Here is a 120,000-nt window from a genome sequence, read left to right on the forward strand (position 1 = left end):
AAAAACAATTTATCATTCTATGTAATCTATAAAAATGTTATAGATTAATAGCATTAATAAATAAACAAATCTATAATATAGTAAAGGAAAGAATTGGCTTATACACCTACGGGATAGGTGATTCACGAATGACGCATCATCACGTCTCAACTACTCAACTGATTAACTTGAAATTTTTCATGTAAATTCCTTATTTACCGAGGATGGTTATAGGCCTAATTCAAACTCTTCAGGATCTCATTACGTCAAGTATTCAGTTTGTCAAGTTTCAAAGTCGACCCTTGCAGAACATGGGTTACCTGCAAGTCTATAATATAATAAAGAAAGAATTGGCTTATACACGTAGAGGATAGGAAATTTAGGAATGACGCATCATCACGTCTCAACTACTCAACTGATTAACTTGAAAATTTGAATATTAATCCTTAATTTACAAATGCGATGGTTACAGGCCTATTTTAAATTCTTCAAGATTTCAGTAGGTCAAGTTTTCAATTAGACCATCGCAGAGTACGGGTTACCTAATATAGTGAGGTCCACGTTATAATGGCAGTGGAGAAGGATAGGAGAAAAAAGTTGCCGATCAGTTACCGTCTATAGACGGTTATTTAAATTGAATGAAAAAGACTAAGAAATTGTCAAAAAACCACTGATTTATTGATAATTAGAAAGACCGGTTTCGGTTATTACACCATTGTCAATCTCTGATAAACATATCAGAGATTACAGTTTATCAGAGATTAAAACGGTTATTTAATATCAACGGTTCATTCTCGTTTAAAATTATCAATTATATTTTATAAAGCAAGAAATTAATTTTTCAATAATTTCATAATTAAGATGAAATATTTTGTTGATTAATGATTAATTCTAAATTGTTAAAATACGATCTGGCAACAGAGCAAAGCGAGAAAGAGATAGCGCTATCGACTTTGTTGAATGATAGACAAAGATAGCAATACCATTGCTAATCAAACACTGCCATTATAACGTGGACCTCACTATAGTTCACAATAAAATTAATTAAGGGCTTCATTTCGATAGCTTTTTCTAAGGACAAAATAACTGACACCTCTTTACAAACGGTCACCCTTCCAATGGAATCCCGAGCGCTTGTCACTACTTGGAACCATAGACAAGTTTCATTAGTATAAACCCACAGAGAAAAGATAGCATAAGATGAGATCCCAAAGGTCGTTTGTTTCAAATGTTTGTAGAATTCATTCAAAGTATGGAAGTTTTGTATCAAATTTTGGTGTTGTGTATCAAGTTGAGATGATACTGTATCACATTGTGTTGATACTGTATCATTTATGGTGATACCATAGAGAAAAGATAGCATGAGAAGATATCTCATGATATAGGTCGTTCATGTTCCAAACTTCAAGCCGATTTTTGTTAACTCAAGCCAATTACTGACGACTACTGTCTATTATTACTGTTTTGGCCGAACAAAATGTTAATAACTCAATCCTTATAGATTCTATTAGATGGTACATAACCTAACATACACATGATGAACATATATGTTTACTTCTGTTCAAACTAATAGAATCTATAAGGATTAAGTTATTAACATTTTGTTGATAACTTTGGTGTAAACCTAGCTTTAAGGTGCGTACAAATATACGCGCCAACAAATATACGTTGCAAAAATGTGAGTGTTAACTGAAGCCGATAGTCCTAGTAGTTGTTTTTGGTGAAGCTATGTGACGCTGGTAGTCTCTCATACTGTGCCATTCATACGCGCGTACAGATATACGCGCCGCGAACATGAGCAATTCACTTTCAATCAGCCGATGCCAAGCTTTTTATATCTGTATCTTACCGTATCTGTAAAAATACAGATATAATCAGCTGATTAAAAGTGAATTGCTCATGTTCGCGGCGCCTATATTTGTACGCACCTTATGAACGGCACAGTATGAGAGACTACCAGCGTCACATAGCTTCACCAAAAACAACTACTAGGACTATCGGCTTCAGTTAACACTCAAATTTGCAACATAAACGCCCTAACACCATGGGATATCTTCTTATGCTATCTTTCCTCTATGATAGAACTAAATAAACTACTTGAACGCAAAGTACTGCTGCCTGATTTAGTACTCTAGCACTTGAAGACGCGGTTCCTAGAACACCTATTACATCTAATGGACCATTAAACCTATGATTTTGATATAGATGCAATTGTACATCAGATTTAATAAGAGTGTCTTAGAAACCAAGGCCAGGTTTCTAGAACACTTATTAAATCTAATGTACCATTAAACCTATGATTTTGATATAGATGCAATTGTACATCAGATTAAATAAGAGTGTTTTAGAAACCAAGGCCCGGTTTCTAGAACACTTATTAAATCTAATGTACCATTAAACCTATAGTTTTGATATAGATTCAAGCAGAACTTCCTATATACCGGACCTGCGCCTACAAAAAAATGGCCGGGAACTAGACGAACTTAGACGCTCTCTAACAGCTTATTATAGTGAGGTCCACTTTATAATGGCAGTGGAGAATGATAGGAGAACAACGCTGCCGATCCTCTGTCTTGTCAATGCCTTCCATAGACGTTAGCTGATACACGTTTATTGATGTAATATTAACTGTTCATTCTCGTTTAAAATAATCAATTATACTTTATTAAGCAAGAACTTATATTTTTAATAATTCCATAATGAATTTTCATAATTAAAATGAAATATTTTGTTGATTTATTATCAATTCTATATTTTTAAAAGACGATATGGCAACAGAGCAAAGCGAGAAAGAGATAGCGCTTTCCACGTTGTTGAATGATAGACAAGGATAGCAATAGCATTGCTAATCAAACACTGCCATTATAACGTGGACCACACTATAGTGATTCTTTCTCAGTAGGAATTCCTATAAGACCACCAACTACGGCGGCCATTTTTTTTCCTAGTCTCAGGTCCGGTAGTATATAGGAGGTCCTGATTTAAGGGTCCATTAGATTTGTGTGACTTGGAAAACTGGCCTCAATCTAGAATTAGTATAAAATGAGTAGTTTGAAAATACTCGAATGCAGTAAAAGGATGGAGTCACTATTCATTATTTTCAATTTCTACTTTATTAACTTAATTGTTAATGAATATAGTTATTTGTGCAACTAGTGCGCAAAGTGACAGTTTGCTGCACCGAAAGAAACGTTTACGCCCGAGCCGTAGGCGAGGGCGGAATGGTTTCTTGAGTGCAGCAAACGAGCTTTGCGCACGTATTTCACATTAATTTTTTCCTACAGTTACCATTGAATATGAAAAGAGGGTAATTATGGGTAAAATTCCCTGAAATCCATCAAATGTTTTTCTGTGTAATTTTATTATTGATAAAAACCTCAATTTATTCAAAATTGAATAATAATAATTGAATTATAATGATTAGTAATTCAATTGAAAATTTTTGTGACTGCTTGAAGGGGGTTTATGTTATGTAAGCATTGAAATGACTATAATCAAGGCAAGGCAACGCTGTTCTCCACTGTCATTCATTATAACGTGGGCCTCACTATGAGTATTACCAACTTAATTTTGATTTTGCTTCACTGGTGCTCCATATAACCTACTATTTTGCGTTGTCATGCTGCAAATCTGTAGTACGCAAAGTACTCACTTTGCGCACTAGTGCGGAAAAGTGATTCTTTGCGGCCTGCAATCAGTGCACAAATGGTCACTTTTCAAGGTATCTGTAGGAAAAATAATATAAACATCATATAAATTGATTCGATATTACGATCTCACAGTCTATGATTGAATTTAAAAAGTCTTCAAGGATGAAGACTTTAGTTGGTAAGAAATAATATCTTAGTAATGAGTAATTGAAAAATCTTCCTATCAGTTCAATCAAGGATCGTGACTTTTAAAATAATCAATTATATTTTATTAAGCAAGAAATTCAATAATTTCATGAATTCGCATAATTAAGATGAAATATTCTGTTAACACGTTGGCGGTTTTGAGGGACATCCGTGACCCTCAGGTTCCTCAAATCAGCTGGTTAAAATTAAGTTGATCTAATTAATGACAAGAGAAAAATTATAACTATACTTACATCATTTCCATGTGTACATTTCATTTAGATATTCTATTTCTCAATTAATCAAATCTGAGGTCAATTTGACCCTCAAAACCTGAGAGGCATGTTTTCAAACTGAGGGTCATAAAATCCCCTCAAATTTTGGACTTTCTATTCACAAAGTAGGAGGTTATACCAAATAAAAACGATATCTTGAGTATAAAATATTTATTGAATTATTTTAAAAAATATGATAATACGTAATAATGATAGTAAGATAAGATAATTAGCTAATGAATATTTTTTCAATTTCTTTTGTATAACATCTTTAGGGTTGTCAGATCTTTTTGAATTTAATGTTCCAACTAAATGAGTTGTTTTTTGTAAATCACCAGAATTTCTTGTGATGCCTGTCTCATCAGTCTCAGACTCACTGGAGGAACTGGGCTCATAAGCTGGGTCAGCATCAGAATCGTATCCTGGAAGACTTTCACAGTCTGAATCTCCATTCAGTATTCTGAAGAGTTCATTGTCACTTAGTTTTTCACTCATATTCACTTTAAGACACACAAATAAAACACCATCAACTAATAAACTTCTGAAAACCAATCAGATACATAGAGTAGGCCAATGATACATCCATGCAGACAAACTAGAACACACATAACCTAAAACAGCTCAGTTTTAATATGCTGACTTCATCATATTTTTCTACTTTGAACAGCTGGAATACCATATCTCATGTCTACAGAAAGAAAAAATAAAGTTATCAATATTCCAGACTTTGAAAATAACCAGAACTAGGTCAAAATATCATACTACTCATTTCACAAGAACTATTTCAAATTCAGCAGAGAAAACTGAAAGGGAAATATCCTGGGTTAAGTGCTGATCCTAGACCCCTGGGTTATGTTTATTAAGCTCCCATATGAAAAGCATAGAGACTGATGGATCCAGGTGGCCTCACAACCAATAAATAAAACATCTGTGTGAGGGGTATGAATGAGCTCAAAACCTATCAACTTGTGGATTGCATACCGGAAAAACGGGAATGATTTAGATCTCCAAATTTTTCACATAGATTCTAAAAATATCAATCTCGTGCACCTGGAAGCCCAAATTTTAATTTTCCTTCTAGATTTTTCAGAATTAATGTTTAAATTTAATTAATGCTACATTCGATTTCATTAAAAAATCACAAAATCATATGGTCGAAATTAAAAAAGGAACATCTGTTTGTATATTGCTTCCTACCCGAAAAACATAGTTTTGAAACTTAGTTTTCCTGATGCAATTTTTAGGCGTACACGTGGCATGGATTATTAATTTTTCAGCTAGAACAATTTTTGAGACAAATGCTAAATAAACGTCTACAGTTTCATCAATGCTGTATCGGCAATATGAAAACGCATGCAGTTAATATGTCTTTCAATGAAGGTGTTGTTATTTACATAAAGAAATTATATTCTTCCATTTTTATTCAATTAAAATTTCAAAATTATTCGAGCCCTGATAGAATGACTGACTCACTGTACATAGGCCTATTTTGAATTCTTCTAGATTTCATTACGTCAAGTTTTGAAAAAGACCCTTGCGAAGCACGGGTTACCTGCTAGTTTATGATAAAAAAACAATAGTTAGGAGCCAATAGCAAATAATAGCGCAAAGATAATTTAATTAATATGGTAATATTGTAAAACCTCAATACCAATGAAAAATTGTATTTTTAGGCTAATATTACATTAGCCACTAGGCTGGGTCACCAGTCGATTACCACAGAGACCAGAGACTATGATCCAGTTTCGTAATAAGATGGGAAGCCTAGGTCTCTATAGTGGGTCCACGTTATGAAATCAGCCATGTTGCTATCCTTGTTTATCATTCGACAAAGCAGATAGCGCTATCCTTTTATAGCTCCGCAATGTTGCCAAATTTATATTTTAGTGGAAATATAATTAATTACCAGAATATTTAATCTCAATTATGTAAATTTATTACAAGAAAAATATATTTCCTTGACAAATAAAATATAACCGATATTTTAAACAAGAATGAACAGTTGATATTACATCAGATACGCCGGAATTGAGAGAAAAAGGCGGATTTCTCACCAAAGCCGAGCCGGGCCGGGCCGGTATGCGTTCGCACTGAAGCCGATTGCCGATTCGCTTTTCAAGACATTTTTCAGTTAAAAATACAAAATACTGCGCAACTCACTACGTGGGAAGATCCAACTAAACTGAAAGAAGGCAGAATCCGCTTGGCCGAAAACGCTCGAGTTGGGCGTCAAGCCAACTCCAAAAATCCGCTCGGCTCGGCCCGGCGTTGATTTGAATGCTCCCGACTAAATCCTGCATAGTTAGCGCGCAAGTGGATTCCGCTCGGCTCGGACAGGCCCTGCAAAGCTTTGATGTGAAACCCCACTAAGACGTTGATGTTGTCGATACCACTATATTACAGAATAAGCTTCTATCTGCACATACTAGATCAACAAATTTCAGCCAAATAATTACACATCATAAGCATATGATTGGGAAAAACAATAAGAAGAGAAATACGAATATTATAGTTATACCACAACATCTCTTACCATACAATAAAAATCTGGTGTGGCGGACTCACACAACTTTCCTTGCCGTTATGAAAATTGATCACCTGACGCTAGTGTTCCCGCGCATCTCAAGTTTACTATTCAAAGATTTGAGCCAGCTGGTGACAGGGCAATAACGCTGGAGACACACATGAGGTAAATAATATCAATAATTTGCAATTGAATAATCACATTTTCTCTAATTTAAAGCTTATTTCCAATTTTAGGTGAAAATGTTACTGAACATTAATTGTAGAGATTTTCATGCTCAATCTACTCCACTTGATTTTTTTTGTTTCAATTGTATCTGAAGCCTGATAATTGGGAATCTATCTGCATTGATGGGGCGGAGCTTCTGAAATTTTTACAGATATGGGACTTGTGGCAGTTGATAGAGCTTATCGATGACTATTTTAGGTATGAATTTGATCAAAATCGTTGGAGCCGTTTCCGAGAAAATCACGAAAAACCCTGTTTTTGACAACATTTTCGCCATTTTAGCCGCCATCTTGAATTGCATTTGATCGAAATTGTTCGTGTCGGATCCTTATAGTGGAAGGACCTTAAGTTCCAAATTTCAAGTCATTCCGTTAATTGGGAGATGAGATATCGTGTACACAGACGCACATACACTCATACACACACACACACACACACACACACCACACACACACACACACACACCACATACAGACCAATACCCAAAAACCAGTTTTTTGGACTCAGGGGACCTTGAAACGTATAGAAATTTAGAAATTGGGGTACCTTAATTTTTTCGGAAAGCAATACTTTCCTTAACTATGGTAATAGGGCAAGGAAAATAAAATTAGGCCATCTACCTTTAGAAGACAGTGACAACGCTTTTGTCCAATCTTATCCACTGAATTTATAACAAGGACCTCTCCCACTACCTCCGTAAACAAAGCCATAGTACATTCTGGTGACGTCAGCACAGGTAGGGCAACTCACTACCTCCTTCACCAATAAAAACACTGAAATCAACAAATGTGAGTTAGTGTAGGAGGTGGTGAGTAGCCCTACCTGTGCTGACGTCACCAGAATGTACGTCACAAATGTGAGTTAGTGTTTTTATTGGTGTAGGAGGTGGCGACGTCACCACCCTGTGCTGACGTCACCACCCTGTGCTGACGTCACCAGAATGCACTATGGCTTTGTTTACGGAGGTAGTGCCTCACCTAACTATAGAAGAGATTTCAAAAAGAAAGGTATGTGACATGACTCACCTGAAATGTCCTACTCGAAGGCTTGGGGTGATGACAGAAGGGTGGTGTTATCAGGATGCCCGCGCAGCTCATATCATCTTGGTCTCACATCATCCATGCATGTACCTCCCTCCACATCCACCTGAAGCAAATAATAAAAGGCATTGAAATCATTGAAACTCTACAATCACATTTGAATTTTAACTGGCCATGCATCAGTTCAAAACTTGACTCCTTGGTTTCCTAGCTTCTAAGTTCTAGACTTTAAACAGCTGGAGTCAGAAAATTGGCTTTCCAAAACGGAACGTAGTCACAGTCCACGTTTAAATTGAATATCGAAAAACTAGACAATTGAACACAAAATAAAATAATGAGAAAATAGTGTAAAGTTTCAGCTATTTTGAATTATTTAGGAATGTTTCATTTCGTCAAGGAAAAACGTTTCCAATAATTATAGAAATGAGAAGATAAAAATTATCATAAAAACTGCGACTACGCCCCAATTTGGAAAGCCAATTTTCTGACTCCAGCTGTTCAAAGTCAAGAACTTACCTATATCCCGACCGAGCTCGGAATCCGGCCCTTAGTAGCGATATGCATATATCGATAACATAGATGAATAAATAGATTATCAATATAGATCATAAATAGATTATTAGATCGATATCAATCATAAATCGATAGATTATTAGATCGATATCAATCATAAATCGATAGATTATTAGATCGATATCAATCATAAATCGATAGATTATTAGATCGATATCATTCGTAAATCGATAGATTATTAGAGCTGTTTGAAGTAATGATAGGCTATTTGTTAAATCGATTGATTTAGATTAGTTTTGCTGCTGATGTTAAATAATGGAAGGTATGATTATGATCATAGACCCGGAATCACACAGGCAGACAAACACAAATGGTCACCCATCCAACGGCAGTACGTTGCTAAGCTATTGAAAATGCATTACAGTTGCATACAAAACAAGTGTGATAGTAGCCTACATTAAACCTAAACAATTATCAAAAGTGAGGTCCGCATTATAATGGCAGTGGAGACTGATAGGAGATAAGCATTGCCGATTCTCTGCCTTGTCACTGCCTTCTATAGAGGATGGCTGATACCGGTATATCTCATGTAATATTTACTGTCCATTCTTGTTTATATTAAGTCCATATTTTTGTTAACTGAAGCCAACTACTGTCTATTATTCCTGTTTTGTTGAGAGTTAAAGAGTGTAAGAGCAGCACAGTACGAGAGATTACCAGCGTCGCATAACTTCACCATAAACAACTACTATAGTAAGGTCCACGTTGTAATGGCATTGTTTAATAAGCAATTGTATTGCTATCCTTGTCTATCATTCAACAAACCAAATAGCGCTATCTCTTTCTCGCTTTGATCTGTTGCCAGATCGTCTTTTAACAATGTAGAATTAAAAATTAATCAACAGAATAGTTCATCTTAATTATGAAAGTTTATTGAGAAATTATTGGGGAATATAATTTCTTGCTTAATAAAATATAATTGATTATTTCAACGAAAATGAACAGTTATTACATCAATAAACCTGTATCAGCTACCGTCTATAGAAGGCATTGACAAGACAGAGGATCGGCAACGTTTTTCTCCTATTTTTCTTCACTGCCATTATAACGTGAACCCCACTATAGTCTCTCAACTTCGACTCCAATTCTAGTCGCTAGCGTCTGAGGCCTATAGTGGAGGTCCACGTTATAATGACAATGAAGAAATATAGGAGAACAACGTTGCCGATCCTCTGTTTTGTCTATGCCTTCTATAGACGGTAGCTGATACAGGTTTATTGATGTGATATTAACTGTTCATTTTCGTTGAAATAATCAATTATATTTTATTAAGCAAGAAATTATATTCCCCAATAATTTCTCAATAAACTTTCATAATTAAGATGAACTATTTTGTCAATTAATTTTTGCTATTATAACGTAGATCTCACTATACCAGCGTCGCATAGCTTCACCAAAAAATCTGGTGTGGTGCACTCACACAACTTTCCTTGCCGTTATGAAAATTGATCACCTGACGCTAGTGTTCCCGCGCATCTCAAGCCTACTATTCAAAGATTTGAGCCAGCTGGTGACAGGGCAATAACGCTGGAGACACACATGAGGTCTGCTATCTCTTCATAGTGAATGATTTAATAGAATCAACAATAATTTGCAATTGAATAATCACATTTTCTCGAATTTAAAGCTTATTTTCAATTTTAGGTGGAAATGTTACTGAACATTAATTGTAGAGATTTTCATGCTCAATCTACTCCACTTGATTTTTTTTTGTTTCAATTATATCTGAAGCCTGATAATTGGGAATCTATCTGCATTGATGGGGCGGAGCTCCTGAAATTTTTACAGATATGGGACTTGTGGCAGTTGATAGAGCTTATCGATGACTATTTTAGGTATGAATTTGATCAAAATCGTTGGAGCCGTTTCCGAGAAAATCACGAAAAACCCTGTTTTTGACAACATTTTCGCCGTTTTAGCCGCCATCTTAAATTGCATTTGATCGAAATTGGTCGTGTCGGATCCTTATAGTGAAAGGACCTCAAGTTCCAAATTTCAAGTCATTCCGTTAATTGGGAGATGAGATATCGTGTACACAGACGCACATACACTCATACACACCCACACACACACAGAGACCAATACCCAAAAACCAGTTTTTTGGACTCAGGGGACCTTGAAACGTATAGAAATTCAGAAATTGAGGTACCTTAATTTTTTTCGGAAAGCAATACTTTCCTTACCTATGGTAATAGGGCAAGGAAAGTAAAACAACTACCAGGTCTATCGGCTTGAGTTAACAGTGAAATTTGCAACATAAACTATGACGCCCTATACCATGGGATATCTTCTTATGCTATCTTTTCTCTAAGACATATTAAGTAGGCTACCTTTCAAGTGGCGTGGTCGATGACATGTCAAGTGGTCCATCAGTGTGCCAAGCTGCACAGACACTGTCCCCTCCACCCATCACACTTGCAACATAACAAAACAAAATGCATTAATTTTTGGAAAATTCCAAATTTACCGCATAATGAGATTGTCCTGTAATTCCATTACATTTATCAATGACAGACAGCGGTTATATAGTTTTGTAACAAACAAATTATAATTTCAAATATCAATCATAGAAAAATATACATAAAATTGGAATAGGATTCATTGGGGGGATTTTTAATGGCTATAAGAGTTATAGACATTGAAATAATAACTATATCATAACCATTACAGATACAGATACATTTGTATCACACACATATTTTGGAATTTGGATTTAGATTACAACCTGACAATACAAAGTTTCTTGGTATAACAGTTCAAAGCAATTTAAAATGGGACCTACACATCAAAATATTATGTGGCAAACTATCGAAGGGAATTTTTATATTGAATAGATTGAAGTTCATTGTTGATAAGAGTGTTTTAATTTCAGTGTATTTTGCTTATCTTCATTCTCATTTGTATTATGGTGTTGTTGCCTGTAAAGAAACTATTTGTGTTACAGAAACGAGCAGTAAGGGTTATTGCTAATGTGAATAGTCGTTTTCATTGTGTGGATTTATTTAGAAAATTCAACATTTTGACAGTACCAGCTATTTACATTCTTGAATGTCTTATGTATGTGAAAATTAATTTAGCAAGTATTTCTGTAAATAGCAACGTTCACAACCATTACACAAGAAATTCTGAATCTCTTAGAGTGAACCAGTGCAATTATGCAAATACGAACTGCTTTAAGGAGTTTGGTATAAGAGCTTATAATAAGCTTCCTGCACATTTGAAGGAGCTAGAAGTGGGTAAATTTAAGAGAACCATGAAAAATATTTTAATAGAAAAATGCCCGTATACAAAAAAGGAGTTTCTAATTTGAGGGTGTTTTTGTTTTGCTGTTTGTATGCTTGTGTTTGAATTTTTATTTCTATGAATGTAAATACTTTTTATTTACCATGTTAAATTTATTATGACGATGCTATGCATTTGTATATAAATGTTTTTCGCAATAAAGAAATCTTGAATCTTGAATCATACAGGACGTTTCAAAATGAATAGCGGGGTTTGTTATAAAATTTATTATATCAGACTTACAATGGATATATTGAATGAAAGAGAAACTTAAACAGTTTTAAATTATACAGTGAGGTCCACGTTATAATGGCAGATGGCAGTATAGAAAGATAGGAGAACAACGTTTCCGATCCTCTGTCTTGACAATGTCTTCTATAGACGGTAGCTGATACACGTTTATTGATGTAATAACTGTTCATTCTCGTTTAAAATAATCAATTATATTTTATTAAGCAAGAAATTATAATGTACAATAATTTCAAAATGAATTTGCATAATTAAGATTAAATATTTTTTTAATTATTCATTCTACATTGTTAAAAGACGATCTGGTAACAGAGCAAAGCAAGAAAGAGATAGCGCTATCCACTTTGTTAAATGATAGACAGACAAGGATAGCAATACCATTGCTAATCAAACACTGCCACTATAACGTGGACCTCACTATAGTGCACAGTCAAGCTGACAACTTAAAATTAGAAAGAGCTAGTGGCGTTCACTGAATAAAGTTTATACAAGTCGGCAAGTTTGCGAAGCCTTTCTCCAATGACACAACTTGTATGAACAGGTATGTTCGTTCACACTTGTTTGACACACTTGTCCTGTCTAGTGGCCGGCCAGTCCCCATACAATCTGAGGCTGGCTACTAACGACAGGTCATGCATTAGGAGCATGTGTATACACTCATGTTCATCTATACCAGTGGTCGCCAAACAGTCGATCGCGAGCTACCGGTAGCTCGTGGGGTAGTTTTTGGTAGCTCACAGAAATGCTTGGGTTGGCAACCCTGCATTGAGGAACATTGCTACAAATTTTGCATTTCTCACAGATATAACTTATAACTGAGAAGTTGAATGATTTAAATTTGTAGCTTCAAGGGAAAGATAAGGACATCGGTGGAATGATTTCAACTGTAACATCGTTCTCCAAGTACCTCGAGATGTGGCAAAAGAATGTCGTTCAGTTTGAATATCAACACTTTCCCAGTCTGAAGAAAATCAATGACGAGAAAAATCCTCCACAGCAACGCAGCAATAACCAAGAATACGTTACAATTCTTTTAGACTTGAGACAACAGTTTGATCAACGATTTTAAGATTTTAAAAGCATATCGAATATGGTACAATTCATCAACTCTCCTTTTGTAGAGATCGATGCAGAAAACTTTGCAGCTTATGTTGTAAAACATTTTGGTGGAAATCAGGCTTCAGTTGAAATGGAATTTGTAGATTTTCCACAAATCATTTAGAATGATCTGTCTCTCAGATCACTTTCTAAAACTGGAAATATTTGGCCTCAAGTCCCTAAAGAAAAATATCCAAATATTATTCAAGTTGCATTGAGGTTGGAAGCGTATTCAAGAAATTGAGATTCAGCTCTACCTACTTGTGTAAAGCATATTTTTCATAAAAAATTAACTTGTGTGAAATTCATAAAAAATCAATATGGGAACAGACTGACTGATGAACATTTGAACAACTGCATAAGAATGGCTGCTACAACGTACACTCCAAACATCAAGAAAATACTTGATGACCAAAAAGAGTTCCACTGCTCTCATTGAAATGTACATTTCAACTTTTGTTATACGTTTTGCTATGAGATAAGTAGATTTCAACACTAGTAATGTATATCTTTATAGGCAATAAGAGTGTGAAAATTCTGCGTACCATACTTTATTCAGTCTAATATTGCTTGGTAGCTCACTAGAAGATTTATAAATGCTATTCTAGCTCACAGGCTCATAAGTTTGGCGACCATTGATCTATACGATGCTGAGATGTGAACTACATGCGCACAATACACGAGCCAGGAATAATATTGACCTTTTTCTCATTTTTTTGTATAGCTGAGAAGTTCATTTGTGGTAATTATTCATATTGAATGAAAAAGACTAAGAAATTGTTAAAAAACACAGATTTATTGATACTTAGAAATAAGTATCATAAAAAATTAAACAATTTCTTAGAAATAAGTATCAATAAATCTGTGGATTTTGACAATTTCATTCAATATTGACCTTCCTCAACACCGCCTCACAAGAACTGCAAAATCACCAGCCTATACTGGAGCTTTTCTTTCCATTTTTTCTTATTTGCTGCGTGCAATATATAAAAACCACAGCTACTCAAGGACATTCCGGAAAAACCTAAAGACATACCTCATGGCAAAACCCTACTACACAATAGCGGAGTATGTTGAAGAACATACAACAGGACACCTGGACTAATCCAGATCATACAATTCATGACAACTCCTCGGACATAGGACCGTAGAAAGGACCGAAAAAACTATCATAAAGGAAAGAACTGGCTTATATACACGTACGGGATAGGAAAATTTGGTTGACGCATCATCAAGTCTCAACTACTAAACTGATCAACTTGAAATTTTGCATAATTATAGATTCTTAATTAACCGAGGATGGTTATAGGTCTATTTTTAATTCTTCAAGATTTCATTACGTCAAGTTTTCAAAAAACCCTTGCGGAGCACGAGTTACCTGCTAGGCTATCTATAATAATGATAAAGGAAAGAACTAGCTTATGGCAAAATTATGTTTGACGCATCATCACGTCTCAACTATTCTGATTAATTTTAAATTTCGCATAAAGATTCTTAGTTTACCGAGGATGGTTATAGACCTATTTCAAATTCTTCAAGATTTCAGTAGGACAAGTTTTAAAAAATACCCTTGCGGAGCACGGGTTAGCTGCTAGTCTATCTATGATATAATAAAGGAAAGAACTGGCTTATACACGTAAGGGATAGAAAAATTATTTTTGACGCATCATCACGTCTCAACTACTCTCCTAATTAATTTGAAATTTTGCATAAAGATTCTGAATTTTACGGAGGTTGTAAAGTTTTAAAAAAGATCTTTACGGAGCACAGGTTACCTGCTAGTCAAAGAATAAAATGGTATACTATTAACTAAATAACAATTTATTTATAACAAACAACCACAGCAAGAATCTGTTGTACAATAAGATTCTTGCAGGTTATAGCTTAAAATTTAATAACTCTATTCAAATTTAAGGATTTAGGGCCTACAACTAAATTTACAAGAATACATGAAATCTGAAAATTGGGGAAATACCTTGATGCATAATCGTAACTAAACTATTTTAATTGTTAGTATCCTAATAGTTGGGTGAGCATCAATGAAATGATATTCCCGTCAAATTCAACTAAATAGAACCCGAGTAACTAACTATAAGTGAATTTTGTCTAGGCTACTAATAAATTATAAAGAACTGGATATTAATAACTTTATAAAACATATAAATAATAAAAATATAAGCCTAGCATAATCATTTGTTCTATGAAATATAAGCCAATCAATTAATAACTCTAATGCCAAGTCAGGCTTATCATCAATACCCGTATTTAACTTGCATTAGACCTATCGCAAATAAACCAAATATCAACTCCTACTAACTGAGAAATAAATAATAGAATGAATTATAATATAATCCCGACTTTGCAATATTCTTTGATATGGGCATTAAACCTTCAATAATTTATTATTGTAACAGAAGCCTTGTACCTAAACGGACAATAACAAAGCAGATAACATAAGTATCCTCAAAATCTAAATAAAATTACAATAGTGATAGAAAGCGAAAAATATAATGCACAAATTGAACAAACGAAGAATCAAATTGGATAATATTAATCGGAATTATAAAAGATAATAAATCTTTTACAAACCTGATTCAAAAACTGTCGAAGCTAACCTCAACAATAATCTTGGCTAACCACACAATCATTATCAAAATCACTTGACAAATTTAATTCACTCTAGTGACTTCAATAAACTAATAATATAGCTATTATAAACCAAAAAACCATTCAATTTACATTAAATAATTATTTCAAATAATTTATTTCTAACCCCAACCTAAAAAGTAAAAACAAACAAACACAAACGAAGCAGTGACTGTGGTAGTGAGCAACACTTGACACTTCCAAGCGGATTTTCATGGAACTACTTTACCGACTTTACTACCAGCTGAGAGCTGACACAAAATCATGAAAGCAGTGGCATCGTTTCACTTCATCAAGATTCCAAAAACAATAATCTAACATAACCCCAAAATTTCTACCTAGTACCTACGCTTGTATCTAAATTTTCGATATAAAAACTGAAAAATAAATACGTAATTAATTGTATTGTTATTCATCCACAATACCTGAAATTAAATTGAAAAGCCTGACTCAAACACTACTGTAAACTAATATGAAGTGAATGTGAGGTAAAGTTGTTTAAATCATCAAATAGAATGAAGTAAGTTTATTATTTTTAACCTCAGCTGATGAAAAAAGTAAAATGATGGCCTATAATAGAATAAATTATTATAATGAATTGATAACTGCCCATACCTTCATTCATAAACGGTGTTTGTTAAATCAGCCTAAAACTTTACTTATATTTTCACTACACAACTATCAAAACACAGCCCCTAAATTGAAAACATTATTCTGTAAGGCATTTAGTAAACTTATTTACGATAACATGATGTAAAAAACACGATAGAAATAATAGAAAGATTAGCAGTCCGAGCCAACCTGATGATACATGACAACTGCATAAACTTCATTTCTACACAAAGGCAGGTAACAGCCTATCAGAGAGCGCCATTTGTCACACAAACATCATTCTATAACCTTCCATCAACCTAATCAAATTTCAATATGGCGTGACTCTAAATTAAGATTTTTCAAATAAAATTCACAATCATTTCACTACAAGAGAATTACTTACCTTCAACGGAGAGCCTGTTACAAATGACAATATGCATCCTCTAATGATTCTAGGATTTCTAAAACGTTTCTCAAGTACTTTTCCAGCATAGGCGAATCACTTTTCACTAACACAAAATAAAACCCTACCATTTTTACAGGGTCCAATAATCTAACATAAAAGGACATAACTTGCACTACCGCAAAATAGAATACATAACAAGAAGTCTTTGATTAGCATATTCGTCACAATTAAAACATTATTCATCTAAAGTAATAAGACATTCCAAGGGAACAACTAGCATTTCCGCCTATCCGGGAAGATGACTGTGCCCGTGTGCCGTCCTGAACTAACAAGTTGCAAGATTGTATGTAAGCCCACCGCTAGGGGGCGCGACAGACATTTCAACAGCCAATCACAGAGCAGCATTTCGGTCACGTGGTCACTGGCGACCCGTAACACTCTGCGACAGTCACACGTAATCAACATCAACTTACCAAATTTCAAGATGGCTTGGATACATTTGATAATTTTACAAATAAACTTCAAAATAATTTCACTACCAGAAAATTACTTTCCCTTAACGGAAAGCTTGTTTCTAATACATATAAGATCCCACTAATTATTTCAGGAATTTTAAAGATATTTTCAAAAGTTATACTAGTATTTTAAAGAGAAATAAAAGTGAAAAACGTAAATTATTGATTATCTAAAATATGCCAGCGAGACCAGCAGACATCTTGAAACCTGATGGAGGTTTCTGGGTAAAGCGATTTCAAAATACTACAAAGGAATTTTGTCCTGAAATAACCACACAAATTTCAAATTAACCTTCGGTGAAACTGAATATCGAAAGATATACTAGCTCCATGGAGATTAATTGAAAATATATGAAGTCACCACGCCTTTTTCCTGTTAGAGTTTGCAGTATTCTGAAATCGCACAGCTTACAGACTAATCGAATTTTAACACTAGATGGATAATGAAATGAATTTGAAAAACAAGCGTTCTACAATAAACAAGTATTGGCTAATATTTTCCAATTTATAACATGAGGGATGAGTTATGATTTATGTTAATACATTTCACAGGCCTACCTGAATGAAGACCAGGTTGCTAAGTCCAATATCACTAACACAAAATTAATCCTATCTGCTTCACAGCCACATCAACACTATCCCGGAATAAAATACATGAAAATAACTCTTTGATTAGCATATTCATCACAACTAAGACATTATTCATCTAAAGTAATAAGACAACTTGAAGGGAACCATTAGCATTTCCGCCTATCTGGGAAGATGTGTCGCCGTGAACTAACAAGTTGCACGACTTGCAAGCTAGCCGCTAGGGCGCTAGAGACCTAAACAGCCAATCACAGAGAGGCATTTCGGTCACGTGGTCACTGACGAGCCGTAACACTCTGCGACAGTCACCTGATCAGCCAATCAGAGAGCTGCGTTTGACACAACAAGGTATTTTTGATGAGACGGCTTCTCTGATTGGTTCCCGTGGAATTGATCACAATTCAAATTTAACCGGCTTCTTGACCTTCCATCAACTAACAAAATTTCAAGATGGCTTGAATCCATTTGATAATTTTACAAAGTAATTTCACTACAAGAAAACTAGTTTCCCTTATCGAAGAGCCTGTTTCTAATTAAGATAAACTCCCTCTAATAATTTTAGGAATTTTAAAACACTTTTCAAGAACTTTACGACTATCTAAACAGAAATAAAAGTGAAAAATATAATGTATTATTTAGAATAATTATACCAGCGAGGCCAGCGGACATCTTGAAACCAGGTGATGAAAGGTTCGCACAAGTTACAGAATAATTAAATATTTCAACACTGGATGAACAATGAAATCGATTTGAAAGACTAGCGTTCTACAATAAACAAGCATTGGCTAATATGTTTCAATTTATGGGGATGAGTTATGATTGATAATAAATACAATATTCATACCTGCATGAAGACCAGGTTGCAAAATCGAATGGCACTAACAAAAAATCCTAGCCACATTAACACTACCCCCGAAATAAAATAGGGAGCACTTAATGAGCATTTTCATGATAATACACATAGTAATTGGTGCATTACTAATTGAAAAGTAATAAGAGGATATCGAGAGACAACCACTACCATTTCAACCAAGGAAGACAAGGATAAACGGTCGACTGGCAAGCTAAGCTCTCTCCTTCTACTGACGTCAACTAACCAACTTCAAAATGTCGCAAATAGGCTATCTGTCCTATTCATTTAAATTCCTCAAAAATTATTTCACTACCTAAAAATTACTTTCGCTTATCGGGGAGAATGATTCTAATGTGAATACGAATCCCCATATTATTCTAGGATTTTTAATAAGCGTTTCAAGCATTTTGAAGGTAGTTCAAACAATTTATTAGTGAAAAATCGCATTAATTATATAACTTATACCATCAACGGACATGTTGATGGTGGCCTATTATATCAACCTACATTTAAATAGATATAGTACAGATGGAAATTATAATATTTCAGTGTTGAAATATAATATATCTTGTGGGAACTAATCAGAAAGTAGTATTTTGAGCTGGAGTCTGAACAAATACAAGATTCCTTGAATATCTTCATAATTTATGCAGATAATTGGATAGTTTTCTCTACTGATTATTAGTGCTGATAATAAAGTATGGCTAATAATCCAAGAATTACAATTTTATACTGTTTTTGCTAATGTTTACTTTCTTATTTAGGGGTAGGCCTACTGGTATGTGTAAATAAAAATAAAAATCTTAATTAAATTTGCTAGACTTATGACAGTCACTGTAACTGTTAAATTGAATAAATTTGGAAGCGGCTTGTGCCTAGTTAGATCCGTTGGTAAGCAGGTTTCAAATGAATTATGAAACATCATGTTAATATGATCAAACATTGAAATAATTTTTTTTAAATTATTGCAATGACTCTCGACATTACGACAGAATAACATCAAATAAAATAAAATATCTATTGAAAACGGCGGTGAATACCAAACAAACAAGAATCTTTAGGAAACATCTGAGTTTTGCTCTACAGAGGGTCACTCAACACAACAGACAACAAATAACTCAAGCTACTTGATAAATGATGCAGATGAAAAATATGACAGAGATAAAAGTATTACAAACCTTGTACAGTACACCCTCAGCTGAAGCAAAGCTTTCTATGGAAAGCACTCGTAGATAAACATAATTCATTTCATCGAACTTTCTCACAATATTTCTAATATCTCACACAATATTGATCCAGCAAAATCGTTCAACATAAAACTGTGAGGCTCATATTACATCAAGCCACGAGTGCGTCGCCAGAGAGCAGCCAATGTAAATCAAGTTCAGACACCAGGATTGGTGACCCGAATGAGACACCAGTCGGCCGCCAAAATCTGGTGTCTCGGCTGGCGACCCTAGCGTGAAGAGCGCAATAACAACTAATGCCCCGCGACTCGCTCGGACACTTGGCGACACACTGGTAGCCGACTCTAATACCAGCCTAAACACGAAATTATTCTGTGGAAATTGTGTCACCTAATTACGGTGCCAGGTGGATAACAAACTATAGCGAGGTCCACGTTTTAATAAAATACATACAAGGGAGCATTTGATGAACATATTCATGGTAATACACACAGTAATTAACTAGCACTTGGCGGGATACTCAAGTGAGGCGGCCATGTTTGTGCGTCTATAACTCGACGACAATAGACGATCTGGCCGCACCGATCACAGGGCGTTTGGGGGGAATGACAAGCTATTCAGCTCTGTTGAATTCGCCCCCTGTGGCTTATGATACAATATATCATATTATGTTATCTATATTTGATCTATATTATATGTAATATAGCATATTATGTGATCGGAGGTTGAAAAGAAATTGACACTCGTAATTATTATGGATAAAGAATTAGGTAATCAACTAAAATAATAGACACAAACAGGCATTGAACATTATTGCAGATTATCAGCAAGTGAGCGTCAATTCACTAATTTATTACTGCAATAGGCTATGTAATAAATAATGGAATATAAACTCAGTTTCTGACTCAAAGCAACCAAATCTACATTGATTAGCATAAAGGAATGGGTAAGAAGTAAAACTCATTTCTCATTTAAAATTATGAAATTCTTCAAAGATTTTAGCTTTTTTATCTTTTTTCACGAGATTTCTTGAGCCACTAAATTGTTTTATGGTAAGATAACAATAAGATAGAATAATATTATTAAAAAAACATTGAATCGAAGTTAGCAAACAAGCCATACTTGGCTTAACGACGTCCATTTTAATTATTGAAAATGATGTACAATGAAAGAAATAAAATATGTGGCAGGCAACACCCAACTTATTTGGGAGACTGGAGTTGCGACGCTCCATAGCACCCCAAAAAAGCCGTCAATTCTGCAGCATTGGATTTGTAATGCCGGCGCCACACTTTCGTCAAGTTCCTTGCCAAGTGGCTGCTGTATACATATATATATTTATACGGGCGGGAGTAGAGTCGAGCGGTGGCATCCACACTCTCGCGCTCGTCGTCACTTGTATGCACTTGACAAGAGTGTGGAAGCGGCATGATATATGTAAGATTTGTAGAACTTCATAGAATAAAGCTACTGATCAACTCACATGCATTTCGGTAGTGATTCATCTGAACATCACTTTGCTCCACATCATATTCAACAATAAACTAGCACAAGCGCATTTCACTTGTAATCTTGTAAGAGTATTTCACTTGTAATCAGCTGATGCTAAGCTTCTTATAATCTATACCTTTTCGTTTCAGTACAAATACAGATATAATCAGCTCATGAATAGTGAAATGCACGTGTTTGTGGCGCAAAGTCTGTACGCAGCTGCATGTGAGATCCAGTTTTGTAACAAACTGCATAACCTATAATAGGCCTACAAGTAATATTAGTTAAAGAAACGAGACGGGGCTGCCGAAAATAATGGATGGGCAGGTAGAAGTCCTAGTGACCCTTCAGTGGTCGCCTATTGTTATTAAATTTTGACATTTTAGTGGTCTATTGTTAAGGTTTCCACTCCGAGGAATATACTGGTGGACCAGTCTGGTTACTTAAAGGCACTTTCAGCTGTAAACCAGTGGTAGCCTACAATGATCGGTTAAACACACACATTACTATCGATGATAAGTACAAATGTAGTTAAACGTACGTGGTGTGTGAAGCCTACACCGATTTTTGGACGTACATTTGTTTTCCGTCCTTATAAATTCTACAAGATTGAATGGAACTTGATAAACACATAATACACATTGTATTTTGGCCAAGTGTGTTCAATCCAATAGAATTTGGCTAAAAAATCATAGGTTCAATAAGAATCGAATTGTATGTAACTCAAGTTAGTCTGTATACAGCTTGTGAGCAAGTTGATGAAACTCATCAAATGAACCAATGGGAATAATACAATTACAATTACTGATTTAGACCCGCCACAAAGTAGACTAACGTTAATCCACGAAACGCAACCCACGCCGAGGGATGTTTTGTAAACCATTGCTATAGAATTATTAATAATCAATCAGCTGACAATTGGATTATTCATTACATGTATTACACAGATGTCTAGAGAAGCCTAGCAATGGTTTACAAAACATCCCACAGCGTGGGTTGCTTTTCGTGGATTAACGTGGGTCTACTACATTGCAGCGGGCTCAAGTATTGTAGAAAATACAAGTAACAGATGTAAGGTGCATAGTAATAGATACGTTGGTGCTACCAGCTGGAAGAGCCTTCAAGAAACTACACTGAGTCGGGCCACTAATGAGGGTAATGAAGCGGATTCAGAGGACAATAGAGTATGTTAGTCCAGAATTAGAGGATAAACCTTTTAGGCACAATAGCCCAGTATACAGGTTGCGCGGCCACGTCTCGTTTCTTTAACCTGAAATATTTAAATCTCAATAGAACAGAATTAGGAGAGAGGTATGTTACAACACTCACCAGCTGTCAGAACCACACTTGAAGGTTCTGGTCCCATTAGGATGTCCAGCTCATATCAGCATCGATGTATTACACTGAGAAAAGTTGTCATGTACCTCCAGCAATCTGGTTCGTCCCTAGAGAAAATAATAATAAGAGGCATTGAAATGATGGAAAATAATCGATCAAAATTATAAGAGACTGATCGTTATCAAAATATTATCATAGTGAAAAGATAGCATAAGAAGATATCCCATGGTATGAGGTGTCTATGTTCTAAATTTCAATATTAACTCAAGCTGATAGTCCTAGTAGTTATTGGTGAAGCCAAGTGACGCTGGTAGTCTCTCATACTGAGCCGTTCTTAAGATGCGTACAGATATACGCGCCGCGAACATGAGCAATTCACTTTTAATCAGCTGAATATATCTGTATTTTTACAGAAACGGTAAGATACAGATACAAAAAGCTTGGCATCAGCTGATTAAAAGTGAATTGCTCATGTTCGCGGCGCGTAGGCTATATCTGTACGCACCTTTATACTCTCACCCCGATTGAGCAATAATAATGGACAGTAGTAGACAGTAATCGGCTTGAGTTAACCAACGCTCTCTTTCTCGCTTTGCTCTGTTGCCAGATCGGCTTTTAACAATGTAGAATCAATAATTCATTAACGAAATATTTCATCTCAATCATGAAAATTCATTATAACATTATTAAAAAATATAATTTCTTGGTAAATAATTGATTATTTTAAACGAGAATGAACCGTTAATATTACATCAATAAACCTGTATCAGCTATTGTATATAGAAGGCATTGCCAAGACAGAGGATCGGCAACGTTATTCTCCTATCTTTCTCCACTGCCATTATAACGTGGACCTCACTATAGTTACACACACATCGAATTTCAGACGTCCTTATAAATTCTATTAGGTGAGACATTTTCGTGTTGCGAATTTTGTGACGAGTTCTGGAACTACACTAGTTTCATCTGCCTTGTAAACAACATAAGTCAACTCGAATATTCCCGCGGGGGCGCGACAGTCGAGACCGACGACATTCGAGACCGACGACATTCGAGACTTACGACCGTAGAGGACTGTTTTACAGTCCTCTACGGTCGTAGGCCTCGACTGTCGGGAGTGTACGAGAATTAGAGTGGCCTCAACTGTCGCCTAACGCAGGCGACATTTGAGACCACTTTTTCAGGAGTCCTCTCCCGTCGTAGGTCTCGACTGTCGGGGCTGTACAAAAATTAGAGTGGCCTCAACTGTCGCCTAACGCAGGCGACATTTGATGCCTCTTTTTCAGGAGTCCTCTACCGTCGCTGGCCTCGAATGTCGCTGGTCTCGACTGTCGGGCCTGTACAAAAATTAGAGACTCGCTTGCAGCAGGCGACAGTTGAGGACACATCCTACTGCGATTCCAGACAAAATACATTTTATAATGATTATAACTTCTGATTTGTTGAAAACTAAATAATGGAAACTTCCTTCATAAAAAAAGCATATGAACTTTGAAGGTAGATAGTGCTTATCCTTGAAGGATTTTCAGAACGATCATCTTTGTGAAGAATTACAGCTTAATCAGTCAAGTATTTCAAGCGTGATGAGCTCACATACAAACAGACAGAAAGACAGACACCATCTCGTCTTATAGATGGATAGAAGATAGATAAATATTTAGATTTGTCAATGAAGGAGGCATAATGCAGTAGTGATGGATTCCCATTACTTAAAAATATGTTTAGGGACCATCATCCAAGTACTGGAATGTATATGACTTGACCACCTTTGTTGACGAAACTCAATTGGAGGAGTCCTCTTTTTCAGGAGTCCTCTGCCGTCGTAGGTCTCGACTGTCGGGGCTGTACAAAAATTAGAGTTGCCTCAACTGTCGCCTAACGCAGGCGACATTTGAGGCCACTTTTTCAGGAGTCCTCTACCGTCGCTGGCCTCGAATGTCGCCGGTCTCTACCGTCGCTGGTCTCGACTGTCGCAGGACTCTTCTGTCGTTTGCCTCGTTTGACATCGACCCATTCCCGCGCTCCACATTGCGATTATTTTGCTTCCCAGTGTACGTGCCCCAATAATTCGCAACGAAAACTTTGTTAGGAAACCGCAGTCTGAAAATTTCGCAACGAATTTGTACGCATCGGTGTGCGCATACCTATCGCTGCGAATTATTCACAAGGGAATATACCGCAACGCATTGGTTTGCGCCAGCACATACACCGCAATGGTATTAAATTTCCGCACGGCAAGTTCTGCGAATTGAATTAGCACCGCAACAAAACTTTCGCATTGGTGTCCGCCTGGTATTAACTTGTTGTAATGAAAAACCTATGCATTTTAGGCTTCAATGATCACAAATAAATTCCTAATAGATTGAATTGGAATATAAATAATAAAACATCTGATAACAAAAGCATAAGAAAACCTAACAATAAACAAACAAAAGACTATACATGTAAAATTCAAACTAACTACTAATACCCCAGCAGATCCTACAAACAATCAAATCACCATAGCCACTCATACACAATTTCTGGGCATCATTGTTAATAGCAAACTTTCCAGGCAACCTCACATCGAAAAATTCTGCAAAAATCTGTCATCTGTGGTATATGTAGTTCGAAGACTGCGGAGCATACTGGGGGGGAAAGCAGCATTCATGGCATACCATGCACTATTTGTTTCCCATTTGAGATATAGCGAGAGATAAAATTGAGAGAAAAAATAAATGGAAATTTAATAATTATATGAAAAATTATGAATGGCCTGAATTGTAGGTAGGTCTACTGTATGCTACTGTAACTGATCTAAAATGATTTGAATCACTGAGAATATAACAAAGAATAGTGTTACCTTACCTTCGAAGTTCTCTAAAAATGAAGATTTCTATAAAAATATAAAATTTGTTATAAACTATAAATAATATTTTATAACCATTGAAATTTAATACCACTTTTATAAAAAGTAGCTTGGAATAGTTTAATGCCTAACTATCATTGGCTTGTAGTAAAGATTTGGCCAAACTAAATGCCCTTTTTACTGTTAAATTAAAAAAAAAAGTAAAACTATGAAAACCTAGGTGAAATTTAGATAAGGATTAATAAAGATAAAAATAATGGTCTAGGCTATGGACGCCTAATAAACTTAAAATTTTACTTCAGTTTTGTATTCAACTATAACATAAGGCATAAAAACTTAGAAATTAATATGTATTTTGGTTGATTATGTGTCAAACAATATTACCGTAGCTTACGTAACTACAGAGTTGAGTAGGCCATGATATTACTATACAAATAACGATAATATTGGTAAGCAAAATACAGTAATTAAATAGGCTATGCCTAGTAACCTACTTTGGTGTAGGCCTAAGTGCACGTCCAGTGCCAACACCTATTATCAAATTTTTTGTAGGGATCGATTTAGTATGTTATTTTGAGCACAAAATTACAAAAATTAAAGTGCGCTCACTATTGTTTTTTAAATAAACTAAGTTCAAAGGGTGTAAGTGCACGTCCAGTGCCAACATACCTATTATCAAATTTTTGGTTGGGATCGATTTAGTATGTTATTTTGAGCAAAAAATTACAAAAATTAAACGGCGCTCACTATTGTTTTTTAAATAAACTAAGTTCAAATAAAGTTTAAATAAACTAAGTTCAAAGTAGCACAATTTTACATGCATTAAACCTATGAGTAGCAGCCATTTTGATTATTTAAATCATACTAAATCGATCCCAACCAAAAATTTGATAATAGGTATGTTGGCACTGGACGTGCACTTTAGCCAAAATAACTACTGTATATCTTAATTAATAGGCTAACTAACCAATGTAAATCAAAACTGTCAAAGCCTAGGTGACATAATTATAGAAAAGGATCCATAAAGATAAAAAATATTGGACTAATGAACGCCTACTAAAGTTTAAATTTCACTTATCATTGTATTTAACTATAATATAGAAAAATTAAACTTAGAAATTATTAAGTTATGTATTTTGGTTTATTCTACGTAAAATGATATTATAAATAACGATAATAGTGGTTAAAAGCAAAATAATTAGATAGTCCTAGTACAAGATCCTAGCGTAAGTGGATCGTCAACATTGGAAGCCTAGAAAGTTTTATTAAAAAACAATTCTAACTTTATAGAAAATCAAAAATTCTTAGAAAGTTTAAAGAAAAAGATGTGAAGTAGTAAATAATAGAATTGAAAACATTCAATTAATTACTTTACCAAAATAACGCCATAGACGATAGGACTAAGAAGCTTAACAATTCAGAAGCTCAACACACTGGAAATAATTCCATGAACCTTTCCGCAATGCTTTCAGTATCACTGGGAAAGTATTGTTATTATTTTTAAAGGGAATAATTGCTAATAAACAACTAAAAATTAAACCAAAACCGAGTTGAAAAAAATTGAGACAAGCAACGCACGAGCCAGCTGCCGACATCTTGCGCTCGCCGCTTAGCTGATCCAACTTTCATTTGCTACAGTACCGCTGCATGGTGGTTGAAAAAGAAAGATCAAAAATAAAAAATATTTTTTTCCAATTCTCATACAAAATTAACTGCAGAAAACATTATTAAATTAAATTTCGTTTTTATTTTAGTAAAAAATTGAATAATGAATATTGATTACAGAAAGCTTATCATGACATAAGTACTTTTTTCACCGTGTCTTGTCTGGACACATCAAAACTGAAAAGATCAATTCTACGTTTTGATATATGGTTGTCTGTGAATGTACCCGTAAGTATTCACAGAGCTACAAGAAGACGGTAATGGTTAAAACATAGTAAGGCGGCGAAATTATATTCCAGCTTAAAAGTGTTCAAGATAATGTATACAAAAAAATAGAATCAAATTACTCTATTTTTATCTTAATTTTATTTTACAACTGTTTCGACTTATAATGTTATGCAATAACTACTATACTTAAATTATGAGAGAAAACATGTTGTGAAAAACAAAAGAAAATTTAAAAAAGGATTTTTTATTTCGATTTTCTAGTAATATGAATAGCCCTTACCAAGACAGTGAATAAAGACAATGCATGTAGGTATTTGAATGTGAAAAATTAAATTTATTTAACAGTGTTTCAACCCATTTAAATACATAGTCTACATACATAGCATTCAACACTCATAAAGACAAATACTTTTTTTATACATGAAACATTTTCTCAGACTAATTTCTTAGAAATGCACTCAAATATATTTTTGTTTCTACGTTTTTTTGTTTTATTATTCATTTCTTTGAGGTTAGTTATATAATTATAATTACAGACGCTCTACATTAACCAGCTTTAAATGGTGACAAGAGTGGTAAAGATTAATTCCATCATATCTCGACTCAACTTTGATTGTTCATCCAATTAATAATGTTCAGCTCAATATTAATCAGCTTTTGTGCAACCGCCACTTAGGCAACAACCGCCACAATTGCACCGACGTAGGCCTACTCTCTGCTACCCCAGTTCAAAATGACGCCTTGACCTCTTAGGACAGTTTGTCCAGTTAAAGCTTAAACTGGATTTCATCAGCTGTTGGCTTAAACTCAAAATGAACCACATTATAACAAACGAGACTTGATACGGATTTAATCCAGTTTGAAATGAAATTTATTTAAACTGTCAATGTGCAAACGGCCAATCAAAACCAATCATTGTGTGTCGTTACCTGAAAATGCGCACTTTACAGAAACAGAAACCAAAGTAAGTTGGTAGGAATAGGAGAGGAACACCAATTAAAAACGTTGATAAGATGATGAAATAGTTTTAATTTCAATGCAGGCACAGTGAAATGATACAAGTTCTATGTACAGTAGTGACAAATGAACACTTTGTGCCGGTTGCACAAAAGCCGGTTAAATTTAACCGTGATGAATTCCACGAGAACCAATCAGAGAAGCCGTCTTTTCAAAAACGCCTTCTCTGATTGGTTCTCGTGGAGTTAAAATTTAACCGTCTTTTGTGCAACCGGGCCTAAGAGTTTGATGAATGAATAGTTGGAAAATCTGTTTCAGAAGAAAATTAATTATCCTAATTACAAGAAATAATTCCAATATCCTAATTAGTGTCCTTAAATAATATTTTTATTGAAGCCTGTTAACTAACATGTTGAAACACGCCCAAAACAACACAACTTACACAATAGTATTTCTCAGCAAACAGAGAAGACATGGTTGTAACTTTACAACACACTTTCATATAATTAGATGGATTTTGAGGATATTTAAAACCTCCATTAATCAATCAGCCTTCAATATCAATCACAACATAATATTACAATCTACAGGAAAATGACTGAGATAAACCTATCAAAATTCAATGAGATTTTACTGTTAATTATTCAGATTACAAACATAAAATGTGTGAAAATACTAAAATTACTAAGATATTGGAAGTGATGACCTTAATCATCTTGATACTGTATCTTCTACTTCAAGGAACATTATTAGTGCTTTAAATTATTGAAATGCTAGTAGTAGACTTGATTTTATTCTAGGAAAGGAACATTTAGTGCTTTAAAAAGTGATTTTGATAGTGTATGATACCGTATTCGACACAATCACAAAAATAAAATGTTAAAACTAATACTGCAACAAGTTAGTTTGGTTTATCACCTCTGTAACTTTGATGTCGTGATTCAAAATGTTTTACAAATTACAGAATAAAAAATTTAAATTTACAAAATGTTCCAAAAACTAAAAACTTTAAACTTGAATTCATTATCAACACAGGATAATATTGGAATATGTCCTCTTCAACCCGGTTATAAATAGAAAATATTTTTTATCTTCAGAAAAAACTTAAAATAACTTTGTTTCCGAAAACCTGATCGACTTGGTATAACGGAGAACAGTTCATGAAACTAAAACAGAACATTTCAACACACGATTTTTCAACCCTGAATATATTATTAAAATTTATGAATCAGGGCTACTTATATTTATTTATAAAATGTAATCATAGTTCGTTTTTTGAAATTAATAAAATAATAGATTGAAAATAGTAATTATAGCAACTAGTTTCAGTGATATACACCTTCAACCAAACGGTTTACATAGAGTAAATCGTTTATTTAAAATGTATTTTTTGAAAAAGTTTATAATAATTAAGAACGAAATATTTTGTGAAGTGAACAATTACAACACTTGACCTGTTTCGGTCTATGTGTAACCTTATCTAAATTTGTGAGAGGAATAGCACAAGGTTACCTTATTTTTTCTCTCCCTATCATTATAATGATGTACTTTTAGTATGAATCAATAAAAAATGAAACCTGAAGATTGTGTTGATCACTGAAACTAGCCGTTATAATTTGTATTTTAAATCTATTATTTTATTAATTTTGAGAAAAGGGTACTATAATTCTATAATTCTGGTACATCATTCAACTCGAAAACAATAATTACTTAATTGCAAAACTCACAAAAGAAAACTCTGCTCTTCACACATACTACATACTCTCTCATTGTACCGAATTACTATAATCAAATTAAAATTATTAAAGCCTTTCTCACACTAATTATTAGAATAATGGTGGAGAGAATCACTCCAAATAAAACCCTTAAATAAAATGACTAGCCCTACTAATAATGCACTTATCTCAAGTGGGGATATCTAGACCAATTTTAGGTGACTTAAAGAATATCAAGTCACTTTTCTTATTTCGCTGCTGAAAATTTCGAAAGAAATTTCAAGTATCAATAAATTTGTAGTTTTTTGCAATTTCTTAGTCTTCTTCATTCAATATTTCGAAAGAAAGTATAATTCATAATCGTATTATTAGTATTATCAATGGGATATCTAGATCAATTAATTAATTTAATTAAACTAAATCTATTATCAATCAATTATTATTTTCATGAATCTGGTTATCAATATAAGTGACTTTCCTTAAGCTGGGTTTACACCAAAGTTAATAACAAAATGTTAATAACTTGATCTTTATATAGATTCTATTAGAATAAACATAACTTATCATACACATGATGAACATGTGTGTTTGTCAAGTTCCGTTCAATCTAATAGAATCTAATAGAAGGAAACCCAGCTTTAGAATGCTGCTCAAAAGTTTCAAAGGAAAATATTATTTAGATAGATAGTGTAACAAACGTTTGGCGTATGGTTTTCTATAATATTACTATAAATAGGCGTTGACTGTTCAAATCTTCAAGTGGAGTATTAAAACTTTCAATGCAATTCAAGAGTAGGCAAGAAAAACGGTGCTATTGAGAAGCAGTTGGAGTCAATTTATTGAAAATATATAATCAAAATTTTTTATCATCATCATCACATCGATTATAATAATTTATGTCATCAATAATCATAATTTTATCTATGATATTTGTTTAATGAGCGAATGAGGATCTCCAATTCAATAACAGTATATTATCATTAATAAATTATAGTTTCATTTCTACTTATTATGTGGTATTACAATCTACCATTTCAGGATTGTGTGGCAGAGAGGACCAGGAGTCCTAACTCCGCCCTAATAAAATCAATCAATCAATCAATTTCAAAGACCAAGATTATACAAAGTTGTTTCAATAGTTCTGATTAGAAAAATAAAACAATAAAACGTTACACTTTGACAATCAAGATTTAGTTATGCTGGTGGAAATATTAATTCTCGTCTAAACTATTTCTCAGTTTCTAAATTATTTCAATTATTCAGATTTTACAAAAATTGACTAACAAATAGGAATAGTGTAATAGTTTATTGTTTCATTTTTTCATTGAACAAATAGGCTACCAATTTTTAACATAATTTCAATTCAGATGTAACAAAAAATTGACTCAAACTGTTTCTAAATTACACCATTGATCACTACCCACGTTCAGATATGTCCACCATTTTTCCGAATTCGAAAAACAGTACTCAAATATAATAAAATTCAATTAAAAACTCCCCAGAAATTATCACACAATTATTGAACAATTCTCGAAATTTGTGCTTTGTTCAAATTAGTTGGGTGACAGCACTTGAAATCTGGCGAAAATATATTTTTTTAAAACAAAACTATAAAAATGCATCATCATCATCATCATCATCATCATCATCATCATCATCATCATCATCATCATCATCTTCCATACATTTTATACAATTTTTACAAGAATTACACAAGTCGCCACAATGTGTTTCAGTTTAATTTTTTTTTCAAGACTAGATAGTGAGGTGGAATCCTACGCCTAGGTGTTATTTACGCCTTGCCATAATTTAGAATCAAAACAATTTGATTCAAATCAACGTTTTCAAAGTTTTTAACTTACAACGTTGCACAGTGTTTGTAGATCATGTAAAAATATAGACACAGTTCCCTCACAAGTTAAAATGTGCCATGATCTGCAGCTGAAATCAATTCTTGTAATATTTTAAGCGTTTTCAAGTCAACGTCTTAAATCGTTCCTCTACAACTCGTATGTACTTCATACAACAGATAGCTGAAAACACTTCTTTTCGACAAACTCTATTCACAAGAATTTGTGAATTCACATTTCAAGAACAACATCAAAACATGTGCTACAAACACTGTAAGCAACTTACAATCTCACTTTTCAGAGCTTATCCCTAAAAGTCCTTCCATTAAAAGTACAATTTTCATGTGACATGCTCTAGAAACATCTCTTGCCACTTCAGTATTCTTTCAACTAGTCCCATTAATTCCCCAGCAACGTTCTTGCATCTTTCATGCCTTTCTTCAACTTTCTTTCAACAACTAGTCCCACTAAAGCCTCACTAGATCTACAAACACTCCTTGCAACTTCCAACATCACGTTCCACTACAGTCTCACTATTCACCACGACACTTCAACTCCCACGAAAGAAACGTACGTTCCTCTTGCAACTTCCGTGCCTTCTTGACGACGTCTAGGAGAGAAGAAACGCAAAAAGATCTTAAATACACCTCGGAGAGAAACGTACAAAACTTCTTGCAACTTCCTTGCCTTCTTGATGACGTCTAGGAGAGAAGCAACGTTCATCCTGCAACTTCCGTGCCTTCTTGACGGCATCAAGAAAAGAAACGTAAGTTCTTTCCTCTTGCAACTTCCGTGCCTTCAAGTCTAGGAGAGAAGGAACTTGCAACTTCCGTGCCTTCTTGACGACATCTAGAAAATGAACGTGAGTTCTTTCCTCTTGCAACGTCCGTGCCTTCTTGACGACGTCTAGGAGAGAAGAAATGTTCATCATGCAACTTCCGTGCCTTCTTGACGACGTCAAAGATAGAAGGAGCGTGCGTAGATCTTGACAACGTCTAGGAGAGAAACGTACGTCTTCTTGCAACTTCCTTGCCTTCTTGACGACGTCAGGAACGTAAGTATATCTTGACAACGTCTAGGAGTGAAGGAGAACGCATGTAGTTCTTGCAGCTTCCATGCGTCTAGGACAGGAACGCCCGTACGGTGGCCGAATACGGCTTACGGCAGACGGCGCAAGTGGTGAGCAGAAGGGCACACTTGGGGCATGCCACAATGTGTCCACAGGGCAGGAACAGAATGCCCATCTCCTCCATGTAGCAGATCTTGCACAGACGGCTGTCGGCGGTTGGCGAGGCTGCGCTTTCAACATTGCTTGCAGCATTGCTTGCAACACTGCTCGACGCACTGCTCGGTTGAACCGATGTAGACGTTGTTGTTGACGGTTCGCTCCTGCAACAACAATTGTTAAAATTTGTAGAGATGTTGAAAAAACACAGTAAAAATGTTAAGAAAAATTAAATGAAAAGACTAAGAAACTGTCAAAGAATCACAGATTTTATTGAAAGTTAGAAAGACCGGTTTCGGTTGTTACACCTGTGTCAATCTCTGATAAACTCTAGGGATTAATAAATAAATAGAGTTAATCAGAATATTGACAATGATATAATTGACCGAGCGAAGTGAGGTCTAAGATTCAAGTCGACGGTTTGGCATTTCTCTTAATGTTTAAATGTTGATATGTTGCACATTAACGGCGAAACGCGGTAATAGATTTTCATGAAATTTGACAGGTATGTTCCTTTTTTAATTGCGCGTCGACGTATATACAAGATTTTTGGAAATTTTGCATTTCAAGGATAATATAAAAAGAAAAAGGAGCCTCCTTCATACGCCAATATTAGAGTAAAAATCATACTATAGAATTATTCATCATAAATCAGCTGACAAGTGATTACACAGATGTGTGGAGAAGCCAGTCTAGTCTATTGCTGTATTTTCATTAGGTCTATAGTTTCAATTAGGTACTTGTGGATGAGAATACTGCGTGAGGTCTACTGTTCACAGAACTACTAGTTATAGTATTGATAATGCTTGCAGAGTATATCAGAGAGATTGACAATGGTGTAGCAACCGAAACCGGTCTTTCTAACTTTCAATAAAATGTGTTTTTTACAATTTCTTAGTCGTTTTATTTAATATGAATAATCAACACAATACCAACTTCTCAACTACACAAAAAGTTGAGAAAAATGTTCAAATTTGTACAATAGATAATCAATTGAAATACTGAATATATTTATCAAACGAATCATTAGTACCCTTCCAATGACTAATACCAGAGAGTTTTGATACTATAGTGAGGTCCACGTTATAATGGCAGTGGAGAAAGATAGGAGAACAACGTTGCCGATCCTCTGTCTTGTCGATGCTTTCTATAGACGGAAGCTGATACAGGTTTATTGATGTAATATTAACTGTTCATTCTAGTTTAAAATGATCAATATTTTATTAAGCAAGTAGTCATGCTTCATATAAAAATATATCAAAAGTTCTTGTGATTTTCTAAGATTAAACATTCAAGTAGTAGTATAGTGAGGTCCACGTTATAATGGCAGTGTTTGATTAGCAATGGTATTGCTTTCCTTGCCGATCATTCAACAAAGCAGATAGCGCTATCTCTTTCTCGCTTTGCTCTGTTGCCAGATCGTCTTTTAACAATGTAGAATTTATAATCAATTAACAAGATATTTCATCTTCATTATGAAATTATTGAGAAATATAATTTCTTGCTTAATAAAATATAATTGATTATTTTAAACGAGATTGAACAGTTAATATTACATCAATAAACCTGTATCAGCTACCGTCTATAGAAGGCATTGACAAGACAGAGGATCGGCAACGTTGTTCTCTTATCTTTCTCCACTGCCATTACAACGTGGACCTCACTATAGTCGTGCTTCATATAAAAATATATCAAGGGTACTTGTGATTTTCTATAATTAAAGATTCAAGTACTTAGTCCTATTAAAATCCTTCATTAAACCTAACAAAATATATTCTATCAATTTCCTTAACCTCAAGTAAAGTAAAAACTAAATCTTAGTTAAAACTAATCATAGTTCAATAAACTTACTCATTTCTTGGCTCCGTCGATAGTGGCGCCGACTCAGATTCAGTCTGTTCGGTTTGTATCGCTGTTTCATCCTATTGAATAAAAACAAATAAATTAGCAAACCTTATAATAAATTAATAGAGCACTTACATCAAATCATGTACAAAATAATTCAACCGAATATGCAAGACATTTCAAGTTGTTTATTCATTTGTATTTATTTTGGACAGAGCTATTTATCAGGAAAATTTACCGTGTCCCACAAAGAGGTTTACACGTTTAATTGGTTTATAGAAACCAAAAACACCTTTTTAATGTTGTATCGTTTTTCAATATGCCGCCATTTTGTTTTCACAAAGGTTAGGAATCCGATTTTTTCCCAAAATATTTTTAGAACCTACTTTGTAAACTGTGTAAATTCAAAAAAATTCGGTGCATGAATGGGCACGTAATATAAAATTAAACGTGTAAACCTCTTCGCGGGACACGGTGTATATCTTCTCATGATTTAGTAATACGTTTTTATAATAATTTATTGAGATGGAATATTCTGCTAGTACATTATACCGATGGAAATCAATGAGAAATTGCATCCATCTGTAGACAGGCTGGCCGCTATGGCTCCATATAGAATGAGCGCTGCTATCTCTCATCATCGACCCTCTCACTCATTACCCACGCACAATCCTAAGAGCTTATGTGGGCTTCACCCTCAGTATTATTATTATTAAACGAAAATCCAAATTAAATGCTGTAATTCACCCCGAAGACTTCTGCTACTGCAAATATTGACAACAGGTTAAACAGCTGGATGGAAATTCGATGAGCGCTACTATTCAAAAATTATTTGTCAGCCCGGGCTGTTTACCCTGTTATCAATATTTGCAGTAGCAGATGTCTTTGGGGTGAATTACAGCATTTAATTTGGATTTTCGTTTAATAATAATTAATAATTCATTATCATTTGAATAATTGCAATATCTTAGTAATTTCCATCTGTAGATTGATATTATTATTATTACTGTCAGTTTGGTGTGAGGGTAAGTATACCTGACTAACAATTAAGTGGTACCTGGTTCGATTCACGGGCTGAAAAATAATTTTTGGTAGCTCTCATCGAATTTCAATCAAGCTGGTAAACATGTTGTATATATTTGCAGTAGCAGAGGTCTTTGGGGTGATTTACAGCATTTAATTTGAGTTTTCGTTTAATAATAAGTAGTTCATTATGTTTTTCATAACCTAAAAACGGGTGTATTTAGTTTAGTCCAGGTGTTCGATTACTCCAGGTGCTCGATTAGTCTAGTGTTCGATTACCCCAGATCGAGCCGGAATGCTTAACCTTACACATTTACAAGTTCATTACAAATTATTTACAGCATTTTATTGGGATTTTCATTTAATAACAACTATTTATTTATCAGCATTAGAATAAATGCGACTCTGACGTAGCATTACTACACAATTTGAAGTGATAGGCAGACGCACCTGTTGGGACTTTTTGTTGCAAACTTTGTCGACAAATTGTTTGCCCTTGATGGAGAGCACATAGTGACAGCGATTGAACCACTTGGCGTGCTCCTCCCAGGGCACGTCCGACTCCTCCCAGTCCTTCAGGCCGCCTCCGCAGTAGTAGCAGATCGTTTGGTCGCCCTTCCCTACAAACACACAGACACAACCACTAAATTAACAAAAACTCATTCATTCAAATCAATCAGCTGACAACAATATGAAAGGTGTGAGGAGAACCGAGCACTCATTCCCAATTTTCCAAATTAAAATCAGAATTTTTGGAGAGAAATAGCACAGGCTCAGCCTAGTTATTCTCCAATGTCATAATTATAGTATATTATACTAGTAGTTCTGTGAACAGTAGGCCTCGCGCAGTTATAAACCACAGTCTCCTCTAAAGGTAGGCGCACACAGATCGTCATCGGACGGATCGAACGATTAAATTTGATGCATTGTTTTCAATTGGAGTGCGCATACCTATACGATGGGGATAGGTATGCGACTCCAATTGAAAACAATGCATCAAATCTAATCGTTCGATCCGTCCGATGACGATCTGTGTGCGCCTACCTTAACACTGTCTATCAGAGTAAATTCTGTCGTGTACTGTCGTGTCGGCGAGATATCGGTGTATAAACGACTAATGACTGTTTTAGTTGTTGTATCGACAATGCTAATAATTTGATATACCAGCTATGCTGCTATCATCAAAAGCTTATCGGGTTGAAAGCAGAGAAAAGTCGGGAGAAAATACTATGCTACTTCAACTTATCAATTGCATGCAATCAATAGTACACACAACAGCTGCTTTATCATCAAGTTACATTGAGATATTGAATTACATGCGTCATTGCATGCAATTTATAATCCACTCGACAGCTGATTCATGATAAATAATTCTATAGTCTGATTTTTACTCTAATATTGGCGTATGAAGGAGGCTCCTTTTCTTTTTATATTATCATTGAAATGCAAAATTTCCAAAAAAACTTGTATATACGTCGACGCGCAATTTAAAAAGGAACATACCAGTCAAATTTCATGAAAATCTTTTGCTTCGTTTCGCCGTAAATGCGGAAAATGAATATAAACTTAGAAATATAAAAAACATAAAGAGAAATGAAAAACCGTCGACTTGAATCTTAGACCTCACTTCTCTCGGTCAATAAATGTTGAATTGTTGACCTTTGCGCTACATTTCTGTTTTAAAGCCTGAGACTGATCCCCACATGAGCTCTAGTATTGTGCGTGGAGAGGCGGATTATAATTTGAGATGAATGGTCATACAGTTTTATGTGAGTCTAAAGCTTAGAAAGGTTGCTCTCAAACCAACCTGACTCAAATGAATTTAGAATCACATCAGTCATAAATAATTCTTATATTAACAGAAAGGAATTCATTATCAACTAACAGTACTTACCGAGATCACATATCACTTTAAATGAAGTTATGAACAAGAATTTATGAGCTTTATCTGCAATTTCCAGTCCCCTATTAATGCTAAGCCACAGGATTGTTTTCAGACGAGTCGGCACGGCAGGAAGCTCTCAGATTATCAGCTGATTGGGTTGGCAGGCTTGTTAACTCATCCGCCCCGCCGCCAGTGCAAAAACGCTTCATTTGGCTTGGTTCTAATTTCATTTGGATTCATAACTTCCCAACTTCATTTGGCTTGGTTGATAGCTGTATAGAATACGTTAATTATTACATTTATTTACGATGGTTCGGAGCCCACCTGTATAGAAGAACCCGGCCTCGCTGAACACGTTGGGCTTGAGTTTGAGCGATATGGGCCACATGGCGAACGAAGCAAGTCTGGCCTCATTGGTGGCGAACATGGGGTAAGCGGGGGGCCGCATCTGTTGGATGCCCAGCTTCTCTATGGCCAGGGGAGCGGCGCAGCTGCTACCGCCCGGGCTGCCCCCAGCCCTCAGAGCTTCTGCCGCCTCCGCACCCTCGCGGAGCACTATGCCGTACTGGCGGGTTGCGTTGTTGCCACATGTGTCGTAACCTGTACACAAACAAATTCATTTCGTTAATAATTAATCATATATTATTAACTTAATAAAATTAAACATGTGTGTCATAGCTTGTACACGAAATTAATGTACTTAATTTAATTAATCATAAGAATTAATATACAAAAAAATATTTCGTTAATCATTATTAATCATATTATCAACATAATAAAATTAAACATGGTGTGTCATAGCCTGTACACGAATTAATAACGTTAAAAATTAAGCATAAGAATTAATTTAATTATTATTAAACGAAAATCCCAATTAAATACTGTAAATCACTCAGAAGACTTCTGCTACTGCAAATATTGACAAAAGGGTAAACAGCTCAAGGCAAGGTCTATAAAAGCCAGGTTACGACACCCGTGTTCCTTAAGGAGCGGCCATTTTGTGCCTATTTCATGGCGGTACATTTGAAAATTCAATCTAATTCAATTTGCTTGTAACAAAATCATGTATAATGCATTTCAAAAACAATATTTTAGTTCAGATAATATGAGAATTCAGGTTTTCAATTTTTTAATAATGAAATTTCAATAATAAATGCTTCAATTATTCATTTATTTATTATTAAACATTTATTCATGTAACCTAAGGATTATGATTCATGAGGCATTGGTACAAGACAGAAATCTGCGAGGCCAACTTCAAAAAGAGTTTGAAGTTCCCGATCAATAAAATCTAAAAAACAAACAATTCAGTTTCTAGTATTTTGCTTAATACTATAATTCTGTAGGAAGAATTATTTTTACAATTCCAATTACTAATAACACATCATGTTCAATCTATACAATGATAACAGGTAAAAATAAATTTGAAGATTGGTGAACTAGAGCCCCACAAAATGGCGATTTTGCAACGCATCACGGGACTATGTCATGACCTGTACTATTTTATAGACCTTGCTAAATGGAATTTCGATGAGCGCTACTATACAAAAATTATTTGTCAGCCCGAGAATCGAACCCAGTACCTCCTAATTGCCGGTCAGGAATGCTTACCCTTACACCAAACTGACAATCTCTGGATAGCAGCGCTCATTTATACGAAACCATAGCGGCCAGCCAGTCTACAGATGGAGATAGATTGGAAGTTCATCAATATTCCATCAACAACATCAATATTCACTCTACAAACTTAATCAAATTGAATATCACTATGGAAGGTTCATCAGAAAACCCCGTATTTTCCATCATGATGTTAATCAAGGGACAATGTTGACACCAAACATTATTATCAATAATTAATTGTCTACATTATTCAGTAAATATAAATTTTATCACAAATAAACAAGGCTAGTGAATCAGTTTGGAGACAATCACAATTTGACCTTTCATATTCTTATGTGGGATGAAGAAAATATTTGTTTTAAAGAGCACAAATGACCGTTAGTTAGATAATTCTGGCATTTTATCATGTAGCCTAATAATTGTTCAAAGTGCATTGACAGCATCACTTGAGCCATGAGTGAACGGTGAAAGTCGACTTTATGGAACAAATAAATTCTAAATTCCAAGGAAATGAACTTTTATGACTAATAACTTGTTTAAATAGGCACCAAGTTCAAATTTGCGTGTTCAAACGTTTACTAATCGGTTGTTAGTATTCTTTTGTGCCCTCTAGACTCATTTACTGAACAACAAATTAAATTTGAATACCATCTTGTCTCAAATCAGTAGTTCTATACTACTTTATATGACCGATAATTATAACTATAGTGAGGTCCACGTTATAATGGCAGTTGAGAAAAATAGGAGACAACGTTACCAATCCTCTGTCTTGTCAATGCCTTCTATAGACGGTAGCTGATACAGGTTTATTGATGTAATATTAACAGTTTATTCTCGTTTAAAATAATAAAATATATTTTATTAGACAAGAAATTATATTTTTCAATAATTTCATAATAAATTTTCATAATTAAAATAAAATATTTTGTTAATTATTAATTTTACATTGTTAAAAGACGATCTGGAAAGAGAACAAATCGAGAAAGAGATAGCGCTATCCGCTTTGTTGAATGATAGACAAGGATAGCAATACCATTGCTAATCAAACACTGCCATTATAACGTGGACCTCTATAATTAAAAACTCTTAAACCGTTTAGAGTAAAGCTTAAAACATAGTGGACCGACAAAGGTAGAGAGATTTAACGGCAGTATTTGATTAACATTGGTGTTGCTATCCTTGTCAACCATTCGACAAAGCAGATACCGCTATCCTCTTCTAGTTCCGCAACGTTGAAAGATCGTTTTTCAACAATGTAGAAATAAGACTAACAAAATGTTTAGTCTCATTTATGAAAATTCATTATCTGATCATTGAAAAATAGTTTTTCTTTGCGAATAAAATGTTATGATTTAAAACAAAAATAGGTAAATATGAAATCAGATTTCAGCTATCCCCACAGATGGCAGAGAATCGGCAATTCAGCGTTGCCGATTCTCTGCCATCTGTAAGGATAGCTGATATCTGATTTCATATTTACCCATTTTTGTTTTAAATCAACATTTTATTCGTCAAGAAAATATATTTTTCAATGATCAGATAATAAATTTTCATAAATGAGACTAAACATTTCCTATCTTTCTCCACTGCCATTATAACGTGGACCTCACTCTAGCAACAAGCTTAATATTTGAGTTGAATAAATCATAACACGCTTCTTGTTTGCACTAACTAAATCGACATACTGGATATTTACATTTAATTCATAAACATGTTTGTCATTTGTGAGTTATTTTTAAGCCAAGGAGAAGCAAGACGTGATTTGTGACATGTTTTTTCCCCAACAAATATTAGTCATAGAAGATCTCCCAATAACTTTACGACGGCTTTGTGATCATTAAAGAGAACTGGAGATGTTTCTAAAGAGAAACCTGAGACAAGCGGATCTTACAAAACAACGTTCTGTACTTTCACTTTCCAAAGGTTACATCAGAGACATTGAGCACCTTTAATTAATATCACAACCATTAACCGCAGTGACAAAGCAAGTACTAGTTGTCAAGTCGAAGAAAATGTACAGGAAATGGATTTTTTTTCAGAAACCTCTCTTTTTTCTATCTTGGAGCTGGCGATTGGATAAGAATAAAGTTGTTAATCAATAAAACAGTCTTCAATTGAGACTGTCATTCATGTATACCTTTTAATTTTCTAGGAGGACACAGAAAGAAGAGATCTCTTCTAAAAGCACAGAAGCGACAGTGAAGGACTCCGACAATTCAGGACTGCGACCGTAGAGGACTCCTGGTAGAGTCCAGAAAATCAGTCCTCAAATGTCGCAGTCCTCGACTGTCGCGTATCCAATTTTATCCTTCAGAAAAGGCCAGAAGACTGACTAGGAGATTAAGGCTCAACTTACACTAACTCGACTTAAATCGTACGACTCCAGTCGAGTATACTCCAGTCTCTCGACTTTACGATTTTTTTGTTCGACACCACTTCAGTTCCATGCTTCTCCATTTCTAACCTCACATTATTAAAAATATGAGATAAAATTCGTCACTAGTGCGCATGTTACAAATTTTATGATAATTTATTATGAATATTATCGTCTTATATATTTCTTATTATTCTCTTATTTGAAATAATAAAACACCACTTTCATAAAACATAACCTCATTTTCATTCAAAATGCATGGTACTATGCATCTCAAGTCGAAGCTCGATCAACATGTCGAGTCGACGCTCGACTCAGTCTCACAGTCGTGAGGTCGCGAGACTAGAATCGACTGGTCTGAGTGTCACCATTTAAAAACACATGCTGAGTCGTGAAGAGACTAGATTCGCAGACTCTTCTCGAATTGAGTCGCGTAAGTTTGAGTTGAGCCTTAGAATAAACTCGTAACAAACCAATTTTATTAAAGTTGTGACGTGAATACCTCACTAAACCTTTATACAATCTAGAAAAGTCACATACGACAGCTCACCTTCACTAGGCGTCCGTCCAGATCCGCCGGGCATCTCTCCGGCAGTCAACGGCACGTTACCGACCGGCAACTTCCTGAGGAACCGGCACGCCGGCGACCACCTTTGATGATCCACCATCGGATTGTCGCCTTCGACCCAACTGCCCACCTCCACGCCACAGAACGCGCACCTCACAATGTCGTCCTTTTTCGTGTAATAAAACCCAGCCTCGGCCATTTGCGCCGCGCTCAGAAACGGCACACGCCAACCCTCGAACGTTTTCAACCGCTCAATTTCCCGGTTAAAGTTTGTCGTGTCGAGAATCTCGTGCAACACACCACCGTTACTTGTCGAAGTACCACTCTGACCACTAGTTTCGAATGTCGTCGTTGTTGACATCATCCCGTTGTTGCGCACATTGGTACCACTGTTGTTGAGTGTTGACAAAATCCCACCACAGTCGCGCGCATTGCTACTACCACTGTTGTTGAGAAGATTCCCCGAGCTGTTGTTGAGAGTTGTTGACAACATCCCGCTACCGCTGTTACGGCTGTTGTTGCGCACATTGGTGGGACTGCTGTTGTTGTTGTTGTTGAGAAGGCTGGTAGGACTGTTGTTGAGTGTTGGCGAGGTTGGTAGCGAGTTGCGCTGTTTCGGTAGACTTTCAATGGTGGCGATTTGGGGCCGTGCTGGACTCTCGACTGTGTTGTTTGGTAGTGGAGGCATCTGCAAAAACAAAGTGAAATATGAATTTATTAGATTATTTTGATTAAATCTACGTTGTAAAAATAATTGTAAAAAATCTGGTGTGGTACATTCACACAACTTTCCTTGCCTCATTCTTAAACGAGAATGATTTCGGGGAATAACATAATGACGATTGGCGACAACATATTTGAAACTACGATCAGAATGTATATAATTGCTTTCAGAGTACTTTTTCCTTCGTGTAAATTGTGAAATTCGATGATTTTTTTAAAAGTCGTCAAAGCAGATGAAATATCTCGACTATGTGTTCTTTTTACATTCCTTGCCCTACTACCATAGGTAAGGAAAGTATTGCTTTCCAAAAAAATTAAGGTACCCCAATTTCAAGTTTTCTATACGTTTCAAGGTCCCCTGAGTCCAAAAACATGATTTTTGGGTGTTGGTCTGTGTGTGTGTATTTGTGTATGAGTGTATGTCTGTGAACACGATAACTCCATTCCTAATTAACCAATTGACTTGAAATTTTAAACTTAAGGTACTTGTACCATGAGGACCCGACAATAAGAAATTCAATTTAAAAAAATCGCTTTGCTCTGATGTCAGATCGTTTTTTAACAATGTAGAATTAATTGAAAAAAATATTTAATCTTAATTATGAAAATTCATTATGAAATTATTGAAAAATATAATTTCTTGCTTAATAAAATATACAGTAATTGATTATTTTAAACAAGAATGAACAGTTAATATTACATCAATATATAAACTTGTATCAGCTACAGTCTATAGAAGGCATTGACAAGACAGAGGATCGGCAACGTTTTTCTCCTATCTTTCTCCACTGCCATTATAACGTAGACCTCGCTATAGAAACAGTTGTCAGATGTTGGAAGCCCTGAATTTTATCGGGTACCACCCCTGAAAACTACAGACCTTAACCAGCCAGGTCCACGTTATAATTCTTTGTATTTTTTCAAAAAATAAACACTGATGTTAAAATGGATTTCACCACTATCTAGAGACTTGGGATACATTACCCAAGATACATGCTTCATTACTATATGAAGCATTATTTACAAGAAAATCATCGTGTTTTGTGTACTTGAGAAGTTGATATTGTGGTAATTATTCATATTGAATGAAAAAGACTAAGAAATTGTCAAAACCGAAACCGGTCTTTCCAATTATCAATAAATCTGTGGTTTTTTGACAATTTCTTAGTCCTTTTCATTCAAAATCATCGTGGTCTTGTGGGGGGGGGGGTGGAGGAATTAAGTTTTACCGTGGCCTGGTGGTGATAACACCCGAGACCTAATTTTTTGGTTTTGTGGCAGTCAAGTTGTTAAATACAACGAGCCTGTAAGCTAATGACGGAAAAAGCTTAGGCCCTTTTGATAGGATAAGCATAAAAACGGCAACACTGTGCTCCTATTGTTTACGAATAAGCAATATTCGTAATAAGCAAATATTGTCAATTCGCTTATTGTCAAAATAACAACTCCTATTGTTATATAGAAAGGCAATAAAGAAGTTTGCTGCAAACTAATGTTTGCACGGACGGACTAAGATATAGTACAATTAATTGAATTAATAATTTTTTAATAAGTTATGTTAAACCGGATTGGAACATAGATTGAAATAAAGTTCATTAGTTTCTCAGGAATCTCTCAATTTACTAGATTGATAATGGCTCAACTACCAAAACTAGTAGTCTACATAAATTTTCTAATGAAGATTTCAATCGTTTTATATGGCGAATATAAATTAAACCCATTATGACCTTTACTACAACACAGAAATTCAATTTTCAGGAAAGTTTTTGAAATAATTCACGGTAGGCTACTATAATTAAAACCATATCATTTTATTATAGACAGGACATTTTTCAAGATTACACTAATAATTTATTGTATCTATCTTCCAATCATTGAATGCTTCGAATAAATTGAAAATAATCTGCAAGGAACCCAGCCCCAAGCAGTTTATCTTATACATTTTTAAAATGAAGAATATAAGTAGGCTTTCACAATTTTCTTTGTTTTTTGGTGACAAAGCTATTTGAAAGAGAACAAAATGCTTATAAAGTTATGATAAAATTGTACTGCTATTTTCTTCTTTGGCCAAGAGATCGCGCCACACATCTCACAAGGAAAGAAATTTTTGTACGTTAAAAAATTCTTTACACTTGAATAACAAGTTTTTATACTCGACTTGATACGCTCTTCTTCATTTGGCTGAAGAGCGTCGCCGATAGAGGACCTCCTTTCAAAATGAAATGAGGTTAGGTAGGAAATACGTTAAAAAATCAACATCTACAGCGACTACTATAAAATTATAGATTGAATATGAATATACTCATAAATTTTCTAGGAATTAACTGGGCTATGATGATAATTATGATTCATTATAGTGATAATTATGATCCAATTACCAGGCAAGTAAATTTATAATGAGTAATCATAAGTGAAATGTTCATTCAACTCTATTATTCTGAATAGTGTTTTCAAATTTAGACTAACTTACTAGACAAATTTGTTTAAAGTAAAAATAATATACCTAAATAAAAATCATACTGTCGTTAGAATTCAATGTTAGAATCAATAAATAACCCAAATTGAACAAGCATTGTAAAATTGAAATAGTTGAAGGATAAAGGATGAATTAATCTACCAATTCAAACACTTCCGGAAAGCTCTCTCCAAACAAATTAATTTCTTCCAAGCATAGAGGTAAATAGCTTCAAATTAATGATGCTTTACAAGTGAATAATTATTACATACCAAAGATTCAGCCATTTTTAGAAGAAATAAACAATTGGAAATAGGTTATACGCGAATATAATGTAAACAATATGCAAGCCCAGAAAATCGATATTTCCAAATAAGCTTTGTCATTCATCTGCATCTTGATAGTTGGCATGTAAATATAATTTCTAGGGTTGAAAATAGTCGAATTAGGTATGAATACGGTGAATATTTTAGGATTCAAGCTATTGAATGAACAATATGCTTTATATTCTACTTCGTTATCGACCCCATTCATAAACGAATGAACAAAAGAGCACAACATACCTTATTTGTTTATGGTTTTGTTGAACGTCTTGTAATCCAAATAGTAATTGAACTTAATTTAAAAAATGCACTTAACAAGATTTGCCCCGTTCCCCAATTTAAACCGTTGTTTTGCCCATGATTTTTATAAGATTTTTACTAACAGTTTTACTGTAGATGCACTAAAGTACTACAAGCTTCGAGGCCACGAAACAGGCTGGGAAGGCTGGGACAGGCCCTAGCGCAGGCTGATGGAGGGGGACGACTACGACCAACGCGTAAATTTCTCCAAGGCTGCCAACTTCTAGCACATGAGGGAAATTCGAATTCGATTCTACATGGCGCTTGATTTGAATTCTTTTCCACATTTTCACGTGTTCCTGTCTTTTATTGATGAATAACTTAAAATAAGTGTTCAAAATGAATGTAATTATGTCCAATGAGTAGGTTTACACGAAAAAAAACCCAAATACAACAGAAAAACTCAAATTTTCAACTTGTAAATCAATTGCTCAATGCTGTCCACATGTAAAGGATCTGATTATCAACGTTTTCAAAGCAAAATACATTTATTCTAAGTATTTTATTAATAGAATAGCTTCAGTTACTTCCCTACTAAAATTTCATAGTATAGTTTCTAGTTAAAACATAGTTTTTCCTTCAATTTTTCAACTAATTAGTGTCAACAAAAGCGCGCATCAGAGCGTAGAAAAAGGTAGGGAATTTTCATTTCTCTCCACGTAGCTGATATCCTCTAGATATTTACGTTTATCTTGAAAAATAATCTATATTTGTAACGTCATTAGCGATCTGTACACAAAATTCTATTGGGAATTACTCATCAGGGGCTAAATTGTAAACAAATTGTTGTAAACAACATTTACAGCCTTCTCATTCTAGAAGAGGTGAACCAGACTAGATGGGAAGCGGTGAGGGGTGACCTCCGTATACTGAATCATGACGTTAGAACGGGGGTAGGGAGGTGGTTAGACTGGCGTTGTGGTATTTTAATTCATTCCTACAGCGTTGCCAGACTGCTCAGTCATTGAAACAAGACGAACCGAGTGTGGGAAAGTTTTTCAAAGACGCGATTTCGAATTTAACAGACTTCGTGTACGTTTTCACATTACACCACAGAGGTACAACGACTTTCAAATCTGTGTCCACCACAGAAATCGCCCAAACTTTGAAGCTGGACTGCCCTATTCCCACAGAAGACAAGAAACCCGTTGGAATGTCTAGGTTGCCAATTCTCACTTGCCCCGGGTACCAGACAAAGAATTCTGGGTGGCGCTAAGTATAGGGACCGTTCACATTGCAACAAATCCCTGGGACATGTTGCAGAACTTATTAGCTGTTTCCATACTCCGGGGAGGGGTTATCAGCTGTATCTAAACATGAGAACAGCTTCCCTGAAGCAAGGAATAAACTGATACTGTGGATTTACTGTAGCCTGTAATGGAGATTTTCCAAGTTGAAACTCTCTAGAGAGTTTGTAGAGCAAATGTAGAGTTTTATCTACATTTTCAGCTTCATTTACATTGAAACAAACTCCTGGTACAAGCGAAAAACTTATCAGCTGTTCCTATTTATATCACAGTGGAAACAGCTGATAGAGTCCTTCTTCTTTACTCCCACCATCTCAATAATTTTCTTCACCATCAAATCTCAGAATTTATAAGAAAACTGATCTCTCAAATATCCATAATTCGTAACTCCAATTTCCAATCAAAAAAGGCTTTTCCCTCCTCCATCTTTACATTCATCGTTTCTCCTTTTTGTTCAACTCCTTTTCTCGGACCCGGTTGCACAAAAGCCGGTTAAATTTTAACCGTGATTTATTCCACGAGAACCAATCAGAGAAGCCGCCTTTTCAAAAAAGTTTTGCAAAGTGAGATTGAGGCCCGGTTGCACAAAAGCCTGTTAAATTTTAACCGTGATTTATTCCACGAGAACCAATCAGAGAAAGCGTTTTTGAAAAGACGGCTTCTCTGATTAGTTCTCGTGGAATAAATCACGGTTAAAATTTAATCGGCTATTGTGCAATCGGCACTCACTCTTTCTACACCGGATGCTTTACCACCACGCCCTTTTTCAATAAAATTCTCCACTCAAGTAAACTTTTCCTCAGTTATCTTTTACTCTCTTCACATCAAGGAATATAATAAAGGAAAGAATTGGCTTATACCATAGCCACCTCTATTAGGGGAAATTTACGAATGACTTATCATCACATCTCAACTACTGAACTGATTAACTTGAAATGTTGTATAATAAATTCTTAATTTCCCGAGGATGTATCACTGATATTATTGTTTAATTTTGTAATTGATTACTCAAATTACGATCATTTCTTACTCATATGAAAGAGGATAAGAACTAGTAGTTCTGTGAACAGCAGACCTCACGCAGTATTCTCATCCACAAGTACCTGATTGAAACTATAGACCTTATGGAAATACAGCAATAGACTGGCTTCTCCACAAATCTGTGTAATCACTTGTCAGCTGATTTATAATGAATAATTCTTCAGTCTGATTCTTACTCTTATATTGACGTATGAAGGAGGCTCCTTTTTCCTTTTATATTATCCTTGAAATGCAAAATTTCCAAAAACCTTGTATATACGTCGACGCGCAATTAAAAAAGGAACATATCTGTCAAATCTATAACCGCGTTTCGCCGTAAATGCGCAACATATAAACATATAAACATATGAACATTTAAACATTAAGAGAAATGCCAAACCGTCGACTTGAATCTTAGACATCACTTCGCTCGGTCAATTATATTTCTATTTTCTTCATTTATATCAGCAACCACACTAGCTCAGACCTCAGTGCTCTCAGAAGTGTTCATAGAAGCTTGGATGGACTCAACAACTCTGCTACATTTTTGTGAACTAGCTTTAGCTTCTATACTAGCCTAGCCTAGCTGACTGGCTAGATCCTAGAAAGGAATGTGGCACGTACAGTAATATTGTGCGTGCGTGAGTCTGTGTGCTATAGTGTGAAGTTACCATTGTACTATAGTAGTCGGCTCCAAAAGGAATTCCTTTGCTAGTTAGTCACTACTATATCTATATACTTCTATACTATATATACTTCTACCAAGTTCTAGCTAGTGGTCTAGGGGTAGGAGGTGGGGAACAAAAAAACACTATAGCGAGGTCCACGTTATAGTGGTAGTATCTGATAAACGTTGGTGTTGCTATCATTGTCTATCACTCGACAAAGCAGATAGCGCTTTCCCTTTCTACCTTTGCAACATCACTAGATCGTTTTCTAACAATGTAGAAATAAAATTAATTAACAAAATATTTAATCCCAGTTACGGAAACGTAGAATTAAATCATTGAAAAATATATTTCCTTGACGAATAAAACATCAGTGATTATGTTAAACAAAAATAAACAGTTAATTATGTCATACATGACATCAAAACTCATTCAATTTTATTGAAATATTATTTTGTGAATTGGAAATCTGGTCGCGGATTTAATTATTAAATGTAATTGATAAACGAGACGATCTCCAATGTGCAAAGATGAAACGTGTTAATTGTACACATTTTTTTCTTTTGAGACCTATAATTTTAAATAATAATTTTTTTTGATCAAAAACCCTGAACGACCAAAACTATTACATTTTTCTCTCTCTCTCCCCACCATTACAATATTTTACATAAGATACACCGGTATCATTTCTATCCTAAATAGAAGCGGCACTGGCAAAGCAGAGAATAGGCAACGCTGTTCCACTATCTTTCTCCACTGACATTATAACGTGGACCTCATTATATAGTCTGATTTTTACTCTAATATTGGCGTATGAAGGAGGCTCCTTTTTCCTTTTATATTATCCTTGAAATGCAAAATTTCCAAAAACCTTGTATATACGTCGACGCGCAATTAAAAAAGGAACATATCTGTCAAATCTATTACCGCGTTTCGCCGTAAATGCGTAACATACAAACATTTAAAAATTCAAACATTTAAACATGAAGAGAAATGCCAAACCGTCGACTTGAATCTTAGACCTCACTTCGATCGGTCAATTATATTTCTATTTTCTTCATTTATATCAGCAACCAATCTAGCTCAGACCTCAGTGCTCTCAGAAGTGTTCATAGAAGCTTGGATGGACTCAGAGACTCTGCTACATTTTTGTGAACTAGCTTTAGCTTCTATACTAGCCTAGCCTAGCTGACTGGCTAGATCCTAGAAAGGAATGTGGCACGTACAGTAATATTGTGCGTGCGTGAGTCTGTGTGCTATAGTGTGAAGTTACCATTGTACTATAGTAGTCGGCTCCAAAAGGAATTCCTTTGCTAGTTAGTCACTACTATATCTATATACTTCTATACTATATATTTCTACCAAGTTCTAGCTAGTGGTCTAGGGGTAGGAGGTGGGGAACAAAAAAACACTATAGCGAGGTCCACGTTATAGTGGTAGTATCTGATAAACGTTGGTGTTGCTATCATTGTCTATCACTCGACAAAGCAGATAGCGCTTTCCCTTTCTACCTTTGCAACATCACTAGATCGTTTTCTAACAATGTAGAAATAAAATTAATTAACAAAATATTTAATCCCAGTTACGGAAACGTAGAATTAAATCATTGAAAAATATATTTCCTTGACGAATAAAACATCAGTGATTATGTTAAACAACACAATATGTTAAATAAACAGTTAATTATGTCATACATGACATCAAAACTCATTCAATTTTATTGAAATATTATTTTGTGAATTGGAAATCTGGTCGCAGATTTAATTATTAAATGTAATTGATAAAACGAGACGATCTCCAATGTGCAAAGATGAAACGTGTTAATTGTACACATTTTTTTCTTTTGAGACCTATAATTTTAAATAATAATTTTTTTTAATCAAAAACCCTGAACGACCAAAACTATTACATTTTTCTCTCTCTCTCCCCACCATTACAATATTTTACATAAGATACACCGGTATCATTTCTATCCTAAATAGAAGCGGCACTGGCAAAGCAGAGAATAGGCAACGCTGTTCCACTATCTTTCTCCACTGACATTATAACGTGGACCTCATTATATAGCAGAGTGGCTTCAAAAGGAATTCCTTTGCCACTATAGAATTCTATCCTAGAAGTAGAGTGGTTTAGAGGCAGGAGATGGGTAGAGGGCGAAAAACACTAAAACTACGAAGAAGAAGAAGAAGAAGAAGAAGAAGAAGAAGAAGAAGAAGAAGAAGAAGAAGAAGAAGAAAAAGGAGAAGTAGAATTCAGTCGGCGGCTATAGTCAAAGGATGAAGATTAAAGAGAGAGAGAGTGTGTGTGTGTGTATGTGTGGGTGGGTGTTGGATGTATAGTAGCCTTCATAGATATACTGTACTATATGTAACATAGTATATGCCAGTATATAAGTGCTAAACATAGATATAATGTTTTCAAATCATCCATAATCCAGAATCTACTAGCGTAGACCAATATAGGTATAGTTCAAACTATGCTGGTGCTAACAGCCTATGAGACTTGGAGAAGGAGTAGAAGAAGATGTGGGAGAAGAAGAAGAAGTAGGAAAAGAACATGAAGAAGAAGAAGAAGGAGAAGAAGAAGAAGAAGAAGAAGAAGAAGAAGAAGAAGAAGAAGGATGGAAAGAAAGCTCTCACGGCTTCTCTTCTAGGACAGTTCATTGTAGCTCATGGTGGCTTCAGATTGGAATGCATCCTCATTATAGTAGTTGAAAGAGGAGGAGGAGAGGAAAAAGAATATGGGAAAGAAGGAGAAGAAGATAGGTCGCAAAGAAGGACCAGAAAGACCAGAAGTGGATGAGGTGGGTATTAGAAGAAGATGAAGAAGAAGAAGACGAGGAGAAGATGAAGTTGAAGAAGAAGGAGAAGAAGAAGAAGAAGAAGAAGAAGGTGAGGGAGAAGTAGGAGAGGAAGGAGAATTGTTAGACCTCCATTACGATTTCAAACTTAGATGAAACTGTAAAGAATGGAAGATGTAGTGTTTATTATTGTTGTATTTATAATATTATCAGCTGTCCTAAAGAGTTGAGTTTGTTATAGTAATTGAAATAAACACTCACTAAGAACACATTCGCTAAAGAGTTATTACTAATATTTTATATTTATATTTTATACTCTTTACAACTTTACATAAAAAAGATGGAGGAGGAGGAGGAGGAGAAAAGGAAGATGTAGAAGAAGAAGAAAGAAATAGACCCGAAGAGTAGAGGAAAAAGGACAAGAAGATAGATCACAAAGAAGGAGATAGACCATGACTGGAGGAGGTGGATGGTAGAAGAATAACAGGTGGAAAAACCAAAAGTGAGAATAAAAAAAAGAAAAGAAAGGAGAAGAAGAGTACGAGGAGGAGGAGAATCAGAAGTAGACGAAGAATCAGGAGATGAAGAAGTAGGTGAAGAAGAAGCAGGAGAAGAAGGTAATGTGGAAGAGGAAGAATTAGTAGACGAAGGAGAATCAGGAGAAGAAGAAGAATTGGGAGATGAAGAAGTAGTAGAAGAAGAATTAGGAGATGAAAGAGAAGTGGAAGAGGAAGAAAAAAATTAGTAGAAGAAGCAGCAGGAGAGTTGAAGTAGGATAATGAAGAAGATGAAGAAAGAAATAGACCCGAGGAGTAGAGGAAAAAGGAGAAGAAGATAAAGCACAAAGAAGGAGATAGACCATGACTAGAGGAGGTGGATGTTAGAGTAAGAATAAGATGTTAGATGTAAGAATAAGAGGTGGAAAAACCAAAAGTGAGAATAAAAGAAGAAAAGAGAGGAAGAGAAGGAGGAGAAGAAAAGTACGAGGAGAAGGAGGAGAATCAGAAGTAGACGAAGAATTAGGAGATGAAGAAGTAGGAGAAGAAGAAGCAGGAGAAGAAGGTAATGTGGAAGAGGAAGAATTAGTAGACGAAGGAGAATCAGGAGAAGAAGAAGAAGGAGAAGAAGAAGAAGAAGAAGAAGAAGAAGGAGAAGAACAAGAAGGAGAAGAAGAAGAAGTAAGATGGGAAGAAAGCTCTCACGGCTTCTCTTCTAGGACAGTTCATTTTAGCTCATGGTGGCTTCAGATTGGAATGCATCCTCATTATAGTAGTTGAAAGAGGAGGAGGAGAGGAAAAAATATGGGAAAGAAGGAGAAGAAGATAGGTCGCAAAGAAGGACCAGAAAGACCAGAAGTGGATGAGGTAGGTATTTGAAGAAGATGAAGAAGAAGAAGAAGAGAAGAAGAAGAAGTAGGAGAAGAAGAAGAAGAAGAAGAAGAAGAAGAAGAAGGTGAGGAGAAGTAGGAGAGGAAGAAGAATTGTTAGACCTCCATTACGATTTCAAACTTAGATGAAACTGTAAAGAATGGAAGATGTAGTGTTTATTTGTTGTATTTATAATATTATCAGCTGTCCTAAAGAGTTGAGTTTGTTATAGTAATTGAAATAAACACTCACTTTAGAACACATTCGCTAAAGAGTTATTACTAATATTTTGTATTTATATTTTATATTCTTCACAACTTTACATAAAAAAGATGGAGGAGGAGGAGGAGGAGGAGGAGGAGGAGGAGGAGGAGGAGGAGAAAAGGGAGATGTAGAAGAAGAAGAAGAAGAAGAAGTGCGAGAAAGAATAGGAAAAAGTAGACGAACTAGATAAAGAATATGTGTGGTCACTGTAGTGTAGTGGAAGATGAAGGAGTAGAAGATGACGAAGAAGAAGAAGAAGAATATGATGAAGAGAAAGAAGAAATAGAAGATGATCATGAAGAAGAAGATGATGAAGAAGAAGAACTAGTGCGGTCGTGAGAGTTTTGTTATTGCCGTTGGAATGTGGCCGTCGGTGAGAGAAGAGGGGGAATGTACCACTTCAAAAAGAGAAGTAGAGAACGAAGTGGAAAGGAGAGGAATATAGGGTTATATGTGGGAGAGGAAGAGAGATAGACAGAGAGAGCGTTGTAAAAAGGAGAGGCAAAGTACACTTACATCTTCACTCCAGCATGTTACTGGAAGGATGGCAAATATAATACTGAGAAGAAGGAGGAATTCTTCTCCAGTGGACGACAAACTGGAACTCAAAACTCTTGCAAAAGATTGAAACTTATGGTGAAATCACCTTTGAACCGTCAGCATTTCTTGGGAATAAGCTCAATGCTTTTCATTCAACCAATCCTTATGAGTGGAATACGAAATGCTGGTAGGTTAAAGGGAATTTACCTCCAGGGTGTTCTGAGAAATTCGCAGTCTGTCCTTTCTGAAAATTCTGGACTAATTGCTTCTAATTTTAGATCTCGGAATTCCAGAACGGGGCTTTCCAGAATCGTTCCAGATCTTTCTGGAAATTTCGGAATGATTGCTTCTAATTTTAGATCTCAGAATTCCAGAATCGTTCCACATTGTCTGGAAGTTATACCACTAGTTAGAATATTTTTCACCTGCTGAAAAACCCACGGGTTTAGCAGGACCCAACATTGTAAAAAATTATTTTCCAATAAAATTGGATTGATTGATTGATATTAGGGAAAAATAGCTATAAAATACTGTAGTTTGAATGGGCGAATTAGTATAATGGAAATCAAACTTTAAATAGTTTGAATGGTCCGAAAATAGTTTTGAATGGGCGAATTTAGCAAGAATTTTCTGAAGTGATGGAGTTTTAGGAGTAGTTTCCAGTTTGGACAAGGATCCTCATGATTATAAAGCTCTGGAAAGACTATCAATCGTCTATTGTGCAAGAAGTATATTAATATATTATTAGATATTCTTTATTTACCGACGATGGTTATAGGCCTACTTTTTTCGCTTATCAATCCTATTATATTAAGCGAGCAATTTCTGTATATATCTGGTTATTTTTATATCTGGTTATTTTTATATCTGGCTATTTTTATATCTGGTTATTTATGTTTTACGGATCTCGAAAATTAGCTTATCAATCCTATTATATTAAGCGAGCAATTTCTGTATGTATCTGGTTATTTTTATAACTGGTTATTTTTATGTTTGGCTATTTTTATATCTGGTTATTTATGTTTTACGGATCTTGAAAACGGCACTAACGATTTTCACGAATTTTGGAACATAGTAGGTTTATGATATAAAGATTCGATTGCACTAGGTCTCATTCTTTGGAAAACTCGCTGAACGACAATAAAAGGATAATTAATGGAAAACAGATGATAATTTCGTCGTCTCTCGATAACAGAAGATGCGTGTGCCTGTGTGGGATAGAGCACTACCTCCGTAAACAAAGCCTTAGTGCATTCGTGTGACGTAAGCACAGGTAGGGATCCTACACCAATAAAAACACTAGCTGGCTGATATAGATCACCTGAAATCAACGAATTTTTATTGGTGTAGGAGCCCTACCTGTTCTGACGTCACACGAATGCACTACGGCTTTGTTTACGGAGGTAGTGGATAGAGACAGAATTATTTACAGCTGTGTAATCATAATCAATCAGAGAGAAATTTTATCTAGCTAGACAATTTAATCAATTTGATCAACATAATCTGATTTGTTGACATGATAAGTTAATCCTCCTAAACTAGAGTATATCATGATTTTCAAAGTTGATCATTATTTGACAATTTTAAGTGATTAGTGAGTGTTATTTTGTTATTTGATTTGGTTTGTATATAATCTAAATTATTTTTTTTGTTTACAAATGTTTGAAAAGAAAATTGAACCTGAATTCAAGTGTATGGAACATAACCTACTTTCTGGACTATTTATAGTGATAAGTTAATCCTCCTAAACTAGAGTATATCATAATTTTCAAAGTTGATCATTATTTGACAATTTTAAGTGATTAGTGAGTGTTTTTTTGTTATTCAATTTGGTTTGTATATAATCTTAATTATAATTTTTTGTTTTCAAATGTTTGAACAGAAAATTGAACCTGAACTCAAGTGTATGGAACATAACCTACTTTCTGGACTATTTATAGTGTATGAATCAAAATTCGGGAAAGAATCAGTTTTGGGCTGTGCCTGTTAGTACTTCCCCAATCATTTTAAAGAATTGTGTTTGGTTTATCAAAAGTCAATAAATAAATAACGAGCGAAGCTCGGTGCCCCGATATTTGATTATAATTTGAATAATCAGAATAAATTTATATAATGTATAACGAAAATCCAAATTAAATGCTGTAATGTACCTCGATCCCCGAAGACTTCTGCTACTGCAAATATTGACAACAGGGTAAACAGCTAGATGAAAATTATTATATTACTAGCCGTCAGGCTCGCTTCGCTCGCCATATCCGTCAAGCCAGACGTTTAGTCTGGACGTTATTTGAACGTTTTTGGTCCGGTAGATTTCTAGTTCTGCGAGTGAGTGAGTGAGTGAGTGAGTCAGTCAGTCAGTGAGTGAATGAGTGCCATTTCGCTTTTATATATATACTAGCCGTCAGGCTCGCTTCGCTCGCCATATCCGTCTAGCCAGGGGGCTCCGCCCCCTGGACCCCCGACTGGATCGTCCAAAAATGAGATCAGCGGGCTTGCTTCGCTCGCCTGCATGTAGACCTCAGAGGAACCTCTGTACCGAATTCTGGACCCCCGACTGGATTGTCCAAAAATGAGATAAGCGGGCTCGCTTCGCTCGGCTACATGAAGACCTTAGCGGAACCTCTGTACCGAATTTGAACGTATTATGTCAATTTGATCTCGAAAAACACCTGTTACTATATCGGCGTATCTTTGGCAAACAAAATTCTTCCACCTCTGCTAAACCTGTGTACTGATTTTTTTTCAATATATTTCCATCAATTATTATTGAAAAAGGTGAGGAAACGCAGAAAAGCTGAGAAAACGCTTATTTTGGCTAACTGGATAAATTAGTATTTAGGAGGTCCTGGATAAATGCATTTATTCTTCAACTTGGTGCCAACCTAACAAAGTCAACTCAACTTAATGCCAACCTGACAAAATTATTAATTTAGTTGCCAGTTAACAACTGTTTCGAAGAGGTACTCTCTCTAGATTATAGTTCTATATTAACATATGGTATGGACATTTCAATTATAATTTTAAGATATTGGAATAAGAAGAATATACATGCTAAAAGAACTTTAAACCCTTAAAAACCACCCTTAGAGTTGAAATATCGCCAAAAGATTTCTTAGTGCGCCTCTAAAGGGCCAACTGAACATACCTACCAAATTTGAACGTTTTTGGTCCCGTAGATTTTTAGTTCTGTGAGTGAGTGAGTGAGTGAGTGAGTCAGTCAGTCAGTCAGTGAGTGAGTGCCATTTCGCTTTTATATATATATATAGATATTACAAGCAGGTAACTTGTGCTCCGCAAGGGTCTAATTAATAACTTGACATAATGAAATATTGAGTATATGATCATCCTCATACAAATAGATTGGATCTATAGTTCCATGCTGATATTGAGAGGTTTGAAAACTGTAACAATTAATTGAACAATTATTTACAATTGAAACACAATTTGATTGGGATTTTATCTTACGTAAATTTTGTATCACAAATTGAATTAATTTTTCTGTTTATTAAAATTATAATCAATTGATAGACAAAAGAGAAAATAGGCCTATAACCATCGTCTGTAAATTAAGAATCTTTATGCAGAACTTTAAGTTAATTAGTTCAGTAGTTCAGACGCGATGATGCGTCAAGCATGTATTTCATATCCCGTACATGTATGAGCCTATTTCTTCTATGCATGATATATATTATGGTATAGATATAGATAGAAGGAGAATAAGAAGATAGAAGATGAAACTGTTGAATACATACTATTTTATCAATGGCGTTTTATTCAATAATTCATGAGCGGTTGAAGTTTGCCCGCTATTGAACTTTGACAAGAAAATAAATTTTTCTTTTTCTTTCTAAAATATTCCAACAAAAACCACTAAATCATGGAACTTTTATCAGGCTTTTTGTACTCAAGTTTTATTATGTTATTTGAATTGAATCCATGCGATTATTCAAACAAAAACAAACTACCATTCTAGCCGAGATAAACTTTAACCCTAGAATCTAATACCATGCACATTTATTTCGCTATAGCCTATCAACTTTTGCAAAATTTCTCATCTCTTTTTTTGACCTATTATTTATTATCGAGAGGTCTGATAAAAATGAACAGAATTGGATTATCACTTCAAAGACAAAAGATATTTCATTTTCCCCAAAAATATTCATGTTTAATGATAGAAAGATAATAGAAATTGAAGACTCTAGGCACTATTTTCTGATGAAATCAGTGTGACAAGGCCTTTCATATCACTAAAAATCTGGTGTGGCGCACTCAAAAACTTTCCTTGCCGTTATGAAAATTGATCAACTGACGCTAGTGTTAACGCGCATCTCAAGTCTACTATTCAAAGATCTAAGCCAGCTAGTGACAGGACAATAACGCTGCAGACACATGAAGTATGCAATCTCTTCATAGTGAATGATTTAATAGAATCAACACTTGCCAACAGTCTGCAAATTGAATAATCTTATTTTCTCGAACTTCGAGCTTATTTTCAATTTTAGGTAGAAATGTTACTGAACATTAATTGTAGTGATTTTTATGCTCAATCTTTTCCACTTGAAATTTTTTGTTTAAATTGTATCTGAAGCTTGATAATTGGGAATCTAAAATCAAACTTTGCATAGATGGGGCGGAGCTCCTGAAATTTTTACAGATATGGGACTTGTGGCAGTTGATAGAGCTTATCAATGACTTTTTAGGCATAAATTTGATCAAAATCGTTGAAGCCGTTTTCGAGAAAATCGCGAAAAACCCTGTTTTTGACAACATTTTCGCCGTTTTAGCCGCCATCTTGAATCGCATTTGATTGAAATTGTTCGTGTCGGATCCTTATAGGGAAAGGACCTTAAGTTCCGAATTACAAGTCATTCCATTAATTGGGAGATGTTATATAGTGTACACAGACGCACATATACACTCATACACACACACACACACACACACACACCACACACACACCACACCACACACACACACACACACACACACACACACCACACACACACACACACACACACACCACACACACACACACACACACACACACCACACACACACACACACACACACCACACACACACACCACACACACACACACACACACACACACACACACACACACCACACACACACACACACACACAACACACACACACACACACACACACACAACCACACACACACACACACACACACACACACACACACACACACACCACACACACACACACACACACACCACACACACACACACACACCACACACCACACACACACACACCACACACACACACACACACACACACACACACACACACACACACACACACACACACACACCACACACACACACACACACACACACACACACACACCACACACACCACACACACACACACACACACACACACACACACACCACACACACACACACACACACACACACACACACACACACACACACACACACACACACACACACACACACACACACACACACACACACACACACACACACACACACACACACACACACACACACACACACACACACACACACACACACACACACACACATACAGACCAATACCCAAAAACCAATTTTTGGACTCAGGGGACCTTGAAACGTATAGAAATTTGGAAATTGGGGTACCTTAATTTTTTCGGAAAGCAATACTTTCCTTACCTATGGTAATAGGGCAAGGAAAGTAAAAATTATTGTTTAGATGTAGAACTACGATTTTGCATGACTTGTTTAACAAAACATAATACAAATTACGTTCTAGCCTAACAAAATAATTACCAGTAAAAGTAAAATAACATGATGAATCATATACAGACTGAAGAGTTTTACAATAATATTGAGCAGAGAAAAATGATGAAATAAGTGAATATTGAGATATTACTGTAATATCCACATCACTAAAAATTATTGTGTAGTTGTAGAATTTGTAGATATAAAAAAGAAAATCTTTAATTTGTAGATTAAGTTTAAGAATTTGTAGATTTTTTAGAGTTTGTAGATTTCAACAAAACAAAATTCAACTTTCTTTCTAGCCTTGAAAATAATTACCAGTAAGAGTAACATAACATGATGAATCATATAGGTATAGACCGAACAGTGTTAAAATAAAATTGAGCAAAAATATGCAAATATTGAGGTATTGCTGTAATGTTTTCACATGAAACGGTGAAGTTTTGACCTTTAGATGTCCATTCTCAGAGAGGGTATCAAAAACGACCCTTATCTATCATTTATAACACTTATCTCTCCTCATACCCTATGAGATTGATTGATTGATTGAGTAGGTACTTTATTTATGTAGATTATAATATATACTGGCTTATACACTTATATACAATAGCTTACAATACAGCAAAATTAAAGATGAATTTACATAATATAGACTAAGAAAATAATTATTGAACTGTATATGATATGAAAAGCAATTTGTAATATAATAACTATAAATAATTATATTGTTATGCATCTACATAAATTGGCGGAGCTTTGGACATATCAATGTCCATTCTTCGGAAAGAATATTAAAAATATCCTCCCCACTAACTCTCTACCAAAGAGAGGGAGAGAGGGAGAGAAAGAGAGCTATAATAATGGAAGAGAGAGAAAACCAAAGGTTAGGAAATAAGTTGTATCAAAGTAAGGTAGATAGCTAGAACAAGGTAGAGTGAGATGGAGAATATTATTGGAAGCGAGAGGAGAGAATAAGAAACTAAGTTGAAGTGAAGAGAAGTGGACCTTGTATGGATGGACCAAAAAACAGGAACAAAACTAGAGAACCAAGCAAGCCTTGACTTTTTAGAGTCTAGTAGAACCTTGTGCAAGATAATATAGCAACATATTTACGAACCTACATAGTTTAAAACACGATATATACTGGTTGCAAAATCATGATAAATCATTTCTCCGAAAAACTCAAAAAACTCTTTGACTCACATAAAAGGTTGAGAATTGTTTTTGGTGTATTTACGTTCAGTTCACCAAAAACCTCAAAAACTTTTTGACTCACAAAAAAGGTCGAAAATCGTTTTTGGAAAATTTACGTAATTTTAGCAGATCAAATCTTATCGATTACTGATAAAACTAAAAAACTCTCTGGCTCAACTCACACTTACGCGACTCAGGTCGAGAATAGACTCGACTCTAGTGTTGAGAGCATGTGTTTTCAAATGGTAACGTCGCGGAGACTAGAATCGACTGGTCTGAGTGTCACCATTTGGAAACACATGCTCTCGACTAGAGTCGAGTCTCTTCTCGACCTGAGTCGCGTAAGTGTGAGTTGAGCCTTTGACTCACGAGAAAAGACGAAAATTGTTTTTGGTAAATCTATGTTCAGTTCAACGTAAAACTCAAAGACTCACGAAAAAGGTCAAATATTGTTTTTGGAAAATTCACGTCATTTCAACAGATCAAAAATCTTATCAAGTACTGATAAAACTCAAAAACTCATTGGCTCACGAAAAAGATTGTATATTGTTTTTGGTAAATCTACGTTATATTAGCAGATCAAATCTTATCAAGTACTGATAAAACTCAAAAAACTCTTTAGCTCACGACAAAATTTGAATATTGTTTTTAGATAATCCACGTTTTTTTTTGCAGATCAAATTTTATCAAGTACTGATACTTTTTGCTGAATGATTAGGCTAGTCAATTCTCCGAAGAACCAGTTATAGTTCTCAGTTACAAGAACCAGTTACAATTCTCCAGTTATAGTGAATTGTTGCCGAAAAATTCACGTTATTTTAACAGATCAAACTTTATCAAGTAGCCTACTGATTGATACACTTCTCTCTCTAAACGCTGATACTTGAATAAAATACTAACCAATAATTGTCTTCTTGTATCAATTACATTTTGTGAGTCTATAAAAGTATATAATATAATAAAGGAAGGAATAGGCTTATGCACATACGGGAAACTCACGAGTAAAGCATCACGTCTAAACTATGTTTCACTGAAATATGTTATCATTGTCAAAGATTCATGTTTCTTTGATAGAGCAAATTTCATCAGGTATTGATTCATTTTGAAGGTCTATGAAATTAGATACTTTTACTCTACTTTTACTTTACTTAATACTTGTTTATCTCGAGCAGAATGCACATAATTTTCCTGAGAACTCAATTAATTCACTGCAATACCAAAATTATGCGATATTTTGTAAATTTTGACAGAGAAAATATCACCAGATATTGACATATTTTGTTGGTCTTGAAACGTATAGAAAAATAATTGATTCGAATATCATGGTGTTGCTACTTGTGTTCTGTTACTGGGGCAGAGAGCTCTAAAGGCCGTTTGAGCTCTAAAGCTTTGGCCCAGAGAGCTCTAAAGCTCTCTAGGGCCGTTTGCACAGTCAAAGCTTAAACTGAATTTAATAAGCTGGTGGTTTAAACTCAAAATGAATCATATTATAACAAACGAGACTTGATACAGATTCAATCCAGTTTAAAATAAAATTTAGTTTAAACTGTCACTGTGCAAATATCCTAAATAATCAAATCTCTCACTGCAATGTTCAAATATTATTGTTGAATTTTGGATATTCTACGTTATTTTAGAAGATTTCGTGGATAATCTGGATGAAGTCGAAGTTCAGTTTCATTTGCCATTTCTATTTGATCCCAAAAAGTGTCAGTTGATTTTTTTTTTAATTTTGATTGTCAGATTCAGTGCCGGTTGCACAAAAGCCGGTTGAATTTTAATCGTGATCAACTTCACGAGAGCCAATCAGAGAAGCCTTTTTGAAACAACCTTCTCCGATTGGTCCTCGTGAAATTAATCACGATTAAAATTTAACCGGCACTTGTGCAACTGGGCCTTAAAGTTTGTATTTTTCACGAGTACAACATTAAAAATTTGAATATTGTAATATTTAATGATTGTTAGCTGAGGTTTGTCACCATTTTTCCTGCTTTATATGAATGTGGTTACTAACAATTACTACTTAACCACAAGTTTCCTGTGTCCCAGATATTGTCCATTCACCTTATGACCTTAATTATTTGATAAATACCCAGGACAAGATTGATCACTACTTGCGGTCTATATTATTACGTTAAGAACTGAACTAAACCGAACTCAACTTAAATAGAATAAATTAGGTATCGCGTATTAACGATTACTTCGAATTTTAACGACAGGCAAATCAAGGATTCATCTTGCTTTCTATATTGAGGTCCACGTTATAATGGCAGTGGAGAAAGATAGGAGAACAACGTTGCCGATCCTCTGTCTTGTCAATGCTTTCTATGGAGGGTAACTGATACCGGTTTATTGATGTAATATTAACTGTTCATTCTCGTTTAAAATCTATATAATTATATAAAAAATGCGAAATGGCACTGACTGACTGACTGACTGACTGACTGACTCACTCACTCACTCACTCGCATAACTAAAAATCTACCGGACCAAAAACGTTCAAATTTGGTAGGTATGTTCAGTTGGCCCTTTAGAGGCGCACTAAGAAATCTTTTGGCAATATTCCAACACTAAGGGTGGTTTTTAAGGGTTGAAAGTTCGTCTTTTAGCATGTATATTTTTCGTATTCTCTTAATTATAATTGAAAAATACCCATACCATATGTTAATATAGAACTATAATCTAGAGAGAGTACCTCTTCGAAACAGTTGTTAACTGGTAACTAAATTAATAATTTTGACAGGTTGGCATTAAGTTGAGTTGACTTTGTTAGGTTGGCACCAAGTTGAAGATTGAAATGCATTTATCGCGGAAAATTTTATTGGGCACTGATACTTCAATCAGAGCTATTCCTGGGAATATTATATTACTAGCCGTCAGGCTCGCTTCGCTCGCCATATCCGTTTAGCCAGACGTTTAGTCTGGACCCTCGACTGGATCGTCCTAACATATGATAAAAATGCTCAAATGAAGAATGCAGGCGAGCGAAGCGAGCCTGCTGATCTCATTCTTGGACGATCCAGTCGGGAGGCAGAGCCCCCTGGCTAGATGGATATGGCGAGCGAAGCGAGCCTGACGGCTAGTCTAATATAATCTATAGTCTAATATAATCCAGTCTATAGTCTATAGATTAGATAATCTATCTAAATATAGAATAGATAATCTATTCTAGTCTATAGTCTAATATAATCTATATTATAATCCTATATAAGGATTAAGTTTTTAATATTTTGTTAATAACTTTGGTCTAAACGCAGCTTAAAAGAAGACCATTCAAGTTTGAATTAATTAGTAGGATTAAAGCAAGCTGTGGTCGTATTTTGCCTACTTTAATGTGTTAAATTCCGAGTTTAAACCAACAGCTATTTCAATTCAATTCTTTTATTTCATTTCACAATCGCAATATCTTATGATTATGAGAGAGAATCAACAAGATAAACCCAAAACTGTTTCTCTCCATAATTTTGATGAAAATAGTCCAAATAATAAACAAATGTTAAATATTGACATTATTTATCTATTGTGTTAAAATTATTATTTATTGATTAAATGTTATGTAAACATTTAATTCAATGTATAGCATTTCGCGTTTGAACCACTAGCTGATCCAATCCAATTTGAACTTGCATGGAGCAATTTATCGTGAACCCCGTCTAAGGAACCGACCCCTAAATCGAGGAACGTGCCCCAACTGTTGTTAAACCACGGTATACCGTTATGGTTCAGGTTTATTTCCAGGTGTTAACCTAGCGCCGCAGTGCAGGATGGTTTCTTACAGCTTGGCGTTGTTGTCATTCGAGATGGGTGTCTGGCTTGGAAGTGTTTCGGCCGCATTGCAGGATGACTGTTAACGGTTGCCGGAAGATCAACAGCTGGATTTTTTTCGTTATTTTTTGTGATAGAGAAATTGTGATTGCAGATTCGTTCTCAGCGACCCCAAGTTTAGCCTAAAGGCTCAGAATGTCAACAATGTTTTTAAATAATTAAAAATCATCATGAAAAGTCATTAATATGGTAGTAAACCATGTTTCTGGAAACTTTTTACTGGTGACTGGAGTTATTATTGACACACAAAAATAAAAATAGTCGTGAGAAAGAAAACTGCTGATGAACGCGAATAAGACCGTCACTCCATTGTTCTATTGTCTCGGCTGCTTGGCTGAGCCTGGCTGGAGGGATCAAATAACCGACTGGTTTGTTCTTTCGTCTGTCTGCTAGGCGTAACTACGCCGACCATTGCTGGGTGGGAGGTGTTACTGCGGCCGCTCGCATTCCCACCAACGCTGCTATTATTTGCTGTCTCAGCGCCTAGTCCGATTCAGCCAAGCAACCAGCCTGCACTGCGGAGCTAGGTTTACAGCTGGTGCATAGAAGATGCATCTCTCAGAGCAGCTGTCTTTATCTACAGGTGATACTAGGGCACGTTCCCACGCAGCTGCCACTCTAAATCCTCTCCTTTTCTGTCTTTATCCTCTCCTCTTCCTTCTCCTTCTCCTCCTCCTCACCTTCTCATCAACCCTTCTACTCTATCCTCCTCCTACAACTACTCCTCCTTCCCTCCTCGCCGTCCTCCTCATCTTCTCCTCGTCTTCCTCGTCCTCCTCATCCTCCTCCTCATCCTACTCAACCAACTCCTCCTCCTCCTCCATTTCTTCTTCTCCACCAACTCTTCTTCTCCTTTATCTTCTTCATCTTCTTCTTCCTATTATCCATCTGCCAGTTTTCCGTTTTATCCTCTCCTTCTCATCACCCTCCTCCTCCAATCCTCTCCTTCTCTGTCTTCATCCTCTCCTACTTCTCCACCTCATCCTCCTTCACCTCCTACTCCTCCATCTCCAGCACCTCCTTTATCTTCTTAACCTTTTTCTTCCTATTATCCATCTGCCAGTTCTCCTTTTTATCTTCTCCTTTATCTTCTCCTCTCCTTTTTATCTTATACCAAAGCTGGAGACTTGTCTGCAATAATATAGATACTGTATATACCAACACCGCCTTTGGAACAAAGAAAATTGTACCTACAGTTTGTGTGTGTAGACCTGCATTTGCGACACAGGGTTTTAAAAAAGTTGTGCTTGTATGTATGGTTCAATTGAAACTGGTGTGTTTTAATTGGCAGCAGTAACTTATTGTGGATTTTAACAATACATCTCTAATTTGATTAGGTATCTAATCAGGGAATTTATGTTTCAAATTCCACTATCAACTCAAGCCGATAGTCCTAGTAGTTGTTTTTGGTGAAGCTATGTGACGCTGGAAGTCTCTCATACTGTGCCGTTCTTACACTTCACCCCAAACAAAACAATAATAAAAGACAGTAGTCGACAGTAATCGGCTTGAAATTTGGAATAAAGAAAAGATAGCATAAGATTGTATAGGGTGTTTAGGTTTCAAATTTCACTGTTAACTGAAACCGATAGTCCTAGTAGTTGTTTTTGATGAAGCTATGTGACGCTGAAAGTCTCTCATACTGTGCCGTTCTTACACTTCACCCCAAACAAAACAATAATAAAAGACAGTAGTCGACAGTAATCGGCTTGAAATTTGGATTAAAGAAAAGATAGAATAAGATGGTATAGGGTGTTTATGTTTCAAATTTCACTGTTAACTGAAACCGATAGTCCTAGTAGTTGTTTCTGGTGAAGCTATGTGACGCTAGCAGTTTCTCATACTGTGCCGTTCTTACACTTCACCCCAAACAAAACAATAATAAAAGACAGTAGTCGACTGTAATCGGCTTGAAATTTGGAATATGAACAACTACACCATGGTATATAGTTATTGGTATTTTTAAAGTATATTGATTTAAAGTATATTTTGTGTCTCTAGTCTCTACTTTCGTTATAAAGCCTTTTCGTTTCAATTGCTAGTTATTATAAGGATTTTTTCAAAGCAACTCTCACCTAGAAATTTTATAATTAGTTTTTCTTCTCTCATGTATATGCATGTATGTGTAATATTGTATTATGAACATTTTATTTTTATTTTTGCTCGTGTATGTATGTGTATGAGTAAATTATTGTTTGTTTTCTTTTGGGCAAAATTTGGCAATATCTTCTTGTGCTATCTGCTATCTTCTCTCTATGGTATCACAAACTGGTTCCAAGTTATCCTATTCTTAGCTTTATTCTGGATTTCTGCTTTCTACATTCCTAGATAACTAATACGATGAAAAAAATTACGGGAAAAATATACGAATACTTTAAATGGAGTGAAAATATGTTGATAATGCATATTATAATAAATTATCAATAAGGAAATAAATTTATTCTTTTATCGTAAGCCATATTCTAGAGTGGGTTTCAATTTTTTTAGGTAGATTAGAGTTATTCTATTTGTGACATTAAGTTGAGATAATTTTGAATTTTGATTAATTTCAATGTTAAATTTCAAACAAGGATAAATACCTCAGTGATACAGTTAGATAATGCAAAGCTCAAACAGGAAAACTCCTTACTCCAAAACTAAAAATACCAACAAGTTTTAGCATTCTTTATCACAATAATGTTGAAAAAATAAAGTTGAAAAAAACATGATCAAGACTAAAATAATAAATACATAATACCCGAACACTTGATCTGGATCTAGCGAGGAAAACTAACTTATAAATTGAAAACAGGAGTTTGTACTAAAGAAACAAATTACTTTTAACATGATTAATAACAGAAGCTTGGACTATAAAAACCAAATTAGTTTTAGGTCTACAGTATTAATCACAAAGATCTTGAAATAGCTCTGCCAAAACTTACAACGCCTATAACAGACGGCTTGACTATGATCTATTGAGGAAAATAAACTGTTAAAAACAGAGCAGAATTGAGCAAAAAATTGATAGCAAACATTTCATCTTGATCTATTAAGGAATATGAACTGTTAAAAAAGAGCAGAATTGAGCGAAAAAATTGTTTGCCAACATTTGAATGAATGATGTAATAGGACGCGGAATACGTCATCAACTATTTTCTGAGAATAGGAGTGCTGGAGTTTTTCCCGGTTTCCTAGAATTTATCTATGACAAGAACGCCGGTGATAAGGCTTGTACTAGACGATAATAAACACTTATCTATTATTGAAGCAGCTTGGGCATTAGATTACAGATAGCAGTTGACGAGTAGTTAGTAGTTAGAGGCAGATTATTTATAAGCGACGTGCTATATCGGTTGAGCTACGTATATGTAAGCACGGTATTTAGATGAAAATATAACCGTGAAAATATAGCTTCTATATACCGTCACAGAATAGCACAGAAGGCTAGCGGAATAGGACTTTCTGTTCATGCGTAATCGAGGTAGTTCCTTTGCCAGATTGCAGGTAGCGCGCAGAACCCTACTCCGGTCTCGCACACCCCCCTTCCGCACTCCGTCCTCACAACAACTCTATCACCCACTCCACTGACAGGTAGTCGCCCCTCACTCCTTCACACTATCACACACACACACACACCACACAGATGCACACACACAGTCAACTCGGCACCAGACACCTGTCAACATGTGAAGCAATTATAGGACTATTGTGATAATAATATTATTCAACCGCCTTCTGTTTTCTTTGCATTTCATCCCAACATTCTCACAGCTGAATCATGACTGTATCATTTATATTACTCTGTGTTCTGTAAGAATGAGAATTCTATGTAAAGAAGAAGTAAAGGAATAAGAAAAAGAGAAGAAAAAGAAGAAGAAGAAGAAGAAGAAGAAGAAAATATGAAGTTTTCAGTTCATCATCTTCTAAATATTTATTATTTTCTATCACTATTGTATAGTATATCTTCATCTTTCTTATCCTCTTCTCCTCCTTCATGATCCACTAATTCTTATTTCTCTCATATGCTACTCCTTCTTCTTCTTTTTCTCTTCCTCCTCGTAGAAGAAGAAGAAGAAGAAGAAGATTTCTCCCTTCTTCTTCCACTGTCTAATCTTCTTCATGTTCTACCACTTCTTATTTCTATCTTGCTACTCCTTCCCATTCTTCTCTTTCTTCAATGAGAAGAAGAAAAAATAAAAAGAAGAAGGAGAAGAAGAGGAAGAATAGAATGATGGAGAAGAGGAGAAGAAAAAGAAGAAGATGAGTAGATGATAAGAATAAAATGACGATTTTGAGTAGAAGAAGAAGAATAAATAATAGAACATGATGACAAAAAGATAATAGTAAGAAGCAGAAGAAGGAGAAAAAGAAGAAGAGCTACAACATGATGATGAAGAAAAATAAGTAGGAGATGAAGAGAATAAGATAACATGAGAAAAGAAGAAGAAGCTGATGTATTACTATTATTACATTCATTTAAACTACATAAGTCACCCAATCCATAATATTTGGTGAAGCTGAATTTTTGCAGGATGTTAGTATACATAATTAATAGCCTGGAATCACAATATACTCATTTTTCTCTCACTTGCTCTATAAGGTCAACTTTTGTAAAGATATCCAATACTCCAGAATCATTACCCGAAAAATGTTGCGTTTTCGGAACTAATTATCAAAACTGCCCTTTTTCACTATCTCGTAACTGGACTATTATTAACTAATGAGCTGTTTAACATGCATTTGAACATGAAGATTCTGAATTTATCACTTTTATACCCTGGCCACCATGGGCGCCGACTTATCAAAATCTTTGGGTGGGCTCATTGGTTAGGGGTCTGGGGAGGGGTTTTTTCCATATAATTGATCAGAATTTTTTGTGGACTCAGCCCCCCAAAATATTTTTTGGGTGGGCTCCACAGCCTACCTACCTACCTACCTACCCAGACCTTATGGAATCGGCATCAGTGCTGGTCACTTTTTTGAAAACTGAGTATCCTACCATTATAATATAATGGAGAACTTCGTTTCTCTGATACCTTTTTGGCTATTTCATTTTGTGTTTCACACAGAAAGGACTTGTCACGGTTGATTATAAGAATCGTTCAATGGTGGGTGTTGAGCTTTGAAAATGCTGCTTTTGTTTATTGAAGCCCCGCTTATGCTGGGGGTGCTACAGGCTGGTTGTTGTCTTGTTGAAGACAGTCTGCTGTTTGTCCTCTTTCTGGATGGTTGATTGTGTTGTGATAGTTTCGTGTTTGCCGTCTTGGTCTCGAGCAATTGACTAAAAGTGAAGAGACTAAGTTACTCGCCAATGTGAATAATCGAGCTTCCGCGATGTCATTTACAGTGTGCTCTTACAAAGGCTGCACAAACAGTGCAGCAAAAATCAAAGGACTGAAGATGTTCCGTTTTTCCAAATCTTTATCAGAAATTTGGATACGTCATACAGGTAAGAAAATTTCATAATTCTCATAATAATATACCGGATGTTTCATGAGTGAGTTTACCAAGTAAGTGTATATTTTAGGAGCAAGTGACCAAGGGAGCAAGAATCTATTCATATCGCTATATTTGATTGAAACTAATACACTGCACATAGGTTGTAAACTTGAAAGAATTTTGAAAATGCTCTCCACTCACTTCAATTAATTTTTTATATCATTTTACAATGTTGAGAGATTTATAAGTAGACCTTTACACTTAGAACAATCTGCATGTATTCTAATTCTCTAGTAATGATTAGCCTTCAATTCTAGCATTTATATTTAGTTGTTAGCCTCTAATTATTCTTAAACTTCAAGGAGCTGCTAGAAAAAACTCAATGTAAAATAATTTGACAAATTTATGACTGAACTTAAGTTTGTGGCCTAAGCCCGACTTAAATAAAACACTGATGTCTCTCTTGCTTGAATGCTTGCTACCATCGGACTCCCCAATGCTTAATGCCCCCAAACAGAAAACTCTAACGGTGTAACATCCGGGTTGTGGGCATATTGTTCCATTCAATTAACCTTGGTAAACTCACACAGAAAACTCACGCAATTCATTAGATGTCAATTAAAGGAAGAAACTTTGTAATCAGAAATCAGACCCATGTTTTCCATTTCGCCAATCAACATTCAATATCATTATTTTATAACAATAATAAACATCATCAACATAATGCAATGCTAATTTTAAGATCTGTTTACCAAGATTAATAATAAATTTGGAGACACATTAGAGCTCGTTTCACTTTCATTGCACTTAATAAAATTATTATTTATTTTATTGTTATAACATATTAATATTTATTATCACGTAATATCATGAAACTTGAGTAGTTTTTTTTTAGTTTATGAATTTCCTACTGGACTGACTGCTAAAAAAAGTATCAGAAAAGAAGAGAAATGAACATCATAACTTGATATTTGACCGAGCGAAGTGAGGTCTAAGATTCATGTCGACGGTTAGGCATTTCTCTTAATGTTTACATGTTAGAATGTTTACATGTTTAAATGTTCAAATGTTTATAAGTTGCGCATTTACGGCGAAACGCGGTAATAGATTTTCATGAAATTTGACAGGTATGTTCCTTTTTAATTGCGCGTCGATGTATATACAAGGTTTTTGGAAATTTTGCATTTCAAGGATAATATGAAAGGTAAAAGGAGCCTCCTTCATAAGTCGATATTACAGTAAAAGTCAGATTAAAGAATTATTCATCATAAATCAGCTGACAAGTGATTACACAGATGTGTGGAGAAGCCAGTCTATTGCTGTATTTCCATAAGGTCTATAGTTTCAATCAGGTGGATGAGAATACTGCGTGAGGTCTACTGTTCACAAAACTGCTAGTAGTTCTGTGAACAGTAGACCTCGCACAGTTATACACCAACTATTCATTTGATCAGATCATGCTTACACAAGATTTAATTATCATATAACGCTCTCCGGAATTTAGCGCGAGAAAACCAGAAGACATCTAGGCGCCCAGACGAGCTGTTATAAGTTCTTTGCATCCTATTTATTAGGATACAATTTATAGTCATGCAATTTATAGTCTTCACAGCTGTTAATTTTTTACCAAGTTACATTGAGATATTGAATTGCATGCTTCATGGCATGCAATTTATAGTCAACTCGACAGCTGATTTATGATGAATAATTCTATAGTCTGATTTTTACTCAAATATTGACGTATGAAGAAGGCTCCTTTTTCCTTTTATATTATCCTTGAAATGCAAAATTTCCAAAAACCTTGTATATATTATGTCGACGCGCAATTTAAAAGGAACATACCTGTCAAATTTCATGAAAATCTTTAACCGCATTTCGCCGTAAATGCGCAACATAAAAACATTTAAACATTGAGAGAAATTCCAAAACCGTCGACTTGAATCTTAGACCTCACTTCGCTCGGTCAACTAGTCCGTTAGTCAATTACAATCATAATATCGGGGACCGAGCTTCGCTCTGGAGTACTGAAGCATAAAAAATGCATTATGAAAGAATAAATTATAATAACATTCATACAGAAATGTTCTATCTAATAAAATTTATCTTTATTTTTCTCGAGCAACTTTGTAAGTCTTCTTCTACAAAAGTACATAGCTTTCAAGTACCACCAACAACTACAATATTTATCTTAATTTTTTTTATAAATTCACTTTTGAACTCTTAGATCTTCCAGAATGCTCGATAATGTGAGGGCATACCGATTTGGAGATAGAGAACTATCATTAATTTGATACTACGAGAAGAGATACTCTATAAGGAATTAATAGATTTAATCACAGAATTAATATAGCAAATTATTATAGAAGATTTCTCTGATTTAATTTGGCAACATTTGAAAAGATGAATGGCTTCAAAGGTTTTCTACTGCAGGTTTTTTATTCAAATTTTTAATTTTTAAGGTTGTCATCCTTTCGTAGTCTTTCAAACAGGCATTCAACCAATCCACTTGTCTTAGAGAATTATCATTTTTTTAGAAGGAATATAAATATTGTAGGGTACTTATAGTATGAATTCATAATCATACGTAGCCTATACTTTTCAATTAATGATTCATTTTTATTAAAAACATTATTATCGGATCATGAAGAGTTTGTTTTCCTTTTCACAAATAAAAAATAAAGAATGAGAGTTTAACAATAAGAGAACAAGTATCATTTGAGAATTCCTCTCACAAATTATAAATGAGAAATATGTGTTTCACAATACGAGAGCAAGTATTCAATACAATTCTCAATTATTGAATTTCTAGAAAAATTGAAGATAAAAATTGTATGAATTGTATGAGATGTTGATGGGACTTGAAAGTTATTTACTTTTTGAGAAAAATACTTACAAAGTTGCTCAATTTAACATTAAAAAGATAGGAAGAATAGATATTTAGAGCACCAATGACGTCACACCGATCATCTGACTCTGATCATTAAAATATTGAGATGCGCGTGGCCAGTACCTTCTATTCTAGGTACCTGGGTACCTAAATAATTTAGATCAAATATGTTAAAGTGACAGAGTTATATTTCATTTCAAATAGGATCCTTAATGAAACCTACTGTCAAATTATTCTTGTAAGAGAAATATTTATGTTTTTATAATTTTCATACACTCTGTAGCCTATAATTAAAAGTTGCCGGTTTCAAAGATTACAATATAATAGTTCTTCAGTGAGTTCTCCAACCCAGGGGGTCACTAGTATTTATCACTACTTTAATGTTATAAGAAATTCCTCACGTCGTGGCAGATTGATGAATGGCGCTGTTCCATTGTGCTACGTTGCACCAGAAGTAATACCTGGCCCTTCACACCCACCACTTGTTCCAGAATCCCCTACACCGACTCTTAATAGATCATCATCCACTCCCCGAAAATATAGAAATATTAGTGCATTGGGTAATCCTCCCGTCTCGCCATCACCAACTTCTCCATCACTCAGCACCCCATCTGGCAAGTTTTGGGTGAATAATGTATCACCATCGCCAAAGCTGAAGTCGGTGAATAGAGCTTTATTTGGTTCATCGAATAAGAGTTTGGAAGAGAAAGTGAAAGTGTTGTCAACGAAGGTTGCAGTCTTGAGAAATAAGTTAGCTAGTAAGAGAGCAACTATTTACAGGTTGAAGAAGCAATTGAAACAAAAAAGGGTTTCTGACTCTCAAAAATTTGCTTTGTTGAATTTCCCCCTCCGAAGTGAAGAAGCTGCTATCGTGTGGAGAATGCAGAAGCATAAAAAAAATCAACCATGGTCGAAAAAGGAGAAGATGATCAGCACAACTCTCTATTTGGTTTCTCCTGCAGCCTATAAGTTTCTCAAACAAATTATGATTTTTCCAGGCATCAGCACTATAAAAGCTTGGATTTCTGAGAAAAACTCCTATAGAACTGGTTTCAACAAAGATCTAATGGAGAGGATCAGAGCGAAGGCTCGGTGCATGTCATCAAAAGAAAAGTCATGTGTTCTTATGTTTGATGATATGGCTATCAAACAGGCCTTGGAGTACTCGACAAACTTGGATATCATAGAAGGATATCAAGATATAGGAAATTATGGCCGTGATTGTCATTTAGGCAAGCAAGCAACAGTTTTTATGATTCGGGGCCTCTATTATCAATGGAAGTTACCAGTTGGTTATTTCATAACTGAGAAAGGACTGTCAGGCGATAAAACTAAAACTCTGTTGCTTGATTGTGTAACGTTTCTCGAAAATGCAGGTCTTGATGTTAGAGCTGTTGTTTGCGACCAGTGTACCACTAATCGTAGTGCATACAAGCAGCTTGGAGTAAGTCCTGCACGGCCATATTTTGAAATGAGTGGAGGACGAGTTGTCCATGCACTTTTCGATGTTCCTCATCTTGTTAAATCAGTTCGAAACAACCTCCTCACACATGATTTTATAATGGATAACAGAGTTATATCATTCAGAGACATCGAGGAGATGTATGCAATTGATTCCAGCAGTGGGTCAACGAGAGCTGCTCACCAGTTGACACCAAGTCATATCTGGCCGAATAGTTTCCAAAAAATGAAGGTTTCGCTTGCAACACAAATTTTCAGTCATACAACAGCAGCTGCTTTGAAAACTGTGGTAGCAACTGGTCAATTGAGAAGTGAGACAGCATTGGATACAGCTGAATTTATTGTGCACATGAATTCCCTCTTTGATGCCCTTAACAGTAAGAAGAAATTATCGAGAAATCCAGACAATTCTGCTCTAAGCAAAGACAATGTTCATGTAAACAGTATTTTGAAGACATCATTAGGGATATTCCAAAAACTCGAAAAAATCAATGCAAAAAAAAAGAGGCCACCGTGCTTTGAAGGATTTTTGTTAACAATAAACTCAGTGTTGTCTCTAATCGATGCTGAGGGAGTGGAATACCTACTCACTTCTCGATTGAATCAGGACCCAATCGAGAACTTATTCTCGTCAATTAGACAAAGGGGTGGATGGAATAGGAATCCAACAGTTCGGGTTTTCAGAGGATCTCTGAGACTATTCAATTTGAAGTATTTGATGGAGCCACCTAGGACATCAAGTTATACTTTGGATGAAGATGAGATACTTATCATTGACCAAAATGAAAAGATGGAAGGAATAGTTCCGGAAACTCTAGAAGATGTTCAGTCAGTGGAAACCATGTCAATTGGATCTTCCAATGAATCTTCTTCATGCTCGGAAACTGATGAGACATCCAGGAGCCTCCCAGGAATAGACAACTTCGAAGCAACCACGTTAGAGAGCTGTTCACAAACGTATTTTGCTGGGTACTTGGCTTACAGATGCTATCGGAAATACGTTTGTGAAAAATGTCTCAACTCACAATGTGATATGAACTCCAATCTATCTAGCGCTGAAGAACTTCTAATTATGAATAGGACGTTTTCTAGTATGAGACTGCAAGAAGGAGGTGGGTTGAAAGCACCATCGAAAGCTTTCAATGAAATAGTCAGCCACTCATTGAAAATGTACAAGGCTTTTTTCAAAAAAATCTCATTCAAGAATAATGTAGTTGCACGACTAATGAAAATCACCATCAAGAAAATCGATTTTTCAGATATTGATGATGAGTGTCGAAAACACTACATGTTCACCTTGAAATTGCTCTTCAGAGTATTGATTTTCAAGCAGTGTCGGTGGGTAACATCATCCTGTAAGAAGTCATCCATTGAAAAAATGAAAGTTTTGCAAAATATTTGAGGCTTTGGCATCTATGATTAGAACATTTTCATTATTTGGTTACAACCTTGGTAACCAAGCCCAGGTTGTAAAGTTTCGACCCTCAGGAGAGGGCGGGGTAATTGGGTGTCATCCAGCTTTAGCCTAACTCTACCCTGTTAGATTGACAGCTCATCCCTGGGTAGGGCCAACACAATTTGAAAATGTTCTCATCTGCAATCATAATGTCTATTGCTGCAACATTAGAAATCTAGGTCTCCAGCATGTAAAAATTGTATAAATAGTGAAATAAATAAATAGACGTTTATTGTAATATATGTATATACATAACTTGAGTTATATCATAAGAAAGTAATATTATATCAAAGAAAGGGAAGTTTGTCATGATAAGTTAGGAATTGGAAAAATTGTAATATAAGTAGAAGTAGAACAAGTAGGACTAAAAATGCACCTGCCAAAATTTGTTAATAATTTGAATTACTCAAGTTCCTGTATAAATTGTAGTATATGTATATACATAAAACAAGTAGCATTAGAAATGAACATATGAGAGTTTTATAAATTTGAACTAATAAGTTATCATGTGTAAATTGTAATATATTATGCATGTATGTAAACAAGTAGCACTAAAGATGTACATATCAAATTTTGAATGAATTGGAATTATCGATTGATTATTATGTAAATTATTGTAATATTGTTATATTTGTATATTCATATAAAGAGTAGCACTAGAAATGAACATATGAGAATAAATTACATAAATTTGAATTAATAAGTTGTCATATAAATTGTAATACAGTATATGCATTATACTTAAAAAATGTATGTAGCACTAAAAATGTACATATCAAATTTATATGGATGGAAAATGATTAATTATTATATGAATTGTAATATATGTATATACGTAACACAGCCGCAAGCCGGTCCCTAGCCCGGGCCCAATCTTTGCGGTTGGGGAATGTGGAGGGGTTGTACTTAAATTTATGGAATTCAACTTTCAATATTTTGATGTGATTCAGTTCATGTACAGATTTAGAATATAATTTGAAATTACTAGACTGCATAAACCTGTGGCACTAAGAGATGATTACCATGATTTTATTTTATAACTTCAAATCTCACATCAAAAAATCTATTAATCTAATATTTTGATGAGAATTTTTTTCACTGGGGATGATGCCCACGTCATGGTTTGTATAAGGGTGATGAGACTGATGATGATGATGATAATGATGAGAGCCGTGACCTGATATGTGTGAACATTCTTATGTTCTCCTGGGTCCCCAAAAACAAATAGAGACTTTTTCAGAGATTCGACCGTATTTCATAACAAAGCTTACCAGACCTTTTTTTGAACAAAGACAATTTTTGGATAGAACATGTTTTTTTCAAAAGAGGACTGGTTGTCTGTCCAGTCTGAAACCTGGAAGAAATTGTTAGTTTAACTTCAACAATAAGAATATAACAATAGTTAACACTCACACTTCCTCCTACTCCATCACCTCCTTCTTCCCCTTCATCTTCTTCTCCTTCTTCTTCTTCTTCTTCTTCTTCTTATTCTTCTTTTTCTTCCTCTTCTTCTCCTTCCTCTTCTTCTTCTTCTACTACTACTACTTCTTCTCCTTCTCCTCCTCTTCCTTCAGCTCCTCCTCCTCCATTTTTATCTTCATTTTATTCATCTCCATCTTATTCTTCTTCTGCTATTTCTTCGTGTCTTCTTATTCTTCTTTTTCTTCTAGGAGGAGGAAGAAGAGGAGGAGAAAAAGAAGAAACAAAGAAATAGCAGAAGAAGAATAAGGAGAAGAAGAAGAAAATGAAGATGAGAATGGAGGAGGAAGAGAACGAGAAGAAGATGAAGAGCTGAGAATAATAGTGGAAGAAGAAGTGAGAAGAAGGATAATAATTATGAGAGGGAAAGAAAATGATCAGAAGTTCTTCTTTTTCTTCTCTTTCTTCTCCTTATCTGTCATATCCCATCAACTCCTCCTTCTCTTATTATTATTATCATTATTATCATCATCTCATCCTACTCTTTTCTACTCATGATCATCAAATAATATTTTCTTCTTATTTTTCTCATTATTCTTATCATCCTCCTTTTCTTCTCCTATCATATTAAAGAACTTATCATATCAACAGATTATAGAAAAATAGAAATTATATATACTCATAATTCAGCTCTAGAGTTGTCAGAGCAGAAAGCTACATATCACAAAGGAATGAAATTGTTTGTCTTTTATAATAGGCCACTAATTGGCCTTTGGTTGTGCTTGCAATATTATTCTTGAGGCTTCCTCAGAAATGAGTTGAAAGCCTGGCAGGCTGCCAGATGCAGCTATAAAAAACCGGATCAAAAGACTAACACTCTCCTTCCATATTCCCATGCCAGCCCACTTTTCTCCTTCCACTCATTACAAGCCGTTACAAGCGACTGTTGACATGCTTATGCAATCTGGTGGGACAATGCAGAACTAACTTATGCTAACTTATGCGTGATATTATAAATGCACTACGTTGTTATTCTCATTATGAGTTTTCTCTGATACCGTGTACTAGCCGTCAGGCTCGCTTCGCTCGCTTGCATAATGTAAAACATTTTCTGTCATTACACAACATTATTACACCCCAGCTGAGCTTCTGTAGTAAATTTGAACATTTTCTGTTCATTTGTTCTCGATAAAGCTGAGAAAGCGCAAAAAAAAAACGCTGTAAATACGCAGATTTTGGGCGTATCTTTGGCGTTATTTCAAATTCCTTCTAACACAACATTATTATACCCTAGCTTAGCTTCTGTACTAAATTTGAACAATTTCTGTTCATTTGTTCTCGATAAATCTGAGAAAAAGCAAAAAAAACGCTAATTTTGGGCGTATCTTTGACGTTATTGCAAATTCCTTCTAACACACCCCTCTATTACACCCTAGCTGAGCTTCTGTACTAAATTTGAACAATATCTGTTCATTTGTTTTCGATAAATCTGAGAAAAAGCAAAAAACGCTAATTTTGGGCGTATCTTTGGCGTTATTGCAAATTCCTTCTAACACAACATTATTACACCCCAGCTGAGCTTCTGTACTAAATTTGAACATTTTCTGTTCATTTGTTCTCGATAAAGCTGAGGAAAACGTTAAAAACGCTGGAAAATGCAAATTTTGGGCGTATCTTTGGAAATTTTTCCAAATCCGTTCTTAGTGCGTCTCTAAAGGGCCAACTGAACATACCTACCAAATTTGAACGTTTTTGGTCCGGTACATTTTTAGTTCTGCGAGTGAGTGAGTGAGTCAGTCAGTCAGTCAGTGCCATTTCGCTTTTATATATAGATGTAAGCATGTATGAAGATAGGAATCATCTCTTCCACAGATTTTCATCGGGAGATAGAGAGCATGCATGTGGGTAGCATCTCTCTGGTAACTGTAAAGATACAGTTATGAGGTTCAAAATCATTTCGTAGTGGTTCGGAACCCACTTTGAAGATGATTTTAAAGTTCTATTATGATTTCAAGGCTATTTTCAATCCACCCAAGTTCTATTTCTATTTATATACAACATAGTATTGAGGGATCTAAGTAATATCTTCACTACTGTGAGGACGTCGTTATAATGGAAGTGAAGAAAGATAGGAGAACATAGTTGCCGGTTCTCTGCCTTGACACTACCTTCCATATAGACGATAGCTGATACCGGTATATCTGATGTAATACTGTATTAATTGTTCATTCTTGGTTGAATTAATCAATATAATAATAATTATTCATCAAGAGAAAGTTGTTAAGTTTTATAGGCCAATATTGTATTTAATATTTTGTATTATATTTATTATTAATAATAATAAAATTTTGGCTCTACTGGCAAAAGTAACACTTGAGCACCAGTAGTGAGTTCAATTAAAGTAATTATATAATATTATGTACATGTACATCATAACATTCAAGACTTATTTCCCGGCCGTATTTATTTCTCAATATGGCTGTGGCAACTACCAAAATTCGCAATCTAAATAGAACGCAGTAAGCTTATAGAAGGACAGGAGTGAAATCAATTTTCACACACCAAAAAAACTCACGGTTTGAAATGAAATTGGAGAAACACGAATTTGCCATGCATTGAACCATTGATAATAAAATTCGACGCGCTATTGAACAGTTTGTTAAAATATGTCAGAAAATTATCACTGATTTTATTTTATTTTTATTCATACTTTTTTGATTCATACAATAAGTACATCAGCGAAAATGAAAGGGAGAGAAAATAAGGTAACCTTGTGCTATTCCTCTCCCAAATTTAGATAAGGTTACACATAGTCCGAAATAGGGTAAGTCTTGTAGTTGTTCACTTCACAAAATTTTCAGTTCTTAATTATTTTAACAAAGTAAGATAATACGCTGATAACATCGTGTACTGTATGACAAGTATGTTACTGATATTCAGTCCTTTGGATATATTTTTCCAAGACAATATTGGAAGTAAAGTATGGAGATGTATATTCACCAGCTCGTACATATTTTTAGAATTTTAATTAGAGAATTTAAGCAGGTGGTTCTAATATTAGGCCGGATATCCGTCCTTCTATTAGTCAATCAATCAAGTGATCCTCTCAAAAAGAAATCTTATTATCTGATTTAAAAAAAAACTCTTAATTATATTTTTTAGTCTCTATATTCTCCATCTTTGTGTTGTTTTTTGGAAGAACTCCATTAGCTTGGATAGTATTGGATTTGTTTGATTACAAAGTAAATTCTTTATTGATTGATTGATTCATACAATAAGTACATCATCAAAATGATAGGGAGAGAAAAAATAAGGTAACCTCGTGCTATTCCTCTCCCAAATTTAGTTAAGGTTACACATAGTTCGAAATAGGTTGTTTTGTTTATTTTCAGATACAGATTGGCAAGAATAAAACATTGACTAAATTTTTTCTATCACAAAAAGATCAGTTAAATTCTACCGATAATTAAAAAAATTCTCCACCTACTCATTAAAAAAAAAGGTCTTTCAATAAAGTTGAAGATTCAGACCCACTGACGAAAAAGAACTGCACCATTTTAATTCATGAAAAAAGAAAAACAAATGGACGACAAGAATGTAAAAAAGTTGAATTAATTGGCTAACCTTGACCAATACTTGATAAATTTGGAACTTTTTTCCTTCCTTGAAGTGAAAGATACCCTGACTAAAATAGAACTGCTCCATTTTAATTCATGAGAAAAGAAAAACAAATGGAAGACAAGAATGTAAAAAACTTAACCTTGACCAATATTTTTGATAACCTTGAAACTTTTTTCCAACCTTGAAGAATTCATAAATTGGACTTGGGTCTTGACCTTGAAGTTTTTATGAATGGGGTTGAACTTTCAACTTAACCGTGACCGAACTTATTGTTTTTATGAATGAACCTAAAAATAAACTAGTTTAAATAGAGATTGTATGAATGGGGTTGAACTTTCAACTTAACAGTGACCGTAACTTATTGTTTTTATGAATGAACCTAAAAATAAACCAGTTTAAATAAAGGTTGACCTAGACATGAATGAGTCTAAAAATAAATTTCTTCGGATAAAGGTTGACCTTGACGTTTTTATGAATGGGCTAAAACTACATTATTTTTCCCAATGAATGGTGCTGGAATTGTTTCTTTTGGGAGGCTAAAAATAAACTGCTTCTGATAACGGGACTTATTTCATCTACAAACAATAGATTGAGCGAAATCAGTTTTCGTATTTTAACTCTTTAATTACTATCATGATAATTATTATTTATCATTTTTATTCAAATACAATGACTATAGTGAGGTCCACGTTATAATGGCAGTAAAGTATTTGATAAACATTGGTGTCGATCCATGTCTATCATTGAACGAAGTCCACTTCCTTCTTCTACCTACGCATCGTTGCCAGATCGTTTTCTAAAAATTAAGGAATATAACAATTCATTTACGAAATTTAATCTCGATTATGAATATTTATTATTAAATTATTAAAAAATATAGTTTCTTGACCACTAAAATAATTATAATAATCGATGATTTTTAGCAAGAATGATCAGTTAAGGTTGTTTGGTACACCTTTTTATTTTCATTCAAATTGGATAATCTTTTCAATATAATTGTTAAGATCATTATAAGAGTGAGAAAAAGTGGAAACTGAAATTTTTAAGTGGTCTAATAAGCGAGTTATGTGTTGTTGAAGTGCTAAACTCGTTTTCTTTCCAGATCATAAACGGTTTCGAATTTTCCATTGGAGTTTTTTTAATACATTCAGTACATTCAGGCTTTGTTCTAATATGCGTTTTTTCGCAATCAATGCCAAAATAATCATGTTATCGAATTTACAAAAAAGGTTACTTTTTATTTATGATAGATATGGGAAATAAAATGTTTTAGTTTGGAAAGATACATTTTTTGAATTTTTAAGAGAAGTTCTAATAATATAGTCGAAACCGTTCATGATCTGGAAAGTAAGCACTTCAAGAACCCATAACTCGCTTATTAGACCACTTAAAAAATTTCTGTTGCCACTTTTTCTCACTCTTATAATGATCTTAACAATTATATTGAAAAAGATTATCCAATTTGAATAATAATAAAAAGTGTACCGAACAGCCATAATATTACATCAGATATACCGGTATCAGCTATCCTCTATAGAAGGCAGAGAATCGGCAACGCTGTTCTGCCATCTTTCTGCACTTCTATTATAACGTGGACCTCACTATACACCCTACAGTAACTGAATTAATATTGTTTTTCATTTTCTGAAATGAAGTTGAAGTAACATCATTTGAATCATTTTCACTTCATAGAAATAATTATGAAACCATCCTTGGATTAAATTTAATCGCTTCGGTCGATATTTCTTCAGTGACTAACAGATAACCCGTGCTCCTCAAGAGTCTAATTGAAAACTTGACAAACTGAAAACTTGACCCACTGAAACCCTGAAGAATTCAAATTAGGCCTTTAACCATCCTCGGTAAATTGAGAATCAATTTGCAAAATTTCAAGCTGATCAGTCCAGTAGTTCAGACTTGATGATGCGTCATTCATGAATTTCCCACCCCGTACGTGTATAAGCCAATTCTTTACTTTATTATATTATAGATTAAGTAATAAGTGATTAAGTGTATTACCGTTTTGGGCGTAAGTTAGCCTGTGGTACTTTTCTGTAAGTTGTATAATTCTGAATGATTGAATAATAGTATATTTCGCACCTAGAGCAGAAAATGAGATTTTTCCGGCTCGAAATCGGTTTTCAAGTCCGAGGCCGTAGGCCAAGGACTAGAAAAGATTGAGAGCCGGAAAAACATATTTGCCCGTGGTGCGAACGCTATTTTTCGCCACACACAAAAATGAACAATATATAATATGAGAAATATAGTTGTTTACTAAGCACTTCCGAAAGCAGAAGTGGAAGGTGATAGCTCTAGCAAATCTGAGGTAATCTGAATATCAGGAAATTGCCCAAGTATTTTTATTTTTTATTCGATTTGTCTGAATAACCTAAAAGATGATGTTCAATTATGTGGGAGGTTGAGTTTATACTTTTTTATTCTTTCAAATGACAATAAGATGATATTATTAGTCTATAAATGTTTTAATTATTGAATAATGAACACAAATAATGAAAAGTTTTTTGATCAGCTATTTTTTGATCACCCTCCTTAGTTCCATGTTAGCGGCTGGAAAGGGTACTCTTTCCGGCCTAGGCCAGAAAGAAACCTGTTCTGACGTCAGAAGAGAGTCATCTGCAAACAATGTCTTTCAGATCTACGTAGGGACTGGAAAACAGCTGCTTTCTGTGCAGTGTGGCGAAAATAAATAAATATATAAAACTGTACATTCATACTTGAGTCATGTCACAGACTGAATGAATAGAATAATTTATAATCAATATATTATATTGATATATTTTCTGGTGTCATATATAGCTTGGCGCCATGTAATCTCACTGTACTTGAGATGACATACAATACTGAAATTTATTTACATTACAAGATAGTAAAGTACCGTACATACTTATCAAGCTCACAGACCATTTATGGTAGGAAGATTTCTCAGTTTGTCAATGTAAACCTACAGACAATGGTTGCATTGTCTGGCGGTTTTTCTCAAAATGGCTAGCAAGCGTCTTCTCTGTACCATTGTGCACAATGGAGGAGACTAGAAATAGATTATCGTGAATTCCATAGATGAGACTATCTACAATAGATTCTAGCGAATTCTTGGAGATTGCATAGAATACATTAATTTCTTCTCTGTAATTTGTGTTTCAAAGTATTTTTGTATTTATAGACTATCATTTATTTCATGATTATAAATTTAGGATTCAGCTAGGTTGAGTAGTGGAGAATACTAAAATCTTATATGAATAGAAATACAAATTTCATGGCCTTTTTTGAATTATTTTATCACAACATGTTTCAGACATTGATGCCATTTTCTAGTCAAATCATCTCATGTCAAGTCATGTCTGAAACATATTTTGATAAAATAATTCAAAAAAGAGAACTGAGATTTGTATTTCTATTTATATTACAGGTAGCCCTAAACAGAAAAGAGACAATAAAAACTTATATTATAATAAAGTAGTTAAGAACTGGCTTATACAAGTACGGGATAAGAAAACTGTGTTTGACGCATCATCACGTCTCAACTACTGGACTGATTAACTTGAAATTTTGCATATAGATTCTTAATTAACCGAGGATGGTTATAGGCCTACTTTCAATTCTCCAAGATTCCATTCGGTCAAGTTTTAAGTTTGTCAAGCTTTAAAATAGACCATTGCGGAGCACGTGTTTCCTGCTAGTAAAGAATAATTTCACTTCATCATAATTTATCTCTATTATTTCAGTAATAGTTCATAAGAATTACCTCAATTGTTTCAAAATAATTCTAATCCTTTCAAATCAAAATATTATTTGTTGAGGTGATAGACTACTCACGTAAGTCCAAGGTTGTTAAATCTATTAGTAAGTAAATATCTATTCAAATCTGAAGATCTTGAATTTAGTAAATAGTAAATTAGTATGGCTTTTGTTGGTGGGGAGTCCCTTGCGGGAAGGTTCCACCGCCTGAATATATAATTTAAGCCGTCAATGGGCCTTACGACTGTCATACTTCAGCCGGCACCGACAGTTAACGTGCCCATCCGATAACACTGGGTTAAAATTGAATTTGAATCCACATGAATCGGCGGAGTTTCAACTTATAAACGCTCATGAAGAGGAATATTATGCCTATTCAAGAATATCCTTTCTCCAAGAATATCCTTTCTCCAAAAATATCCTCACCCTACCGAATAATAAGACATGTCAGGACCTACAGATGCAGGTGGGTTCCGAACCACTACCACTTTTGATATATTTAAATTGTGAGATCAGAGAAAATTATATAATCTACTTCAGTAGAATATTCTATCATAAATGATAGAATCTTTTTCAGTCGTAGAATCTAAGACTGAATAGAACGACGTTTCTTCTTATTATTGATAACAATATTACTGTAAAAAGAAAGTAAAAGAGAGTAATTTTATTTTTTAATATTACTGTATATTGTATTGAATATAGAGACGTTTTTTTCATTTTTGATGAGAATATTACTAACGTAATGCTTGCTCTTTTCTATGAATCTGTAGGGCCACAAATAAAGTAGGGTGTTTCAGAGAAACGGGAAATTTTGAAAGCCAAGATTCGGGAAGCAATTTCAAATTCCAGTTGTAATGTTACGTCAAACCATGGACAATGTGATGAAGAGACTACAGGAATGTTTGAGTAGAAAAGGAACACACCTGCAAGATGTCATCTTCAAAAAATAAATGTTACGATATTATTTATTCTAAAATGACATTATTTTTACTATTGAATGATATGAAAAACTTTATTTAAAGATTTGTTTTTCTTGGAATTATTCAACTTTCAAAATTTCCCGTTTCTTTGAAACACTCTGTACATAAAAATATATGAATTGAGATTACAAATACAGTAAAACTTGGATGAAAACTGATAAATCCAAGTGACCTTTTCAACTTTATTTTTCACAACATATTACGATTTTATATGTAAATACAAGTAGCCCTCCACCAAGAAAATGAACAGTCAAACTTGAATATAAAAAAGTGAAAAGCAAGAAGCATGATTCATAAAATAATGCAAGAACTGATTCCGACAAAACTAGATTTCTAAACAAGATTTCTCTTCTCAATACAAGCAGAGTTTCTCTTTACTTTTATATTTGGAGAAACAAGACAAGCAACTTCGTTTCTAACCCACACGCTTCTGCCTACAAACCTACATACAGTCTGCAGACTCTTCACAGACGTTTGGTTTGTAACATACACGTTCACATACAGAGAATGCTGGAGCAGCGATTGGCGAGGTGAGAACCCATTTGTACAGTCCGCAGACTCTTCACAGACATTCGCTTTGTAACACACACGTTCAAAGGGATAAGCACACACAGAGAGTAGACAGAAGTGTTGGAGAGGTGAGAACCCATTTTATACAGTCCGCAGACTCTTCACAGACGTTCGCTTTGTAACACACACGTTCAAAAGGAGTAGCACACACACAGTATGTAAAGAGCGGTTGGCAAAGGTGAGGTCCCATTCATAGAGTCTGCAGACTCTTCACAGACGTTTGCTTTATAACAGTTCTGGGCGAGGTGGGGTCCTATCTAAACGTGTGTGTTACAATACCCACAGTTCTGCGGATAGTCTGTTCTTTTGTGTTCTTGGTTTATGAGTTTTTAGACTTTAGAGTTTTATTGCCACTATACTGTAGTAGTTTCAAAAGAAGATGAAACCGTCAACAATAATTTTAATTCGAATTTGGTTTTTGAGTTTCTCGACTCTACAATCTTACTGCTGCTACTGTAGATTTATTAAAATAAGATTAAATAATCAATAATTCAAATTCGAATAAACGAGAAAGAAAATATAGTTTTCTCCTTCATCATTACTTCTTCTCCTGATAGATGTTCCTTATCCTCCTCACGCTTTATTCCTCCTAATCCTCACAGATTTATTCTTCATTCTTTTCCCGCAGACTTTCTTCTTCGTGTTCTTCTCCACTTGGATTTCTTTTCTATTCTTCTCCTCAGTTCTTCTGTTTCTCCTTCATCTTCTTAAGGATGTGCTAAGGCTAAAAATAAATTTTCTACTCATGATATTTTTCCAAGTTTTTCAATTAGTATATCATCGGGCTATCAAAATGAATAAGTTTTCTCAGGAAAACATTTTTTTCTGATCATTACTTTTTGAGATATGAGCGCCTGAAGTTTGAATTTTTGGGACAGAACATTTCAAATTCGGTAAGAGATAAATCCATGAGATTTAGAGGATAGATTCTTCATGGTATTGTTGATCTAGTAAAACAAAAAGTTTCTGAAAATATCAATTTTTGAAAAAGTTATTCAATTTACTAAAAATAACGAAAAATAACTTCTAGTTAAGTTACACAGTTCCTTACACAGGAAGAAACAAACCAATTCATTTCATTTTAATACAAAGTCTAATTTATTGAGAGTAAAAAGGTGACAATATACGAATTCACAAAAAGTTACCAAGCTAAAAGAGAATACTTATTTTTAATGAGAAGATTGCATTTGGTTTCCACTTAAAATGTCCGCCCATTTAGGATCAAACTTTGTGGTTCCGATCATTAAAATTGATTACAAATGTTCATCTGACAAAGAAGATCTGTATTTGGATTTAACAAACATCATTTTTGAAAATGTCTGCTCACACTTATAGGTAAATCCAAAAAGCTGCTTGTTTACAGCTAATTATTTTACACTAATTAAGAAATTTATTTATTCATTTGCATACAAATGGAGTGGCTAGTAAGAGAAGAGTACTGAACTCACAGTTGTTGTCAAAAATGTGAATAAATAATACTTTTAAAAATCTGTTGCTATAACTCTCGGCGGGCCGGACAAAATCCATCCGTGGGCCGGATGTGGCCCGCGGGCCGTAGGTTGGAGAGCCCTGGTCTAGAATATAGAGGAGTTTCTACTCTCTAGAACAAAATCTATTCAGATATTCTATCTGTAGAGAATACAGCAGACTCACGTGTTTCAACATGTAAGCAGTGCGGTCAATTGAAATCTTTTCAGAGAAACCCGATATCTTGTTAGGACAAGGGAAGGGCAATAGGGGACATATAACAACATATGAGTCATGGCTGTCTATGCATGTGGGTGGACTTGATTACTAGAATCAGTGTGTGGCATATACATATTTACATAATTATGTATATAGTATATGGAGTGGCACCCACTCAAGATAATATATATATATATACAGAGGACACTCCTATACTTGGGAATTGGGAAGGACAAATCATTTTATCTTTTTTCACAACTAAATCCTCGGTAAATTGAGAATCAATATGCAAAATTGCAGGTTAATCAGTTGAGTAGTTCAGACGTGATAATGCGTCATTCGTGGGTTTCCTATCCCGTTCGTGTATAAGCCAATTCTTTCCTTAATAGACTAGAAGGCAACCCGTGCTCAGCAGGGGCCCAATTAAAAAATTGACAAACTGAAAACTTGATCTACTGGAATCTTGAAGAATTTGAAATAGGCCTATAAGTTTCCTCGGTAAATTGAAAATCTATATGAAAGATTTCAAGTTAATCAGTCCAGCTATTCAGACGTGATGATGCAATAAACAAATCTTTATTCATTTATTCTTTATTGATTCATACAATAAGTACATCATCAAAAATGATAGGGAGAGAAAAAATAAGGTAACCTTGTGCTATTCCTCTCCCAAATTTAGATAAGGTTACACATAGACCGAAATAGGTCAAGTCTTGCAGTTGTTAAAAACTTGACATACTTAAAACTTGACCTCTTAGAATCTTGAAGAATTTAAAATAGGCCTATAACCATCCTCGGTAAATTAATAATCTCAAGAATTTCAAGTTAATCAGTCCAGTAGTTCAGACGTGATGATGCAATTAACAAATCTTTATTCATTTATTCTTTATTGATTCATACAATAAGTACATCATCAAAAATGATAGGGAGAGAAAAAATAAGGTAACCTTGTGCTATTCCTCTCCCAAATTTAGATAAGGTTACACATAGACCAAAATAGGTCAAGTCTTGCAGTTGTTAAAAACTTGACATACTTAAAACTTGACCTCTTAGAATCTTGAAGAATTTAAAATAGGCCTATAACCATCCTCGGTAAATTAATAATCTCAAGAATTTCAAGTTAATCAGTCCAGTAGTTCAGACGTGATGATGCAATTAACAAATCTTTATTCATTTATTCTTTATTGATTCATACAATAAGTACATCATCAAAAATGATAGGGAGAGAAAAAATAAGGTAACCTTGTGCTATTCCTCTCCCAAATTCACTATCAAAAATTTCAAGTTAATCAGTCCAGTAGATCAGACGTGATGATGCGTCAAACATAAATTTCCTATCCCGTACGTGTAGAAGCCAATTCTTTCCTTTATTATATTATAGATAATTTTCCAGTTAGACCTATTCTGGCAGCATGTCCATGGGGCTACATTTTTATTCAGTTTTGTGATTAGTTTTAGAACGTCTGAATTCATTTTTATTTGGATTTTAATTTCTTTAAGAATATTTAACAGTAATGTGCACCAATACAAGAGTTGTTCAATACGAAAAAGGATAAAAATCCTATATTGTTACTTTAGATCTTTAAATCTTCATATTGTAATTTATTAGTATTGTATTGCTACATATTCTTTCAAAATTCTATACTTTTTAATTTTCTTTGTTCATTCAGAGCTCCTCTTAGAAGGTTCTCAAAGTTGAGTCTTCCAGAGTTCACAGAGAAGATGATGGTGAAAATCACTGGTGTTGTAAAACTGAACTGAAAGAATCTTATATTGTTACTTAAGATCTTTAAATCTTCATATTGCAATCTATTATTACTGTATTCTCATATTATATTCTTCCAATATTCTATACTTTTCAATTTTCTTTGTTGATTCAGAACTCCTTCTAGAATGTTCCTAGTCCTCCAGAGTTCACAGAGAAGATGATGGTGAAAATCATTGGTCTGTAAAACTGAACTGAACTTGAGCCGTAAAACCGAACTGAACTAACCGATCCTTGTATCCGGTTAGGCCGGAAAACAAAGGAAGGAAATGGGATATATAGTTATGCGATATAAGTAGTATATATATATATACATATATCGTAATACGGTATAAAGTAGTAAATATATAGTAAAATATAATTATATACATATAGAGATGCACCAGTGTGGCTTGCTTGATATAACTGATAGAGACCCCGGAAACTGACGATTTTGAAGGGAACTATACCAATCTGAAGACGATATTAGTTTTAAGGTCCAACTCACACTCACGCGACTCAGCTCAAGAAGAGACTCGACTCTAGTCGAGAGCATGTGTTTTCAAATGGTGACGTCGCGGAGACTAGAGTCGACTGGTCTGAGTGTCACCATTTGGAAACACATGCTCTCGACTAGAGTCGCGTAAGTGTTAGTTGAGAGGATAGACTACTTGATCTTTTCAAGAGTGGTCGAATATCTGATTGAGAAATACCAAGGAAATTTACCGGAAAAAAATTATTAACTTTATAATAGCAATTAATTATAAATATCATAATATAGTCTCCCAGAATAAACTGATAAAGATCCTCTCAAGAGGATAGAGGATAGACTATAGTGAGGTCCAAGTTTATAATGGCAGTGGAGAAAGATAGGAGAACAACGTTGCCGATCCTCTGTCTTGTCAATGCCTTCTACAAGCGGTAGCTGATACAGGTTTAATGATGTAATATTAACTGTTGATTCTCGTTTAAAATAATCGATTATATTTTTCAATATTTTCATAATGAAGATGGAATAATTTGTTGATCAATTATTAATTTTACATTGTTAAAAGACGATCTAGCAACAGAGCAAAGCGAGAAAGAGATAGCGCTTTCCTCTTTGTTGAATGATAGACAAGGATAGCAACACCATTGCTAATCAAACACTGCCATTATAACGTGGACTTCACTATATACTAGATCTTTTCAAGTGTGGACGAATATCTGATTGAGAAATAACAAGGAAGTTTACCGGAAAAAACGTATTAAAACTTGATAATAGCAATTAATAATATTATAATATTCTAATTAATAATTAGTCTCGGAGAATAAACTGATATGGATTATAGATCTCATCAAGAGGGTCCAATGTAACAAGGAAATCCACCGGAAAAAATTAATAATTCAATATTTTTTAATCAATTACCAGTGGAAAGTGATAAAATCAATAGTATGCCTATAATAATCAATTATCAGTGGTAGAATAAAATAATTGATAAATTTGAAATTAGTTTTAGAGGATAAACTGATGGAGAACCTTTCATGAGCGATCGATATAGCAAGGAGATTCTCCGGAAAATTCATCAACTTATATATTATTATCAATTACCTCAATCAAATTACAATCAAGTTAGATAGCCTACAACTAGCATGAATAGATTCCGGGTTGAAATTCAAGAATCATCATTAAAAAAAGAAGTGGAATTGAACTTTTCTGGTGAGGATGAAGACACCAATAACCTTAGGATTGTGCGTAGGTGAAGACGAAAGGTTAGACGAAAGGACCTTCAATTTGGGTGAGATGCGAACCACCAGGAATTGATTTTGAATCTTATAACTTTCTGTGAGCAGAGCTGTATTGAAGCGGACACCCTTCCAACGACAGAACTGAGTGCACGTGGCTTATCTTATCTGTGCGACTAGACGGTTCTGAGAGAACTACTTAATCACTTCAATCAAATTCAAATTATTGTACAAATCCTCAAATCACAACTAAATTAATTACTCATAATCTAATTTGCATGAATTTCAGTTTGATGGAATTTTCATACTGTGGATGAGTATTCCTCACTTATTTGAGTTTTATCATATGAAATCCATAGAAGAAATGAAAATGCTGAAATGTAAATGCTGAGATGGGCAGGGGGTGTGACTAGACTGGACCATATTCGAAACACGCATGTTCGGGGAAGTTTCCGGGTGGCACGGAAATTTCATTTCCCTTATATCACGCCTACCAGAATCTTCTGCTACACCGGTCTATGAGAAGATAATGGAAGAAGATTACGCTGGTATGGACATGTAAATAGACCCAATCATATGACAAGGAAAGTACTTGATATGGAGACACAACCGAGGGACAGAGGCCGACCCAGAATCACATGGCTAGGTTTAGTTCATGAAAATATGAAGCATTTGGACCTGATAAATCAAACGACCCAGAATCGTTCGAACTGGAGACTTAGATCGAAAAGAGCCGACCCCAAATAATGGGAAAAAGGCAAGGAGGAAGAAGAATAAATCCAAAGAAGAAAGTAATATTCATTTCAATGATTCACACTTGAAAGTTTAAAACACGCTATGTGAAAATTTAAATAAATGCTAAAACGGTACTATGATTTATAAGAATGTAATAACTAAGCTAATCTTATTAGGAGACACAATTATAATATAACATTTATTATTTCAAAATGTTTCATAACCTATGAGCTACAAAATTCATCAGTTCCGTATGTGATTCATATTACATGAAGATATCATGTTCCATTAATTTCTATTGTAATCAGATATTCCGGATACATCAAGAATGACTCATAAGAGATTCAAGTTTATACGTTTTGATTATCAGTTTATAATCCCTTGAATATTTTAAATTTACATTCTTTCAGATTCAAAGTTTCATAAAACAGTCTCGATTATGCTAATAATTGAAGTAAAATAGAGCCGCGTTTCATAGCTTACCTCCACGTCATAATCCTCAGATTCTTCACTGCTCATAACTGGGTACAGTCTTTGAAAATTTGATTCAATTTTTGTTTTAGGTTAAAGTAAAGTCTTAAATACTCTGTACAGACATTCCTATTGTAATCCACACACAATACCGTACTGTATTTGAAAGTTATTTTCAATTTTTGTTTTAGGTTGAAGTATAGTCTAGATTACTTTAAACACACTTTCCTATTGTAATCCACACGCAATTTACGGTCTCAGGGCTTGAAAACAACTCGTATGATAATTTATGTTATAATTTAAAATCTCAACAATTCACTGGGAAATTAATGAAAATGCAATGATCTTTTTATATCTGTAGTCTGTAGGTAACGTAATAGTGAGGTCCACGTTATAATGGCAGTGGAGAAAGATAGATCATCTTTAACGATTCTCTGCCTTGCCACTGCCTCCTATATAGAGGATAGCTGATACCGGTATATCTGATGTAATATCGACTGTTCACTCTTGTTCAAAATTATCAATTATATCTTATTCGTCAAGAAACAATATGTTTTTCAATGATTAACAAATAATTTTTTGATATACTATATTTCTACATTGTTAAAAAACGTTCCGGCAACGTTGCAGAGGTGGAAAAGGATAGCGCTATCTGCTTTGTCGAATGATAGACAAGGATAGCAACACCAATGTTAATCAAATTACTCCAATTATTGACCGAACGAAGTGAGGTCTAAGATTCAAGTCGACGGTTTGGCATTTCTCTTAATGTTTAAATGTTTGAATGTTTAAATTTTTATATGTTGCGTATTTACGGCGAAACGCGGTTATAGATTTTCATGAAATTTGACAGGTATGTTTCTTTTTTAATTGCGCGTCGACGTATATACAAGGTTTTTGGAAATTTTGAATTTCAAGGATAATATAAAAGGAAAAGGAGCCTCCTTCATACCCCAAAATTAGAGTAAAAATCAGACTATAGAATTATTCATCATAAATCAGCTGACAAGTGATTACACAGATGTGTGGAGAAGCCAGTCTATTGCTGTATTTCCATAGGGTCTATAATTTCTATCAGGTAGTTGTGGATGAGAATACTGAGTGAGGTCTACTGTTCACAGAACTACTAGTGTTATTCGTCGAGAAACAATACATTTTTCAATGATTAACAAATATTTTGTTGATTAACTATATTTCTATGTTGTTAAAAAACGTTCGGGCAACGTTGCAGAGGTTGAAAAAGATCACGCTATCTTCTTTCTCGAATGATAGACAAGGATAGTAACACTAATGTTAAACAAATACTGCCATTATAACGTGGACCTCACAACACTAACCCACTATAACCTCTTCACTGTAGTTCTATAAATTGAAGTATCAAGTAAGTCTCAAAAAAGAAGAAGGAGAAGGAAAAAGCAAAAACTGAAGATCCCTATAAAATTGAGAGCTCTAAAATAATAACTGTGATAGTTACAGCTATTACAGTGATTAATTGATAGTTTTTATATTATATAGAGAAACTAGTTGATAGATGATATACTATGATAGTAATGACAATCTTGGTTTAACTGAAGTAACTTGGGTTATTGTTAAAGTACTATATGTCACTACTCAGTAACTATCAAATCCACAGTAAGACACAGTATTCACAGTAACACATCAACTATAATTCAACTTTATAGCCTACCAGGAGTTATAGCTTTCAGGGTTTCAAAGACTGTCAATTCAAAACTGTTCTATTACGAAACACATAGGGCCCTCAATTTTTAAAAGCACGTATAGTAACAATGTATATGACACTGAGAGATATAGTTATAAAGATTCAGCGCGAGCATAGAGGGTTTCACAATATGCAGACTGCTCTATAGTTGTGTAATGTAGTACTTAAACTCCTATCATGCTATCTAGAAAGCAATTGATGAATTTTCGTCAATTTTTGTGAATTACTGCCAATTAACTGATAAAAAATTGTGGCAATTTTCTACAGGCACGTTCTTCACAAGCAGTGTCATTTTTAGATCGTGAATTTGACGTTGACAAAGTTAAAAATTGAGTAAAATCTGACACTTATTTTGTTCACTGTAATTTCCATATTATAGCACTAGATTTGAGCTTCAGTAAGGTCCATATTATAATGACAGTATTTTGAATGAAAAAGACTAAGAAATTGTCAAAAAACCACAGATTTATTGATACTTAGAAAGACCGGTTTCGGTTATTACACCATTGTCAATCTCTGATAAACTCTGAGTTTATCCGAATGAACTAACCGAAACCGGTCTTTCTAAGTATCAATAAATCTGTGTTTTTTGACAATTTCTTAGTCTTTTTCATTCAATATGAATAATTACCGCAATATCAACTTCACAACTACACAAAAAGTGACAGTATTTTATCAACATTGATGTTGCTATTCTTATCTATTATTCGACACAGCAGATAGTGCTATCCTTTTCTAGCTCTGCAGCGTTGCTGGATCGTTTGTTAACAATGTAGAAATATAATAAACAAATACTCAATCTCAATTATGAAAAATTATTATTGAATTACAGTATTGAAAAATATTATATTTTCTTTACGAATGAAATATAATTGATTATTTCAAACTAGAACGAACAGTTAATATTACACCGGTATCACCTATTCTCTATAGAAGGCAGTGGCAACGCAGGGAATCGGCAACACTTGGCTCCTATCTTTTTCCACTGCCGTTACAACGTGGACCTCACTATAGATTTCTTTCGGAAAAGAAATATCCTCACGATTTTCAACGGTTTCAATAATAAACGATATTGTGACAAATTGATTTTTACGTCCAATTAGCACTGCAATTTTCAAAGCACGTACTTTGAAACTACTTCAAAGTATGTTTGAAGGAATGATACTTTGACAGACTTTTTATGTTTTATCTTATCTACGTGAGTTCAAATGTAGCCTTGCCTTGAAAGATTATTGCTTTACGTATTCACACTATGTTACTAAGATACCTGACTCCATAAATCTACTTCTAACATGATTTCGCAATAGACAAAAAATGGACACTCATCTTCTCTTTACAAGTGCGTACAGACTTATACGCCACGAACACGCGAATTTCACTTTTAAAGTAGGCGCACACAGATCGTCATCGGACGGACGGCACGCATCGGACGGATCGGACGATTAGATTTAGATTCAATTGGAGTGCGCATACCTAACCGCATCATATAGGTATACGCACTCCAATTGAAAACAATGCATCAAATCTAATCGTCCGATCCGTCCGATGCGTGCCGTCCGTCCGATGACGATCTGTGTGCGCCTACCTTAATCAGCCGATTAATCTTGTAAGACTATTCTTCCATTGATTCATACAATAAGTACATCATTAAAATGATAGGGAGAGAAAAAATAAGGTAACCTTGTGCTATTCCTCTCCCAAATTTAGATAAGGTCACACATAGTCCTAAATAGGTTGAGTCTTGTAGTTGTTTACTTTTTCAGTCCTTAATCATTTTCACAAAGTAGATTTGATGATATAGGTCTACTTATAAGCTTACTAGCCGTCAGGCTCGCTTCGCTCGCCATATCCGTCTAGCCAGGGGGCTCCGCCCCCTGGACCCCCGACAAGATAGTCCAAGAATGAGATCAGCAGGCTCGCTTCGCTCGCCTGCATTTTTCATTTGTGCATTTTTATCATATGTTAGGACGATCCAGTCGGGGATCCAGACTAAACGTCTGGCTAAACGGATATGGCGAGCGAAGTGAGCCGGACGGCTAGTAATATAATATTCCCAGGGATAGCTCTGATTGAAGTAGCAGTGCCCAATCAATTTTTTCGTGATAAATGCATTCCAATCTTGAAATTTGGTGCCAACCTAACAAAGTCAACTCAACTTAATGCCAACCTGACAAAATTATAAATTTAGTTACCAGTTAACAACTGTTTCGAAGAGGTACTCTCTCTAGATTATAGTTCTATATTAACATATGGTATGGACATTTTTCAATTATAATTAAGAGAATAAGAAGAATATACATGCTAAAAGACGAACTTAAAATCCTTAAAAACCACCCATAGAGTTAAAATATTGCCAAAAGATTTCTTAGTGCGCCTCTAAATGGCCAACTGAACACACCTACCAAATTTGAACGTTTTTGGTCCGGTAGATTTTTAGTTCTGCGAGTGAGTGAGTAAGTCAGTCAGTCAGTGAGTGAGTGCCATTTCGCTTTTATTATAAGCTTATGAGGATCATATGCTTATTATATAATGTTTTTACTGTTTATATACAAATATACTGATATAAACTGAATGAAAATGATCAGCTGTTGAAAAGCTGAATGCGCTCATATCTGTATCCTCTTGAAAGCAACAGGTACTTGACGAACTGAAAACTTGATGTACTGAAGTTGACTACCCAAACTGATCCTCGATCATCTGAGATGAAGTGAATGTCACCCATTTCTAGCTGTTTCAGTACGGTACTCATTGATTCTAGTAAATTTAAGCTGCGTTTACACCAACGTTATTAATACAAAACGTTAATAACTCAATCCTTATAGATTCTATTAGATTGAACATATCTTATCATACACATGATGCACATATGTGTTTGTCAAGTTCCGTTCTATCTAATAGAATCTATAAGGATTAAGTTATTAACATTTTGTTAATAACTTTGGTGTAAACGCAGCTTTAAATTCCATGAAGAAATTCAAAAATCAATCTATACCAATACTAATCATAGAAAAATTGGGCTGGAGAATAATAAGTAGAAGTACTCTGATTTTCATTTCATTTCATTTCATTTATTCAACTCAAAACAAAACAGATACAAAAATAATCATATACACTTTGTGATATATTATCCCTCTAGCTACAAGCTATTTGAGGGATTAAAAAAAATTAAATTTAATCAATAAATATCAACAGTTCTTATTGATTTCTTCTTATTATTATTTTTCCACAATAGAGTCCAAGTAGAATGTTCAGTCAACTTTTCATATCGATGTACACATAAGTATCGATTTTCACTATTATTTATTTTCCATTTCAATTTGCATCACAGGAAGATATTAGACCACTCTATGTAACCATTTATTCATAGCAATCAATTAACCGAATAACTATTCATTCACTGCTCCTCTAGATCTAGAATGCATTGCATTTTTTTTTCACAACGTCCTAACCTCCAAAGCAACCTTAAACTTTATTATTTATTAATAACTAAGTACAATGTTAAACTTTATTATATTATATTTATTATCTATATTTCAAATAGACCAGAGAGTATCTCCTATACTGAGGTTCACGTTATAATAATTATAAACAGAACTGTAATACTAATTTTCAAAATAACTTACTCATATTTCAAATACTTATAATCTATTTGTAGTTGTTCTAAATGTCCTTTAAAGGAATGCAAGAGAGCTACTGTCCTTGTCTACAACTTAATGGCGCTTTAAAACCTGTCTGCCCACCTTTAAAGGTCATAGGAACGAATATTGTGAGCACGTGATTAGGGTAGCGCGTGCGGGAGCTGTTGAGCTGAATGATAACGTGCATTTAAATCACTAACACAAATGCAGTAAGCACTGGTCTACGCCTAGCTTCACTGTGACTCATCGTGGCATAGTAGACTCAGTAGGAGATATTCTCTGGTCTATTTGAAATCGAAAGACTTCTAGTTTTTATTTTCCAACCCATTTTTTCTATTATTAGAATTGGTATAGATTGAATTTTGAAATCCTTCATGTATTCTTAAATATATAAATATCATGTCATAAAAATCTGGTGTGGCGCACTCACACAACTTTCCTTGCCGTTATGAAAATTTATCACCTGACGATAGTGTTCACGCGCATCTCAAGTCTACTATTTAGAGATCTAAGCCAGCTGGTGACAGGACAATAACGCAGGGGACACACGAGGTCTGCTATCACTTCATAGTGAATGATTTAATAGAATCAACAGTTGTAATTGGATAATCACATTTTCTCGAATTTCGAGCTTATTTTCAATTTTAGGTGAAAATGTTACTGAACATTAATTGTAGAGATTTTCATGCTGAATCTTTTCCACTTGAATGTTTTGTATCTGAAGCCCTATAATTGGGAAACTAAAATCAAACTTTGCATAGATGGGGAGGATGTCCTGAAATTTTTACAGATATGGGACTTGTGGCAGTTGATAGAGCTTATCAATAAACTATTCTAGGTATAAATTTGATAAAAATCGTTGGAGCCGTTTTCGAGAAAATCGCGAAAAACCCTGTTTTTGACAACATTTTCGCAATTTTAGCCACCATGCTAAGATAGATTTCTAAGATCCTTGATGGAATTCAACTATACTCTAGTGAGGTCCACGTTATAATGGCAGTATTTGATTAATATGGTGTTGCTATCCTTGTCAATCATTCGACAAAGCAAATAGCGCTATGCTTTTCTAGCTCCGCAACGTTGCCAGATCGTTTTCCAACAATGTAGAAATATAACTAGTAGTTCTGCGAACAGTAGACCTCGCTCATGAATACAACTTTCAAATTAATGAGAAGGGCCATTATGAAAGCATATTGTGAAGATTTAGCAATGTCATCTATTATTTTTCCCATTGAAAATTTTAAATGTTAAATATTTAATATACTTCATAAAATGTATTATTCAATCATTGAAATATGATTGATTATTTCAAACAAGAATGGACAGTCAATATTTATTGCAAGTTAATCAGTTGAATAGTTCAGATGTGATGATGCGTCATTCGTGAATTTCCTATCCCGTATGTGTATAAGCCAGTTCTTTCCTTTATTATATACTAGTAGTTCTGTGGACAGTAGACCTCACGCAGTGGATTCTCATCCACAAGTACCTGATTGAAACTATAATAGACCTTATGGAAATACAGCAATAGACTGGCTTCTCCACACATCTGTGTAATCACTTGTTAGCTGATTTATGATGAATAATATTCTATAGTCTGATTTTTACTCTTATATTGACGTATGAGGGAGGCTCCTTTTTCCTTTTATATTATCCTTGAAATGCAAAATTTCCAAAAACCTTGTATATAGTCTACATCGACGCGCAATTAAAAAAGGAACATACCTGTCAAATTTCATGAAAATCTTTTACCGCGTTTCGCCGTAAATGCGCAACATATACACATTCAAACATTCAAACATTTAAACATTAAGAGAAATGCCAAACCGTCGACTTGAATTTTAGACCTCACTTCGCTCGGTCAACTAGCAGGTAACCCGTGCTCCGCAAGGATCTAATTGAAAAATTGACAAACTGAAAACTTGATCTACTGAAATCTTGAACATATACCAGTATCAACTATATTCTATAGATGGCAGTGACAGAGAATCGGCAACGGTGTTCTCCTATCTTTCTCCACTGCCACTTATATAACGTGGACCTCATTATCGGCCCATGAAAGATAAAAATATTCTCTGCTACAAGGGAACCCACTCAAGTTTATCAAATGATTAAAATACTAATTGCTGTTAAATGTTTCTAAGTAACACCCTAACAATTCACTACATAATGACCTACAATAATAATCACTATCAACTTGTAAATGACTGACTTACATGCCTACTCAATACATGTTACGTGGACGGTATTTTAACACAGACAAATTTTAATCTATTACTCATCCCACAGGAAATGCATACCTCAAACAATTCGAATTCCTCAGCTGTTAGTGAGGTATGCAATAAAGGAAACAAAACACGATTTAAGCATTAATGATTGGTTTGATATACACTAATAATCATTCATATCATTAATGAGGTATGCGGAATGTAATAAAGTAAACAAAACACGATTTATGCATTAATGATTCGTCAATTTTTTTCAGAATTTGAATTCATCAAGTGTTTACTCTACGTGTGACATTTTTGAATGCGTCATTCGAAAAGAACGACGAGAACATCACGCGATGAATAACAATAAATTAGAAGATGATGAAAAGTAGAATAAGAAGCTGGAGGAGGAGGAGGAGGAGGAGGAGGAGGAGGAGAAGGAGGAAAGGATGAGTAAGAAGAAGAAGAGGGTGATGATGTTGATGAGGAGGATGAGGAGAAGTTGGTGTTTGTGGGGGAGGATGTGGAGGAAGAGGAGGAGGAGGAGAAGAAGAAGAAGAAGAAAAAAAGAAGAAGGAGAAGAAGGAGAAGAAGAGGAAGGAGAGGAGGAGGAGGAGACGAAGAAGAAGAAGAAGAAGAAGAAGAAGAAGAAGAAGAAGAAGAAGAAGAAGAAGAAGAGAAGAAGAAGAAGAAGAAGAAGAAGAAGAGAGAAGAAGAAGAAGAAGAAGAAGAAGAAGAAGAAGAAGAAGAAGAAGAAGAAGAAGAAGAAGCGAGAAGAAGAAGAAGAAGAAGAAGAAGAAGAAGAAGAAGAAGAAGAAGAAGAAGAAGCAAGAGGAAGAAGAAGAAGAAGAAAAAGAAGAAGAAGAAAAAGCAAGAAGATGACAAATGTTTACAATATTCAGTGCGACCTTCAATCGGCCTTTCCAACTTCAAAATAACGTTGATGATTATGATGATAGTAATAATTTCCATTGAGGAAAGTCTCCGTAGTTATTTTCCATTGGGCGTAAACAACAGCTTAATTTTCCCCCACTTACACGCTAGAGTTTCTCCATAGATAAATAGTGATGTCAACTAATTTGTCAACTAAATTCAACTAAAAATGTCAACTGATTTTTGTCAACTAGTTTTTATCACCTGTCGTAAGATCACGCTTGATCAACAAAACGTTTCTTATCACCTTCTGTGAAGAAAAGTTGGCATTACTGATTGTTTTCCTATCTATGTTATTAAATTTTGTTCGTTGAAGTACAGTTCTATTTTAATGGGACATATTTTGTAAGTTTTCTTGAAGAGTTGTACTGATAAGCCGAAAGCTTGCTCTATCACGAAAAAACGTTGAAAAATATTGTTAGACTAGTTTTGCTATCACTGAAAACATGCAGTTTGAATGCTACTACTGTAGTTTTTCTGTTATCTTCCGAATAGATTATGGAATTTTTTATCTTCTATGGATCTTTAAGTGGACATGTAGTCATTAGGATGATTTAATTGGAATAATATTGAAGATATGAAGACCTGCTCGGTTAATACAATGAGAGAAATACTGGAAAAAATATTACTTATTTTCTTATTCAATAAGACCTACTCGGTTAATACAATGAGAGAAATACTAGAAAAAATATTACTTATTTTCTTATTCAATAAGACCTACTCGGTTAATACAATCAGAGAAATACTAGAAAAAATATTACTTATTTTCTTATTCAATATGACATATTCGGTTAATACAATGAGAGAAATACTAGAAAAAATAATACTTATTTTCTTATTCAATAAGACCTACTCGGTTAATACAATGAGAGAAATACTAGAAAAAATATTACTTATTTTCTTATTCAATAAGTCCTACTCGGTTAATACAATCAGAGAAATACTAGAAAAAATATTACTTATTTTCTTATTCAATAAGACCTACTCGGTTAATACAATGAGAGAAATACTGGAAAAAATATTACTTATTTTCTTATTCAATAAGACCTACTCGGTTAATACAATGAGAGAAATACTAGAAAAAATATTACTTATTTTCTTATTCAATAAGACCTACTCGGTTAATACAATCAGAGAAATACTAGAAAAAAATTACTTATTTTCTTATTCAATATGACATATTCGGTTAATACAATGAGAGAAATACTAGAAAAAATAATACTTATTTTCTTATTCAATAAGACCTACTCGGTTAATACAATGAGAGAAATACTAGAAAAAATAATACTTATTTTCTTATTCAATAAGACCTACTCGGTAATACAATGAGAGAAATACTAGAAAAAATATTACTTATTTTCTTATTCAATAGACCTACTCGGTTAATACAATCAGAGAATACTAGAAAAAAATTACTTATTTTCTTATTCATATGACATATTCGGTTAATACAATGAGAGAAATACTAGAAAAAATATTACTTATTTTCTTATTCAATAAGACCTACTCGGTTAATACAATGAGAGAAATATTAGAAAAAATATTACTTATTTTCTTATTTCTGGTGGAAGAAGAAGAAGAAAAAGAAGAAGAAAAAGAGAAGAAAAATAGAGGAAGAAGAAGAAACCAATAATCACGTGACTACGTGACCATGTGGAAAGCGAACGGGATTAGAAAACTTGAAAAGAAGTACAAAACAGCAAGCAACAGCTAGAATGTTTCGAATTCCCCATCAATTATAGAAAGGCGTGATGAACTTGGAATTTTCTGAACTGTTTAAGAAACAGTCTATTGACAGAACGGTTTCAAAAGCCAAGAATGCAAGAGAAATCAAATCGATGGATCCGTTTACTTTTGAACAGCTTTATTTGAGAATAAAAAACCTAAAATGTCAGCCTATAAGAATGAGACTGAGTATTGGGTGACATTCATTTCATACAGATATCAGTTTATCCAGAATCAGCTGTGTGATCGAAGTTTATGTTCTATGGTTGCACAAAAGCCTGTTAAATTTTAATCGTGATTAAATGCCTCAAGAACCAATCAGAGAAGCCTTCTTTCCGAAAAGGCCTTCTCTGATTAAATCATGATTAAAATTTAACAGGCTTTTGTACAATCGGGTTTTGTTTATATTATCATCTACAATAATATTATCAAAACATTTTCAATGATATCAACACATCATATACTATTAAACGAGCAATTTCTGTTTATATGTTTAGATGTTAGTATTTCACCGGATCTCGAAAACGGCTCTAACGATTCTCTCAAAATTCAGAACATAGTAGGTTTATAATATAAAGATTCGATTGCACTAGGTCTCATCCCTGGAAAAACTCTCTGAAGGACATTAAAAGTATAATTCATCATTGGATTAACAGATTTCGTTGTCTGTTGATAACAGAAGATGTTGTGCCTGTGTGGGAGATCAGCTGTGTAATCATTCAAACAGCTAACCGTATCTCGCGAGAAATATTATCTAGAAATTTCAAAAGACTATCAAAATAATCTGATTTGTTGACATGACATGGTTTATCACTCTAAGTTAGAGTATATCATAATATTCAAAGTTAATAATTATTTTACAGTTTTAAGTGATTAGTGAGTGTTATTTTGTTATTCAATTTGGTTTGTAAACAATATAAATAAGAACTTTTCTGTTTTCTGAATTCAAGAGTGTATGAAACATAACCTACTTTTTGGACCATTTATAGTGTATAAATCAAAATTCGGGGAAGAAACAGTTTTGGGCTGTGCCTGTTTGTCTTTCCCAATCATTTTGAAGAATTGTGCTCTGTTTATCAATAAATAAATAACGAGCGAAGCTCGGTGCCCCGATATTTGCTATATAATAGCTGAAACCTAACCTCCAACCAACCCAACCAACCATTGAAACACAATGAAACAGAACTTTTTAGGTTTTGTCGTGATGTATATAGATGAAGTGAAATCGAGAGGAACTGAGACTCTCCCTGAGTACTTAAAAAGAACTAGAGTACAATATGACCTGTTTTCACAAAAGCCTGATGATTTATTATCATGATTAAATTCCACGAGAACCAATCAGAGAAGGCTTTTTTGAAAGGAAGGCTTCTCTTCTCTTCTGATTGGTTCTCGTGGCAATTAATCACAGTTAAAATTTAACAGGCTTTTGTGCAACCAGACTTGAGTATTATTAAGATTATGTTTTTGAAGGGACGGATTCAAGGATCCAAAGGTTCAAAGAACCTCCACGTCAACCGAAGCTTATTGTCTGTCTATTAAGATTAAGTAGAACATTAAATTAATAATTTTTCAAGCTCTCCATCACCTAATGAACTCCATAGTTATCTTGAGACTACATTTTATGTGACATCCAAACCACCAATAATAGATGAAAACTCAACTCACCATCTCTTTACTGGAAAACTCCCCACTTTTCTGTGCAGGGCCCGAGAAACATCTCCTCAATTTTGGGACGCACCTCGTACCATTTCCCAGCTCCACATCAAAACTGAGTCTTCTTTGCAACACGACATTCTGAACACTCTGATAACAGGACGATAAATTACGCGTTCGCATTTGAATTTCGCTTGGAGTCTGCGAATAAAATTTTCTGAGTTTCCACAGCATTTTTGTGCTGATTGACTCTAAAGCGGGGTTATTTGTTTCAAAATTTGAGGTTTCCGAATTTCCCCCCTCAGATCCACGGCTTGTTCCAGGCTTTTCGGGATTATTTGGGTCGAAATTTGATTTTTTCGAATTTCCCCCCTCAGATCCACGGCTTGTTCCAGGGTTTCCAGGATTATTTTTATCGAAATTTGAGTTTTCCGAATTTCCCGCCTCTGATCTACTGTTTTTTCCAGGGTTTTCGTGGTTATTTGTGTCGAAATTTGAGTTTCCCGGATTTCCCGCTTCTGATCCAGTTCTAGGTGTGTAAAAATTTGAATTTTTGAAATTTCCCACCTCTGATCTACTTGTCCCAGGTGTGTAAAAATTTGAATTTTTCAAATTTCCCACCTCTGATCTACTCGTCCCAGGTGTGTCAAATTTTGAATTTTTCAAATTTCCCGCCTCAGATACACTGCTTGTTCCATGGTTTTCTATTGGGTTGATGGTAACACAGCTACAATAATTATTAGAATTCAAATCTTCTCTAAATCTATTTAACCTAGCTGCTAAGGAAGTATTGTTTGTATCAGATTCCAAATTACTAGTTGATAATAAGGAGTTGTTTGTATCAGTTCCCAATATACTATTCTCTGATAAATCTCTGATAGCCCTAGTTGTTGATATTGAGTTACTTGTATTACAAACACAATAATTTGTACCCAAATTTTCACTTCCTCTATTTTTCCTATTTGCTACTATACCGGTAGTATCTGAACCCAAATTACGAGCTGTTAATAGAGTGTTCTTTGTATCACGTTCCAAATTACTACTCTCAAATAAATCTCCCTCACTACTAGCTCTCACTGTTTGTTTTGAGTTACTGTTAACACAAACACAATAATTTGCACCCAAATTTCCACTTTCCCTATCAACCCTAGCTGGTACTATACCGGTAGCATCTAACCCCGAATTACTTGCCCCTGTTGAAACCCCTGGAACTCTGTTAGTTTCATAACTTGAACTAGCGGTTTCAAAATCTCTCACTGAACTAAAACTGGCTCGATTAGGCTCGTGGATGTTATCAGAATCTTTTGATAGACTTGTTGTGGTTTGTTTTATCTTCCATTTTGATTTCAGTTTTGTTGCGTAGTTCCTTGATTTATCTCAGACTCAGTTCTTTCTGGTGGTGTTGATAGGTGTCCTGGAAACAACGGTAGAATATTAGATTACAGATGGAGATTACAGAAATATTGCATTTATTCAAATGCTAATGGATTAATAATTATAATTGTACGAAAATTCAAATGAATGCTGTAAATAACCCTACTTTTAATAACCCTATTTACAGCATTTGATTTGGATTTTCGTTTAATAATGATTGTTATGAAGATTAGATTGATTAGATATTTGTTGAAATTTACTTGTATGTTGCTTACAAGGTGTTGTAACTAGGCTGTAAATTTGGATGTTATTTTGATCACAATGTAAGATGAAAATTCGTTATTTTCTGATATATTTTATGAGCGGTTTAACTAGGTATCCTATACTATTAAACGAGCAACTTCTGTTTATATGTTTAGATGTTTGGATGTTTAGATGTTTATATGTTTGTATTTTTGTATCATATTACTAAGACAGATTGTTGATATCCTATACTATTAAAGGAGCAACTTCTGTTTATATATTATGTTCAGATGTTTAGATGTTTGTATTTCACTGGGATCTCGAAAACGGCTCTAACGATTCTCACGAAATGCAGAACATAGTAGGTTTATAATATAAAGATTCGATTGCACTAGGTCTCATCCCTGGGAAAACTCGCTGAAGGACATTAAAAGGATAATTATTATTCATCCTTGGAAAAACAGATGATGATAATAATTATTTCGTCGTCTGTTGGTGATGGAAGTGAGTGAGCGAGTTCATGTGTGTGGGACTGTGTCAAAATTATGACTCAGCTGTTGAACTGGACTATAATACTACCCGTTCAAAAATATCGAACATCTTGAAAATGTATCTCTCCATCAACGTTAGTAGACAGTTGACTATAATACTACCCGTTCAAAAACATCGATCATCTTGAAAATGTATCTTTCCAGCAACCTTGTAGACAGTTGCAGCCTTACCTGATAACAGCGGTTGCAAAAAAGCCGAGTAATTTTCAATCCTGATTTAATTCCAGTAGATCCATCTTTTTGAAATGGTCTTCTCTGATTTGGTTCACGTGAACTTAATTGGTTCACAATTTGGTTCACGGATGCAACTTAATCAGGATTGAAATTTAACCGGCTTTTGTGCAACTGGGCCTTTGGGAGGGAATTTTTTGCATTCTTCTGGGAATTAATCTCAATTTGCTGTGATTAGATAGAAAATTTCTGTATCAATGTTATTATAATTTCTTCTTTCGTAATAAATTTTTTATGCTCTTGTACCCCAGAGCGAATCTCGGTCCCCGATATTCTCATCTTAACGGAGATTGGTTGTAGATTTGAAAGTTTAAGAAAAAATTGAAATAAGGTACTGTAATTTCCTTAAAACAATGGTAGAGGATTAGATTGATATATTTTTTTTGCAATTTGCTATCACTATTGTAAGTCGAATAATTCGTATTTCTGATGCTTTATGAGTGGCTTCAGTATCTCATCTTAATGGAGATTAATTTTAGATTGAAAGATCACAAAATTGAAATTATAATATTATGTCTTCAAAATACCGATAATATGATTAGATTGAAAGTATTTTGGATGCAAATCTAGCAATTCACTATCACAGACACAATTGTAAGTCAAGTCACAGGGAAAAGTATACTACCATACCCACATCTCTAATAATATGAGGGTATATATATGGGATATGAGGGCATATGATACATAAGGGCAATACGTTATGAGGGCAATAATGGGATGTAGTTTCTGGTGCCTCACATATGTATATTTTCAAATAAATAAAAATAGCATAATCTAAAAATAGTCAAATCTAATTTGTGGTCAAATAATTCATATTTTTGACATGAGTGGTTCTACAGTAAGGTCTACATCATGATATTTGATTAACATTGATGCTGCTATCCTTGTCTATCATCAACAAAGCAGAAAGTGCAATCCTTTTCTAGCTCCCGAGCGTTGCCAGATCGTGCTTTAACAATGTTGAAATGGTTAACGAATTTAATCTCAATTATGTAAATTTATTACTCAAGCATTGAAAGATATATTTTCTTGACGAATAAAATTATTATTCATTTTAAACAAGAATAAACAGTTCAAACATCGGACTATATAGGTATCAGGAGGAATCCTTCATAAAAGGCAGTGGAAAGGCAGATAATCGGCATAGTTCTTCTGTGATCTTTCTCTATAACGTAGACCTCACTATACACGGTGTATGTTATTTAGATATGACTATACGGAAATATAAATCTCATTAAGATAAGATGGTCATAATCCGTATATGTATAAACAAATAAATAAAAGAAGTTTTCAATTGAAAATACAAGAAAGAATTAATGAGAATGTACTCAAAGTACTGAGAAGTACTTGTACAAATGAAACATTACTCACGTTGTAAAAAAAAAACTATACTATCATTACAACGAACATAATATATGAATGAATCATTCATAAACAAATTTACAATAGTATTAACAGTATAGTAATTAGTGTAATCCTATTCAAAGTATATAAATACTTGAGTTTTGTATCTAAAATAGATCCGACGGTTAAAGCAAATACGACAAAAACTTCATTCAATGAATTTTGATCGTAGGCGTTCTTTTTTTGAATATTGTTGATAAGAGATAACAATGATACGCCCTATAATAGCCTTGAAGTTGTGTCAACGCCCCCAGATAAGGATTTTTGGCCTAATTTCGATAAGTTTTTTTACCATAAATTACAGTGTCTGTGGTTATTATAAATAGTCTCTTCTTGGGTGAATAAATAGGACTAAATAAGTATCTTTTTGAGTAAAAAATGAGAGAGACCCTTCTTGAGAAAGGAAATAAATAAATGAGTATCTTCTTGAATAAAATGGATAGATAAGTAGATAAGAGATTTCTCTCTATAGAATTTTTTCTACTTTTGTTTTTGATGAAGTCTTTGTATTTCTGTGTTTCCATTTTTCAAATAGTATATTCTTCAATTATTCTTTATCATTTATCATCCTTTTAGGCCTGGTTGCACAAAAGACGGTTAAATTTTAACCGTGATTAATTTCACGTGAACCAATTAGAGAAGGCCTTTCTGATAAGACGGCTTCTCTGATTGGTTCTCGTAAAATTAATCACGGTTAAAATTTAACCGGCTTTTGTGCAACCGGCACTTAGTTTTGTTAGTTACCAAGTTTCTCTTCATTGGTTATTGTCGAAACGTTTTTATGACCATATTTGGAATACTTGGGCGTGCCCTGTCTCGGCCAATGGCAGTAGAGCTTAGCTTCTATTGGTCGACAGCTGATGGCCAATCGTAGAGCTTCACCCACACTATATATTCTGCTACTCAATGTTTAAGCTTTCACCTTTCAGTTTACTAGAGATTGATAAATGATGTGAGGGGTGAAAACCGAATCTAGTATCTCGAATTGTTTTAATAAACCAGTGGCTTTGACAAAATCATGCCTTTTTCATTATTGCATTCTATTCTATCAACTATTCTACACAAATACAATCGTAGATGGTTATAAATTATGATATCCCAGCTTTGAAGAGTTTAACCTCGAACGATGTTCAAACCCAAGATTTGAACATTGGTGAGAAGACCGAATCTAGTACCTCGAATTGTTTCAATAACTTTTTGTGTAGTTGAGAAGTTGATATTGTGGTAATTATTCATATTAAAATAGACATACTAAGAAATTGCCAAAAACCTCAGATTTATTGAAAGTTAGAAAGACCGGTTTCGGTTGTTACACCATTGTCAATCTCTGATAAACTCTTGAGGTGCGTACAGATATACGCGCCGCGAACATTGGCAATTCACTTTTAATCAGCTGATTATATAGCTGTATTTTTACAGAAACGGTAAGATGCAGATATAAAAAGCTTGGCATCAGCTGATTGAAAGTGAATTGCTCATGTTCGCGGCGCGTAAATCTGTACACACCTTTAGAGATTGACAATGTAATAACCGAAACCGGTCTTTCTAACTTTCAATAAATCTGTGGTTTTTGACAATTTCTTAGTCTGTTTTAATAAAGCAGTGGCTTTGACAAACTCAAGTCGTCTTCATTTAATTGTATTCTATTTTATTCCATACAAACACAATCGTACATAATTGTAAATTATAATATTCAAGCTTTGAAGAGTTCAAACACAAACGATATTCAAACCCAAGACTCGATATTCGTAATAAGGAAGCCAAAACATAACTATAGTGAGGTCCACGTTATAATGGCAATGGTATTGCTATCCTTGTCTATCATTCAACAAAGCGGATAGCGCTATCTCTTTCTCGAATCGCTCTGTTGCCAGATCGTCTTTTAACAATGTAGAATTAATAATTAATTAACAAAATATTCCATCTCAATTATAAAAATTCATTATGAAGTTATTGAAGAATATAATTTATTTCTTGATAAAATATAATTGATTATTTTAAACGAGAATGAACAGTTAATATTACATCAATAAACCTGTATCACTTTTTGTGTAGTTGAGAAGTTGACATTGTGGTAATTATTAATATTGAATGAAAAAGACTGAGAATCAGTGGTTTTTTGATAATTTCTCAGTCTTTTTCATTCAAAACCTGTATCAGGTACCGTCTATAGAAGGCATTGACAAGACAGAGGTTTGGCAACGTTGTTCTCCTATCTTTCTCCACTGCCATTATAACGTGGACCTCACTATAGTCTCCTGGAGCGATTTCTTTAGGGAGATTATCTTTGAACTTCTAGCATTTCTTATGAATAACATCTATATGCTTCCTATTCGACCAATGTAATTCTGACAGCTAAAAATGAATCTCTCTGTACAGAAAAGGATATACTGAAGACATCAGTCCAAAACATGTGCGCTACAATGTCTGCTTTTGTTTTTTCAACAGAAACGCTTTTTTATTCAAATTCTGACAAGTCGAATTCTATTTTGGCCGTTGAGGAATATCCTGCTATAATTCTCTAAAGTGAGGTCCACGTTATAATGTCAGTGGAAAAAGATAGGAGAGAAGTGTTGCCGTTTCTCTGCCTTGCCACTGATGACTTTCATAGAATATAGTTGATACCAGCATAGTCTATTTTCTAGTCTATTTAGGCCGTTGAAAAATATTCTGCTGTAGTTCTCTAAAGTGAGGTCCTAGTTATAATGTCAGTGGAAAAAGATAGGAGAGCAATGTTGCCGAATATCTGCCTTGCCACTGATGTCTTCAATAGAATATAGTTGATACCAGCATAGTCTATTTTCTAGTCTATTTAGGCCGTTGAAAAATATTCTGCTGTAGTTATCTAAAGTGAGGTCCTAGTTATAATGTCAGTGGAAAAAGATAGGAGAGCAATGTTGCCGAATATCTGCCTTGCCACTGATGTCTTCAATAGAATATAGTTGATACCAGTCTATTTTCTAGTCTATTTTGGCCGTTGAAAAATATTATGCTGAAGTTCTCTAAAGTGAGGTCCACGTTATAATGGCAGTGGAAAAAGATAGGGGAACAGCGTTGCCGATTCTCTGCCTTGCCACTGATGCCTTTAATAGAATATAGTTGATACAAGTATATTTTCTAGTCTATTTAGACCGTTGAAAAATATTCTGCTGTAGTTCTCTGAAGTGAGGTACACTTTATAATGTCAGTGGAAAAAGATAGGAGAGCAGTGTTGCCGATTCTCTGCCTTGCCACTGATGCCTTTCATAGAATATAATCGATACCAGTATATTTTCTAGTCTATTTTGGCCGTTGAAAAATATTATGTTGTAGTTCTCTAAAGTGAGGTTACGTTATAATGTCAGTGGAAGGAGATAGTACAACAGCGTTGCCGATTCTCTGCATTGCCACTGATGCTTTCCATGGAAAATAGTTGATACCGGTATATCTGATGTAGTATTAACTGTTTATTCTTGTTACAAATAATCAATTAATTATATTTTATTCGCCAAGGGAATAAACTTTTCAAAGATCAAACAATAAATTTACATAATTGGAATTAAATAGTTTGTCAATAATTAATATTGTATTTCTACATAGTTGAAATACGATCTGGCTATGTTGCTGAGCTAGAAAAGGATAGCGCTATCTGCTTTGTCGAATTATGGACAAGTATAGCAAAACCAATGTTAATCGAATACTGCCACTATAACGTGGACCTTACTATAGAGAGACTAAAGGTGTGTACAGATATACGCGCCGCGAACAAGAGCAATTCACTTTTAATCAGCTGATGCCAAGCTTTTTATATCTGTATCTTACTGTTTCTGTAATAATACATATATAGTCAGCTGATTAAAAGTGAATTGCTCATGTTCGCGGCGCGTAGGCTATATTATCTTTACGCACCTTTATATATCAAACTGGCAGCACTCTTTATACAGTACATCAATATAATAACATCGCATTCAATCAGAACTGACAATTTACAATAAATCTCAGTCAGTCACGTTTGTGCCGTCTTGGAAAAGTTGATATCAAGCTTGATCAAAATATGAGTCTCTTCTCTTTTGCATAATTTATGGATTTATGCCGAAAGGTTACAAACGGTGTGACGGTGGTTTTGAACGTTGAAATTGAGTGTCTTTCAAGAACTACGTTGTAGGAAATATCAAACAAATTTGTATTTTTCGTCAAATCCGTTTTGTTTGATGTGGACTTGATGATTGATGATCATGAATGTGATTAAAGATGATTATATTCAAAAAAATCTGGTGTGGCGCACTCACACAACTTTCCTCGCCGTTATGTGAATTGATCACCTGACGCTAGTGTTCACGCGCCTCAAGTCTACTTACTATTCGAATATCTGAACCAGCTGGTGACAGGACAATAACGCTGGAGACACACGTGGTCTGCTATCTCTTCATAGTGAATGATTTGATAGAATCAACACTTGCCAACAGTTTGCAATTGAATAATCACATTTTCTCGAATTTCGAGCTTATTTTCAATTTTAGGTGGAAATGTTACTGAACATTAATTGTAGAGATTTTCATGCTCAATCTTTTCCACTTGAATTTTTTGTTTAAATTGTATCTGATGGGGCGGAGCTCCTGGAATTTTTTACAGATATGAGACTTGTGACAGTTGATAGAGCTTATCGATGACTATTCTAGGTATAAATTTGATTAAAATCGTTGGAGCCGTTTTCGAGAAAATCGCAAAAAACCCTGTTTTTGACAACATTTTTGAAATTTTAGCCGCCATCTTGAATCGCATTTGATCAAAATTGTTCGTGTCGCATCCTTATATTGTAAGGACCTCAAGTTCCAAATTTTAAGTCATTCCGTTAATTGGGAGATGAGATATCGTGTACACAGACGCACATACACTCATACACACACACACACACACATACAGACCAATACCCAAAAACCACTTTTTTGGACTCAGGGGACCTTGAAACGTATAGAAATGTAGAAATTGGGGTACCTTAATTTTTTTGGAAAGCAATACTTTCCTTACCTATTGTAATAGGGCAAGGAAAGTAAAAAGGTAATCTTAAAGCTACGTCTTCACACCAAAGTTGTCAACAAAATGTTGTTTACAAAATAGTTTCCTACAAAAGAGGTTTTCGACAACTTTGTAGAACATAAGTTGCTATTTTCATGATGTAATGTTTGATGTAGGATTGATATTTGATGTTTGATGACGTATGGTTGAAGATGATTACATAGTTGGTATCATCCACCAATCGCATCCTGATTTTACTAAGAATGAAAAAGAAGCTGAATAACAATATCCAGCAATGATGGATACGAGATCCTTCAAGTTTATTGGCTACTAAACTTAATGCATTAAAACAGTGTTTGATTGGCGATGGTATTGCTATCCTTGTCTAACATTCAACCACGCGAAAAGCGCTATCTCTTTCTCGCTTTGCTCTGTTGCCAGATCGCCTTTCAACAATGTAGAATTAAAAGTTAATTAACAAAATATATCATCTCAATTTTAAAAATTCATTATTAAGTTATTGAAGAATATAATTCTTGCTTGAAAATAATATAATTGATTATTTTAAACGAGATTGTCACGTTACATTTTTATGTAGGATATGAGAGCTGAAGTGAGAGAAACTCATTTCGTCAACCAGAAGAGAATAATTATTGTGATAGCCAGTAATGCTGGATACAAGAACGAAGGAAAAAGCTATACAAATTTTCCAAGAGCGCAAAGGGTTATTTTCTACAGTAAGCTTTATGTCCTTTCCATCTCCTCTCAGCATAGAAGAGGCGAAACTTCGAAACTCATGAATTCAGGAGAGATCTTTCCAAGCCACCTGTTGCTTTGGGTGTCCACCCACCTTTTATTATACCTTGGCGCCAGTTTTAAACCGACGATGGACCACTTTCAGAGAAAAACATCTGCCGATCGTTTGATTATTCACCGAAAAAAAGTTGTATCGTGCAATCTGCCACCTGTCCCTCAAAAATATAGTATCGTAGGAGCCGTTTAGATATATCTCATGTGATACATGACTAGTACACATACTTATAAAGAATACGTATACAGATATATTACAAGTAATATAAACTCACACTGGTTTTGCGTACAAGTTTAAGACAGGTGTTTGATAGGTGAAGTGAAATCATCTTCAAAAGATTTGAATAGACTTGTGCAGATGGCTTGTGAATAGCAATGTCAGTGTATATGTTGTTGTATTGAATAATACTCCTATCATATTAAGCGAGCAATTTCTGTATTTATATATCTGGTTTTTTTTATATCTGGTTATTTATGTTTAACGGATCTCGAAAATGGCTCTAACGATTTTCACGAAATTTGGAACATAGTAGGTTTATGATATAAAGATTCTATTGCACTAGGTCTCATCCTTGAGAAAACTCGCTGAACGACATTAAAAGGATAATTCATCCTTGGCTGAAACAGCTGTGGATAGTAAAAAAGGGAGTGAGCGAGTGAGTACGTGAAAAATCAAAATATCGCATCCCCGAAATTCATAAGATGACACTTTTATTTTTAAGGGCCACTCCCGTGTTTCGGATGGACACGTTAATCCATCGGTCCCCGGCTGCCTAAAAGCAGTCGTTAGGTCATGTCAGAGGATGTGAAATTGATCATTTGCGACCTGAAAACTCAGGTTAGGTTGGCACCAAGTTGAAGATTGAAATGCATTTATCGCGGAAAAATTGATTGGGCAATGCTACTTCAATCAGAGCTATTCCTGGGAATATTATATTACTAGCCGTCAGGCTCGCTTCGCTCGCCATATCCGTTTAGTCTGGACCCCCGACTGGATCGTCCTAACATATGATAAAAATGCTCAAATGAAAAATGCAGGCTCGCCTCGCTTCGCTCGCCTGCTGATCTCATTCTTGGATGACCCAGTCGGTGGTCCAGGGGGCGGAGCCCCCTGGCTAGACGGATATGGCGAGCGAAGCGAGCCAGACGGCTAGTTATTATATAAGATGACATATAGCCAGCTGTGAAATATAAATACGATCATTTTAGAGAATTGTGTTCTGTTTATCAATAAATAAAAAAAGATTCTTCCTTTGCAGGTGCTAATTTTTCCAAAAAAAATGTAATTTATATTTTGTTTTTTGAACTGTGTGGAAAATAAATTTGATTTGATTTGATTAAAATAGACTCATACTAGTAAAAAACTGTCAAGTTAATAGTACTGTGTAGTAGTGTAGTTACAAAAATAAAAGGGTGCATAATTAATTTGATCGAAATTCCAGGTGAAGGTTTTCAAAAGCCTTTGGATAATAATGGATCAATGAATATCGTAACTTATTGATATAATTTATGACGTTATCGTAATTTGACAAATCCTTGATGTCCAGTTTCATCAAGCTCAGTCAAGAGATTTGAACATTGTCTTATCAGGTACGGTTTACAACGATAACATTCTGCACTGGAACATAATTGACCGAGCGAAGTGAGGTCTAAGATTCAAGTCGACGATTTGTCATTTCTCTTATTGTTTAAATGTTTGAATGTTTAAATGTTTCTATGTTGCGCATTTATGGCGAAACACGGTAATAGATTTTCATGAAATTTGACAGGTATGTTCCTTTTTTAATTGCGCGTCGACGTATATACAAGGTTTTTGGAAATTTTGCATTTCAAGGATAATATAAAAGGAAAAAGGAGCCTCCTTCATACGCCAATATTGGAGTAAAAATCGGACTATAGAATTATTCATCTTAAATCAGCTGACAAGTGATTACACAGATGTGTGGAGAAGCCAGTCTATTGCTGTATTTCCATAAGGTCTATAGTTTCAATCACGTACTTGTATTAGATTAGAATACGGCGTGAGGTCTACTGTTCACAGAGCTACTAGTATAATGATGATTTCTATAGCAATAGGGATGGTTATACAGTATTCCAGTACGTGTACTTTTAAAGCATACCCGGCTCAGTTAAAAATGATCAAATTTAGGCTCACCTAGGTCGAGAAGAGACTCGCCTCTTACTAGTCGAGAGCATATGTTTTCAAATAGTGACGTCGCGGAGACTAGAATCGACTGGTCCGATTGTCACCATTTGGAAACACATGCTCTCCACTAGAGTCGAGTCTCTTATCGACCTGAGTCGCGTGAGTGTGAGTTGAGCCTAGTGATACATTATACATGATACATTTTTGTATATCGAGGGATCATTATTTCATGGTTTGTGGATCACGCAGTCAATTGGATTGTACCAATTTGATATTGTTAACTCAACTGTACAGATGATTCTGTATTATTGTTGAATGAAATGAATATTCTATTCTATTTGTTAATAAAGCGGTTTTATTTGTAGAATCTATGTTGATATTTTGGAGCTTTGTAATGTACGTAAACAAGGTGATTTTTTTTTTTAAGATCCGATTCTAAATTTATGAAAATCTTACCTTTTTGACTTTAAGCACTCCAGGTAAACTACTTAAATCAGATTTGATCCAGACTCTAATGTTAATTGATATCCGATGAAGTTTGCAAAAATTGGAACTAGACTATAATGATAATTAATATCCGAGGAAGTTTACAAAATTTGGAACTTAGACCCAAAGTGTAATTGAAACTTAGATCACTTGTATCACTTACATGTTCAGAAAATTTATAACAATAGGAAATTTCATGTGAAAATTAGAGTTCCTAAAGTAAATTAGAACTGATATCACTCGAGAAAATAAAACTCTACGAAAAATCCGAGATGATATCTCTCGTGGAAGTAAACACTGGGAAAATTTTAGTGAAAACAAGTTACGCAATCAAAACTTAACGAATTTCGAGAACTTTAAACTTTGATCACCAATTCATCGAAGAAGTTGGCATTTAGATTCGAAATACTTGTGGAATTCAGTGAAATATCCCCGGAGAAAAACAAGTTACACATAAATCAAAATTCACTTCACGACAACTCTTGAATCTTGACAAACACAAGTGGAAAATCTTGTTGATTAACTATACTGCGTTGCAGTCGCACTAAAACTGCATTTAAGAGCCTTGGAAAAATCGATGCAGTTTTCCCACGCGCCGGCCCACCTCGAATAATTGCATACTGCAATAGAATGCACTCAAATTGCATACTGCAACCGATGATGCAACAGGAAAGGACGGACATTGCAAGGACGTTGCTTGCATTTTATAAGTGAGTATGTCATTAAGTGGAGAAGAAGACTGTTTGAGAGGCATGTGTGAATTGATCATTGACATACTGACACAGTCAATTTAAGTTGTCACGAATGTCTTGATAGACGGAATTGAAAAGAAATTTTAGATACTGTTTTTGGTGAGATATAGTGATATTCATCCATAAACTTTTTTAAAAATTGTGATATTTTTAGGCAATATTCTAGTGTTTTATTACTAGAGAATTCAATCAATATCATCATGTCTACAGATAATAGTTTTGCAGAGAAATGGATGGACATAAGAGAAACATTAATAGATGGAGGAGCAGTATCAAAATATAGAAGATGAAGTATGCAGTATGTTTTTTTCACTTTGAAGTTATAGAAATACGATAGTAATAAAATAGAAGAGATGGAATTAGAAAAGAGTAATAAGAAAAATATGTTTAGAGCAATTGAACAGGTAAAATTAGATATATAGCTAGATAAAAGTCGTTATTTCTACACTTAAAAACATTAAAAATGAGGAGAGAGGAATAAGAATGAATGCGACAGGAAAATAAGGTAAAGGAAAATATGTTTAGATCAATTGAACAGGTAGAATGAAACGAGAGAAATAAGAATGAAGGTGACAGGAAAATAAGGTAGAAGGAAATAGAGTTTATAAACAGAATAGGGAAGTAGCCTATGATAAATTTAACACTATGATTTCGTGAAATATGAATTATGAAACTGTTTTAAATATTTACAAGTAGGACTTCCCAGAATCATAAATTTAAACGAACCAGTACTCCATTCATTTTCTTTCAAATTTCAAGTAAGATAAGAGTAATATTTCATCACACTCATTAATATTAATAGTGAGTTTATCACTTGAAAAATGTTGTGGAACTGAAAAGAGATTTTTGAAAGTAACTACTTCAGAAAATTATTTTACTTGGAAGTAAGTTTCTCTTTTTTCAAATTACTCACTTTCCCAAGAAGTTGCCTGAACTTGATTATATCCAAGAGATATTTCAACTGATTATTCTCCGAGAGATTTAATCATTCACTCATGTAGCAATTATAACACATAGCATGGATCGGTCGCTCAAAAGCCTGTTATATTTTAATCAAGATTAAATGACACGAGAACCATCAGAGACAGTGCGCTGTTTTGAGAAGAAGACTTCTCTGATTGCGTGATATTTTTAGTCATGGTTGAAATTAAAGACTTTTGTGCAACTGGGTCATTTTATAATGAGAAGTATACTATGTATTCATCTATAATAAAGGAAATAATTGGCTTATACACGTTCGGGATAGAGAATTTACGAATGACGCATCATCTCGTCTCAACTACTGGATCGATTAACTTGAATTTTGCATATAGATTCTTAATTTACCGAGGATGCTTATAGGCCTGTTATTTTAAATTCTTCAAGTTTTCAGTTTGTCAATTGGACCCTTGCGGAGCACGGGTTACCTGCTAGTATGTAATAATATAAAAGACGTCAAGGTAATATTCTTATCACATGATAATATGAGAATATTATCTAACATACCTTTTTTTCAACGAACCCTAGGAATTAAGAGCAATAATGTTCCCGTTTGGAAAAAGGGCTGAAACAGGCACTTCGTTCTTTTACTTTCCTTGCCCTATTACCATAGGTAAGGAAAGTATTGCTTTCCGAAAAAAATTAAGGTACCCCAATTTCTAAATTTCTATACGTTTCAAGGTCCCCTGAGTCCAAAAAACTGGTTTTTGGGTATTGGTCTGTGTGTGTGTGTGTGTGTGTGTGTGTGTGTGTGTGTGTGTGTGTACACGATATCTCATCTCCCAATTAATGGAATGATTTGAAATTTGGAACTTAAGGTCCTTTCACTATAAGGATCCGACACGAACAATTTCGATCAAATGCAATTCAAGATGGCGGCTAAAATGGCGAAAATGTTGTCAAAAACAGGGTTTTTCGTGATTTTCTCGGAAACGGCTCTAACGATTTTGATCAAATTCATACCTAGAATAGTCATCGATAAGCTCTAACAACTGCCACAAGTCCCATATCTGTAAAAATTTCAGGAGCTCTGCCCCAGCAATGCAGATAGATTCCCAATTATCAGGCTTCAGATACAATTGAAACAAAAAAAAATCAAGTGGAGTAGATTGAGCATGAAAATCTCTACAATTGATGTTCAGTAACTTCACCTAAAATTTAAAATAGGCTTTAAATTCGAGAAAATGTGATTATTCAATTATTGCAAATTATTGTTGATTCTATTAAATCACTATGA

The 120,000-nt window shown here is 34.6% G+C and overlaps 1 protein-coding gene across 3 annotated transcripts; it reads right to left on the reverse strand.

The window, feature by feature from the left end:
* Positions 1-31,786: 31,786 nt before the first annotated feature.
* LOC111052920 (death-associated inhibitor of apoptosis 1) lies at positions 31,787-105,451 on the reverse strand. Of its 3 annotated transcripts, none has more exons than XM_039433373.1 (7): positions 92,927-93,048; positions 42,488-43,193; positions 38,268-38,543; positions 36,509-36,678; positions 35,042-35,112; positions 32,786-33,354; positions 31,787-32,689 (listed from the first exon to the last, which is right to left on the reverse strand). In XM_039433373.1, the coding sequence occupies exons 1-6, from the start codon at positions 92,960-92,962 to the stop codon at positions 33,087-33,089; spliced, it is 1,527 nt and encodes a 508-aa protein (XP_039289307.1). In that variant the 5' UTR covers positions 92,963-93,048; the 3' UTR covers positions 31,787-32,689; positions 32,786-33,086. The 3 variants fall into 3 exon arrangements, with proteins under 3 accessions (XP_039289307.1, XP_039289308.1, XP_039289306.1); XM_039433374.1 differs by lacking the exon at positions 92,927-93,048 and adding an exon at positions 46,247-46,463; XM_039433372.1 differs by lacking the exon at positions 92,927-93,048 and adding an exon at positions 104,806-105,451 and having other exon boundaries at positions 31,818-32,689.
* Positions 105,452-120,000: the final 14,549 nt, after the last annotated feature.

Source organism: Nilaparvata lugens, chromosome 7 (assembly GCF_014356525.2).
Source record: "Nilaparvata lugens isolate BPH chromosome 7, ASM1435652v1, whole genome shotgun sequence".
NCBI lineage: Eukaryota > Metazoa > Arthropoda > Insecta > Hemiptera > Delphacidae > Nilaparvata > Nilaparvata lugens.

Bases quoted from the DNA above. Each gene is read 5' to 3' on its own strand.
- LOC111052920 (XM_039433372.1), bottom strand. From the start codon at position 105,027: ATGCTGTGGAAACTCAGAAAATTTTATTCGCAGACTCCAAGCGAAATT. The intron at 38,544-42,487 runs GTGAGCTGTCGT...GTTTGTGTACAG, and splicing joins TGGACGGACGCCTAGTGAAG to GTTACGACACATGTGGCAAC. The intron at 36,679-38,267 runs GTGGGCTCCGAA...GTGTGTTTGTAG, and splicing joins GGCCGGGTTCTTCTATACAG to GGAAGGGCGACCAAACGATC.